The sequence below is a fragment of the Carya illinoinensis genome, chromosome 15 (genome assembly GCF_018687715.1).
Source record: "Carya illinoinensis cultivar Pawnee chromosome 15, C.illinoinensisPawnee_v1, whole genome shotgun sequence".
Lineage (NCBI taxonomy): Eukaryota > Viridiplantae > Streptophyta > Magnoliopsida > Fagales > Juglandaceae > Carya > Carya illinoinensis.
Window position 1 is genome coordinate 39,566,454 of NC_056766.1, and position 144,179 is coordinate 39,710,632.

Consider the following 144,179-nt stretch of genomic DNA (forward strand, 5'->3'; position numbering starts at 1 on the left):
CCAACCCGACCCAAAATATGACGAGTTAGTAATGACTGGTTCACTGATCCGCTTGAGTATAACGGTTTATCTTTTTGTATTAAACCAACCGACTACCAATTATAAACTTTCAGTTCAAACCCTAGTCTCCAAGACAGCCATGGGTGAGGCGGCAATTATGCATCCAAGATCCCACACGGCCTTGTAGTCGCACATGTGGGCAACGATGTCGATGACAAGGTCGAAGGAGGAAGATGAGTTAGCGAAGGCCATTGATTCTTCCACTCTTGGGTTATCTGTTACTACCCTCATTGCCTTCAAATCCCATATCAATTTAGGCTGAAAGACTAGTGTCTTGGTTGCTAATTGGTCCGCCGAAACAAACTGAAAAGCTTAGCTCATTCGAGATCAGCTGCAAAATTTTTCAAGTTATTTGGCTGGCTTTCCCACCTGGGTCTCGAAGGAGCAAAGAATGAGTTTCATGATCGCATCTTGTAGTGGTGGTGGCGGCAGCGTGGTGGAGAGGGAGTGATGGATCGATTTTGTTTTGATGGGTCTTGAAGGAGCAGAGATGAGTTTCGTTTTGAAACTTTCCATTGTTTTCCCCCTTTAAAATTGGTAGATCAAGAGAATCAGAGATCTAGCCATCTCATGATTCTTAGCCTTCAAATCATGTATTTGATAGTTTCAAAAGTGGTAGTACTCGACCAAAAACAAGGAATACACATCGAAATTGCTCTAGGCTTTGTTAAAAAAAAAAAATAGACAGACAAAAAAAGACTCACCACAGCGAAGCTGCGAGGCCATGCTGACTGCATCAAGTTCATAAAGAAGATGATTTCTGCCCTTTTCAGTTTTTGATTTTTGGGATCTTCTGTTAATATTGAGGATGAATGTTAGTTTACCATCACGTTGTCATCTCAGATCTAGGAGATATTTTGTAAATTGATAGGTAGATTGTAAATCTACGGGTTAGAAAGTAGATTTTGTTTTTCAAGGTCGGGTCATACGGTTCGATCCGAGCTTATTTTGATCGGATCAGGTCATATCGACTTGGAGCCATAATTGGGTTTATGCGGGTCGGGTCGGCCTCAAACCCGGCTGTGCAGGATCGGGTTGCAAGCCTAACACATAGTGTAAGCTGACTTATTGTATCTATACATCTTTTTGTGATTTGTCTTCACTTCTTGTTAAATATTTTTAACATGAAACCTGAATTTCTAAAATGATCTTTAATAATCTATGCTCCACAAATATTGAATCTAATGAAATAACATGAAATTGAAAACATACATCTCTTTTGGTAGTTTGATTAAATAACTGATCTGATTACTAGAGAATCATCACCCTAATAATTTTACCTTTGAGAATAATCACCCTAACAACTTTACCTCTTAGTGTGTCATGATGGCTAGCTAGAAATACAATTATATATTGTAAGTGACAACCCTTGACCTTTTCAGTACTAAAATAGATTTACTGGTCATCATAAAATCTAGATGTATTTGTGTTGTATTATAATTTATTTACTAAGGGATTTAATCTGGACTAATAAAACCCATTAGTGATATAGATGCATGGGACATCCACTCAGAATAAGGGTATGTTTGGGAAATGAGATTAGATGAAATTTCTATGAATAGTAATGAAATGGTTTGTGAAAAGTAAATGTTTTACTGGATTTTAGAAAATGAGAAAGAAAAAGTTGAATAAAAATATTATAAAGTTAAAATATTGTTAGAATATAATTTCTTAATATAATTTTTGTTTTGAAATTTAAAAAAAATTGTATTATTTATGTTTGAATGATATTTGAAAAGAAAATTATGAAAAGTTTTCAAATTATAAGATGAGATCATCTCACTTTTCAAATAAGCTCTAAGAATATCTTAGATCATTTTAAATAATAGTGAAGTAGTCTGAGAAGATCATAAAACAATTGCATTTCTAAACAGATCCTAAAACTCCTACATTAATATGTAGTATAATGTATATATATAAATATATATTAGCTTTATGAACAAGTACTGCATGCTATTCGCTTCTACCGCCGTGCAAATACAAGGGAAATTAACTAGAGAGCCTCGTAGCTAGAGAGTTTGCTGCACAGCAAGGAAAGCCTTTTTACTTGTGTGAACAACCTTTCCTTTTTGTCAGGTCTAAAGATTCAAATTAAATCGTTTATATTTTAAAATGTCTAGTCAATTATATAATTAGAGCCATATTTGAATGTTATAATTAAAGACCATATACGTGATCTCCTTCTTAAATAATATGAGATCTCATACATCACCTAACCTCAAGGTAAAACTATGCATACGCTTATAGGCCACCGTCCCCAAAAGTTTTAAGAAATAATATTATATATTATAGAATTATAATTTCTACACTCAAATATCCTTAAGATATTTGTGATCGCCCCAACACTCATCAAACACTTAGGTGAATGACGCACTATCTTCACTAGCCTATAATAGCAAATGACATATAATGACATTTGAGTTTCTTTTCCTTTTGACCAACTGAATAACAAAACAACTCTCTTTTATCTGTCTTGCACTTTTTTTTTTCTTGCTCTTTTTCTATTCTTCACGGCATGGAGACTGAGAGTTGGAAAATTGTAGAATCGTTGGCTTGCTGGCAACCATGGTGGAGGAAAATGAAGTCCGATAGAGCTCAAGTGAGAGGTTCATATGGACAGTTTCAATAATGTAGATGGTTAATGTTAGATGGTAGGTTCCGTCGATTATTGTTCACCCCTACATACGACACACTTTGCCGATTATCCTCCCATACACTAAATTCTAGTTCCATCCTTACCTACCCTTATTCTTATTATATGAGTATCACCAATCTTCCCCCTTAAATACATTTCTAATTGGGATTGACTCTGGTACTATTTATAATATTCTAATAAAATGCTCAAATCATGACATATATATACTCTAAAAAGATTAGTCAATGATACAATTAGAGTTCAATTACAACCTTATAAAGAATAAGAACTTCTTATTTCTAAGCAATGTGAGATCTCATATACCACCTACCTTATCCTTATCATATGAGATAGTACACTTTTTCTTTGAAAAATGATATTTATCGTTCTAGAGTGTGTAAGTCTTATATACTCTTTTTAAAAAAAATAAAATAAATTTGGGACTTAAATGAAAAAATTATTTTTTAATGATAGATCCATTTTTTCAACTGCATTTATAAATAATTATGTACTATGAAATTCTCAAATTTTTTAGCTTCGTTCTTATCAAAGCCACGTCATCAACTGCATCACTATATTATTATTAAATAAAAAATTAAATAATAATTAACTGATACATATGAAATTAAATTACTAGTTTAATCTGAGTTAAAATCACCACAAATTAATTTAGCTAAATTTTGAACAAGATTAAGAACTTAACAACACTCAGTTAACTAAATTTCATTAAATTCTTCCGATGCCTTTTGTAAGTCTACAATTAATTTAAGACAAAGTAATATAGCTAGTTAGAAGCCTTATTTTTTATTAGTAGGAAAATTTTTAAAATAGAAAAGTTGTATTCATTATCTTCTTAACGTAATAAATATTTTTTAATATTATGAAATGGTGAGAAGATGATAATAAAATGGATGGTGAGCACGTAACATTAATTAATTAATGAGTAATGTTAGATAGAGAAAATATATTTAAAATTATGAATTGTGCAACTGTACATAATTGCTTTAAAAAATGAATAAAACATGGAATCCACATGAAAAAAAAAATTAATTTTTTAATAATAGACCCTACTCTTTTTCAAAGCAATTACACAGTATTTATGCACTTCACAGTTGTATATACAATTACTAGGGGTGTGCATGTGATCGAACACCGATGGATCTGATTATGCCGACCCAAATTGACCCGACTTTTTATCGGGTTATCACTTGAGCGGTTTCCAACCCGACCAAATAACAGGTTCGTTAATTGGTGTCAACTCATCCGACTAATAACTCAATCCTCAAACCCTGCCCATTGAGCCTTCTTCACTCACTCAGCCGCAAGCCATCCGGCGACCAGCTCCATGTCTTTCTAGCCAACATGGATGCCAACGGTATGCAGAGAAGAAATTCACAAAAATGAAAACACAACAAAATAGAAAATAGTTGAAAAAAAGTTTTGGGTTTGCTATGTAGAGAAGAGAAGAGGAGGAAAATGCAAGTTCAGAGCTAGATCTCGGCCCCGAGCCGGGAGAGAAGCAAAAAAGGATGAACTTTTTTGAGTTTTCTATGCAAAGAAGAGAAGAAGGTACTGTATCAACACGCTGCAAATTACTTTGTAAGCCACTTCGCAAGATTTTAAGTCCAACAATATATCTCGCTCACTCAGATGGACACAGAACTTTGTTGTTCAAAATCCAACACTACGTTGTTCATGAAACTACTCTTCTACAACGCACTCGCCCACTAATCAAAACAAACCTAGATTCGATACCGATTTGGCCTAAATGAGACCTAGCCCACTTGGATCTTGACAATACCCAGATGAGAGTTTTACTAGTATGAAAAGGTTCTCTCTCTTCCTCTCCCTCTCCCGTGGTTTGTGATCCTGTAATTTATGTGAATAAGTCGTTTCTGGAAGCAAGGAAAGGAAGAGAAAACGATTGTCTTTAAAGTTCGGGTCATACGGGTTCGACCCAATTTGATTTTTTTCAGGTTATTCCGGATCGGTTTGGCGCCTTCGCTGAATTTATTCGGGTCGGGTTGGTTGCAAACCCAGTTGTGGTGGTGTGGGTTGCTGGCCTAACAATTACTCATGTTAAATATATTCAGAGATTGTGCAAACACCACACACTTATTTTGAAAAAAGAGTCGGGGTCACAATTAAAAAATTAATTTTTTCATATAGGTAATATATTTATACACATTTTTTAAAAACCCCATTCGAGAAATCCATACATTTGATCATCAGCTTCAACCTAGCTAGGAGACGTGATATTCCACACCTCATTATGCTCCCCGAAAATGGTGCAGACTTGAGTGGCAATTAGCTGAACACCATTAGGTTGTGTCGAGCTGTGTTCCACTTGGGAGATATCCATAGCAATGGGTTGCATGCAAATTATAGTAAACAGGAGAAATGCACCTTCTAGGTCCATATTTTATGGATGTGAAACGTGAACTAATTGCATGCATGAGCTAGCTAGCTAGCTAGGGGTTCCAGTCTTCCAGATACATTATCTTTCATTCATTCATCAGGAATATTATTAGTCCATATTTAACGGCAAAAGATCATGGCCAAACCATGGCATGCAACGCGAGTCTCTCCGATAGACCCGGGGCATGATCATTTCATGCGTGCATGCATGCATGGCACTCCAGAAAACACTAAAAAAGTGTTCTGCGTACAGTGTTGACCACCCATAAAGATAATCTAGACGACGTTGGCACCAGATGGACTCATCATGATTGCTCTGCATCCACCAAAGTCCATCATAGATCTGGTCATTGGACTCATGAGTCAGATGATGATCTAGAGCCATATCTCGGATAAAACCATATATGCCTAACATATTAATTGAGATGCTTCAAATTAGCTATTGATGACAACTTCTATTTCTTGCTCCTCATCATATATAATTTGATAATCTAGTGGATGGCATGGCCCAAGTTCATGCATGCAAGGAGTCGTTGTAAGACACAGATAAAGACATAAATAGAGTAATTGTTACCTAGTCTCAAAGTACGAACACATATTACTCTCATCTTATCACGAGATACCAAGTTTTTAAAAATTAATTCTTATGTAAACAATCTTAAAATAAGATGAGAATACCATATCATCTGTGTGCACCCTAAACTACCTAATAATTTTCCGACATATATAATGTTGTTTGGATTGTGTATGCCTCGAGCAAGAGTTTTCGTTTCGTAGGGAGTTTGTTGAATCTTTCTCGTATTGCTTACATTAATATGATAGTTGAGTGTAATAATATTAGGACAAGAAGTGACTCTCTATATCATATGATCATCAATTGCTCAATAGGGTGTAAATTGGTCCGATCCGTTTTTCCGGTCCGGACTGAACTCCTTACACCCCTAATTGCGCTCATGTAGTTGAGTGCTACTTAAGGGAATTGAGAGCTTCTGTAACTTTTTGACTCAAATGTTCTTAATCATTTAGAAATATATATAAGCATGTGGATCTTAATATATTTAATGTTAAAATCCCCGCTGGTTTAATATCACAATATCAACAAACTATTGGTTTGTAATGTGCCATGTGAACAAGGGAGGAATCAGGAATCTTTATTGGGGGGCCAATTGACATAAATATAAAAGCATGTAAGTTCGTGTAGTCTCCCTCTAAATGAGTACACATGCATTACTAAAGATATATTTAAAGATCACTTAAAGCAATAAATAAATAAATAAATGAAGTAATCACTCAATATCAATTAAATAATAAAAAAGCCATCATAAAAGCACAAATATAAAAAGAATAAAAATTAAGAAAAAAAATAAACTTTATTGTTGAATCTAAGACTGAATTTTGTAAAGCCTCTATTATATAGATAGGAATAGTCATGGGATATGTGTTGCTTTCACTCCTAATAGTTAACAAAATTCAATTAAAATAAACTAGCTAGTAGAAGAGTACTTGAACAGAAAAGTGTCAACAAATAGGAAAAATTAGATTTTAAATATATCAAATAGCTTATAAAAAATTAAAAAAAAAAAAAGACCTAGAAAATTTCTTGCCTATTATGAGATGTGAAAAAAAAAAAAAAACAATATGAGAATGTGAGATTTTATTAATGGCCAAAAAATAAGTACAAGTATGAAAAAATTATGGAGAAAATAAAAGGGAGTTGGAAGATGTGCTAAGTAAGATTTTTGAAATTTTTTGGGGAGTCAAATTGTCTTTATAATTGATAAAATTTCTATGTGCAGTCTTTTTTTGTATATTCTTTTTTTCACTCTATTAATGTGATTGACTGCTTATTAAAAAAAATTGACGCAATCAATCATATTAATAAAATATATAAAAAATATATAAAAATAATTATATATATCATCACTCTTATGTTAAGATCATCTTAAACAAATATGTATGAAAGAAGGGTTTTAAAAAGTTTTGAACCCCTAAACAAAGTTTCGGCCCTGATGTGAACCCATTATTTCATGTTGGGATCCTCATGAGTCATATTGGTTTTGAATGTGCAATCAAGTTGGGCTTTATATAGGCCCCAAGCCCAAATCCCCCGCCCAAGTCACAGGGTTGAGAACCCAACTCCCTAGTCTAGGCTCTATATAGACACATGCATGTAATATTTAATAAAATAATCCCTGTTTTATTTGAAAATTCCGTCACAACACATATGGCCAAAGGGTGTTGAATTTCTTGTAATCTATTGAAAAATAAATAAATAAATAAATAAATTATTTCACTTGAGTGAAGACCCGTCATTGCTTTCGATTAAACAGAGACGCCGCCTTCATTGCAATCCGAGTAGGCTCTCTCTTGTCATTAATCAGCCAGGTGTTGCATGTGGGCATGGATGTGTGTTTTTTTGTCATTGGATGAGAATTTTGAGGCCTCTTCTCCAATGATTTGTAGTTACTTTACCCTCTTCTGCTGTAGTTGTTAGGATTGTGATTTTGAAACTCTCTCAAATTGGCCTACTAGTCATTGTATTCACCCCTAACTTTCGCCATCTTGGAACTTATGTTCCGTCTCAATGTCAACTTCTATTCATGATAGGGTTTTCACATAAAAGCATATTCCAAAAGCTGCCTACATTTCTATATATCCTCTTTTATGATAATCCTTGTTCGAGTTTTATCAAAATTCTGTTAACTGAGACGACGACTGTTTCTTTTGCAGTTAAACGAGTGAAAATGACGAGACTCATAAGTGATCAAATTAAATATTAAAAAAATAACATTGCTTATTGTTAAATGCAGCAACTAAATACCATTACGCAAATCTCATCAGATATATCGATCGTAGGATAATATTAGATTGATAGTACCATAACATCACATTACAAAATATTATATGTTAAAAACTTTATAGTGAGTGTAGGAAACAATGCAAAGGCCTACCCCAGCCAATGGTGGGAGTTTTGTGTGAAAAGTATTGATCTGTTTATAACCATTCTTTATCTTGAGTCAACATTTTGTGGAAAGATACAAAACTTTTAGAATGCATGTAAAGGATAATGGAACTCAATGCATGTAAAGAGCTTACTTTTTATAAAACTAAAACTCTCTCTCTCTCTCTCTCTCTCTCTCTCTCTCTCTCTCTCTCTCTCTCTCTCTCTCTCTCTATATATATATATATATATATGTGTGTGTGTGTGTGTGTGTGGTACGTGTCTTAAAAGCCATTAATTCAAGTGGACTTGCATATAAAATGATACTGATCTGGCTCACTTTTATGGCTCTTTTCCCTTGGAAGATTACAGGAAAAGAAAAAGGATATTTTTTTCCCTTCTAAAATGTGCACGATGGCCTGCATCTACCTTTCACTGGTACAGAGAAAGAGAATACTGTTTTGTTGGGAATTAGTAAAGAAATCAATGATGGGTAATTTAATAATGTGGTTCACCTTGAGATAAGGGAATTGACTTTGTTGGGTTTGTTCTAATTGTGAATGATTGGTGTCTGTTTGGTGTATATGCATGCTGCCATTTATATTGGATATCCTTTAATATTAGCCAACCATTAAACAATACCTCAAACTCAAAACAATGGAAGTGATATCTGACATGGCTGCCTCTAATTACTTAAATAGGGTTTCCTTTTTTCTTAATTATTATTACTTTTAATTGTTTACAGAATTGGCTTTAATTATGAATAATTATTTAAACTATTTTTGGAAGATTAAAAAAATAATTAGTTTAGGAGACTAATATCTATGTTAATTTGTTTGATATATAGTTTGTAAGAGTTATTTTATATACTATACTTATATCTTACTTTTATGTAAGATATTTTGATGTGATATTGTTAATTAACTATTGAGTAAAAAATAATTGATCTACAGATTATGGATATGTATTGTCAATAAAAATAGAGAAATGATTTGTACAAATCCTAAAAGTGGACCAAACCATAAAAAAAAAATAAAAAAATAAAAAAGTGAAAAAAAAATTCTTTTTACGTGAGACCGACATTTTTATAAAAGACCTGCACAAAACTTATCTATTTAAAACTTGTACTTAACATTATTCATAAATATAAAAGATATATATGTAGTATATATCATTTTCTATAAATCAATATATTTAAGAAAAATAACGGCCACCTAAGATCTCGCTTGGTTGTTGTCAATTGATATCAACTCAATTCAGTTTAATTTTAAATTTAGTCTATATCGACTCAATTCAGTTTAATTTTAAATTTAGTTTAACATCCAAACACCCAATTTTCAAACTACTAAACTTATTTTAACTCAAAATCTCTATACACGTGAGACCAATAATCTTTTTTGATTTTTCATAAATATCACTAAACGTATCTTAACATCCAAACACATCTAAATTCATATTAGATGGATTCCACATAACTCACTTGGAATCATTTTTCCCTGCCATTTGCATACTGAAGTAATTTGGTCTTCTTTGCATGTGTCTTTATTTTATTTTTTTTTAATTTTGCTATATATAAGCATAATTGTATACTAATCTGTGTATCAATAATGATTCACTCATATTTAAAATTTAAATTAACACTATTTTCAATAAAATCTACTTTTTAACCAATCACATTACATTGGTGCACAGATTAGTGCACAATTATACTTGCAACTATATTTTTCTATTTTTTTTAGTTTTGTTACATACAAGCACAGTTGCGCACTAATCTGTGTACCAATACTAATTTATTCATACTTAAAATTTAAATTAACACTGTTTTCAATAAAATCTACTTTTTGACCAATCACATCATATTAGTGCACAGATTAGTGCATAATTGTACTTGCAACTATATTTTTCCTTTTTTTTTGGGTGGAATCTTTTTTTTTCTAATTACGGCTCCATTTGGTTGTGGACTGATCACTACTATTCAATATTTTATCATTACTTTTCACATATTTTTTTACTATTTTTTATTACTATGCATGTGCAACATATGAATGGTGACAAAATTAAGTAAATTAATAATAATAATAATAATAAATATAGATGCATCCTAATTCCTACAAGTGGCACTACAATCACCATTGGTAGCTCTCGTTACTGCTAGTTATTTTAATGTATTTTTTATTTTTTTATATGTATTTTTTTAATATTTTTAAATATTTTTTAAAAAAAAAATCCACAACAGTATTAAAAAAAATTTACTTAATTATGAATTAGAAAAATAAAAAAATAAAATAAAAAATATAACGGTAACTCCCAAAGTTGGGACTAGCATTATTCAATTCCTACAGCATTTAATAAATGGCCCCAGTGTTGGTTGGGATATAATGTACTTGAAAATTATTATAGGAAGCATTGATCACATGAAGATGCGTAGATGGTGGGAAAACGTGGGCATTGCACCATGCACATGACTTGCATGTAACACAAAAGCGATTGGCGAATTGCATGAAAGGTTAGTTCAGTACTTTGGAACCACTGTCACATGCAATTTGCATTCATCTTCGTGATAAAATAAAATAAAATAATTAATGCAAATGTCCTGTACGTACGTATTGGCTGGGTCATTAATTAATCAATATCTCATTTTGTGTGATCTATTTTTTCTTTATTTTGTGGACCCTCCTCCTGCTGCATGCGCTCCTGGCTCTTGTATGCGTGCAGCATCATAAACAGAACGTTTTGAAAAAAGTTCTATCATTTGAAAAAAAAATTCATAACATGTAGTTATTTTTTTGTATTTTTTATATATTTTATTGATATAATTTAATTAAATAATTATTTTATATTAAAAATGATAACGTATCTAATAATAGAATGTGTAAAGAATATATAAAAAAAAAAATATTTATAATTATAAATTATGTAACTGTCGCGTAATTATTTTGAAAAAAATAATAAAATATATGATATATATGAAAAAAATTAATTTTTTAAATATTATTTTTAAAGCGATTATGCGATATTTATATACTTTACAGTTATATGTAAAATTATTTATATATAAAAATGACTGTATCTAAAATTTTTATTTAAAAATAATTTGATAATAAGTATATAAAATATGAGCAACGCTACATACAGTCTTAGAATTACAAACGTCACGTAATTGTTTTGAAAAAGAATGGGCCCTACGATTAAAAAATTAATTTTTTTTATATGGGTCTAATATTAATTTATTTTTTTCAAAATAATTATACATTACTTACATAACCACGACTGTAAATATCATTTCTCTTTAAATGTTAGTTTTGTCCCATGTTTACTGATCCTTGTTTATATAACCGCCCATATGATTTTGTTTTATTTTATTTTGTTCACTTGGTCATTGACCGGATGATCAGCACATCTTACAATGCCAACAGATAATGTTAAATATTGTCTTGGTATTTTCTTTTTCCTCGAAGGTTGAAAATTGAAATCAATATATATATATATATATATGGTTTTATTTTATAAAATAAATAAATACATAAAGTGGAATATCTATAACTATCTTATTTAGTTTTTCCGACGACATTAAATATCTAATAATAAATGTTTTGAAGTCTATGTTATGTGGCTATTTTTCTTTCAGTTAGACTTTTTAAGAACTCCAAAAGATCCAAATTCATACTCCTCCCCTCTTAACTGTTGGTGTGGAATGACTAAGTCCGTGTTTGAATATTGAGATGATTTAAAATAATTGGAGTTGTTATGTAAATAATAATAAGTTAATATATTTGAGTGTATTTTGTTGGTCTATTAAGAAATGTTTGAGGCTACGTTGGGGTATTGAAAGTACTTCTCAATATTTCTCACTATTATTTATTAATTTATTATTATTTTTTACTTATTTTTATTACTATATTATTACTTTTCACTTACTTTTTATTACTATTTACAATTCTTTTAAACACTAAAATCCACCCTAATATATGAAATAGAGTGAGATATGTTTTACTTTTTATAAGAAGTTAAAAATTAATAAATCTATCCAATAATTAGTTTAAGATAAACGGAGGTGAGTTGATGAGCACCCAAACATACCTAAGAGGTTGATGTAAATCCAACCATGTTTTTCTGTGCTTCCAATCACTAGGTTCAGACCAATATGTTTCTTTTTTTGTAAATCTAAACATTGAAGTACCACGTTTTCTCTAATTTTTTACATAAGATTAGATAGATCTCATGTCTATGTTTATAGAAAATTGAAAGTAATTATTAGATTACATGTAATATGATCAAGAGTATTATTATTTGCAGCAATATGATCATCATGTACTTTAGTGAAAATAAATGAGTAAAACAAAACAAAGCAATTAAAAGTGCATGCAAGCATTTAATTGTTTGGAAGATTAGAAAAATTATTGAGCCATCATAATCTTTTAGAAAATAAATAGGAGTGGGAGAAAAGAAGAATCTATCAACTAAGTTTATCATGAATTGCAAGTGATGAACTATGATGATTTATAGATATTTAAGACAATTTGAGAGTTAGAATATTCTGTTTAGGTAAATTACTCTTCTTACCCATAAATTATCAAATGTTTTTGGTTGTACACCATTAATTATATTCAATTTGCACCCTAACCTATAAAGATTGAGAATATAAATGTTAAAGAGTTTAGCTAACATTAGGTGACTGAGATGATAGATATCATCTTAAGTTTAAATGTTGTGAGTTGTTGAATGTAAAATAGTTTGAGTTTGTTTCGTGTTTGTAATTAAGTGTTTTAGATAAGTTAAACAAGTAATTTCGAGTCTCAAGAATCTTATCTTATCGATTGAAGAGTTTGAATTTGAAACGGTTACAAGTCTGTGAAGATAGTTTCATACATCAAGGTTCTTATTTTATCCATTGAAGAGTTTGAATTTGAAACAGTTATAAGTCAATGGGGATAGTTTCCTGTTGTAAGCAAACTATGAGTGAAACCGTCTTGATAGATCCGCCAACAAAATTTTACTAGGACTTGGAAACTGCTTCTAAAAATATATTTAAAAGTGTACTACTAATTAGGAAATGTAGAGATTCAATTTTGGAGATTTTGGAGAGCACTTCCTATGATTATTTTGGTGAGAAACTTTTCTTGAAAATTTTCATATTGTTTCTTTCAAAGAGGGTAAATCGTGATCTGAGATTTAGATAGTGTAATCGTTTCAGCCACTAGAGTTCTAGTAGAGAAGTTAATATTTAAAAATCATTAGAGGTTTTGACTGTTATTATGGTAAAGATAAATGGGTCTTTTGTCTGGTCAAGTAAGAATATCAATATCAATTGACAAAAGTTTTATAATTGAAACTTGCTTAAAATTGATTTTTCTAGATAGGCTACCCCATAGGGTTTTATTTTTAAAAAGTTCTTTAAAGGATTTTCTTTCATTACAAATCTCTGTGTTATGCAATTGTTTATTTTATATTAACGTTGTTCTTATTCAATAATTGCATGAATATTGATTAACAAATTAGTTGAGAGAATGCAATTATGGAAGGATCCAAGAATCACACCCCAAATAATTTAGCCAATCTCATCATATCACAATCACATAATTTTAGGCAATCCCTTGATTATAGCTAATAGCATAGATGGAATGTTGACTTTGTTGTAAATCTATTAGCTATTAGCTTGTACAGGATATTGTATAAATACAATACACATACCACCACCAATTCAAGCGGTGGATTTTCTCATTACCTTCTTATCGTATCATAGAGCCGTTTTTGGAATTACCTCCTTAGATCCAATGGCTTCCAACGCCCCTTCTTCCACTTTGTCCTTCAACATTATGGTTCATCTCTTGACCATCAAATTATCCTCCTCAAACTACCTTCTTTGGCGTAGCCAAGTCTTACCTTTACTGCATTGTCAGAACCTTCTTGGATATATGGATGGCTCTCTCCAACCTCTACCTGCTACCATTGGCTCGAGTTCCACTACTACTGCCAATCCAAAATTTGTTGAATGGTAGCAAACAGATCAATTGATCATGAGCCTTCTTCTTGCTTCGCTAACGGAAGAGGCTATGACTACTATTGTTGGTCTGCCTTCTTTGCATGTTGTCTAGTCCACCTTGGAAAACACTTTTAGCAATCGTTCAAAATCCCGAGAGCTCCGCTTGAAAGATGAACTACAGAACCCGAAGAAAGCTAATGATAGTGTTGCTAAATTCTCTCGTGAATTTAACTTTATTTGTGACCAGCTTGCTACTATGGGTCGTCTGGTTGATGATCTTAATAAAATTCACTAGTATTTGCATGGACTTGGTTTTGCCTTCTCTGCCTTTTCTACTACACAATTATCTATTACTCCTCTTCCTTCATTTGCTAATATCGTTCCCCAAGCAGAGAGTCATGAGATTTTTGTCAGATCATTGGACTCATCCTCCATCATAAGATCCATTATTACTACGTTTACTGCCTCCCGCAATGACAAATCCACATCTGGCTGTGGTCATGGCTGCAACTCCCATGGCAGATGTGGACAAGGAGGTGATCGCTCTCAACATAATCGCCCCATCCATGGCCAGATTTGTCGCAAGGAAGGACAATATGCTACTTTTTGCTGTGAGCATTACTCTCGCTCCTCCAATGCTTTCAATGCTGCGAACCTGGTGGAAGCTTTAACTTCTTGCTCTTTGAATGACACTCAGGACTCCGACTGGTATACGGACACCAGCGCCACGGCTTACATGACTCATGACTTTGCTCAATTGGACCAGAATGACACGTACTCTGGTAAGGACTATGTTATTGTCAGTAATGGTGCCTATCTCCCTATATCCCACATCGGTACCACCTCTCCCACCTTCTCTCTTACTATAAAAGATGTTTTAGTTGTGCTTGGCCTCACCAAAAATCTGATCTCCATTAGTAAACTTACATAAGATTTTCCTTTCTCCGTTACTTTCACTATTAATCGCTTTATCATACAGAATCAAGTCACAATAAGGGTGGTGGCAACCAAAAGATGTGAGAATGGACTATATGTGCTTGAGCATGGACATTGTTCTTTAGTTTTTGTTTCTTCTAATAATTGCCCTCTGGCCTCTCTTGATGTTTGGCATGCTTGATTGGGTCATGTGTCTCATTATATTATTTCTCTTTTGAATAAAAATCGTCATTTGTCTGTGACTTCTTTGCTTCCCAATCCCTCTGTTTGTTCTAGTTATCAGCTTGCAAAAAGTCACTGACTTCCCTTTTGACAAAATGAAAAACATGCTTCTAATGTGTTAGATCTTATTCAGTGTGATTTATGGGGTCCATCTCCTATCAATTCCACCTTAGGTTTTAAATATTATGCGATATTCGTTGATGATTATTCTTGCTTTACATGGCTCTATCCTTTCAAAGTGATGGAGGCACTGAGTTTGCAAATCACTCTTTTCGAAATCACTTAATCAATTTCGGGATTCGTCATCAAATGTCATGTCCTTACACACCTTCTCAAAATGGTCGTGCCAAGCACAAACACTATTACATAACTGGAACTGGTTTAGCAACGCTTTTTTACTCACATGTTCCTCTCAAATTTTGGATTGATGCTTTCAGCACTGCTATTTCCATGATTAACTGGTTACCCACGCCTACTCTTGATGGACTATCTCCATATAAGATTCTATATGGTAAGCATCTAACTTACTCCAATTTTCGTCTATTTGGTTGTCTTCTATTTCCCTCTTTATGCGATTATACTCCTAAAAAACTTGCCCTTCATAGTCGTCCATGTGTTTTTCTGGGTTATAGTATGTCTCATCATGGATTTCATTGTCTTGATCGATCCACTAATCACGTTTTTATATCTAGACATGTGACTTTTTATGAACTTAATTATCTCTTCAAGGGAAATTCATGCTCTGTGCCCTTGCAAATTTGCCCATTAGTGCATTTCTTGAGCCCACTACTAGCTGAAAGGCTCCATTGTCACCACAGCCCAATCCGTTACCACTTCCGTGTGGACCTTGTTTAACTAACAACTCTGTTAGTCTCGTGTCCTATTCTGTTTTGCAGGATACTTTTGCTGAGTTGCCTCCCGCTTTGGAGCATGGATCTTCTTATAACTCTACTTCCTTGCCTGCTAATCTCACTCTAGAAGCCCCCTCCACAAGCAGTGGGCCACCTACTGCTTCTTGGCACTCACCTCATGCAAACTCAGGCCAAGTCAGGGATCTTCAAGCCCAACCATAATTCTTATTTAAGTCAAGTTCCAAACTCTGGCTTGCTATATTCTTTGCTCACCATACGTGAACCAAAAGGCTTCAAGTCCGCTGCAAAACATCTAGGTTGGATTGCTGCCATGGATGAAGAGATTTGGGCTCTTCAAAAGAATTATACATGGGATCTAGTTTCGAGACTGCCCAATAAAAATGTTGTGGGCTCTAAATGCGTCTACCACATTAAATATTTATCAGATGGCACTGTGGACCGTCTCAAAGCTCGTCTTGCTGCAAAGGGGTATACTTATCAACCAGGTCTTGATTTCCATGACACTTTCAGTCCTTTTGTGAAGGCTTCTAATGTTCGGGTTGTCCTCTCCTTGGCCGTCTCTAATACTTAGCCTCTTCGTCAACTCGACATCAAGAATGCCTTTCTCAATGATTTTTTGCAAGAAGAAGTCTATATGGACCAGCCACCCGTCTATGTTGATTCCAAACATTCTAAACATGTCTTTTGGCTTCGCAGGGCTCTCTATAGACTCAAGCAAGCCCCACATGCTTAGTTTCATCGGTTCAACTCCTTTCTCTTGGTCATGGGCTTCACTTGTAGTCGTGCCAACTTCTCTTTATTTGTTCTCTTCAAAGGTGCTGATTTAATTTATTTATTACTCTATGTTGATGATATTGTAGTCATTAGCAACAACTTGTCGCTTCTTGATGGTTTTATTGGCAAATTAACCCGTGAGTTTGCTACCAAGGATCTCGAGTCCTTAAACTATTGTTTGGGCTTGGAAGCCCATCGAACCTCTACTGGTCTTTTTCTTAGTCAAGCCAAGTATGCTCATGAGATACTCCAGCGTGCCCAGCTCCTTGATTCCAAATTGATCAACACTCCAATGGTGGTTGCTCATCATCTATCGACTGGTAGTCCCAACTTTGATGGTCCTTCTCTCTATCGATCACTTGTTGGAGCTCTTCAATATCTCACTATCACTCATCTGGATATCACTCATTCCGTCATTGCTGTCAGTCAGTATATGCATAAGCCATATATTTCTCATTTTCAAGCAGTTACGTGAATTCTTCGCTACATTAAAGGAACTCTTTGGTTTAGACTGGTTTTCACTCCATCTTCTTCCCAGGAGATCTTTGCTTATTCAGACGCTAATTGGGCTAGGTATCCCGACACACGTCGATCAATTTTTAACTATGCAATTTACTTTGGTGATAATCTTGTGTCTTGAAACTCTAAAAAGCAATCTGAGGTAGAATCGAAATATCGGGCATTACATCTTACTGTCGTTGAAGTTAAATGGCTCTGTCATCTCCTTTGTGATCTTCATGTGCCTTCGGCCTCCTCTCTAGTAATGCTTTGTAATAATCAAAGCTCAGTTTTTCTTGTTGTTAATCCGGTTTCTCAAAAATGTTCTCAACATATTGATTTGGATTATCATTTTGTGAGAGAATTGGTGGCTTTAGAAGAGATACAAATTCATTATGTCCCTACTAATCTCCAAGTTGCAAACGTGTTCACAAGAGCCTTGGCAAACCTGTCTTCAGTTTTCTACTATCCAAGCTACGCGTCCAAGATTCTTAGTCGCTAGGCTTATAGGGGGTATTACAGTTATGAAAGGATCCAAGAATAACGTCCCAAATAATTCAACCAATCTCATCATATCACAATCACATAATTTTAGGCAATACCTTGATTATAGCTAATAGCATAGACGAAATGTTGACATTTTCGTAAATCTATTAGCTGTTAACTTGTACAAAATATTGTATAAATACAATACGCATACCATCACCAATTCAAGCTGTGGCTTTTATCGTTACCTTCTTAAGTAGATCTTTGAGTTACTATATAGGAGTATTTGGGTAATTTCAGAGATGTTTTATTTTATTCATTCCATTCAAATTTGACTTTTATATATCCATATGTTGGTGTGTGCTAATGTTCTTATGCCCCTTACATTTTTTCTCCCGTACTCCTAATTAGAAAAAGAAAATACACCAACTCTATTAAACTACCATTCAATTTAGTTTTGGCAATCACCTTCTCAACTACCAAAAAATTATATTCTACCTCTCCATTAAAAATACATAAAATACTCTTCATAAAAAAAATTAAGAAATTAAAAAACATGAAATAAAAGAAAATTGTAAATAAATACATGAAAGTTAATTTTAATTAAAAAAGCAATTAAAAAATGATAATAATTAAAAAAATTAAAAATATAATATTATTTTTTATATTTAGAAAAAAGATTTGAAGGGTAACTTAATCTTTATAAAGAAAAAATTTGAAAAAAATTATAAATATATATAATATTATTATGGCTAGCAGAGAATGACATTAAACACAGCTGAGAGCGAGGGGGTACGTGGAGTGGGCAGGTGGAGCTGGTTGGTGGGGATTCCAAGGAAAATTGTAAAAAAGAAAGAAAGAAAAGGTAATACTAATTTATTGTACAACATAGAGTGGGCGGGGGAGGTCCCTACCACTTTTGTACCAGTCTGGGTGAAAGAGACCAAAGGTCAGAGCCAGTCAAAGCAGCACGGACTCGACTCGGCCAGCGGCTACCATTTTCGTTTTCCGGAATCCTGTTTTTGTCTCCCCCTTTTTTATTCACATCCATTAGATTCAAGATAATGAATAGGGTTTTATTAGGAATAAATAAAATCGTGTATTAATTTATATATCAGTATTAATTTTTTATATTTACAATTTAAATTAAAATTATTTTTAATAAAATTTATTTTTTGACTAATTATAATAAATCGATATATATATATTAGTATATAATTATGCTTACAACTATATATTTTTTAATAAATATAAAGAATGTGAATTTTAATTTGCACAGCTAGAAGAAAAACTTGAATTCTAAGACTAAACTAATTCTTTTATTATAAGTATGGATTGGTTCATATTTTATTATTTTAGATATTTTAAAATGTAATAAGCATTAATGATACAATTATATTGCTACAAAACTTCAATTGATCATGCAGTAAAATCACACTCAATTAAGTTGAAAAATAAACTAACAAAAGAATAACTAGACTTGTAACACCACTTACAAAAATATGTTAACGTGTTAAACATGAATTTAGAGTTAAAGAGAATGATATATTTATATTTATTTTATAATTATTTTTTTAAATTATTATTTGATCTCTAATTTTTTTTAATGGCTAATACTAGTGTATCATTTAAGTTATATGGATAATACGCATTGATAGCGTTTACTTTTAATATTAAGGATGATAAAAGGATCCCATATTTTTTTTGTTCAAAAATTTTATATACAGTCATTTTTATTTATTTTTTTACGCATACTATTGATGTGATTGGTTGTATATTTAAAAAAAGAGAAATGCTACACATCATCCCACACCACACACTTTATATATTAAAATATTATTTTTTATTTCATTTTATTCTTATTAAACTAATTGAATTATTCTATTTATCATCCACACACTACATATTTATTATAGAAAAAATGAAAAAAAAATTAAAATAAGTATGATGTGTGAAGTGTGAGGATGACAAGAAGAATTTTCTTTAAAAAAATTCATGTAACCAATCACATTGATAGAGTGCACAGAAAATACGTAAAAGTGACTTTATGTAACATTGACTTTATATAACATTGAATTTTGCAGTAGAGTGCATAAAAAATACGCAAAAGAAACATTCCTGACATTTCATATAGTAAAATTCTATACACTATACTATTATCCTACTTATATCCTACTAAATAAAATTTGACACATTTATCATCATTGAATGATCATTTATTGTATATTTTTTATCATTAAATAGTAATAAATATGTTATATCATATATAATAAGATATAAATAAAATAATAATATGATGTATAACATTACTCTTTATTATATAATATGATTATCTTGTGTCACCCTATCCGAAAACTCTTGTAATTACTCAAGAATTTGTCATTCCAACTTTTTTACTAATGAACTAAACTTTAACCAACTATTTATTTTAAAACAGTTGGGCAGATCGCTATTTGTTTTAAATTATTTAAATATTTAAAAAAGAAAAAAAAATATACAAATTCATTAGTGGTGACTTCTTTAAATATTTTTAAAAAATAAAAAATAAAAAAACACCAACGGTCATACATAAGGAGCAAATCTAGGGACCACCTAGCATTTTCCTTATATATAATGTAATTATAAGGGTGATGTTAGGATGCCACCTAAGGTCCTAAAGTGTTACAAGTGTATTTTGATTTTTTAATATTAATTTTCTAATTATAAATATATCTCGTTGGGTCATAATTAAAAATAATAAACTAAGTAGAATTTTGTTTTGTTATACATTAATTTTCGTAAAAATAAATTTATAAATTGATATAATTTAATATAATATATTAGATTATAAAATTAATTTTTTTATAACATAAATATAAGGTATCATATTAATCTATGAATTTATTTTTTTAAATATTTTTGTGGTTATATCACTTATCATATTCGAAAATGATAATTATATTTAAAAATATTTACATTATATACTATTTATGTGATATAATTTAATTTAAAAAATAAATTTTATAAATCAAATAATACCACGAGAATGGTGTGTGGTATTTTTTATTTAAAAAATTAAATGATATATATATAATTACAAAAAATGTTAATATTACAACTATTTTACGAGTATATAAAAAATGTAAGATGGTTTTATTTTTTTGAAATAGATATCATTTTATTTGGAGCATAAATTTTATAAATAATATTATATCATTTGAATAGTTTGTGGTTTAAAAACTTTTAAATAATAATATTATTTTATAATTCTATATAAAGAGTTCTTCTACCGTTATAAAAGGATATCTCGAAAAAAGGTCCCAAAGTAGACATTTTTTTATTTATTTTTTATACATTTTTTTAATCATCATAAATATTTAAAAAAATAAAAAATTCAACATTATTTAAAATTTTTTTCTTAATCACTGAGTTAATAATAATAAAAATAATAAAATAAAAGAGAATCGGACAGACACTTTTCGGTAGAAATAGTATTTGGATAATTTTATAATATTAAAATTATTTTTAATGAAATCATTGCTCGAAGACGTGGGGCGACGGTTGGAAACGAAGGACAAAAGAGTAAATGCACAGAAGGGAAAAATAAAAAATAAAAACAAAAATATTAATATAGCAAGGATCCGTTCATCTCTCTCACTGCTGCATTCTCTGAAGTTAAAAAAAAAAAAAAAAGCAGAGAGAAGAGACACAGAGAGAGAGATTGTGTGTGAAAAGCTGTTTTCCGGGAGCTATTCTGAGGTAATACGAGTGGTTTTAGGGTTCTCATTGCGATTTTTATCACCGTCTAATTCCTACTTGTGAATGTTAGTGCTCGTGCTTGGCTATTTTTCTTCCGGCTGGGCGGGGGAGGAGATAGGGGAGATTTTATTTCTGTTTAATTTATTTTAGTTTGGTTTTGGCATATATTGCTGTAGATCCGCGTCCTCTGACTGTGGTTAGTGTTATTCACAGTCGTCTTAGGTTGTTCCAGTCGGATCTGTTTTTGCTTCTCATCTTTTTAAGACCATATTTGGGAAACCAGTTTGTGACTTTTTGATGCTTGGATATTTTTTCTTTTGGATAGTTGATGCATGAGTGCCGTTTAGTTTATTTTTCTTTGGCTCATTTATGCTTTTCGGACCCTGATATGGGATCACGGAAGTGAATGGTTTGTTTAGACTGTCCAGTGTAATTTAGGGTTTGGATTTTCGGGCTTTTGTTTTAGTTTGTTGTAGGATGCGACTTTAAATTATTCTGGACTTTTCTCTGGCTTCGTTTCTGAAATGACAAAACGAATAATTTTTTTTGCTCGATAGATGTTTTTTCCTTTTCTCTTAAATTTTTGGTGGGTTTTGTTTTATTGATTGTTATGTAATTTTTTACTGGGGGTAGATCGATTTTTTTTTTTTTTGTACCCTTTATTTGCTTCTATAGTTTTCTAGCAGAAAATATCTCAACAAACTTATCTAAGTGATATGAATGATGACAGTTCTCTTTTTCTAGGAATGAATAACGCTGTTGGTTATACTGTGCAATGTGTTCACCTATATTTGGTAATAGAACACGAAATATTTTTCTGTAATGAAGGAAGGTCCATGAGGGACCTTTCTGTTGTTGGGCTCTAATCTTTGACTGTTCTCTGAATGTAATTTACACTTCTCTTTTGATGTTAATGAGGACGGAGAATATGATGCAACTGTTGTAAATTGTCTCGGTTTGTAGATTGGGTTTCTATTCCTTGTGCTAATGTGTCAATTGTTTTATATGTGCAGACATCATTATGGTGAGGAAGAGGAGAACTGAGCTTCCTAGTGGGAGCGAAAGCTCTCAGGCTCAGCAGGAAACCAGTGGGGCTGGTAGTACTAGTGGGGCTGGTAGTACTAGTGGGGGTGGTAGTGGTAGTGGTAGAGGCCACCAACCACGCCCTTCTGAGAGGAGCGCTCCACCCCAGCAGCAACATGCAGGAGGAGGAGGAAGAGGTTGGCCCCCCCAAGGAGGTCGTGGAGGTTATGGTGGGGGGCGCAGCGGTCGTGGAATGCCACCACAGCAACAGTATGGTGGGACACCTGAATATCAAGGCCGGGGAAGGGGAGGGCCACCCCAGCAAGGTGGCCGTGGAGGGTATAGTGGCGGCGGCCCTGCCGGCATCAGTGGCCGGGGCGGACCTTCTTCTGGTGGCCCATCAAGACCATCAGATCCCAACCTGCACCAAGCAACCCGGGTTCAACATCAACCTGGGATTTCGCCTCAGCCAACGTCATCTGAGGCGAGTTCATCTACCCGACCTCCGGAGCCATCTCAAGTGGTCCAGCAATTTGAGCAACTCACCATCCAAGGCGCACAGAGCCAGGCAATTCAACCTGTGCCACCATCTAGTAAATCAGTGAGGTTCCCTCTTAGGCCTGGCAAGGGTAGCACTGGAACGAAGTGTATAGTTAAGGCAAATCACTTCTTTGCTGAATTACCAGACAAAGATTTGCATCAGTATGATGTGAGTTATCTAACGGTTGATGCCGTGTGTTTGCAATATTTTGCCTTCTCCCTTTATTTCAACTTGATCAACTCTTTTGGTAATACATGCTAGGTTACAATTACTCCGGAGGTGACGTCCCGTGGAGTTAACCGTGCTGTAATGGAACAGCTGGTTAGGTTGTACAGAGAGACGCATCTTGGAAAGAGGCTTCCTGCCTATGACGGGCGAAAGAGTCTGTATACTGCTGGGCCACTCCCATTTCTATCCAAGGATTTCAAGATTACACTTATTGATGAAGATGATGGATCCGGTGGGCAAAGGTTCACATCTGAGCATTCCTCTCTCTCTCTCTCTCTCTCTCTCTCTCTCTCTCTCTCTCTCTCTCTCTCTCCCGCTTTTCTTTTTGGCATTCATATCTGTGTCCTGTGATTGATGATGATGATTTTTTTTTTTGATGCAGGAGAGAGAGAGAATTTAAAGTCGTGATAAAATTGGCTGCACGTGCAGACCTGCACCATTTAGGACTCTTCTTGCAGGGTAGGCAAGCTGATGCACCCCAGGAAGCACTTCAAGTTCTTGATATTGTCCTGCGTGAATTACCTACTACGAGGTAATTAAATTTGATTTTTTCCCTTTGAATTTGATACATATCTGATTTACAGCACATCCATGGTTTTTAATATGTCAGACTGTTATTATTATGTAATTGATCCTTAGGTACTGTCCTGTGGGTCGTTCATTTTATTCTCCTGATCTGGGAAGGAGGCAATCACTGGGTGAGGGATTGGAGAGTTGGCGCGGTTTTTATCAAAGCATTCGTCCAACTCAGATGGGGCTGTCTCTGAATATAGGTACGTAGTCTATCTAATCATTTTTTGTTTGGACTTTGTTACATTGTTTTTCTCCATTTCATATCCTGTTTGTAATTTGCTTTAATTGTCTCTCGTGAATTACTTATTAAAAAAAAAAAAAAATTCTCCTGAATTAATAAGGACTTAGAGTTGAGATTCTAGCATTGTCTTACTTTTTTAAATGAAGCCCTGCATTTGGATGCTCCTACATGAGTTTAATGTTTATTTTACATGCATTCAGGAGAGAGAAGATTCTCTCCCGAATTTCGTGTTTCCTTTTTTCATTCTTTTTTTTCAATAGTAAAGTTATCGAGTATCTTATGGTACTTTTTTGTTACTATCATGTTGATGATTTTGTCAAAATTTTCAGACATGTCTTCGACTGCATTCATTGAGCCATTGCCGGTAATTGATTTTGTAACACAGCTGCTGAATCGGGATGTTATTTCTAGACCTTTGTCCGATTCTGATCGTGTCAAGGTTAGAGTTTGCTGCTTTAATCTTAATAATTGTTATCCTTTGCAGTGGCCATCCATTGTATTTGTCTGCAGTTGCATAATGTACTTTTCTGTTCAAGTTGTACTTATTAGGGAATTTTGATTGTTTCTTTCCATATTTTTTCACAGATCAAAAAGGCTCTACGAGGGGTCAAAGTTGAGGTTACACATCGAGGAAATATGCGCAGGAAGTACCGTATATCTGGTTTAACATCGCAGGCAACAAGAGAGCTGACGTGAGTATTATTATCCCCCCCCCCCCGCCCCCGGGCGCCCCCGCCCCCCACCCCCACAAAAAAAACAAAAAAAAAAAAAGAGAGAGAAAAAGAAGATATATAATTGAAAAACTAGCTTGGTATCCTAATGCTGTTTTTTGTTTGTTCAAGGTTTCCGGTTGATGAAAAAGGTACAATGAAATCAGTTGTTGAATATTTCCTTGAAACTTATGGTTTTACTATTCAACATTCACAATGGCCATGTCTGCAAGTGGGTAACCAACAGAGACCAAATTATTTGCCTATGGAGGTAACAACCTAATTATAATTGTCATTCCTTACGTATCCTGTGATTCATTTTTAATGGATAGTTCTTCTGTATGTTATATGGATGTGGCTACATGGATGCTAACAAAATTCTGTTGCATTCTAGGTTTGCAAGATTGTTGAGGGTCAGAGGTACTCGAAGAGGTTAAATGAGAGACAGATTACTGCTTTATTGAAGGTGACCTGCCAGCGTCCTCGAGACAGGGAGCTAGATATAATGCAGGTGTGTTAGCCTGCAATCTGTGTTTTTTTTCCCCTAAGAATGTCATTTGCTTGGTAATTGTCTGTCATATGCTTTATCTCTCTAATTAAATTGCATGGAGGCTTTAATGTATATGTCTAATACTGGACTTTAATGTATCGTGTTGCTTAATGTGCATGGTTGATTAGTTGCATATTTTCGTGGATTTTCCTTTCCTATTTATGGTTTGGAGGATCCCTCACGCCATGGAAGGGTTTTTCCTGTATTTGATGTGTTTTAATGTTGTTCTTGCCCTTTTGGTATTATGGTGTACTTCATGTTTTACGTTAATTATAAAAAAGACAAAAAAGTTTACTTAATGTTTTGAGTGTTTGTAAACAAACACGATTTTGAAATATTGAATCCTTGTACCTCATGGCTTGTACTTGTCTTATGTTTTCTATTTCAATGGAAGTGTTGGTTTGGGTTCAAAACATACCTATGTACTTAATAATTAGCTTGTTATCATACAAGCAGAATATGGAATTTTTCTTGCTAGAATTGGGATCCATTATGATTTTCCAAGACTTCTTTTATCCTATATATATATATATTTTTTTTCTAGATCTGGTTTTTGACTTATGATGGGCATGCATTTATTTTTTTGAAATATGTGCCCAATTTTGTGATGTTTTCATAATGTAACTGAGAGCTTTGTATTGTACCAACTGCTTTTGTGCACTCAATCTAAAATGTTTAATTTTCTGACCCTTCAGACCGTTCGTCACAATGCTTACCATGAGGATCCTTATGCAAAAGAGTTTGGAATCAAAATTAGTGAGAAGCTGGCTTCAGTTGAAGCTCGAATTCTTCCTGCACCATGGGTATTATATCTGTATTTTGTTTCCTGTCAGTTTTGTCCACTTCTCTTACCCACCTATTATGAGCTTTGGTACTGTCATACTGAAAGGATCTTGCATTTTCCAGCTGAAATATCATGATACAGGCAGAGAAAAGGATTGCCTGCCACAAGTTGGACAATGGAACATGATGAATAAGGTATTTCTAGCATTAGATAGCTTAATATATAATTTTCATTGTCTTAGTGCAGACAACATTTACTTGCCAAGATATAAGGGATTGGGAGTCCTGTTGAAGCCCTTTGGGCACGCAAGTGGCTACCAGTCATTAGCTATTTGTATTTCAAAAAATACATCTGCTATAATATGATTTTGCAGTTGGACGTCTAAGTGAGTGACATGAAAGCAACACAGTAGTTGGAATAGGAATTAACTGAAGGAATTTACAGGTAATGGCCTTAGTGCAAATGGACTTTTTCTTTGCTGAATATGATGATTTTGGAGTGCGGTCAAGGCCCTTTGGGCAAGAGAGTGGTTAACGGTGGCTATTTCTAGTTAAAAAAATAGGTCTGCAATCCAATCCAATCCCCTCCCTCCTAGAAAGACAGAATATTTAACATAAAGTCCATTAGTTAATTCTTATTCACTTAGACTTCCAACTGAAAAATCATTATTGGCACTCTGTTTTTTAATGTTCATATAGTTGGCATTTGAATGTGATTGAGTGTTGTTGATGTGTTATCCTTTTACTGCAGAAAATGGTGAATGGGGGAGTAGTTAACTATTGGATCTGCATCAATTTTTCACGGAATGTGCAAGATAGTGTGGCCCGCGGGTTTTGCCATGAACTTGCACAAATGTGTTACATTTCTGGAATGGTATGATGCTTAAAAGACATATTTATGAGTAGTCACATTTTCATTTTGTTCTCTTCTTAACATTTGATTATGGGCTGTTTGTAGGCATTTAATCCTGAACCAGTGCTTCCACCTGTGAGTGGCCGTCCTGATCAGGTAGAAAGAGTCCTTAAAACTCGGTACCATGATGCCATGACCAAACTCCAGTCTCAGAGAAAGGAGCTTGACCTGCTTATCGTTATTTTGCCAGATAACAATGGCTCACTTTATGGTAGTTATGGTTAACTAGCCAAGATTAGGTTCTGGAATCTGATTATGGTTTTGTGATTCTGATTATGGTCTTGTTAACTCTATTAGTTTTGTTTCTCATGCAGGTGATTTGAAGCGAATCTGTGAGACTGATCTTGGCCTTGTTTCCCAATGTTGCTTGACGAAGCATGTATTTAGAATGAATAAACAATACCTGGCCAATGTGGCATTGAAGATAAATGTCAAGGTTGGAGGAAGGAATACTGTGCTTGTGGACGCACTGTCAAGGCGTATACCTTTAGTCAGTGATCGGCCTACTATTATCTTTGGTGCAGATGTTACCCATCCTCATCCAGGAGAAGATTCAAGCCCTTCAATTGCAGCTGTATGTCATTCAGTTTATTACCGTGCTTAGTTTGTTTATGATTTTGTGTTGTATTCTTCAGCACATTTGTGCTTTACCTGTTTTAAGCATTATTTATTTATTTAACGTACTATGATTATTGATATCTGTATTCAGGTTGTGGCATCTCAAGATTGGCCAGAAATCACAAAGTATGCTGGTTTGGTTTGTGCTCAAGCCCATCGACAGGAGCTGATTCAAGATCTTTTCAAGACATGGCAGGATCCTGCAAGAGGGACATTGACTGGTGGCATGATTAAGTATGATTGAGTCTCTAGCTCAGTCTTCTTTGCTTTGACCTTTATTTTCACGATATATGGTTGAAACTGCAGCTGGGTGGTAGACTCCTGTGCGTGGGACAATATGTTGTCAACGGTTAATCTTATTTTAATTTTTTGGATGGAGCTTTACTTATAAAAATAAAATAAAATAAAATAAAATTGGATGGAGCTTTCGTGAAGTAGGTTTGAGTTGCTACTTACATAGAAAATTGTATGTTTGAGTTGCTTTGTCTTTTTTGGTATAGGGAACTACTCGTATCTTTTCGTAGAGCAACTGGTCAGAAACCACAACGTATCATATTTTACAGGTATGGTCATTTCTCCTGTCACTGCATTCTAGATACTTTTTTCTGCCATCTAATATAAGATCTGTTATTTACAGGGATGGTGTGAGCGAGGGGCAATTCTACCAGGTTTTGCTGTATGAGCTAGATGCTATCCGAAAGGTGAATTTACCTTTCTTGATCATAAGCTTTTCAGTCTTCTTACTGTCCTATCTTGTTTTGCCTGTTTATGTTAAAATGGGAATATCCTTGGATCATGGGATCATACTTAGTGTCTTATCTTCCATGTAAAACTTATATTTAGGCGTGTGCCTCTTTGGAGCCAAACTATCAGCCTCCTGTGACTTTTGTTGTGGTTCAGAAGCGCCATCACACAAGATTGTTTGCCAACAACCATCATGACCACAATTCAGTTGATAGGAGTGGAAACATATTGCCAGGCAAGTATTTTGTTTGTTTTGAAATTAGGGTTTGCTTAAGATTTTAGTTATCTGATGTGGTGCTCTTCTTGAATTTTGCAGGTACTGTTGTAGACTCCAAAATTTGTCACCCGACTGAATTTGACTTCTACCTCTGTTCGCATGCTGGAATTCAGGTCTAATATATCTTCCAACAGGCTGTATATATGTCTTTTAAGGATGGGGATTTTAATTTTAATTTTTTAATATTGCATGTAATATGTCAAACAGGGTACAAGTCGTCCAGCTCATTACCATGTACTATGGGATGAGAACAAGTTTACAGCTGATGGGCTGCAGTCCCTTACAAATAACCTTTGTTATACGTAAGTTCCTTGAGATTTCCTGTTGTCCCCTTCCCTTAATGAGTACCTCTATCATCTTAATGCCTTATCTGATTATTTTATGTGCCTCAAATTTTGAGGCTAAATGAGACTAATTATGAGGTTTTCAGTTTGATTCTTCATTCTTAAATAAATAGCTAAATGAGACTAGTTATGGGGATTATCAGTTTGATTTTCCTTTCTTAAATAAATGGCTAAACTGTTCAATTTCTTTCATTTTCCCCAGATATGCAAGGTGCACTCGATCTGTTTCCATTGGTGAGCTCTCTCTCTCTCTCTCTCTCTCTCTCTCTCTCTCTCTCACACACACACACACACACACACACACAAAGATGCTACCCTGCACAATAGCGCCTATCATGTTCACGCTGCACATGCACATTTTAACACGTGCACATCTCCATCTTCTGCAGTTGCTTGATTATTGCTTCTGTATGAACTGTCCATTTATTAAGTGGATCTTTAATTTGGCAGTGCCCCCGGCATACTATGCCCATCTTGCTGCATTCCGAGCTCGGTTCTATATGGAGCCAGAGTCCTCAGAAAGTGGTTCCATGACAAGTGGTGCTGCCACTGGACGTGGAGGAGGCATGGGCGGAGCAGGTCCACGAAGCACACGAGCACCAGGAATTAGTGCTGCTGTGAGACCCCTACCAGCACTTAAGGAGAATGTTAAAAGGGTCATGTTCTACTGTTAGGCTAGCTGGTCCCTGGCAAAGATCATCCATCTAGTTATGGGTTTTTGTTTAAATAGTTTTTGAAACCGTTTTTCTGTCTTCATTGTTTTGTTTGTATGTTTATTTGCATGCTAATGACAATCCGTGACGTTCCGTCTTACGGTAGTTTTAATTATAACGGATTTCTTCCTGGATTTCTAGTTTCAATGTAGTCATGTCCATTGCCTTGGGTGTTTACTTATGTCAAAAGAACATTCAAATTTAGATATTTTTTAGAAAAATACTTTCGCCACAAATAAATTATACAAAAATAATTTCAAACTGATGTGGTTTGATATAATACGTCAGAATGTAAAGTTACTTTTATTATAAGGAGATCTAATGGATTTTATGAAATGTAAGTTTAATTGGTGTAATTCATTAATTTTTTATGACCCTTACTCAGATTAACACTTCCCTAATTTTGGAAGCGAAATAAATTTGAATTAACACCTCAGTTTTAGTTAAATAACTGGCAAAGTGAAATGCTTGATGACCAATAAAAACAAGAAAAATAACAAAAATATCGGAGTTATGTAAGAGCTGAAATCCTTTAATAACAGGCAGAAGAGCTTTGTATGTGTTAACATTACGTACGAAGAAGAAAAGAATAACAATTACTCAATCCATCCCAGAGGACAGCAAGATTTTCCTTAAAATTCTTTCCCTCTACTTTCAAAGATATTGCCTTAAAATGATGGATCTGCTTTTTCTTCCGCCAATGTCAAATTCCTTTCTTTCTTTTACTCTCTTCCTTCCCCACAAATGGAACCAAAGAATGTTCTTTCTCCTAACCCTCCTCCCATATCTTTGAACTGCCATTCCTCGCTCTTTCTTCCGACTTCCATATAAATACATCAACTAACAAAACAACCGAAAAAAAAAAAAACAGAAAATAAAAACTCGTATCTGAGTTCTAAACCTGTCCTATTTTCAAGAGTGTATTGTGCTAAGCTTGAAAATGGCTTCTGGGCAAGTGCTCAAACGATCAAATTCAATTGCAGATAGCATGCCTGATGCATTGAAGCAAAGCCGCTATCATATGAAAAGATGCTTTGCAAGGTAATATTCAGGCTATTCTTTTTCTTCCCATTCAACCAATATTTCCCTGTGAAGTTTAACACTCGTCTGGTTATCATTTTGGCCAAGAGCAGGTTTGTTGCAACAGGCAGAAGGTTATTGAAACTCCAACACATAATGGAGGAGGTGGATAAATCAATAGAAGACAAGCAAAACAGAAGTAAAGTTTTGGAGGGCTTACTTGGCTACATCTTAAGTTCCACTAAGGTGTTCATTAATTCTCTCTTTCATGCGCACACATGCGCGCACACACACACACACACCCGTGGGAGTGCAGGGCGGACTAACTCTTTTCTATCTGGAAACTATGCAGGAGGCAGCTGTTGTTCCACCATATGTTGCTTTTGCTGTAAGACCTAGCCCTGGATTCTGGGAATTTGTTATAGTGAACTCTGAGGATCTGTCAGTGGACGGTATCACTGCTCCTGAATACTTGAAATTCAAGGAAATGATCTTCGATGAAAACTGGTAATCAAGTCTGAATTGGGAGAGAAGCTAACATGAATAACTACTTGTGTATATAAATGAGTCTCATAGGCTGAGAAAGCCATTGGGAAGAAAGTTTTGAAATGACTTGAAATTTATACAACCTTGAAATTTATATATTTTCATACATATATAAGTGATCTGATGTGCAGGGCGAATGATGAAAATGCTTTGGAGATAGATTTTGGAGCCATTGACTTCTCCACTCCTCGCATGACCCTTTCTTCCTCTATTGGAAATGGTGTCAGCTTCATCTCAAAGAATATAACTTTACGGCTACATGGGAACCCTGAGAGTGCACAGTCATTGCTCGGGTACTTACAAGCCATAAATCATCAAGGAGAGGTATAAATATATAGCTCATGGCCACACACAAAAGGGAAGAAAGCAATTACTGGCTAGAAACTCAAAGGCAATTGTGCATGTTGTTCTAATTTTGTAGGATCTAATGATAAATGCAACTCTGGATACTGTCTCTAAGCTAAAAAATGCACTTGTTGCGGCTGAAGTATTTGTGTCTGCACTCCCCAAAGATGAACCATTTCTGAATTTTGAGCAGAGGTTAACCATTATTTCCATGTTTTCCCCCCTCAAGAAAGCTAAAGATGTTTTTACACAATTTCCATAATAGGTCAACACTGGATGGTACGAATTGATCTGCATTTACTTTCTCTTTCTCTCTCTCTCTCCTTTTTTTTTTTTTTTTTTTTTTTAAATTTCGCAGGTTTAAAGAATGGGGCTTTGAGAAAGGGTGGGGAAATACTGCAGAAAGGGTTAAGGAGTCTATTAGGATACTTTCTGAGGTACTTCAAGCACCAGAACCTGCAAAATTGGAGTTGCTCTTTAGCAGGCTTCCCACCATATTCAACATTGTGATTTTCTCCCCTCATGGCTACTTTGGGCAATCAGATGTCCTTGGATTGCCGGATACTGGTGGCCAGGTAAATAATGCATTGGAACATCATTAATCAATAACAACAATGATTACAAAACAGTTATAACCACCACACAAATATTAGACAATCTTGACTAATGTGACATGTTCCCTTCTGTTAATTTACAAAAAGGTGGTTTACATTCTTGATCAAGTAAGAGCTTTGGAGGAAGAATTGCTCCTCAGGATTAAGCAGCAAGGTCTTGTTGTGAAGCCACAGATTCTTGTGGTGAGCTATTAACAAAGGATTGAAAGAAATTATTTTCAAACAATAGAAAGTTACCAAGGACCAGGTTCTGTATATAATTTCTTAATGTGATTTACAGGTAACAAGACTTATACCTGATGCTCGAGGGACAAAGTGCAACCAAGAGTTGGAGCCTATTGTCAACACCAAGCACTCTCACATACTGAGAGTCCCGTTTAGGACAGAAAATGGGGTTCTCCGCCAATGGGTTTCCCGTTTTGATATCTACCCCTACCTTGAGAGATTTGCCCAGGCATTTTTGCTATCAATATATAATTTACTCTCAATTTATTTTTCTAAAATAGTTTTCTTATTCTATTATTCTTCCTTTTCTCCTTCCCATGCCTAGGATGCTACTGCAAAGATCCTTGAACTCATGGAGTGCAAACCGGACCTCATCATCGGGAACTACAGTGATGGAAACTTGGTTGCATCTTTGATGGCTAGCAAGCTTGGAATAACTCAGGTCTAGTCCATCTTTTCTCTAAAATAGGTTGCATTTGTTTTATAAATATTTGATTTTAATTTATATATTACTCTAAATCTTAACTTTGGCATATTCCAAACCCAGGGAACTATTGCTCACGCTTTAGAAAAAACCAAGTATGAAGATTCAGATGCCAAATGGAAGGAATTGGACTCCAAGTACCACTTTTCATGTCAGTTCACATCCGACATAATCTCAATGAATTCAGCTGATTTCATCATAACAAGCACATACCAAGAAATTGCTGGAAGGTTAAACTCCTAAATAAATGATTTTCATGAATAGAATTATGTGCCAAACATCAACTGCGATAATGTTAACTCAAGAATTGTTTACTTTTCAGTAAGGATAGGCCTGGACAGTATGAAAGCCATACAACATTTACCATGCCTGGACTTTATCGAGTAGTCTCAGGCATTAATGTTTTTGATCCAAAGTTCAACATTGCTGCCCCTGGGGCTGATCAGTCTGTCTACTTCCCATACACAGAGAGGCAGAGGCGGCTAATCTCTTTTCACCCGGCCATTGAAGAACTACTATACAGCAAGGAGGACAGCAATGAGCACATGTGAGCTTAATTCTCTGTCTCTTGATTACATTTGTTGTACCAACATCACATCTTTATGATAAGTATCATCATAATACTCTTAACATTGAAGCTACTATATATGCCTGGAACAGAGGATATTTGGCAGACGGGAAGAAACCAATCATATTCTCAATGGCACGACTTGATACAGTGAAAAACATTACAGGACTAACAGAATGGTTTGGAAAGAACAAAAGGCTGAGAAGCTTGGTAAATCTTGTGGTTGTAGCAGGATTTTTCGATCCATCCAAATCAAAGGATAGAGAAGAAATTGCAGAAATAAAAAAGATGCATGCCTTGATTGAGAAATACGAACTTAAGGGCCAGATTAGATGGATAGCAGCTCAAACCGACAGATATCGCAATGGAGAGTTGTACCGCTGTATTGCTGATACAAAGGGCGCTTTTGTGCAGCCTGCATTGTATGAGGCTTTTGGTCTAACAGTAATTGAGGCTATGAACTGTGGATTGCCTACATTTGCAACAAATCAAGGAGGTCCAGCAGAAATTATTGTTGATGAGATCTCAGGTTTTCACGTTGACCCCAATAATGGTGATGAATCGAGCAACACGATCGCCGATTTCTTTGAAAAGTGCAAGTTGGATCCTGAAAACTGGGACAAGATATCTAAAGCTGGTCTCCGGCGTATATATGAATGGTAAGAATATTATGCCAGGATATAGAGAACTTGCTATGAGAACTTCATTTATATATATATATATATGTATGTATATGGTTGTTCTTGCGTTGCAGCTACACTTGGAAGATTTATGCAAACAAGCTGCTAAACATGGGAGCAGTTTATGGATTCTGGAGGCAGTTGAACAAGGAACAAAAGCTAGCTAAACAAAGATATATTCACATGTTCTACAATCTCCAATTTAGAAATTTGGTGAGTTTTGATAACTATGCTGGACATATTGAAATTATAGAAATTTTATATTGATTTCTATCCATTTTGTTACAGGCAAGGAACTTGCCAATCCCAAGTACTGAAGGACCCGAACAACCAACACCGGCGGCTCTAACTGCACCCAAGCAACCAACACCAACACTGCTAACTGCACCCCAACAACCAACACCAGTTTTGACATCCAAGCCTGTACAACCAGAGCCAACATCGTCAACTGAGTCTCAGCCAACACTAAGGCATGCATATAAGCTGACTCTAAAGAAAAATTTGAACCAAAAAGATATACAATAGAACTTAATGGACTAAAGTTAGTTGATTTTCTATCATGTTAATATTTTTATCCGAAATGTGCTCTTACCATTTTGCCATATTTCAATTCACGTACAGGAACGAAGGCATAGAGCAGCAGCAGCTTGGCGAACCAATGGTGCAACTCTGTCCTTGTGGTTTGTGGTGCTTCATTCTTGGTTTTCTCTTTGTAATTTTTTACCTCTTAATGAAGTTGTATCGTCTATTCATATAGCTTAAGAGGAAGTTATATGTACGGATGAGAAACATCACATAAATCTCTCAATTTTTAAGGTCTCTCAAAAATAAAATGTCTTTGCATGGCAGCCTTCTTTTTTCTGTCTAAAACAAGTTCATTGTAGAGATATTCGTGGACTTTGCTTGAAGTGGAGTGGCTAAGACGCACTCATATAATATGTCGAAATTGATAATTTGAGGTGGTGCACGAAAATTAAACAGGAATTGTTATCCGGAGATACGGAGTCTAATTAATCACCCAAAAACCTAAGTTTAAACTCGATCAGATTGCAAAATATTGGGTGTTTACTTTTATTAAGATATAAAATAAATAATAATTTTTTTTTATCAGCTTAAACTTTTGGAATAAGTGGTGATTTTACATGGTATCAGAGCAGAGGTCTTGAGTTTGAACCCTGATACTACACTCTACTCAACCATTTAATTAAATATTACACATGTTGGGTCACCCATTAAGTGGGAGTTTGGCTTATACGTATGGGAGAGTATTAAGATATAAAATAAATAATAAAATCTATCTCATCAGGTTAAGTTTTTGGGATGAATGATGATTTTACAATTTTGTTGTTTATCAACCTTGAATTCATGAATACTTTAATTATCTTATGGGTTGTAATTCAATTAAAAAACATTAGGCTCATAAATCATGCCTATGTTAAAAACTTATATAGATCATTCTTCAAATTAAAGAAAAGAAGTTGATACTTCTAAAATAATATATCATTGGTTTTGTTTCTTCCCTACAACAAGATCCAAGAATTATGTCCTCCTCCTTTATGATATTATTTAGTCTATCAACGTGATGAAATAAGATGATCAGCTTATTTGAAAATTCTCGTTTATTTTCACAACTCCTCACAACTCATCTCATATCATCTAATTATTATAACTTTTTAAAATTTTCACATAAAATAAAATAAACAATTCAACTTTTTCAAATCTCAAAATAAAAATAATATTAAAAAAATATATTCTGACAATATTTTATTCAACTTTTAACTTTAATTTCAACTCAACTCATCTCATCTATGAAACTGGGCAGCCTTATATATATATATATATAGTAGATTCTCAATCCGTTCACACAATTTTCATTTTGGCTAAAACATTCTTCTTCTAAGGATGCCACGTATTATTTAGTACCATGTTAGTTTTCTTCTATTGAATCGGTTGGACATATTAGATGCATGAGACGTATTTGCTATCAAGGGAGATTTAAAATTTGAAAATGGTTAATAATAGAAACAAGCTGCGTGCCTTCAAATCGTATTGGAGAGGACTTCTTTTAGCCCATAACAATCATGAATTCTTGTGCGGATTTATTAAAATAAGAGAAATAATATATTTACAGTTTTAGAGTATGCAAATTTCGTATACTCCTTTTGAAAAAAAAATAAAGGTAAATATCATGACTTATATGGAAAAATCATTTTTTCACTAATGGACCCTCATTTTTTTAAAAAAAGAAGTATGCAGAGTTTATGTATCCTATGACTGTATGTACGTAGCATTACTCTTAAAATAATAATCATAACACTTTGATCAAAAAGTAATTATGCATGCATGATATATATAGTAATGAACAAATTCTTGATAATCAGCTTTAAAAATCTCTATGCGTCAATATGATTTTGTTGCTTGCACTTCTTGACGTCATGATGAGACCCATGATCTATTACCTATATATATATAAAAGTTAAAGCAATATCTTAAGAAAACAATGAGCCACATCATGAATCATTTTTATAAATTTTATTCTTTATTTATTCTTTTGTATGAAGATTTCTAATTAACTTTTTCATGACTCTTGTTGGAAAATATATTCTCTCTTCTGTGATATAAAACTCTTCCTTTACTCTTATTAAAAGGAACATTTTCTCTCATTTTCAAATAATTGAAGAAAAATATCCTTCGATTTCCACCTCAGGTGTTTGACTAAATAGTACTAACAATCTAGTCATTTTGCGGCCTGCACATCGCAAGGATTTACGACTAGTTTTTCTTTAGAAATATATTTTAGATATAAAGAAATTATATAAAAGTAAACTCACAAACTGATATAATTTTATGTGATACGTCAAATTGTAAAATTATTTTTATTAATGTAAAATAGATTTAACGGATCCCAAGAAATCACAACAGTTTGTAAATTTATTTTGTGTAATCTCTTTATTTATATAGCAGTTCTCTTTTCTTAATAATGCTCATGGTATATAAGCCATGAACATTATTCATTTGTTCATTTTGTATCAAAACATAATATCATAAGATGAATAGAAGTTTATAATGTCTTCCATATTCTCTCTCCTTTTCTTTCATATTTAAGCTCTCAAAATCAATAACAACAAAAACAATGATCTTTTTATTCCACAAGTAACACCCAAATCACCTCATATATAGAAGAGGCAACTATATATTGGAGAAGAAGAAGAAAAAAAAAAAAAAAATTAAAGATCCATAGAGTCTAGACGTTGATAATTTGACTCTACAGAATTAGCAAAACCCAACCAAACCATCATACCCAAATTAGAGATGATTAATCAACAAATGAGAGTTGGAAAAGCTTAGGTAACTGTTGGCAAAATGTGTCTTATTATATATAAAAGATGTATATCTGATTTTTTTTTTCTTTGATATATATTATTCGCCATGCACCAATAATATCATGTATTAACTCTTTTAGTTTGTGAATGCCTGCATGCGAGAGACTTCTTCACCACCACCCCCGGTGGCGGTGGCTCCGCCAACAACCATAGCCGCATTAGAAGAACACCATGCATCGTCTGTGATGAACTGCATCCACGAATTATCATCTTTGTCTTCCTCATCCACGCATGATGATGATGCCATGGTAACATCCGGGGACATGGTTTCATATTGATCATTGACTGCACCTTGGGAGCTCTCAAGTAATGATAAATTACATTGCCCTTGCTCTTCAATTTCAGAGCAGATAATTCCATTTTTCTTGAACACTCGACAAAGTGCATATGTGTCCTGCAAGAAACCCAGTTAAAATAAGCGTCGAACCCTTACATGTTTTTATGCATTCTTGTTTTTCATATATATATATATATATATATATATGAAAGAATTAAAGATAAAAGCTGGTTTATCTTCTTGTAAATTTTCCATACAAGATCCCTGTCGATAATTAAAGCCTGCATCCAAGGCAAAATAAAGGCTTAAAGCGGTCAATAATTGGGGCTGAAACTGATATGTAAATGGCTAGCTATACCAAAAATATTTGTAATTTACAGCCTATGATCTGTGTATTTGTACTAAAATATGTAGAATCTGAGGTCACAAAAAGATCTTCATTCTTTCCGTATTGTCAGCATCTTCCTCGGTATAAAACGAAAAATGATTGGTTAACTCTGAGAAGAAGAGAAAAAAAAAAGATTTTCAAACACCCATCATTTTATATGTATCATCTTGGACATGCAGATCGAATAATCCCCAGGGTTATTGAAAAACTTCTGCAAACTAGGTACTATTTTCTGGATTAATTTATGGGGGATGGATCGACAAACTTGATTGATATCCATCATCCATGGATTCTTGTAATGTTTGGAATAAAGTGAAAAAGTAGCCGACACCTTCTTGTACATGAAAGTGATAGGCCGGGGAGGATGCTTTTGGAGGTGAGTAGATATATATAGAATCTAGATTTGTAGATCAGATAGATGCTAAAAAGTGGACAAAATTAATTAATTAAAAAACGACTTAGTTAAGCTCAGATAGGATAGTACTTTTGTCTTATTAGAGAAAGACAAAGCGATGCAATGCTTTGTCACTTAAGAGATCTAACACCTTGAGTGCAAGCAACGAATATATGTCAGCCATTTTGTTTATGCTAGAAAACAGTAAACAAATGAAAAGACGATGAGAGAGAGAGAGTCGCTTTGCATGCACGTCATGCAGTTCGCACGTTCCCACAGGCAGTAGAAATCGCTAGGTTTAATTTATATTTATACTGCCATGAGATCAGTACTCTAATTCCAGCATTAATTTAGAGTGGTTGGTGGCAATTGTCATAGATGCTTTAGCTTGCTTTCTGTCCTCTGGTGTCAAAGAGAAGGTGAAAAAAAAAAAGCAGGGAAAAATGCTTTTCTCACTGTGCGAAGCATCGGACTTCATGCTTCTCAAGCAAAATAATAGTGACAGACGTTATATAAATTTGTAGAAGGAAAATCAAAGAATTTCCTAGTAGGATTAATTATTAAGCAAACATAGTGACAGTTCTTGTAGGTTCTGAATAATCAAAGAAGGTCTAGTTATAAAAGTAGAAATAAGAAAAAAAAACGTAATGAATAATACACATTATTTTATTTTTTGGAAATCTTTTGCCATAAAGAAAAGAACTTGACAAAGAAAAGGAGGGTCGATCAGAGTTAGAATGAGGTTGGTAATTGGGGACTAAACTCTATAAAGAGTCTGGGCGCCAGAAAACTTTGTAAGATGGTGTAATATGACTAAATTTAAAAGCTTTTCGGTGAAATTTTAGCCAATTAATCAATTAGAGCCAAAACAACACACTTACCAAGGACCTATACTATGCATGAAACCATGATCATCATGAGAAGCCTATAATATTAAAACAGAAGACAGCATGATCAGATCATTAAGGATCATAGACAAAGCATGCATTTTGCTCAAGAGATCAGTATGTGGGGATACTTTCTTTTCCCTATTTCATCCAGGTGATATATACTGGTTGATGATGATGATGGTGATAAATGTATGTATGTATGCATTTACCTGAATTCCTGAGGTGTCCTCGAACTCCTTGTCGTCGAGGCGATATTCATGCATTACCCAATCAGTTCTCATCCCCTGAGGAGCTCTCCCTCTGTAGTAAACCAACGTCTTCTTCATTCCAATGGGTCGGTTCTGGCATGTAACCCTCCTGTCCTTTCCTGTGGATTTCCAATATCCAGCTCGAGTTGCTCTGTTTGTTCTGAATCCATTTGGGTATTTTCTATCTCGGGGTCCAAAGAAGTACCACTCTGGATCTCTACTTGGCAAAAATGATTTTTCTGCAATATTTCCATCGTACGTATAGAGCAATTAAAAGTTCAAACACTTGCTATATATACTTTTAAATGATTAATTATTTCAAACACTTGATCATTTTGTAAAATCGGTAAGGATCGAATTAGTATTTAAAGAACAACAACTAGATCAACAAATTAAAGAAAAGAAAGACGAAGTATATATATTGGCAACCCATGCAAGGCATTCAGATGAATATGGATTTGAAAGAGAACAGCCTAGCTCGACATAGATGTATGTGGGCTAGCTGCTATATCTGAATGGCAGCACTTGATAGAACCCATTTTCATACTCAAATATGCAATATTAACCTAACAAAAACCACGCGTAAAAGAACCCTAAATAATCAACCTAAAAATTAAGTAGCTAGCTAGAGAATATTTAAGTGTGTGGATCGATATATATATAATTGGAGATGAGGAGCTGGAAACCTGCTAACTCCCATGGTTCACATTTGTAGAGATCGACCTCAGGAATAATGTCGAGTTCGATTTCTTGGCCATTGATTTTTCTCTTGAGATAATAATTCACGAGCTCTTCGTCGGTGGGATGGAACCTAAAACCTGGAGGAAGGCCGACCGGTGCCATGATTTGATCTTGTTATCTGCTTCTGATCGATGATGAACTCGATCCTTATAATTCTAAACTGAGCTTATCATCACTACTACTACGACCCATCATGATTTATATATACAAAAAAGGATTCAAAGTCCTTTGTCTTTGGCTCAATTTCACTTTCTCTTTAAAGATTCTCGAGAAACGTTTCATGCAAGCCCTTTCCTTCTTATACTACTTCATGACCCAGCTAATAATTAATAAGACTTCTAGGGTAAGTCCTTCAACCAGTACTCCACTAATCCTAGCCTAGCTGGCTAGCTGCTTTGATCTGATCTTGAATTTTATTAACTGTCTTATGTTTATGAAGAGCATCCAAATTATTTAGGTCAAATATAAGACCTACGGTCTAGGTCCCATGCATGCATTATAGGAAGGTCATCCATATCTATATATGGAACACGAGTACTGGATCGTACACAAGTTGCAGCTGGGATCAGCTGAGATTATGAGTACTCTTTCTGATCTTATAAATATTGTTTTTATCATGCATAGTGTGTATGTACCTTGTTAGTCTAATTGGTAGAAAAGCAATGACAATGTACAAGCTGTTAAGAAATTAAAATGAATATAATTTGTTTTGAGTTATTTGGAATGCGAATAGATTCATTTTAGAAGGAAATAATTATTTTGACAATAATTAATACGCAATTATGCTTGCAACTAAATTTTTCATTTTGGAAATGTCTTAGAAAATGCTTACTTTGTGTTAAGTACTTAATCTCCATCATGCGTCCAATTAAAGTCTCGTTTGGAAAATGAAAGTATTTCATCTCATCTTATCTTATTATTACAATTTTTTAAAATTTTCACATAAAATATAATAAATAATTCAACATTTTCTAATCTTAAAATAATAATAATATTAAAAAATAATATTCTAACAATGTCTTCTTTAACTTTCATCTCAATTTATCTCATCTCAACTCACTATTTAAATTGCACCTAATTCTAACAATTCTTTTAATTCTATGCAGCAAGCTTCTATATTGATAATCATGTTAACATGATAAAGAGGAAAATTACATCATGAGGAGAGATTAGGGGACCCCCAACATACATAACACTGATCTATATATATATTACAACTAATACAACACAAAAAGAAAAAAAAAAAAAATATTGAGACAAGTGAATTATTTACATCCGACCTTCATACAAGAAAACAACTCAGTTGTGGTTAGTTATTTGTTACGAAAATGACTATTTTCTGTCAAAATTAGTCTATTTTGGTTATACATAGTCATTTTCGCCACATATTGTCTGTTATAAATGATAATTTTTTTTTGCAGCTAGCTTCCTTGTAATCCCACGACTAGGAACCATATGTAGTGGTTCGTGTGGTTGCACTTACTATATTAAAAAGAGTAATGTCAGATATAATCTTAGAATATATAAACTTCGTGTATTTCTTTTATAAAAAAGTAGAGTCCACAATTAAGAAATAATTTTTTATATGAGTTTCATATTTATTTATTTTTTAAAAAAAATATGCGAAGCTTACATATCTTAAGACTGTATACAAATATTATTTCTTTATTAAAATTACAAAGTTCATTGTGTACTTACGAATCATCATGAATCTCTAGCTACGTACAATTACGTGTCACACCAATAATAGGATATATACATATATATATATACACACATATATATAATATCTTGAGTATGACTAATTATAAGAAGCATCCATACTCATAATCTATGAAAAGGAATTAATGATACATTAATAGATCATCACTCGATCCACACTAACATGTGCTAACCCCTGCTACAAGCGTACGTAATTAATATATTATAAGTGGGACATGATCATAGAAAAGTGAACCTTTAATTAGGATTAATTAAGGACGACTAATATTTATGAGATTGTACGGATTATATTAATTATTATTGGTATCATTAATATTCTTCTAAATATTTAATTTTATTATTAAAAGTACTATATATATATATATATGAAGTATTTGTTGGAGCTGTAATATATATCATTCTTGTCACTATAAAAAAAATGATATTTGCAATCATAAATTACGTACGCAAGCGTTCATTTAAAAAAAACTGAATAAGTATGAGATCTACATAAAAAATTAATTTTTTTAATAATAGATCCGGCCACTCATTTTTTAAAAGAGTGCGCGATGCTTACATAATTTATAACTATATCTAGTATTATTTTTTAATTAATTAATAGCTCTCCTTTTCTTCTTCATTACGTACAATTTTATAAACTTTTGTTTTTAGGTAGAACTTTAATTTTCTTTATACCCAACTTTTTACGTAATAATTACTCAGCAAATGACCCCCCCGGCCAATCAATATCCTTTGGGTTAACTTTTATTTTTTTCTCCAGCTCTTTTATCCCTTTCACCTTTGTTCTACTGTTCTTGAAGATCTCGCTACATATATAAAGTGAAAAAGAGGAAGGTTCCTATTTGACATCTCGTGACCTTTTTTTACAATATGTATGGGAAGAAAGGGTTCACTCGTCATGATCTTACTTATGTGTTGAAGAACTTTGTCTATTGTGGGACACAATATTTCTTATAGGGTGGCTTCAATTATAAGGTCAATGATGTGCAAAACACGTTTCAAGGTCAATATAATAGCTAGATAATCATGTAGTGGTCATCATGTCTATTATATATTAAGGTCACTCTATTTTAAAAACTATTCCATTTTGGACCCTTCAACTTTATTTCATATGTATGTTGTCGGACAAAATTAAGATTCTTCTGACGGCTAGTTAATATTCAATAGAAATTAACTCAAGTTTGAAATTGAGAAAAGACGCAAAATATATAGAGATAAAATTAATTATCAGAATAAAATTTATTGATAAATCAAAATCAAGTTCGAGAGCCCATAAGCCAGAACTCAAATAGTTATGGAAATTCAAAATTATGAAAACGTTGCTTGAAAAGGTACCATCATAATTCTGGACTCAAATAGGAATGTAAATCGAGGACTTGAAGAGGAAATGATTGATTTTGGTGTCAAAAGATGGACTACTAGGCGTAGTGTGAGGACCAAATTTGAGAATTATTCACTATTCCTTATCATATTTGCACTATATATATCTTCTTAAGATGATTTAGAGCTATCAACATAGTATATGATAATTCTGCATTGTCAGACCAGACTAAGATCTCCATGCATATCTCTCTCTCTCTCTCTCTCTCTCTCTCTCTCTCTCTCTATATATATATATATATATAGAAAAAATCTAGTTGTAATCGCTTTTGCGCACCAAACTTGTGAAGAACGAATCAGCTCTAGAAGCTGTATATTGGCCCACCTTTCTTTCTTGTTTTTGGATGATTTACTTTGATTTTATGTATTGTTACCAATATTTTAGGGGAAAGTAAACCACATTGAACTGTAAATTCGATGATTAACTCGGTGTTAGCGAATATCATGAGATTCTACCTCAATACCTTCAAAAGTTGTAGTGCTAGGAAAAGACACCGATCCAAGCACAATATTGTTGCGCAATGGACTGCTACCGACAAACTATATACCCCTCGTCACAATCCCTCAATGTTTATATTTAGTTAAACAACAATTTTAGCTACACTGTCTCAACATCTAATATGTAGATTACCACTTTTTAAGCTTAGGGAAATGATAGTGTGCTGCCCCAAGTGTACCACTCATCAATTTAAATATTTTTTTTAAAATTTATTTACATAATGATTAAGGATGTAATTTTTAGTGTATTGATGTATTTTTTAATTTTTTTTAAATATTTAAATATATTAAAAAAAATTCCAAATTTTGCTAGCGGGACGCCAAGCCTAAGTACATGACCCTAGCTTATTTTCTCTCTTATAGGAGCTCCCCACCAGCCAGGCCGATTCATTACTGAACAAACTGGGCCCAATTCGCTCGGCCCGAAATGTGCAGTACATACTTTTGAAACTTTTAACGAAAACTATGAAAAGCAGTGTTGTTATTAATGGAGTATTTGGCGCAACCAAGAAGAAGATGATATGGGGAGCAAGGCGTCTCTGCAGATTTAGCAATAGGAGGGGATTGCTAACCAATTGCCATGCCCAACGTAGTTCTCTGAAATCTCTCCCACACGAAGCTATTTTTCTAGAAGAAGCTTTTCAAACAACAGCCAAATACTATACATGCCTCCTCGAAGCTTGCATCCGATCGAAGTCGCTCTCCCAAGGCAAGAAAATTCATCAAATTCTCCTCAAGAACAACACCCATTTCTCAGATTCCACTGTACTCGAGAAACTTACCCATTTGTACATCGAATGTGACGAAGTCGTACTTGCGCGCCGCGTGTTCGATACAATTTCTAATCCGACTGTTATTATATGGAACCTTATGATAAGAGCTCATGCGTGGCATGGACCCTTTGAAGAATCCATCCGTTTGTACTATCGAATGTTTGATAGAGGTGTTAGACCGACCAAATTCACGTTCCCGTTTGTTCTCAAAGCATGTTCCGGTCTGCAAGCTATGGAAGTGGGAAGAGAGGTGCATGATCATGCGAAAGAACTTGGGCTTGATTCCGATGTATTTGTATGCACTGCTTTGATTGATATGTATGCTAAGTCTGGAGATTTAGGTGAGGCGCAAAAAGTTTTTAGTAGTATGTCGCATAGGGATGTTGTAGCATGGAATGCTATGATTGCTGGGTTTTCGCTTCATGGGCTTTATGATGATACCATACGGTTGGTCGTGGATATGCAGAAAGCGGGAACAAGCCCCAACTCTTCAACGATAGTAGCAGTTCTTCCGACGGTTGGACAAGCTAATGCTTTGCACCAAGGGAAGGCCATGCATGCCTACTCTATGAGGAGGAGCTTTTGTAACGGTGTGGTGCTTGAAACTGGGCTTTTGGATATGTATGGTAGATGTCACTGCACATCCTATGCTAGAAAAATATTTGACAAGATGGGTATCAAGAATGAGGTTTGTTGGAGTGCTATGATTGGAGCATATGTTATATGTGATTCTATGATGGAGGCATTGGCATTATATGACGAGATGGTGCATCAAAGTGTGATAAATGCAACTCCAGTCACTCTTGCGATTGTACTTCGAGCTTGTGCAAGCCTAACCGATTCCAGCAAAGGAAAACGCTTACATTGTCACGCAGTCAAATCAGGTTTAGACTTAGATACAATGGTAGGTAATACCTTTCTTTCAATGTATGCTAAGTGTGGGCTTATAGATGATGCTCTCAGATTCTTTAACCAAATGGTTTGTAAAGATACTATTTCCTATGGTGCTATCATGTCGGGGTGCATGCAGAATGGTTATGCAGAGGAGGTTTTAAGAATTTTTCACCGAATGCAGTTGTCTGGGATTGACCCTGACCTTGCAACCATGTTGGGTGTTCTCCCAGCTTCGTCACATTTGGCTGCTCTCCAACATGGAGCCTGTGGCCATGGTTACTCGATTGTTCACGGCTTTGTAGCTGAGACATCAATCTGCAATGCGCTTATTGATATGTACTCAAAGTGCGGGAAGATAGATATAGCTAGGAAGGTTTTCGATAGGATGGATACCCAAGATATTATCTCATGGAATTCAATGATAGCTGGTTATGGTATCCATGGTCTTGGCATGGAATCGCTTTCACTGTTCCATGACCTTTTAGAAATGGGTTTAAAGCCAGATTATGTGACTTTCATTGCTCTTTTATCTGCTTGCAGTCATTCAGGACGAGTTACAGAAGGGAAATACTGGTTTAAGGCCATGAGTCGTGATTTCAACATTGTACCAAGGATTGAGCATTATATATGCATGGCTGATCTTCTCGGTCGGGCTGGTCTTTTGGATGAGGCGCACAGCTTCATTAGAACAATGCCATTCGAACCTGATGTTCGTTTATGGGGTGCTCTACTTGCGGCATGTAGGATCCACAAGGATATTGAACTTGGGGAAGAAATATCAAAGAAGATTCAGGGAATAGGACCTGAAGGTACTGGAAACTTTGTCCTTTTATCTAATATGTACAGTGCCGTTGGAAGATGGGATGATGCAGCCTATGTTAGAATCATGCAGAAGGACAGAGGCTTCAAGAAAAGCCCAGGCTGCAGTTGGGTTGAGATAAATGGGGTTATCCATGCATTTGTTGGTGGAGATCGATCCCACCCACAATCATCATATATAAACAGGAAGTTAGAGGAATTGCTAGTGGAAATGAAAAGGTTGGGATATCGTGCAGAATCTAGTTTTGTTCTCCAAGATGTTGAAGAAGAGGAGAAGGAAAGGATTCTCCTTTATCACAGCGAGAAACTAGCCATTGCATTTGGAATTCTTAGCTTGAGTCCCAACAAGTCCATTCTAGTTACAAAGAATTTGCGGGTTTGTGTAGACTGCCATACTGCCATAAAATATATTACTCTCATAACAAAGAGAGAGATAACCGTTAGAGATGCAAGTCGGTTCCATCATTTCAGGAATGGAATCTGCAACTGTGGTGATTACTGGTGAGGAAGAGGAATAAGCAGGTGGAAGAGATCTAACAAAGTAACAATGGCTCGGAGGTGTGCCAAAGAATACCGTGGAGAAGAAGAAAGAGCAGTTGGGTTAAATCGATTTTACAAACACAAAGGCGTATATGGGGGGCAAGTAATTTAAACCTTAACCCCACAATAGCCCAATTTTCTGGATCAATTTTGAGCTGGCTTATAAGCATATATGCTAAAGATGTTTTGAAGTATAGGTTTTGCAATCTAAAACAAAGAACTCAAGGCAAGAAAACTCGAGTATGTATCGGATCTCACGGATTGTAATACATGGTAATAAATTGCACACCATAGGGAAAATCCTGTTAATGGCATACTATGCCTAAACGATTATTTTCATTGAACGAGAAAGCTATAAAAGCTATAAGAACTTTTGAACTCAATGTTTAGATCTACAGCCCTCAACATTTTTGCACAAGATGACTAAGTTTCACTGGATGAGGTTGCATCATCCTTGTGCTTAATCATACCAGAATCCACAAGAACGGGAACCTCTGCAGCAAGCCACGGTGCAAGACCCAAGCAGAGTGCATGCGCTATGCCAAACCTAGGACTGCAAAACAAAAGCATGATCAACACATCAGTCTACAAGTCCACTATTGTGTAAATTGAGGGCAAGCGAAACAAAAGCCTAAAGTAAAGCCACTATTTTTCCAGGGAAAGAATGGTTTTATTTTCATTACAATTCATTGAAGCTCCTAATTGTTTTTGACTTTCACCCAATTGAACCCCGAACCCAAGTAACACATCCATATCATACCAATCAAGTAAATTATCGGCTTTTCACCGAATTGGCACAACCCTGGTAATTAATTATACCCAAGGTTCGGACCTTCGACCATGAAGATCATACCTCGAGATCAATGCCCTTACCACTTGAACCAACACCAAAGGGTTCACTGAAGCTCCAAAATGGATATACAAGTTCCATCTAGAAATTTCTTGAAAGAATTTCAACCAAAATTATGGTGGCTTGCAAATTAACAGAAAAGATGACCTAATTTATCTTAATCAGATGCATGTTCCAGGAAAAAAGAAGAAGCTGCTGAAAAGCATTTAGTTCAAAAGGTTCTTTGACAGAGAAGAAACCTGAACAAGCAAATTAATTGAAGAATTTAATAAGAAAAGAATGGTTATAATCATAACGATTCAACAAATAAGCCAATTAAATTCCGAATATTACAAAAAACAAAAAAAAAAACAAAAAAAGGAAAATCAAAGAAGTACCAGTTCTTCGCCCAAAGCGGCTTGAAATGCACGGTCAAGCAGATCTTCCCCCCTCTATACATCTGAAACAAAACCGCCTCAATCAGAACCAGTTATATTAACAAAAAAAAAAAAAAAGATGAAAAATGGACGAAATTTTAGAAAAGGAAACCTTCTGGGTCTTGCCGTCGAGCTGGGGGAGCTCGAGCTCGGGGGCCGTGGAGGGGTAAGTGATGGGGATATCGAATTGGAGGTCGAACTCATACTTGAGGAGGTTGTGAACGTACCAGCATTTTCCGGTCCAACGAGTCCCCTCGGGATTGGCCGCGGAGATCCGGAACCAATCATTGTCATTAGACTTATTCATCTGGGTATAGGCGATCAAAGCCTTGTACTCCTCCTTCAGCCTCTGCGTCCATGCCGCTCCGTCCCTTGGCCCGGCTTTCGTCGTCAGAAGAGGGATTTGGGTCAGTGTGGATTTGGTGTTGGGGTCCCAACCCTCCATTTCTCCGTAAGCAAAACAACCTCGAACCCTAACCCTAAATTTGATTCAGTCCTGGTGCGTTAAAAGAAGGACCACAACTGTAAAATTCCATTTTGACGGGGCCTGTATGGTGTATACTACACAGATTGGTGGGTCCATTGTCAATACGAATCTGACCGACTATAAAAGTCAAACCTCGAAAACGTTAACTATAACGACAATCATTCTTATTTACAAATATTTTTTCCAAAAAGAAAATCTGTTATTTATAGATAATAAATGTGTGTTAATATATTTCGAAGAGATATATCTTAACAGTAAAGAAATTATATAAAAATAAATTTATAATTTAATATGATTTAATTTAATATGTTAAATTGTAAAATAAATCTAAAAAATTATATAAAATTATGTCTATTTATAAATTTATTTTTATGTAATCTCTATATATTTATAGAATATTTCCTTCAATTTTCAATAGTATATTTGTCAAGTTAATAAACGTACTTACAAATAAAATGAAATATATTAATTTTGATATATCATCAATGATGAATATATTTAAATTTAGAAAATGATGTATACATTTTCTTATCCGGTTGATTATTTCTTAAAGAGAGATATGTTATATTTTATACTATGAAAATGATAGAAATATAACTTTTTTAATAGTTATTTATATAATTATATAGGATATTTTTATAAAATAATTTATAAAAACAACATTATTTTACATAAATACTTTCATTTTAATAAATAATCGTAAAATTTTTATTATAAAAATGATACATGTATTATTATTCTTTTGTGCTAATCGACCATTTTACATGTTCAATCCTTGTCCAACTTCATTACTCTCTCTCTGTCTCTCTCCATCGATTTTTGTCCCATTATGTCACGAGTTTGGGAAGCTCAAATTTATTGTGTTCCAACAACATCCAACCTAAATACACTCCACACCACACCAATCTCCATCAAATGGTTGTTTTTGCTCCACTCCATATGGGGCGCATGTCCACTACCCACGCCAATTTGAAGAAGTAAAGTGCCATATGCACAAAAAGAATATAAAAAAATAAACTTACAAATCGATGTTCCATTATATTTACTTTACAATAAAAATAAGTTTACAATTTATACTGAATCAAGTCACGCCAATTTGTAAATTTCCTTTTGAGTTATTCATTTGTAGTTAAAATACTTCTCTTTGAAGAATAAGAGCCTAAATGGTGGACACCTCACCCCTTCTCTTGTATTTCTTTATAATTTAATGAAATCTTATTAGCGAGAGATATAAAATTCCTATAGACGATGAAATTGAGAAGTATGATGATGGACAAGTTATCCTTGGCCTTTTTTTTTTTTTTTTTTCAATACAATCAATGCCTACCTCACTCACACAGAGTGAAGTTCCACAAGCAATCCTGCCCCCACAGCTCATACACCTTAGGTTTTGGCCGCATAGGGTGAGTCCTATTAACCACCCTCCTCTCCCTCTCTTAAAAGAAAAGAAAAAAAGAAAAAGAACAAACCAACCAACCAGACCCTACAACAAAAATGGAACTTCGTTTCTGTGAAAGAATATCAGGCTGGAAAACTTCTACAAACAAAAATCACAAATCTTGTATTTCTTTGTTGTCCCCAGCACAGCAGAGCAAAAGTATTCGCTGCTTAATGCTGATGGTGAAACATTGAAGCAAAGATTAATCCAGGAACAAACGAACCACCAACAATAAGCATGGAAACACTGTCATGAAACAAAGCCATATGGTTAGATTAAAATGAAGAGGCTCTTGTTGTCAGCTTTCTCCTGTGACTTCAGGGACAGGCCAATTTTTTTTTAATTTATTTTAAGAGCCAGTGGTGTGCAGCATTTCTTAGCTGCTTGGGTTATGTGCTGAGGCAGGCTTGCATGTACTTTCTCAATTAGTTGAATGAAACTTCTTATTCATAAAAAAAATTAATAATAATAGTGACAAATAAGATCCTACCTCTCAAGGCATCAAAATTGCAGAGTTGAAGTTTGATTCAATTAATTGGGAGGACAACATCGAGGTTTTTCTGAAGCAGCCAGTGTCTAGGGTAAGCGATATGTCGGGCTTCCATATGAAGATGCCAGTTTATTATCCTTGAACAACTGGGTGGTATACCTTCCATTTGACTTTCATCTTCCACCACTTGCTGTATAAATGTGGTTTCCTGAGAAAATACATGAACTTAGTCCACGAAGAATGATATTGTACAATATTTTTTTATTTTTAATGTGGCAACTTGAAAATGATATTGCAAAGAAAATTAAGAAGCAGCTCTATGATGTATACCTGGAAACCCTCCTTGACTGTGTCTAACTGTCGAATTGGAACTGGGGTGGGGCGTCGCCATCTCTTTGGATCCCACAAGATTGTACTGTTGAATGCAAATCCTGACATATCAACGTGAAATCTCCGAAGTCTCTTACTTTTCTCATTTGTGTGCCATCCAACTATTTGACTTCCATTGCATACTGGGCCTTCCAATATGGCCTTGTTTTTGCTTTGTTCAACCATCGCAACAGGCCAAGTGCCAAACCGGCTAAATCACGAGTAGAACAATATTATGATTTTCCAAGAGAAGGTAGGTAGGGCAAGGTGCAATTCATTCTTAATGACAAAGTTTCAACAAATAAAACTTTTCTTAAACAGTGAGTATATACCACCACATCAAAAGCTTCTCAAAGTGGCAGAATCCATTCAATAAATATGATCACCTTATATTCATTCAGAACTAGTGGTTAGAAAATAATAATTTCAATCTTTCTTCCTTTTTAATTCTCATTTCTTCCAATTATTTATTCCCTATTTCAAGATTGGAGCCGGGGGGGGGGGGGGGGGGGAGGAGGGGGGGGGCGGGAGGGGGATTCTAGCTCATCTAGTCCAATAAGAGAATAATAGAGAAATCAAAGAAAAGGGGGGAGGAGAGGGTGTGTGGAGAACATACAATTGCTCCGAATATGATAAATGACATTCAAAACAATGAACTCCATAACTCTAGCACCATTAAAGGATTAAAATATTAAGTAATCTACATTTTGCAACTTTATGGCTAAAGGATTTGTTTCCTTTTTGTCAAGTTATCCACCATTATAATCTTCCCTGAGAGTTCTCACTCTATTGTGCATGAATTCTAATGACTCCCTGTGGTGATTTGATGAAGGTAACTTCATTCTTCTTCCTCTTTTCCTTACTGAGAGCACCTTTTTGAATCAGGGGCCTTGAATGTCGGTTTTTAGTTGAACAAAAATGTTCTGACTTTAAGGCAAAAGAGAAAATCATAGTGGTCCCTATTAGTAGGGGAGCATGTATGACGACGATGGTTGGAAGAATCAGTATTTCAGTTGATGGAGTTATTGGATGCAATGCAACATATTCTCGAGTTGGGAACAAAGTCTCACTATTCAATGGGGCCATAACAGACATGGAAGGCTCTTGATGCTGTTGGATTTTGGTGGAGGTGGTCGATGAGATTCTTTGGTAATACCAGAAGGAAGAGACCCTAGAGGATAGTTAGCTTTTAGCCAGGAACTCTTGAGTGATGGCTCAGTTCCACTCTTTCCTTGGTGTAGAGAAGAAGTGCTGAATTTGTACAAGCTTTTGGCTTTTGGGGGATACCTGGAGGAGATAATGCATAAAGCACTGACTGTCGTCCCGGTGGTCAAGAGATTGTACGCAGCAGTTTGGGAAGGATTGGGTCAAAGCTTTGGCGACTCTGCTTCCTAACAGGGGAAGAATGGGTAACAAGTGATGAAATAGTTCATTGAGGGCAAGCAGGGGCAAAACCAAGGCTGCAGAAGTTAACTGACCTGTCCACATCTTATAAAACCAAAACTTACGCAACAAAGGATGGTGTTGATGTTCTCAACAGCAGCATAGCAGAAAATGAGATATCAAATACGCTAAAGAAGTCATTCAACTTATTATCGAAGGCAGACTTGAATATGGCTTGGGCAAAAGTGGGTATTTGCAGCTCATTGAGAAGGAGCGAGCCCGTGGGTGGGGAGATAGGGGTTATCAAAGTTTGTAATAAAGGCTCCACCCTTCAATCAAATTGGAAACAAGTGTGGCCTGTTTATATTAGAAGATGGGAAGAAAGGCCAAAATTCTTTAAGCTTGGCAATGGGAAAGAGACAATTGTGCTTGTCCAGATTGCACAACCTAGCCTACGAATAAGTGGCTATTCAAAAAGCTGATTTAGGTTACCTATACTAAGGGTCTGTTTGGAGTTACATTAGGAGACTTAAAAAGTATTTAAATAATCTTAAAAGCTCCAAAATAATAAAATTAGATTGTTTGGATGTTACATATTAAAGTACTTTTTAATCTCAAATATGCCAAAAAGAAAGTTTGAGAAAAAGCATCATTATGATGCTAAATGATGCTTTTTCTCAAACTTGTTTTTCCATATAATGCGGAGAATAGTTCCAATTTTAAAAAAGACTGTCAATGGACAAAAATACTGATACAACTTTTAAATAATTACAGCTTTGTCCTTTGATATTATCACAGTCACAACACTACAACTTTCAAATGACCTTCTATGTCATTTCTACTTCAAAAAGCACTTTTCATATTATTTCTAAACAAATATAACATGTTTGAAAGTGTTTTACATATATGGTTACCAAACAATAATAAGCTCTATAGCTATAAACCTTAAACTAAGAGTTATATTGCTCACCGCAATCCCAAACATGCACTAAAATAGGGTTCCATGTTCGGTGTCGATATAACGACAATGGAAACTCCAATTCCTCGCCAGGAGTGGCACCAAAAGGATTGCTGGAAAGTGTTGCACCTTGAGTCAATGGAATGTTAGGGTGCTAAATGAGGTTGACAAGCATCTTAGAATTAAAAATCTACTTTGTCAATGGAAGGTAGATGTTGTTCGCTTGATGAAACCAAGCTGGAAATCATCTCAAGAATCATTGTTTGAAGTTTGTGGGGGTGCCATCATGTGGGATGGATCTCTTTAACTTCTAGAGGGGTATCTGGTTGAATTATGGTAATGTGGGATAACATAGTGGTGTAAATATTGGCAAAGTGTGTGGGGGAGTTTACGATGGCTTGTTTCTTAAAAGAAATTCTAGAAGATGGTTTCTTGTGGGATTTGTAGGAATTTTTGGACCAAATTTTGTAGTGAAAGTAGGAATTATTGGGAGGAGCTAACTAGTGTTTGTGATGCCCCATATTGAGTGACTACATGTGGCCAATGAGATCTTAGATTGCTTGGGAGGGAGAAGTTCTTGCTTTTTATAATGGTTTCATAGGGCTCCAATTGTACCATTGACTAGTTCTAGGGTATTAATGTGGCTTGGGCCTTCCTTTGGGAATTACAAATGGTCCATCCCAACTATAAATGTGGGAATTGAGTCATGTCACCTGTGATGGAATAGCCCAACAATGACATCGGGAATTTTGGGGGGAATTGTGATACCCTATATTGAGTGATTATAGGTGGTGAATAAGATCTTACATTGCGTGGGAGGGAGAAGTTTTTGCTCTTTCTAATGGTTCCAAGGGTCTCCAATTGTACCGGTGATTAGTCCTTTTAGAGTAGCTTAGGCCTTCCTTTGGGCATTACATGTTTGTACTTGGTGGGATTTCAATGTCCCTTGATTTCCAAGTGAAAGAATGGGTGAATCTCATCTTACTTCCGCTATGGTGAAATTCTAAGAATTCATTTTTTAAGCAAAATCTTGGTGACGTTCCTCTTGTTGGAGGTGCTTTCATGTGGTCTAACAATCCTTCTAGGTCTAGAATAGAAATATCTCTTATATCCCTAGCTTGGGGAGCCTATTTTCCTAATCTTTTTTTTTTTTTTAAATAAGTAAGAAATTTATTCAACCACGTAATTAGTCATATCCCAAGTACACAGGAAGTATACAAGAGAAAAACAACTAATTACAAGCTATTTTCCTAATCAATACCAAACAAGACTATCTAGACTTTATTTGGATCATTTTACCATTATTCTAGACCTTGAAGGTATTAAGGGGGTTGAAGGAATTTCAATTTGAGCATATATGGCTGAAAATAGAAGGTTTTGTAGACAAGGCCAGATAATGGTGGTCTTCCTACAATTATCAAGGAAGCCCAAGCTTCATCTCGGACTGCAAACTAAAAGCATTGAGAAAAGACTTAAAGACTTGGAATGAAAAAGAGCTTGATAATGTTAAACATCAGATGAAGTTCTTCTTGGAGGAGCTACACGGTCTAGAGGGTGTGGTAGAGGAAAGATCACCATCTGAAGAACAGTTTCAATCTACTATTTCAATCACAAACAGAAGGATTTGGTAATATAAATTACACACAACAGACAGAAGCTTGAATCCACAAGCAAGATCTATATGTGCTAGCTTTGCTGGCAGCATTTTTAAATTAGTAACGTTAGATATAGTCATGAACTCGCAATCCCTTTATAAACCTTTTATAAAAGAGTGAGGTCTACTATTAATAAATTAGTTTTTATTATGTGAATACCGTATTTATTCCTTCTTTTAAAAAAGATTGCACCGAGCACGGGAATTCCAGCAAATATCATTTCTCTCTCTAAATAGGAATTTACAGTAATAAATACAAAACAAATCACTCATACTGCGACAACAAAATCTATTTATATCGTCAAATTTAGATCAGCAGTACCCAAAATTAGATAATGTAAATCAAAGTTAAAAGTGGGAGCACTAACCTAATTTCTCTCAAGCTGTGGAACAAATCGAGGGAATAGATGTTATCGTCGTCGGCAAAGTAAACGATGCCATCGAGTCTATGACGCTCAATGTGATCCAAGGCCGTGTTCCTCTGATGCACACCCCTGTCTTTGACATTGGTGGAGTTGTGAGCGCACACCAAGTGCCTGTACATAACTCCCGTTTTCCTCAGTATCTCGGCGGTCTCCATCGACGCCGCCTTCGTCTCAACCACTATCCACAGGAGCGGCGGGGGCACGAGCCGAAGCACCTGACCCAGCCGGTTCAAGAAGTACGCCTGGAGCGCCCGGTCATACGTCGGCGTCACCACAATCAGCTGCTTCCTGGGCACCAAATCGGACCTCACTCTCTCCCCCAAGCTCACTTCGCCCACCAAGACACGATCGTCGGAGGCCTCGCGCTGGTGGGCCAAGACTAGGTCTTTTTGGTGAACGTTGAGGAGCGGGGGCTTGATCTCAAAGAAGTCGTGGCTCTGGGCCCGAATGTCGTCGCCGTCTACGTGGCCGAAGGGCACCAAACCGAGCAAGAAACCCAAGAAGAAGAAGAACAAACACCTGTAGAACGCTCGTCTCCAGCCGTGCTGGCCTTTCCGCGGCGGATACCCGAGGAATCGGCGGAAACGAGCAGCGAAGTCCTGCAACGGAGACGAATATTTGGAGCTGGGAAATAGCTTCGGAGAATAGGGATCCTCGCCGTTCTGGTACGTGCGATCGTGATAGGGTGATAACGTCCGTCGAATAGACGCCATTACTGGATTACACAAAGCATACAAAAAACAAAAAAATAAACAAATCAAAAGAATCCCACTACATGATCTTCGAGTAGTCGTAATCTGGCTTCAGAAAGTCTAGCTGAAATGGGGGATCGAGGAATGGACGGATCGAAAAGGCAGCTTCGCGCGGCAGAGACGAGATCTAGACTGAGCGAAGAGTAAAAGAGTAGGTAGTAGAAGAGAGAGAGAGAGAGAGAGTAGTGGTACGCGTTGTGAGTAACGCGTGGCCAGTTGTGCAAGACTCCAGACGGTTGTCTTCTCTTCGCTACGCTAATCATTTCCTGTTTTGGTTACTGGCGGTAATTTTTTTTTTCAATTTATCAAACCGCATTTCGTTAAAAGGTCTAAAAAGACGTATTTTGTATCCTTCTACCCTACGTACGCATTTTTCGTCTGTGTAGTGATTAGATAGAATTAATTATTTTATCAAAAATTAAATAAAATATTATTATAATATAATTTTTTAATATTAATTTTATTTTAAAATTTAAAATAATTAAATTATTTATTATATTTTATATAAAATTTAAAAAAATTATAATAATTAATAAGATGAGATGAAATAATTTAATATTTGGTAATCAAACTAAGCCATATTCATGACCTCTACTTCTTTTATAAATAATATTACACCTATAAAAATATATCTCATTTAAAACATAATTATATAAAAATTATAAAAAAATTATAAGCAGCGAATAGTTTATAAATAGTACTAAATAATAATAAAGTAATCTATAAATATTTGAAAATAATTTTTTTGTAAACATATACCCTTATAGCATTGGTATTGGATTAGTTATCTCAATATTCAAAATTTAAAGAATATGTAACTTTTTAACTTTTAGCTAATCATTCAACATTTCAAATCTATATTGGATTAGCCACTACATTCTTTATAATAATAAAATTTATGATTTTTTATTATTTATATCTCTTTAATTAATTTTTATTTTTTTAATAAATTTTATTTTATTTTCATAATTTTCAATAACCTCCAATAATCATATTCATTTTCATATGTACATAGATGGTAAAATCTCATATTATATAAATAAAAATCTCATGTGTACAATCCATAATAATCTCAAATGTGGGATGAATGTGGGACAATAAATAATAAAATACTAATTTGAATAAGCTATAGTTGTTTTCATATATGAAATGTGGGATTGATTTACTGTAGCTAATATTTCATATAAATGGTATTTAGCTAATTCAATATAAACTCAATTTCAACAACATTCTATAAAATATAAAAACTACTGACATTTAGCTAATCCAATACTAATGCTTTTATAATCCAATATAAACTCAATTTCAACAACATTCTATAAAATATAAAAACTACTGACATTTAGCTAATCCAATACTAATGCTTTTATAATCCACAAACTCATTGTCTCCTTTGTTACCATGCTACAAGTCAACCGATAATTTTTTAAAATTTAAAAAAATTAAATTTTTTATTATATTTTTATGTAGGAATTTGAAAAAATTATGATAAGATGAGATGAAATATTTTTTGTATCAAAACAGGACCTTAGAATGGAATAAAATATTTCTTAGCTATCCCTGAGTTTTGAACATTTACTATTTTTTTTTAAATTAATCTAAATGTTTTTTAAAATGTTAAAAAATCTCTATTATCCAAAAATGAAAGTATTTTTTTTTAATCTAATCACATGTCTAAGTTTACGTGGAAAATATAAAAACGAAAAAAAAATTAAAACAACTTTTATAAAAATAAAAAGAAAATTTCCTAAAAATTTCAATACAAAAAATCTAAATTTTTTTTTTTAAGAATTTCTTTAAAAAAAAAAACATGTTTAATAAGCTAGGATTCAGACCTTAATTTTCTAGTTGTCGTTAATTACCTACTCATTCATTGATTTAGACCCTTCACCAGAAAGATCCAAAGGTTGCATTCTAAACTTTTCCAAGACGTTCATGGGTTGTCAAAATTTTGTTGGGCATTTTGTCTATATCATCTGATATCTACTACATAAATGAAGGTCATGTCACGTCTAGACAAAATCTAGGCACGTATACATGATCAATTTTCTACCATGCAAAGCAATATGGATAGTTCCCCTTTTTAATTACCATGCCAATTAATTTAGGGAAGAGGATACTCTTATCGCTCGGTGTTATTGTTGAATTTTTTTTTTAATTTTTACTTAATAATTAAAGAAGTACTTTTTAATAATATTATGATTTTTTTAAAAAAATATTTTAAAATGTTAAAAAATAATAATAATAATAATAAAAAGAGACCAATTATGTCTAACGGTAGTTCCCAATGAGAGCTAGGTTGGAGTGGTGGATGTAGCACCGTCCAAATTTCAGTGTCTGGTTAATTCATTAGAAACATTATGACACATTATTTTTGTTTTCCTTTTGATAATTTTGAAGGGAACAAAAATAAAAAATAAATATATAGTGCATATTTGAAATTGTGATGGAAAATAAAACTTTTTATAGCAGGAGGAGTGCTATAAGTACAAAGTGATTATACAAAAACAATTTTACAAGTCGAAATGGTTTTATATGATCCGTTATATCTATTTTATAATAAAAATAACTTTATAATACGAGGAACCGTATCAAATCATGTCAGTTTGTGAGATTATTTTTATATATTATTTTATGACTAAAATATTTTTCTTATAGTAGAGCTTTTAATCGTAGAGTTCTACAAAAAAAAAATTATACTATTAAAAAATTATTTACTATTTAATAAACATACATCTAAAGCATTATTAAATTTAGTTATGGTAGTTTTTGAAAAATGTAACATTATCTATTGAAACGTTTCATGAAAAGCTTCAATCTCGTATTTTTTTTTAAAAGTAGACTTTTACTTTTTTTAAGTATTTTAAGTGTTAGAAAGGTAGCATGATTATGCATGGCTATTCTATTGATTTAAATAGTGAATATAAGAATTAAATATTCAATAGTATAATAAAAGTACAGGTACGTATCAGCTATATATGAAAACTATAATCTGCTATATAAGGAAATAACTGATTACAGAATATATAAGAATATAAATACATGAAAAAATATAGTTACAAGCATAATTATGTATTAATCTATGCACTAATATGATGTGATTAGTCAAAAATAAATTTTATTGAAAATAATATTAATTTAAATTTTAAATATAAATAAATTAATATTAATACACAGATTAATACACGACTATATTTATATATAACAAAACTCTAAATAAATAGAACTGGCATCAAGTCATAATAATGGTAGTGAATATGGGAATATATCTCTAAACAAACCATTTTATTTATTTAAAAAGAAACTTTTAAGTTGTTAAAATTACTTTTTAAACCTCCCAATCAAGGCTCGATAAGTCGGAATTAGGTAAGGACCAATTCAATGAATTTGAATGGAATCATTCAAGAAAATTTTAAATTGAATATTTAAATATTAATAAAAGTACTAATTAAAAAAATGGTTCAGTAACTTTAGTTTCTTACCAATTGACTGAATCAGTCTGAATTAAACCATTTTTTCAAACCTTGATCCAAACTCAAATCCTAACATGCACGTAATAAATATCAAATCAATATTTGGTGCAGCGCATGAGGAATGAGACATAAGTGTATAAGAACCATCACTAAAAACAAATAAAAAATTTAGTTATAAATATAATTACGTATTAATATATGTATTAATTTAATATAATTAATTAAAAAATAAATTTTATTAAAAATAATATTAACTTAAATTTTAAATATAAAAAAATTAATATTAATATATAGATTAATATGTAATTTTATTTATAGACAGTAAAATTAAAAAATAAATGAGAAAGGGTTATACATTAGAATTATGATGACGTTTCGTTCCAACGTAACTCATTCGTTGTCGGTACTGGGGGTGATCGTGGTAGTTTACTAGTTTGCAGGTGCGTACTGTGTTTTGTGATGGAAATTTTGACGAAGTCATGTATATTTTGACGGTTTTGACTCAGTGTATTAAATGCAAGTTTCACAAGGTGTAAATTTTGGTAGATTAACTAAGTGTACGTGTTGAGTTTTGGTTGGCTGTCAGTGTTATTTTCTAAACGTAGTTTCACACAGTTTTGACATGTAAAATATTGTAGAATTTTTTATTTATTTTAACAGTTTGTTCATATATTTTTTTCACGAATTTTATTACGTATTAGTAAAATTACATATTAATATATATGTTAATATTAATTCTTTTATATTTAAAATTTAAATTAATATTATTTTTAATAAAATTTACTTTTTAATAAATTATATTAAATTAATACAAATATTAATGCGTAATTGTACTTACAACTAAATTTTTCTTTTCTTTACCTCAACATAATCTGATGACATTCTTCTTTCAGGTTGTGGTTTTTGGTGGTAGTATGTTTAAAGATTCATTTATGGCTTATTTAATAATAAATTGCAGGAATAAAGGAATAATATTTACGTGATTTGACACTGAATGTAGGGTGTAGAATTCACTACAAGTAGAGTTTAATACAAGTGCTTCATCTTTATTAAGCTCTCTACAATTGTTTTAATAGAGTTTTCTCTAGAAAAAAATAAAAAATGGTTTTGGAGCTCTATGCTTATTTTCTTCCTTCCAGATCCTAAAATGAAGCTCACCACCTTCTCTATTGCTTCTCGTCCTCTTTAAGTCTCTTCTCCTTGTTTTGTATATTGTCCCTGTGCCTCATGTCTCATATTTCTTCAATGTCCAATTAAGCCTTGTCATGTCTCATATTTCTTCAATGTCCAATTAAGCCTTGTCTATTGTCAGATCCTTTCTTTCTCAATTTCTTCCTATCATAGTGGGCTTTCATCTTTCATGGACCTTCAGTAGGTTCCATACTTGTGCTCAGTTTACCCCAACAATACCTCCGATTCTCATGGTCAACTTATTTTGCAAGGAGGATGTCAAAAATCCCAAACTTGCTCTTGCTTGTTTTCTTCACATTTTCCACTCCCTTCTTTGTTTTTGCCATTTGCCACTTCTTAATGCCTACATACGGTCTCACTGCATCCCTTGCATCTTCTTAGAGTTGTTTAGGCTTGACCTACGTCTTAACTTCCAAGGCCCCAAGTGAGAAGTAATCTTGGTAACTTTAAATGGACCTCAATGAAGTTAGCTTTAGGGCTCCCCTTCGATATTGACTAGTCTGTAAGTATCATCAATCACTAGGGGATGTACCGCCTTGGTCTTGGTGAATCCTTGCGGGTTGCAAGCTTCAGGACACACCCTCCAATCTTGGCTAGTTTGTGAGCATCGTGGATCGCTAGGGGGACATACCCCCCCGTCTTGGTTAATCCTTATAGGTCACGAGCTTTGGGATGTGCCCTCTAATCTTGGCTAATTTGTGAGCATTGTAGATCACCAAGTGGATGTACACCCCGGTCTTGGTGAATCCTTGTAGGTCATGAGGATGTGACACCTGTGATCATTATGTGTTGAGGAGCCTTATCTTCTCGAGAATGCCTCAAATGGAAAAAGAGTGAAGACAGCCCCAGCCTCCTGAGGTATTCTTGAGGGACGGTGAAAAAAACTGTTGCAATATCTCGAGGACGCCTTGAGAGAGGGTGCGTTGAAGATGACTTTAGCTTCCTAATGATGCCTCAAGGGAAGAGGCGAAGACAGTTGTAGCCTCATGAGGATACCTTGAGGGAAGGTATGGCGAAGTCGGCTCTAGCTTCTCGAAGATGCCTCGAAAGAAGGGGCAAAGATAGCCCCAACCTCCCTAGGTAACCTTAAGAGAGTTGGGACAAAGTCGACCCCAACTTCCTAAAGTAGCCTGAAGGGATGGGGAGCAAAGAAGGCCACAACCTCTAAAGGATGTCTCGAAGGAGGGTGTGGCAAGGCTGGCCCTAGCTTTTTGAGGATGCCTCAAGGGAGGGTGTGATGAAGTTGGCCCTAGTTTTCCAAGGATGCCTCAAGGGAAAAGGGTAAACACGATTGCAACATTTTGAGGATGCCTTAATGGAAGGTACAACAAAGTTGGCTCTAGCATCTTGATGATACCTCAATGGAATGGGTAAAGAAGGCCACAACCTCCCTCAGATGCTTATAAGAAAGGTGCAGTGAAGCTGGTTGTAGCCTCTCGAGGATGCCTAGAGGGAAGGAGGGAAATATGATCTCTATTGCTCGGAGCATGGCCTTCGTGAATTCAAACTTATGAGTCATGCAGCTTGATCTTCGTGCTTTAGCTTAGTTCAACACTAGCCTTGCTGATGGGATCTAGTGAACCAACAGTGATGTCTGTGTCTTCACACCCTGCTTGCCTACTAACTGGGGTACGCTGTTGAATTTTTTGTTGGATCCTTAGTGAAAATTCTCATTTATCTCCAGACTTCGCTTGTTCACCTTGGTATATTGGCATGGTCCTATATGGGTTGACTAACCTGGATTAATGGTCCCTCCATGTGTAAATTGTACCTTAGCACATTACTGAAATTTTTAGTGTTAAAGGCATACACAACTTGTTTTTTAGATTTATTAGCCTCTACTTTTTTATCCTTCAACATGCATTGTCCATTCGAAAATTCTGTAGGTATTTTGTGTACATCACATGTACCATTATGAGTTGGAGTTCGTTTCATCCGTTTAGCCAGTTGCAAGTAGGTGAACTTCAAGTTCAGCAGATCCATGCCCATGAATTGTCCTTCATCCAAGGTGCTAGCCAAAGTTGCAAATACTTTTATTCCGCCTAGGTAGCAAGTACTTTTTCTCCCAAGATGCAGGTCGAGGTAGCGAGCACTTTGTCTCATCCTTGTGCTTGTCTAGATTGCGATCACTTTGCTTTGTCTTGAGTGCTTGTTGAGATTGTAAGTATTTTTGCTTCCTAAGGTTGTGAGCACTTTGATCTCAAGATGAAGAGATCTTCTTCTTCCCTAGGTGGTGAGCACTTTGCTCCCTAGGTAACTAGCACTTTGTCCCTAAGGTCGCGAGCTCCTCTGATTCCAGAGGTGGAGGCTCCTATTCTTCTTGGGTTGCAAGCACTTTCTTCTCGAGGTCATGAGCTCCTATGATTCTCAAGGTTGTGAGCTCCTTTGCTTCTTGAGATTGTGAGCACTTGCTTCTTGAGGTGGAGAGCTCTTTGTTCTTGAGGTCATGAGTTCCTTTGATTCTCGTGGCTGCAAGCTCCTCTACTTCCTAAGGTTGCGAGCTTTTCATTCTCGAGGTCACCTCCACTTCTTCATAAGATCGTGATCTCTTTTGCTTCCCAAGGATGTAAGCTCCTCTGCTTCCCAAGGTGGAGAGCTCTATATTCTCAAGATCGTGAGCTCCTTTGATTCTTGAGGTTGCAAGGTCTTCGATCCCAGGGATGCTAGCACTTGTCTTCCTGAGGTCACGAGCTCTTTTGCTTCCCAAGGTTGCGAACTCCTCTGCTTTCCTATGTCCCAAGTACTTGCTTCCTGAGGTTGTGAGCTCCTTTATTTCGAGAGGTGTCAAGCTCTTCACTCCTGAGGTTGCCAACATTGTTCTTCCCAAGATCACGAGCTCCTTTACTTCCAGAGGTTGCGAGTTCTTTGCTCTTGAGGTAGTGAGGTAATTAGTACTGTTCTTCTTGAGGTCGTGAGCTCCTCTTCTATAATACTTTGTTGAGAGCTATGCTTCCTCTTTATAGAAATAGCCTCTTCTTTTCATATGGTTTTTCTAGGCAAGTCCCATCCTTTCTTCGATGACTTCATCTCCTTTCACTTGCTATTGGAAGGGTCATGCAACCTTTTATTTAGAGAACGATGAATCGTTTTTATAGATAGAACCAACCTGTTGATACATTTTTTGGCCTCAACAATATACTCGGATAATCCTATTCTCTCACGTGGTATTCTTGCTAATAGTGTGTTTAGGGTGTTCATTCATGGTTTGCTTAGGATCCGTTTGACAACACAACTATTTTCAAATATTTTTAGATATTTTCATATATTTCATTCACAAATATCACTTAAATACAACATTTTTCAATTTCAAATATTTAACTTTTTCATCTATTCGTTTACCTAATCATTACAACTTTCATAAACTCTCAAACAAAACACAAAAACTAATACTACTTTTTCAAATTTTAAAATAAAAGTAGCATTAAAAAATATAGTCAAATAATTTTTTTATTTTATAATATTTTCTCTCTCATTAATCAAAACCTAACAAAATATCTTAACTCAAACTATTTTATAATTAACAAATATTTTAGTAAAATATCTATTAATTATTTTATAGTTAACAGATATATATTCAAACAGGCTCATAGTGTATTTTTTGGATGTGCAATGAATAGCCATTTAAAAATAAACGATTATTACGTATAGAATCAATAAAAGAGCAAGACCAATAACATTAACATAAATATATTCTTGTTTATTATATGATCTCGCTAATTATAGGTTGAGAGTTAACATGATTATAAATAATTCAATCATAACAAGAAAGAGTGAAAAAAAGTAATATTACAAAACACTAGAGACCAATATTAAATTGAGTAAAAAATGTCATGATCCAATGCATCGTGAGATTCTAAAGAAGGTCTCCAAAAAAGTAATATGTGCATAATTGAGATGGTTCAAACATACAAAATTCAGACCACATGAATTACCATCAATTCCACTTTAATGGAAGGGATTGGGTTCTTAGTTCTGGTCACTACAATGCTTGAGATATTTTTTCAGTTGAATATTAAGATGATATGAGATTAGATGAGAAATTTATGAGTATATGTTTTATTGGATTTTGAGAATAAGAGAGAAAAATTTGAATAAAAATATTATAAAGTTAAAATATTATTAAAATATAATTTTTTAATATAATTTTTATTTTAGAATTTAAAACTGTTGTATTATTTTTTATATTTTGTTTAAAAGTTTGAAAAATTTATAATGATTAGATAAAAAAAGTTGATTTTTTTATATATATTTAAGTGATATTTGAATATTGAGATGAGATAATTTCTCAGCATCCTGCATGGGGTGTGCACCAACTATTTCCTTTTCTCCTCTTGATGCAATTACAATATTTTTCTAGATACTTTCCCTGTTTTTTGGGCAATTATTTTTCTTATCTTATGGTATTTTGAGGAATATATGTTGACACCACGATTATGTTAACATCTTATTTATGGTGATAAATAATTTCAGAAAATATCTTTAAAGAATCTAAAAATATATTTCATAAAAACAAATTTACAAACTAACATAGTTTCATATGATAGATACCTTAGATCTATTTTATAATAAAAGTAATTTTATGATCTAATATACCACAACAACTCACATCGGTTTATTAATTTATTTTTGTAGAATCTCTTTATGGCTAAAATATTTTTCTTACTTTTTTTATTATAGTGTTGTAAAACCAACGATGACAACAAATAAAAGCAAACAATCACTTAACACAAAATTAATGTAGTTCGACAATGTACCTACGTCCACAGAGCTGCAAGAGATTTTATTTCAGAAGAGATTACAATTACACACAGTGAGTTACAAGAGTACCACTCTACTTACACAATCTCAACTCTCTCTCTCTCTTTCTCTCTCTCTCTCTCTCACACACACACACCTTTACCTCTCTTTGTTCACTCTGATATGCTAAATTGTACCCACAATAGGACAAACATTACATATATGTATATAATGAAAATGGCGTTGCAAATCCTAAACAACAAATATAGATTCTTTGCTCGAACGGGTGTCAAGTGCACTTCTAGCAAACAACCAATCAAACCTTGGCTCGAGCGGTCTATCAAGTGATACTCGAGCCAACACTAAGGTTAATGCTACGCGAATCTTGAGTAAACAATCTGTTTGATTTTTGCTCGAGCTTACTCTTGATCACACCTTGAGTAAACTCAAGTGATGAGTTTCGTTTGGGTGAAAGTCGAGCAAACTTTTTGTTTGTGCCTTTTTTGTAGACAAACTAAACTCCACATGCAGCCCAACATATAGTGTGGTATAGAGTCATTAGTTATGGCCTTATTCATTTTGTTCTTTTTGCAATTAGTTATCAGCCTTGGGAGTCTTGGACCACAATGTGAGCTTTCTAGGCCACAATCTTAAGGTGTATAAATCCCGCACACTATATTTAAAAAATAATGGGACCACTCATTTAAAAAATGATTTTTTTATGTGAGTCTAAGATTTATCAACTTTTAAAAAAAAAAAAAACATAGGAGACTCACACATTCTAAGACTACAAATATTATTTCTCAATTAAGCGTATTAAAGTATATTCATCTAGAATGACAAAATTTAAATATATAGATAATCATGCGCTTGTTATTTTCGTCATGATCTTTACAATCATCTTCTTGTATGAGTCTTTCCAGCATCACATTATTATCATCAATCCCCCTGTATGTCCATGAAAACTAGTCGCGGAAAAAAGGATAAAAGATATTAATTTCAAACCATCAACTACGTACCTTCTGCACCCATAAGTTTTGAGTGATCATCTTGACTCAATTTTGCTACCCCATTGGTCGAAACACACTAATAAAATCAACATTAAAAACGGCAAATAAAATAGAAACAAACAAACGAGGATCGACTGTAATATGATCATGTTTCCAGTATTTAATAATTGCTCCCTAATTAAAAGCTTCGCTTGCAATCATGTCATGCACTCAATACTTTAATTAAACATAATCATATTTTATGTTTTTATCACTATTCACATGTAGATGAAGCTAGCATTAATTATTGAAACTTCTTACTGCATATGATCATGAAACAATATTAATCATTTTTTAGTGACCACATTTTCCTCGTGAGAATAATATATGTGTGTTTATGTGTACGTGTACGTATATACATATAAGATTCATTTTATCAGTTTTTTTTTTTTTAATTTTAATTTTAAATTTTATAAATCTTAACAAATCAATAACTAATATGCGGAGTGTAACACCCCCAAATCTCACGTACGGACACGTAGAAATTGACACATCGGGATGATGACAACACGGCTCATCACCCTATCGCTAAGTACCAAATGTGTGTACATGCAACAAATGTGCAAATAAAAACACGCAACGGATAACAAAAGTCTTATAACTAAGTACCAGAATTTTTGTTTAATACAAATCCGATTAAAACATATATAATAAAATATTACAAACCTCAAATATCGTTTCAAAACCAAACTACAAGGCATACAACTCCAAATCAAAACTCTGGCGGAGCCGCCTCCTCGGGCTCAGCCTCCTCCTCCTCCTCGACATCTGCATCAAAATCTACGGTACCAAAATGGTGCCGCAGGTAAGTAAAGATCCAAACACCACAAGATAAAAACATATTATACTCAATAATATGCATAAAAGAATGCCAAATGCACATATCCCATAAAACCTCAGTTTTCCACGCACGCCAAAATCCCATTTTGGCCCAAAAGATATCCTTTAAACAAATCCTTGCCAATATCCCAGATAATGGCCTAAATCAAGAACACCACCATTTTTTCAGAAAATGGATCACAAAACCATCAAACATAACCTCGCCATTTTTTCAGAAAATTGCCCGTATCCAATATCCAAAACCCGTTCCAATTATCGCATGCACCATGATCTCCCCTAGGGATCATCCGCACACTCTGGCTCCTGTGCCACACCGCAGGTAACGACTACGAGTGTGACACCTAAACGAGCGATGCCCAGTTCTCGCGTCCAGCGCATACCTAAATCAGGCCATCTTCTAGTCCCCGCCAGCCTAGGAACCATGGAGTCGACACGACAGCGTTACTGTATCGTGCGATCCAGTCGTCACCCAGCGACAACTCAGGGGATGTCACTCAGTATTATCCACTCCTGAGTGACCAGAGGAGCTCCACCGAGATAATATCCCATCTCGGCTTGGGGTTGTGATACACACGCACCCGAAAATCCATTTACACAAATAACACCAGTTTTTCTCAATTAAATAAATGCACATGAATGCATCATGTAATGCACACCTCAAGATACAAATCATCCAACCAATCACAAGATCAACAATAACAAGCAACTCCGTCCTCAATCCATCCGACCCTCGACTTCTCGGACTCAGTCTAGAATTAACCAACCAGTCAATGAATTTATTGAAAAAGTAATAATATATTTAAATCTAAAATAGAGTTTAGAAATTACTTACAGTGCTATAAGATAATTTTTGAAGGATCACGACGTTGCAAACAGCGGAAAAAAAGCAACGTAACAGTGTAAAATACACTGTGGCCGTGGGTTGTAAAATACCCATTTTCGAACGGAGACAAACCAAGACTTGAAATTGATAGGGAATGGCCTAGAGGGGTTTATAAAACCATTGGAAGTGAGAGTTAGCCGTAAGTGGTGGCGCACAGTGGAGATCAGCCAACTTTGAGGAAAAGATGCCGAGGGAGAGTGAGGGAGAGTGAGAGCTATACACAAGTCCGTTGGCCATGAAATTTCTTGGAGAAGGTCATGGTGATGAGAGGAACAAGATAGTGGTGGTGAAACACCATGGATGGCCGTGTACGACAACGTACGGTGGTGCAACTGAAACTCTAGCTATGGAGACTCATTGGAGAAAAAGAGAGAGTGAGGGGAAAAGAAAGACATGGGGAGGAAGTCCTTGATGTGGTGAATCCATTGGTGTTGCTTGGTGGCTGATTTGGCTGTGTATGGTGGCTCAAAGAGGAGAAAAAAGCTTGAAAACCCATTTGTTTGGAGGAGAAAAGAGAGAGATTGGGTGGCCGGTGTAGCACACCACCGGTGCAGCACACCACCGGTGCAGTAGAGCTCGCCGGTGTGGGAGGAACATGCCAGAGGTGGAGGTGGGTCACGGTGGCTGGAGGTGGCGCCGACTAGGAGTTTGGACCGAACGGTTGGAGAGAACACGACATGGCTGGACGTGCACGAGGGAGAGAGAAGAGAGAGAGAAAAAAAAAGAAAAAGAAAAAGAGAAAAAGAAAAAGAGGAGAAAAGAAAAAAGAAAGAAAGTGAGATCCAGTTCTCACATCTTGAGTCAAGAAACTGATCCAATGAAAACAATTTTAAAAGCTATAAAACGATTAAAATAATTTAAACACCACATCAAACTAAAATATAATAAATAACTAATAAAAACAACAACATAATTTTAAATAAAAAAACAAACTAAAATAAATTATACAGCAATTTAAAATCAAAACGATAATTAATATTAAGAAAGCTCCACAAAATAAATATTACAACTAAATAAATCTAATTAAAATATAATAATTTAAAATAAAAGAACTAATATTTTAATTAAATTAAAATACTTTTTCAATGAAAATACACGTAAAAAAGGGATGTCACATCCTCCCCTCCTTAAAAAGAAATTTCGTCCTCGAAATTTGTGAGGTCAAACATCAACACCAAAATAAGATACAAGATACAACTCCGAACATATTTGAGAGATACATATCATCAACAACTCCCAACAAATTTCAATAGTTGTTATCTTCACACCATAAATTGCTAATATCAACGACGTCTCTGTTTTACCTTCTAAACTTTCAACCTATTCCAGGTTTGGTAACCTAATAGCCACTTTCAAAATTAACCATCAATAAACAAAATTTGCACGACCAAATGATTAATCTCCCATTAAAACTTCGAATCACTACTAATTCCTCAAAATCAATACAAAATTTGAATTTCTAAGTATTTCTAAAAATCATGCTTTCGCGTGCACTCTGATAACTCGCCAAAATACATAAATGTTATATTCTCATAAATTAATATCATCAAGTACAAGCTCAATCCACACCTAATCACAAGAAAACCTTTACCACATTTCCATAGAAAATAATATACCTTCAAAAACCACAAATTTCCACTCATTCCTCAGTTGGCCATCACTGCCCTAATCAAAAATCAACATTCCGCAAAAATACATCCATTGATTGATGACAGTCCAGAAATCAGTACTAATCAACCTCCAGGCCCCAAATTGAAAACATATAACATCATCCCAAAATACACCTGTCTCTTCTAAAGATAAGGAACATATCCAAAAGGCCCAAGTCCTTCCCAGCCAACCGACGAGAGCACCTATAATCTCCCACACTTCAAGCTCATTACCTATATTTTGAATAACATCTAATCTTGCAATAACTAACTCATTATAAATTACCATTGACTTCACCTAGACATAATTGAAACGCTCTTGGTAACTCACCCACCCACTTGTACTCTAAAAAACTCTAGTTTTAGCACAACTAATTCCTTCAATAGCACTTCACAAATAAATCTCAAGACAAACCATACTGTTTAAATCTTCAATCCATCAAAACTATTAAACAACACTCATGGATCCTAATACTTTATTACTTCATACATATGATTATGCTACCCACCGTTGATGCATAAGTTTCAACTTCCAATTTTTTTTTTTTCTACACCACACATGGTGACCTAACAATCTCTTTTCAAGTTAATTGATAATATTCCTAATTCTCCCAACTGGATACTTGATCTCCAAAGAAAAGTATAGCCTTACAAATATAAATTCCTATGACTTCAAGTCGCAATTAATTCTCAAGATAAACACAACAGTTGTTTCAAACCATCATCCTAATGGGTAACCCGCTTCGATTGTACATTCCGTTCAACTTACCAAACAACTCAAAGTCAAAATCTCTTGAATTTAATATTATCACATAGATTCCTCTTCAACTCCTACCAAGCCAAAAATAGATGAGACTAGGACCAGCACTCCCCGAAATCCATACACACTTACCATTACTACTCATGGATCTCATGCACTCTTAGCCAACACCAAAAATCATTCAAACGTACAAGTGATCCATTACCACATTTTCATCATCTGGACTTATATTCTCAACTCAACAAGAATCATTCCTGAATCTACTCAACTTATATCCTTAAATCAGCAACTAGCCATTGCTTAAAGTTTGGTACTGAGAATGACCTTAAACCTGCTAAGAATCCATTCCCAAAAGTCTACGGATATAGCCTCAAATTCAATCATATTCAATACCAACACAAAATCTACTATTTCCAACACCCTGATGGACTTATATCTTTCGAATCAATAAAATCATTTCCTAAAATCTGCTACTACAATCTCGAGTTAACAATAATTATTTTCTAAACTAGCTCGATATCTTCAATCCTCAAATAAATACACGAACTAGATCATTACCTTCAATCCTCAAAGAAATCTACTCTAGAAAAATTTTCATATCAATAACTCAACTCTAATCAACCCCATTTTAATGGTTACAAACTAATCACTCACTAGAGTAGATCAAGCTACAGCACTAAGTCTGTAAAACTAAGAACTCAATGCCTATTATAAATCAGTCCTTTAACTCTGCAATTCTAAAACCTTAAATCAAATAAGAATCATCTTTCGGAACTTATAAAATCAATGAACTTACATCCCATAATAGAAAAATAGACTCCCAAATCTTTCAAATTCTAAAACATTAATGGATAATAAATCATTTTCTTAAATTCTCAAGATTGGTGGCTTTAATCCAAAACATTCACCTTAAAAGCTTGTAAAATCTAAAGCCCCAATTGCCACCAAATTACTCATCCGAATCAACGAAATCTAAAACTTGAAATTTAATTATTTCCCCCAAAGCTTGTCGAACCTAACACCTTAATTACCATAAACTTATTTTCCTAAAATCTATAAGGCCCCAAACCTTAAATAAAATTCCCTTAAACATATCCTTAAAGTTCGCTGAACCTACACTCTCCTATCCTATAGCCTCGTTACATAAATTTTACAAAACCTTGACCTCAATCATCTTAAGCGACTTAAAACTAATTCCTCTCCTCATTGCTACGTGAGTTCCCACCTTACAAAGATTGCCTAAACCATGACATTCCCTTTAGACCTCAACATCATACAAGCAAACTACATCGCTAAAAATTCAAACCTACTACACTTAATGTTCATGCCTAATAATAGTATCCTCGATTATACCGCCTTCCTGCCATAGCGTAACCCTTAACCCCAATTTCAACTCCGAACAAAACAAGTCAAAATAAATAAAACAAATCAAACAACATACTTCCAATTCCAATAAGATCAAACCAAACCAAACCAAAACAAATGGAATTAAATCAAATAAAATTGAATCAAGTTAAATAAAAACAATTCAAATTAAATAAACAAGATAATATCAACTCAAGCTTTTAAAACTTTCTAATACTCCAACTATGAGACATGTGGTTTTACCCAAAGCCGGATTGCTCTAATATCACCTGTGACGCCCCCAAATCCCACGTACGGATACGTGGAAATCGAGACGTTAGGATAATGACAACACGGCTCACCACCCTATCGCCAAGTGCCAAGTGTGTGTATATGCAACAAGTGTGCAAATAAAAACACGTAGCGGATAACAAAAGTCTTATAACTAAGTACCATAATTTTTGTTTAATACAAACCCGATTAAAACATACATGATAAAATATTACAAGCCTCAAATATCGTTTCAAAACCAAACTACAAGGCATACAACTCCAAATCAAAACTCTGGCGGAGCCGCCTCCTCGAGCTCAGCCTCCTCCTCCTCCTCGACATCTGCATCAAAATCTACGGTACTAAAATAGTGCCGCAGGTAAGTAAAGATCCAAATGCCACAAGATAAAAACATATTATATTCAACAATATGCATGAAAGAATACCAAATGCACATATCCCATAAAACCTCAGTTTTCCACGCACGCCAAAATCTCATTTTGGCCCAAAAGATATCCTTTAAACAAATCCTTGCCGATATCCCAGATAATGACTCAAATCAATAACACCACTATTTTTCCAGAAAATGGATCACAAAACCATCAAACATAACCTCGCCATTTTTGCAGAAAATGGCCCGTATCCAATATCCAAAACCCGTTCCAATTATCGCATGCACCATGATCTCCCCTAGGGATCATCCGCACACTCTGACTCCTGTGCCACACCGCAGGTAACGACTACGCGTATGACACATAAACGAGCGATGCCCAGTTCTCGCGCCCACCGCGTACCTGAACCAGGCCATCCTTTAATCCTCGCTAGCCTAGGAACCACGGAGTCGACACAACAGCGTTATCGTATCGTGCGATCCGGTCGTCGCCCAGCGACAACCCAGGGGATGTCACTCAGTATTATCCACTCCCGAGTGATCAGAGGAGCTCAATCGAGATAATATCTCATCTTGGTTTGGAGTCATGATACATACGCACCTGAAAATTCATTTACACAAATAACACCAGTTTTTCTCAATTAAATAAATGCACATGAATGCATCATTCAATGCACACCTCAAGATACAAATCATCCAACCAATCACAAGATCAACAATAACAAGCAACTTCATCCTCAATCCATTCGACCCCCGACTCCTTGGACTTATCCGGAATTAACCAACCAGTCAATGAATTTATTAAAAAAGTAATAATATATTTAAATCTAAAATAGAGTTTGGAAGTTACATACAACGCTATAAGATAATTTTTGAAGGATCACGATGTTGCAAACGGCGGAGAAAAAGCAACGTAACAGTGTAAAATACACTGTGGCCGTGGGTTGTAAAATACCCATTTTTGAACGGGGACAAACCAAGAGTTGAAATTGATAGGGAATGGCCTAGAAGGGTTTATGAAACTATTGGAAGTGAGAGTTGGCCGTGGGTGGCGGGGCACGGTGGAGATCGGCCAACTTTGAGGAAAAGAGGCCGAGGGAGAGTGAGGAAGAGTGAGAGCTATACACAACTCCGTTGGCCATGAAATTTCTTGGGGAAGGTCATGGTGATGAGAGGAACAAGATGGTGGTGGTGAAACACCATGGGTGGCCGTGTACGGCAGCGTACGGTGGTGCAACTGAAACTCTAGCTATGGAGACTCATCGGAGAAAAAGAGAGAGTGAGGGGAAAAGAAAGACATGGGGAGGAAGCCCTTAATGTGGTGAATCCATTGGTGGTGCTTGGTGGCTGATTTGGCCATGTATGGTGGCTCAAAAAGGAGAAAAAAGCTTGAAAACTCATTTGTTTGCAGGAGAAAAGAGAGAGATTGGATGACCGGTATAGCATACCACCGGTGCAGTAGAGCTCGCCGGTGTGGGAGGGACGGGACATGCCAGAGGTGGAGGTGGCTCACGGCGGCTGGAAGTGGCGCCGGCTAGGAGCTTGGACCAAACGGTTGGAGAGAACACGGGATGCCTGGACGTGCACGAGGGAGAGAGAAGAGAGGGAGAAAAAAACAAAGAAAAAGAAAAAAAGGAAAAAAGAAAAAGGAAAGAAAGAAAGTGAAATCCAGTTCTCACATCTTGAGTCAAGAAACTGATCCAACGAAAACAATTTTAAAAGCTATAAAACGATTAAAATAATTTAAACACCACATCAAGCTAAAATATAATAAATAACTAATAAAAACAACAACATAATTTTAAATAAAAAAAACTAAAATAAATTATACAACAATTTAAAATCAAAATGATAATTAATATTAAAAAAGCTCTATAAAACAAATATTACAACTAAATAAATCCAATTAACATACAATATTTTAAAATAAAAGAAGTAATATTTTAATTAAATTAAAATACTCATTTAGTAAAAATACACATCAAAACGGGATGTCACGTGGAGAAGAATTATATTTTTTTACAAGTTTTTCTTAATTACATTTTATATATATAGGGATAAATTCTATTTGCAATTCTAGGTGGAAGACTACATTTTGAGAAGTATATATTTTATTGTAATTTTAAAGAGTTTTTAAAGATAGCTGTATGTACTTGCGTGAGCAGTTTCATATAAAGACTGTAGGTAGACTGACTCATATATATATATATATATAATTGAAGAGAGTGGGGTCCATATATATGTAAATACTAAATATTAAACCATTTCTCATTTTCAAAATGTCAACGGGTTGAGGAGCATTAACCATTTTATTGATTTATTTATTTATTTATTTTTACAACTCATTATATATAGGTTTTTTTTAATGACCAAATGTTCTCCAAGCACACAATGATAATTAAGTACTTATATATATTAAAGGAATTACGAATCTGATCATATAATTAATATATAATATATATGCTGCAACGGGCAGTACTACTACTACTCAAACTCATATTTATAGCTGCATAGTTTGTCATGTCCAAACTTGAAAGAGGTTTCCATTAATTAGGACTGGGTGAGATTCCTAGAGTTGAAGAGAAATGGCGACCATGACTGTCGAAATAAGCTCCAAGGAAACAATTAAACCATCATCTCCAACACCCCAACACCTTAGAAATCATAACCTTTCTTTTATTGACCAACTTGCACCAAACATGTATATTCCCATCATTCTTTTCTACCATGCCAAGAGTGGTTAGGACATTGATCACGTCCAAAGATCCTCTCAGCTTAAAAAGTCCCTTGAACAAACTCTCAATCGCTTTTACCCTTTGGCTGGTACCATCAAAGAAGACAACTTCGTTGACTGCAATGATAACGGAGTCGAGTTTTCTGAGGCTCTGGTTGGGGGCCAGTTATCAGATGTTCTCCAACAATTTGATACAGAAATCTTGAATCAGTTTCTGCCATTTGAAGCCAACACTAATGGCATAGGACTTGGAAGCAGATCAGAAGTTCTCTTAGCGATCCAATATAATATCTTTGATTGTGGCGGAGTGGCCATTGGCGCATGTGTTTCTCACAGGATCGCAGATGGAACTTCAGCAACAACATTTCTTAATGCTTGGAGCGCTACGTCCCGCGGAGATATTGAAGCCATAGTTCCAAAGTTTGATGCTGCCAGTTTCTTCCCAAAGAAAGATATGCCTTGGTACAAACGAGACAATTTGTTGACGAAGGAAAAGGTCGTGACAAGAAGATTGTTGTTCAACAAATCAAGCATAGCTACTTTGAGAGAAAAGGTCTCTACAGTCGAGGGTTCCCAAGTGAAGTTCCCTACCCGTGTGCAGACAGTTTCAGCATTGATATGGGGACGTCTCATGGCAATATTTAAAGCAAAACCAGCATCGATAGCAGCAAGACTCTTTGTAGCCAATCATGTGGTAAATTTACGTGAGAGGATGATCCCACCCCATGCCAATGCATTCCTTTGGCAATATTTGGTACTATGCTGCTGCAATAGTATCAGCAGATCATGAAAATTGATCTTGAAGATGATGACAGTAAATGTATTCTTGTGAGCAAGCTAGATAAAGCAATAAAAGGAGTCAATGATGATTATGTGAAGCAACTACAAAGCGATGCACTCCTGGATTTACTCAAAAAGGGATTCGAGCAGTTCTCGAGCGGTGGCATGGAGTCCTATAACTTTTCTAGTTGGTTCAGGTTTCCATTTTATGAAATTGATTTTGGGTGGGGGAAGCCCACTTGGGTCTGTTGTTCCAGTGTACCTTTTAAGAACTCAATTATCTTGATGAGTACCAAAGATGGACATGGAATTGAGGCATATGTCACCATATTAGAAGAAGACTCAGTCATATTCGACAATGACCAAGAACTCCTTCCATTTGTTTCTGGGACTGTTCATGACTGAAAAATACTCATGATCATGATGGCGATCCCAGCTTTCTTTTAGGGCTTGTTTATCAATGCCCATTACTTGCTCAATAATCTTCTGGGTTTGTCATCTTTAATTTGTTTATCTTATAGTTCTAAATAAATTTTGCATCTCATGCAATTGTTAGAATCCTCTTTTGAATTTTAATTTTATTCAAATTTTTTAGAGTTGCAGATCAGGGTTCCTTTGTGATAAGGAAGAATCCTCTTCAGATTCTTTCCTTGATCTTAGATGATTTTATCTTGAACATATCTTTCCTTTCCTAGTTTATAGGATAAATCTCAACTGCATATATTTTGATTAATCCGTTTCCTATAATATAGGATCTGCCTTTTGTAAATACATCAATATATATAATGAAACCGATAGCCTCAATATTTTACTGAGGAATTCAGCCACATTCTACACGGGTCTTTGAAACTCTTTGAAATCGTATCAATTTTCTAATTTTGGTAAAAGGCCATGTAACAAAGTAATTTTCTTAAGACAAAAAGAAAGCAATATTTCATTGTTGTGAAGATTGGTGGCAGCCAGCCCGGCCGACACACATGTGATAAGAATTTCTGAGATAACTGTTGGACATAAATACCGGCGACGGTGATCCCGACCCATTGTTGGCTAGTATTTTTGCACAGCTCTACTTTTGACGACAATATTTCTTTTTATTGTATTATCAATACAATTCTGATTGCATATCTACATCGGATCGGAGTCATCCTTTCTAGATATCTTAATTTTCACAAATTCTTGGTATTCATTTTCCTATACCTACTTCGCAGGTTGGCACTGAAGTAATTTAATTTGTGCTTACGAATGAAGTAATTTATGCTTGACTTCGTCTTTTATTTTTCCTTAAATCAAGACAGAATAAATTTTATTTCAAACAATCTCAGCATTACAAAATTTTTCAGATTATACCAAACTTAAGACTATATTTGGAATACAAATTCATCTTTGATTAATTATTAATGTGATTTACTATATTTTTTTTTAACTTTCTATAAACTTATTTCAATTTATTTTTTATATTGGAACACATATATTAATTTATTTACATTTAAACACATCTCAATAAGACTTACAAAATATTATCATTCACAAATCAATTTAGATCATCTAAGATCATCTCAGTATCTAAACACAACCTAAGAATTGACTTAAGATAAACATTACATATATATAATGAAAACGGCACTGGGAATCCAAAACGGCAAAAATGGGTTCTTTACTTTAGTAGGTGTCAAGCGCACCTCTAGCAAACAACTAATCAAACATTAGCTCGAACAGTTTGTCAAGCGATGTTTGAGCGAATATTAAAGTTAGTGCTATGCAAATATTGAGCGAACAATCTGTCTGATCTTCGCTCAAGTTCACTGTCGATCACATATCAACTAAACTCATAGGTTGAGCTTTGCTCAAGTGACAGTCGAGCAAATTTTTTGTCATGTGCCTTTTGATCTGCAGACAAACCAGACTCCACATGCAGTCCAACATATAATGTGGTATAGAATCATTAATTATGGCCTTATTCATTTTGTTTTTATTTTTTTTGCAATTAGTTGTCGGCCTAGGGAGTCTTGGATCAAAAAGCCATACTCAATTGATGAAGACTGCAACGTGAGCTCTGTCGGCCACAATTTCAGGGTGTAAAAATCTCGTACACTTTATTTGAAAAATAATGGCAGGTCACTAATTTAATTTTTATTTTTTTATTTAAGTTTTAGATTTATTAACTTTTTTCAAATGGAGTATAAGAGATTTACACATATTAAAACTATAAATACTACTTCTCAATTAAGTGTGTTAAAGTAGACTCATCATTCATGGATATGGCATGACAAAATTTAAATATATAGATAATGTGCTTGTTATTTTCGTCATCTTTACAATCATCTTCTTGTATGAGTCTTTCTAGCATCACAATTATTATCATCGATCCACCTATCCATGAAAAGTAGTCGTGGAAAAAGGGATCAAAGATATTAATTTCAAACCACCATGAACTAGTACGTACCTTCACCCATTAAGTTTTGACTGAATTTGCTCCCTAATTAAAAGCTTCGCTTGCAATCATGTGCACGAAGTACTTTAATTAAGTCAACTCTCGATCTCTTTAAACATAAAAAAAATCTAGTTATAAGCGATTTCACGCATTAATACGTATATTTATCCAACATGATTGGTCAGAAAATCATTTTAATAAAAAAATAATGTCAATTTAAATTTTAAATATGAAAACAATAATATTAATATATAGATCGATACGTGAATTTACTTGTAAGTAGTAAACTCTTAAACATAATATTTATGTTTTTATGATACAGATGAAGCTAGCATTAATTATTGAAACTTATTATTGTGATCATGAAACATTAATCATTTTTTAGTGACCACAGTTTGCTCGTGAGAATAATATATGTGTTTATGTATGTATGTATATATAAGATAGTGTACGTTACATGCACTTACATTTTTACATATAAGATTCATTTGATCGATTTTTTTTTAAAATTTAAATTTCATAAATTTTAACATATCAATAACAAATATGTATAGAAGAAGCAAGTTTTTTAACGAGTTTTTCTTAATTAGATTATATATTTCTATAATAATAAGTGTCTATCCCATTGCTATAGGAATAAACAGGAAATTATAATTCCATTTTTGTTTCCATGTATCTTCTATGTTTAATTTTACACTACTTCGTTTGCATTCCGGATAAAACACAATGACGCTGAGGTAAACAGAGATGCGACATTAAGGGTAGTGCACGTGACGGCAGGGTCCTTAGAGCGATAAGGGTTACGCGTGGCGGTTGGGCAGCGGAAGAGACCATACCTTGAATGGGAGGTTGTCCATGGCGTCAGCTTCCTTGCATTGGTTTTTCTCATTTGCTCTGTTTTTAAATGAGAAAACAAATTTGAGGCCGTGCATTGAGGTGGTTGTGGGATGGAGACTCACAGTGGTTCCATCATGGCTTCACAGCTGGGTGGAGGTTGCCATGCATGGCGTGAAGTTCTTGATGCGGGGAAGAACCGAGTTTGAATTCGTGGGCCAACAACACTAAAGTAAAAGTTTCGACTTTTACCTGCCCCAATATTACAATATGTGGAAACTTCCGTTTACGCCTTCCTCGTTCTCGTTGAACTTGAGCCCTGGGCAGTACATAATTGATAATACAAAGAAACGAAGCGGGGGAGACCACAATAGGTTCATGGCTAGAGAGAGAGAGGGAGAGGGACGAGAAATCTAGCTAAGTTGGAAAGAACTTTAGGATTTTGAGAACCTGAATCCGAAATCTGTAACGAAACAAAAATGGCGATGCCATTTTTAGGTCTCCAGCACTGAGACAGAGGTGGAGCCATGGCTGTAATGTCGGGCCCAGTGAACCCCATCGACCCTTCAACGTCCAAGGCATGGGTGAAGAACAACCCGGGCTCAAGCCCCCGACCTAATATTCTTGTTCTTCCACAAGGCCATCTGCTCTGAGCTCAAGGGGCTCTATCGTGTTGCCGTGGTTTTTGTTACCAGCGGCGACAATATCAAGCCGTTGTTGGAGCGGTACCATTTTCTCCGGGGCATTTACAAGCACCACTGCAATGCATAGGACGAGGTCTGCATGTTACTATTGTTTCAGATTAGAAGTCTTTCAGTTGGAGGAAGTGAGGAACAACAGCGCGGAGAAAGAAGGAGAAGAAAAGAAGATGAAGAAGCCCTAAGGGCTGGACCAAACGACGTCGTTTAGGAGGAATTTAGTGAGCTGGGTTGAAAGCTCACGGGTTGGGTTGGGTTGAATGCTCACGGGTTGGGCTAAGCCCAAAAGAAAAATAAAATACACTCAAATAGGCCCAATCCAAAAATAGAAGAGTTCAATAAAAGAAAAATTCACAATAAAAAAATAAATAAGAGCCAAATAAAAATACTACAACTCAATATTAATAAAATAAAATAATTAAAGTCCAACATTAAACTAATTTAAAGTAAAGATTAATTTAAATGTAAAATAATAATTAATACTAAGAAAAGACATCAAAATAAATTTCACAACTTAAAATTCATAAAATAAATTTTTTCATTCCTACAGTTTCTATATTATACATGAAACATTTCAACTTTAAATTATAATAAAATACTAATTATTTTTTTATTTTGCTTTTTTTTTGTAAATTAATTATTTACACATTTATTCATTCTCTAATCCCATTAAATATTTAAAATATAGGAGCATATACTGTTTATAGAGACTCCTGCAATACAAGTTTCAGAAAAATAGTGAATGATGATTCAACTTGCTGCAGATTCAGAAATATTCAATCAGCAACAACACAAAAATTTCAATGTTCTCTCTATTGACCCTGTGCAATATGGCCGAGAACTACAATGATCATAAAAAAAGAAAAAAAAATTCTATTTGTATTTCTTTTTTTTTTTTGTTCAAATTTACTCTGAACAAATTTTTGTATAAGACAATAAAAAAACACAACTAAGCAAACGTGCATAGCATGTTTGGCCTCCACTAGTATATATATATATATATATATAATTGATGAGAGTGAGATCCATATATATGGAAATACTCAATATTAGACCATTTCTCATTTTAAAAACGTCAACGGATATATTGAAGCATTAACCAAATTATTGAATTTTTTGTTTATTTATTTTGACAACTCATTATAGGTTTTTTTAATGGCCATATTTTCTCCATGCGTGCACATAATGATAACTAAGTACTTATATATATTAAATGTGTTGAGGGAAAAATGAGCGTGTTGGCATATTCTTGTGAAAACCTGTGTAAAATAGTGTTGTAACAAGTGTTGTTGCGGAAGGATTGAAGTGGGCTTGAAGTGTGCTCATTATTGGTCAAAAGAAGCGACTTCGCTCGACCCTCGCTCGACAGAGCGCTCGAGCGAACTCAGGCAGATTCAACCGCTCGACCCTCGCTCGACATACGGCTCGAGCGAACTCAGGCAGATTCAACCGCTCGACCCTCGCTCGACATACGGCTCGAGCGAACTCAGGCAGATTCAACCGCTCGACCCTCGCTCGACACTGAGCTCAAGCGAACCCAGGCAGAGTGTGTCGCTCGACCCTCGCTCGACACTGAGCTCGAGCGAACTCAGGCAGAGTCGACCGCTCGATACTCGCTCGACATGGCGCTCGAGCGAACTCAGGTAGATTTCGGCGCTCGACCTTCGCTCGACCCTTCGCTCGAGCCAATGTTCCAGATCACTTACAATGTAGGGTTTTGAACGCCTCATTTGATGGGAACTATAAATAGAACATGTTAGCTTCTGTTCTATGTGTGGAGAATCAGAGCAAAAAACCCTAAGGGCCTCCAAGAACATCTTAGAGCAATCTCTCCCCCATTTGATTGATTCTTTCTTGGAAAAACATTTCTCCACCACAACATACACAAAAATCAGCTTTTACTTGAGTCCATTGAAGTGGACATTTTTGTTGGCCGGAAGAGTCCGGAGCTGCCGTTGATGCAAAGATCGAGAGGTTCTCGTGGGAAGCTATAGGAAGGTCGGAGTTCCGACACTACATGCGTGTAGAGATCGAGTGGGTCACTCGTGGTGTTGCAAGCCAAGTTTAGCTACTACAAAGGTTTTGTGAGTGTTCTAAATTGGTTGTAACAAACTAAAGTTTCTATAGTGGATTTGAGGTGGTGTCTTACACCCGGAGTGGTTTTAGATTTTGAAGAGGTTCTTCAAATGAGTTTCCACTCCGTGAACAAAATCATGTGTTGATTATTTGTGTTATTTGTTTCATTTATTATCTGCTTGTTTGATTAATTTTCAAAAGGCCATAAAAATTAGATTACACCTATTCACCCCCCCTCTAGGTGTAGTGTTGTGTAGAACCACTGCTTTTTCAAAATGAATTATGAATTATCTGATATAATTAATATATAATTATATGCTGCAACAGGCCGAAGTACTACTACTCAAACTCTATATATTTATAGTTGCATAGTTTGTGATGTCCAAACTTGAAAAAGGTTTCCATTAATTAGCATTGGGTGAACTTCCTAGAGTTGAAGAGAAATGACGACCATGATTGACGAAACAAGCTCCAAGGAAACAATTAAACCATCACCCAACACCTTAGAAATCACAACCTTTCCTTTATTGACCAACTTATATTCCCATCATTCTTTTCTACCATGCCAAGAGTGGCTGGAACATCGATCACATTTAAAGATCCTCTCAACTTAAAAAGTCCCTTCGACAAACCCTCAATCACTTTTACCCTTTGGCTGTCACCATAAACAAAGACTGCTTCGTCAACTGCAACAATAATGGAGTCAAGTTTTCTAAGGCTCAGGTTAGGTGTCAGTTATCAGACGTTCTCTAACAATTTGTTGCATAAATCTTGAATCAGATTCTACCATTTGAAACCAGGACTAATGGCACAGGACTTGGAAGTAGGGAAGTTCTCTTAGCTATCCAATATAATATCTTTGATTGTGGTGGAGTAGCCATTGGTGTATGTGTTTCTCATAGGATGGCAGATGGAACTTTAGCAACAACATTTCTTAAAGCCTGGAGTGCTACGCCCAGTGAAGACTTATTGAAGCCATATTTCTGAAGTTTGATGCGGCCAATTTCTTCCCAAAGAAAGATATGCATTGGTACAATCCAGACAATTTCACAACAAAGGACAAAGTTATGAGAAGATTGTTGTTCGACAAATCAAGGATAACTGCTTTGAGAGAAAAGGCTTCTCCAACTGCAGATTCCCAAGTGAAGCAGCACTACTTTCCAACCCGTGTGGAGGCAATTTCAACATTGATATTGGGATGTCTCATGGCGATATATAAATCAAGACCAGCACCAGCAAAATTCATTCTAGCAAGAGATGTAGTGAACTTACGTGTGAGGATGGTTCCACCCATGCCCATCCATTCCTTTGGAAATCTTTGGTACAATGCTTCTGCAGTTGTATTGCCAAATGAGAATATTGACAATGAAAACAATTTTATTCTCAAGAGCAAATTGAACAACACAATAAAATGAACTAATGACGATTGTGTGAAGCAACTACAGAGCGATGCAATATTGGATTCACTCAAAAAGTTAGTCGAGTAGTACTCAAATGGTGGCATGGAGTCCTTTAACGTCACTACACTACAACATTTGTTAGTTTTTGCCGCAAGGGCATGTGGTCGGTAAAACTATAGTCGTAGTGGGAAATGATCTTTACCTACTAAATCTATCCGTGGGAGACTAGTGACTTAAAGTTGGTGACACTAAGTGTTTTTTTCCACTAATTCATGAATTGGTGGGAAATTGTGACATTTTTCCACCAAATAGATAGTGGAGATAGCCAACGAATTTCGTGGCAAAAAGTTACTCAAATTAGATTGGTTAGTAAGAAATACTATATTTTATGACGAAATGTGCTGGTGGGTATTAATATTACCCACTAAAGCATTTGGTGGAAAAAAAAGGTTTTCTGGCAAAAAAAAAAGTGTATTTGCCACGAGACATATCTGCGGCAAATAGTAAAAGAATTCAGAAAAAAAAAAAATTGTAAAAATAAAAATAATGATATTGTTTCACACCTACTAATCAACATTCAACTAAATTACTACCAACACAAACATGTATGCAGTTCACAAGAGGGGAAAGAAAGAGATAAAAAAAATAAAAACACAATTGTATTGGCAAAACTCATCTAATTGCTCTTTTGATCTCAAAGGTATACTTGAGTTCCAAAGGACATCTCTTGTCATCATATTCAAGAAAAGAAATGGCACCATAGTTCCAAGAAAAAAAAAAAAAAATCAGACTTCTTGAGTTTCATTGACAAAAGATTCAACCAAAAAGAATATAAGAAAAATGAAATGGCACCTTCTCATGTTCAACTACTTGGTATACACGAAGCATCGTGCAAGCAGCTTCAGCAGCATATTTGAGAGCAAAAGGTCTGTACAAAGCCCAAAAAAGATCAATTAAATTTACTGACAGCACCCTAAGACACAGAAAGGACCCAAGTATTACTCCTTAACAAAATTACAACACTCAAATATTGAGATAAGTGTTCAGATCCTGCATTGCATACCAATACAGGTAACACAAGCATACACAATCACATTACCCAACCAAGCATACCAATACAACCCTTCCTCCATACACAATCAAATCCAATCCAACACTAATCTAACACCAAATCAGGTTCCATTTATTTCTGACATCCAAAAGCATAACATAACACTAATCTGATGTATATGTATGCATAGTTGAATCAAGTTTATTTCTCACCTGTTTGCGCAGGGGCAGGACATCTAAAATATGAAGTCGGTAGGTATAATTATCAGCAACACAAACTAGAGATTTCCTCTCAGCCCTGTGCAAGAAAAGCCACTTCATCCAAAAAAGAATCAAATAGTTCCAAGAACCATGCTATTAACTTCAATATTTAAAACAAATAAAAAAGAATCATGCATTAAGGACCCAAGTATAGTTAGTGTACGCCTAAAAAAGTAAAAATTTACATTAACATGCTATATAGCTAGTTAATTACTCATGCATTTTCAAGTCTCTAATTAGAGTATAATCACAGTTCACCTACAACTATATATATATTTTTTATAAGTACTTCACCTACAACCATATTCAGTATATATAATTCCATCCATATCAATTATATAACAATTCAAACACAATCACTAACTTTATAAGCTTCATTCACACAACACATTCCAACTCATACATATTAGTGAAAAATATTACAAATCATTTACCTTGTTCAAGCAAAAGATTATATATGTATGTAGAAGATTAAATATTGCAAATCACTTACCTTCACAATCCAACAACAACATCACAACCAATCTGTTTCTCCTTCGACTTCCACAACAACACAATCAAAGTATTATGATCAGTTGCGGTCACATAATGGCCCTTATATAAAGAAAACTTCACAACTACAACACAAGACCCAACACTTCACAATCCAAAAACAACATCACAACCAATCTGTTTCTCCTCCGACTTCCACAACAACATAACCAAAATACTACATATCCATGAATATAAATCTGTCTAAGCAATAAACACCACGCTACATATACACGTCCATCTACTCTAAATATATAAAGGTAGGATTTTACCAATCTGTGCACACGGTGGCAGATCAACCAATCTGTGCACAGGGGATCCGTGAGAGAGAGAATGCGAGGGAGGAAGGAGTTGAGACGGTGCTCGGTGGCTCACGGTGGGCCTAGCGGCAGATCTGGGCCATGATGAAGAGAATGCCGAGAGGGAGATGGAGCGTGCGAGGGAGAGGGAAATTGGAGGGTGTCAGCTGTGGGAAAGGGAGGAAGCTGGTCGTCGGCGAGGTGGGGGGCTGCTGGTGGTGGTGCGGCTCAACCCCTGCCGTCAAATTGGCTCGCGACGGCAGGGAACCTAGTGAGGGACTCGGTTTGGGCTTGCCTCGGGGAGAGAGAAAGGGAAGAGAGGGAGAGGGAGGCGTGGGGTGGGGTGGTTGGGTCCGGTGAGGTGGTCGTGCTCGGTGGCGGCGACGGTGGCCTGGGGTGGAGCCGAGGAGAGAGAGAGCGAATGGGGAGGGGTGCGGCAACGGGGGAGCTGACTGGAGGAGAGAAAGAGAGAGAGAGAGAGAGAGAGAGAGAGAGAGAGAGAGAGAGAGAGAGAGAGAGAGAGAGAGAGAGAGAGAGAGAGAGAGTGAACGGGGGGTGGGGGGAAATATTAGGGTTTTAAATTAACGTGGGCCGTTTGATCTAAGTTTAATCCAACGATGATGATTAAATGGTTAGGGTAAAATGGAATACTTATTTGTGGCGACAAAAAGTCGTGGGAAAATGTTTTTTTTCTTTTGCCGTCTCTCCTCCTTAGTGTCAAAAGGTTAATTTATTTCCACTAGATAAAGTCGTGGTAAAAAGCAGTTTTATCCACTATTTTGAAACCGTGGGATATAAAATGGTGATAAAAGAACATATTTTTTTCCACTAATACATTTTGTAACAACAAATAATTATTCTTCATGAGCACATCTAGTGGAAAAAGAACTAGTGGGAAAAGCTCAATTTTGTTGTAGTGCTAGTTGGTGCACATTTCCTTTATATGACGTTGACTTTGGGTGGGGGAGGCCAACCTGGGTGTGTTGTCCTAATATTCCTTTTAAGAATGCCATTATCATGATGAGTACCAAAGACGAGCAAGGAATTGAGGCATATGTTAGCATTTCAGAGGAAGACTCGATCATATTTGATAGTGACCTTGAACTCCTTCCATTTGTTTCTGAGACTATTCATGACTGAAAAATACTAATCATGGCGATCCCATCTTTCTTTTAGGGTTTGTTTATCAATGCCCATTACTTGCTCAACAAACTTCTGGTTTTTCATCTTTAATTTTTTTATCTTATGGTTCTGAATAAGTTTTGCATTCAATGCAATTGATAGAATTTTTTTTTTTTTATAGAATTGTTACATTTATAAAGTACACATATAAATTGATGTGGTTTTATAAAATCTGTTAGATCTATTTTATAGTAAAAATAAATTTACAATCTAACATACTACATCAAATCATATTATTTTGTGAGTTTACTTTTATATAATCTATTTGTGGCTAAAATTTTTTCATTTGGATAAAAGTCCATGCAACAAAGTAATTTTCTTTGCATAAAAGGAAAGCAATTGTTGTGAAGATTGCTCACAGGCTGGCCGACACACATGTTATAAGAATTTGTGAGATAATGTTGGACATAAATTCCCAACGGTCCCGACCCATTGTTGCCTTTTGAGATAATGGAATTTGGAGAAAATTTTTCATTACTTTCATTACAGAATGTTGGTCTATATGTAGACTTTACAAAAATAATGAAACGGATATTTGTTGGTTACATGACACAACAGAGAACAACAAACACCATTTTCTCTGTAGTGCTTATTCTATAACTTACGTCTACTGTGTTGTGCATGTGTTAATGGACTACTGTGTGACAGACTTGGTATTTTGAATACATATTCTAATATTGGCTAGTATTTTTGCATAGCTCTACCTTTGTCGATATTATTTTTAGAGAAATGATTTGTAAAGGTCTCAAATAGACAAGATTCATGTAAATCCTTGTAAAAAAGTAGGCATCACCTTAAAAAATGTAAACAGAAAAAAAAATGTAAATCCTTGTAATGTGCAGATTAGTTTGATGAACAGCAAGAAAATGATCGATTAATGGTATTGAGTTGACTTTGTCTTTTTTTTTTTCCCCCCCTTAAATCAAGACAAAATAAGTTTTATTTCAAACAATTTCAGCATTAAAAGTTTTCAGATTACACCAAACCTTTTTTAAAAAAAAAATGGAAAATAGCTTTCATTGAATTCATTCAACAAACTGAAGTTACAAGTATGACTTATCAATACAGGAAAATTCAGATTATAAGTCAATCATGCATCTGTTCTGGACCATCTATGCACATATAATGGTGGATATTGTCTTAACTTCTAAATCTCTCCTAAGCGAGAGAGAGAGCGCTCTGTATAAACAGAGCAAAAAGGAGACTGGCCATAACATCGCCCGCCACTCTAAATCAGCTCTTGCCCCAAATTGAGACCGATCCAGCAACTCATCACTTCACTTGAGTAAAAAAAAAAAAACACTAATGGCCCTCAAGGTTCAAACGTTGTAGGTTGATGGACTTTTCCCCAACAATTTTGTCTATTTGTCCCATCCACTACGCACATCTACCCACTATCATTTACATCTGATAACCCCCACAATCCGGCGCATGACATGCATAACCCCCAACAGCTCTTCTACACTATCTCTAAGCAACACCATGTTTTGCCCCCCATTGCAGACATTATGTGAGCCCTCTGAGCAGCACCCTGTAACCCACTAGCCAGCCTGCAAGCATGTGAGCAGAACATGCAAATCACCACTCCACTTCACCACTATGCTACCAGTGTCATGTTTTGCCCCTAAGAATGAAATGTCGTTGCTAGCTTCACCTCCAGCAGAACCTCCTCCACTTTGGCCGAGATAAAATGCAAGTAAGCCAAGCTGCCCCGGATGCCAAAGGTGGATGGTTCTCTTCCACCTTCTTTAAGCTACCCACAGCCATCAAGGGCATTATTTATAATTACCCAAACAAAATGAAAAGCTAAAATGGAAATGAAAATAGCAAACAACAAATGAAAAACACTGAAAAATTGTAGAGAAAACAATAGCCACCATCAAAAGTTGTGTCACCCCCACTCTGGCCACCTTCTAAGAGAGTCTCCATCCTGAGTTACACTCAGGCTTCACCCCAGAAACCTCCTTACCCCCCCAGGCATTCTAGCATGCATTCCGAAAGCCACCTCTATTTTCCATGGATAAAATAGAGTCTCTGAACCCCCGCAGGAGTACACCCCAAAACTATATGCATTTCGTCGCTTTTGAGCGTGAACACCCTAGCTCTGCTCACAATAGAGACCCTCCACTTTACCACTATGCCTAGCTACGTGGTTTTCCATGGTGTTCCACCTTAGAAAACATGCTTTCAATTGAACCACACCCATGGCCAAAAAACGATGTCAAAGCCCTCCACCTCCATCGTGCAACATTGTTCTGCCCATCCGTGTGAAATAATATGGTGAATGATTTCAATATCCTTGACCATGTGGTGGAGCTTTCAGGCCACCATGACCATCACCAACCAACGCTTATTTATGAATGGAACCTAACCAAAAGAACATAGGGGATGGAGGGAGGGGGAAGCCGTGGCTCCCACCCCCCTTAGATGGCTTACTTCTTTTTTTCCTAAAGAGAAGGTGAAGTTTCTCTCACTACAGGTATTATATACTTTGGACCATGTCAGATTACACCAAACTTAGGGCTATGTTTGGAACACAAATTCATCTTAATCTATGATCTTTGACTAATCATTGATAGGACCTACTAAATTTTTAATTTTTTATAAATTCATTTAAACTTATTTCCTACATGTAAATATATATTTTAACCTATTTATAATCAAACGCATCTCAATGAGATTTATAAAATTTTACTAATCATAAATCAATTCAAATCATCTAAAATTATTTTAACATTCAAACACAACTTAAAAATTTACTCCAGAGCTTCCTCAATTCAGCACTATATTTACAATCCAAGAGTAATGCTATTTCTGGTAGGTGTGCTACTCTATTACCTTATGTCAAATTAAAGTTTGTAGTACACCCAGTACTTTCTATTCATAAGGGGCATTTAGATTGAGTAACATTTTAAATTTATCTTATCTCATTTTATTATTATAATTTTTTTAAATTTTAATATGAAATATATAAAATAATTTAATTTTTTTAAATTTTAAAATAATATTAATATTAAAAAATAATATTTTAATAATATTTTTATTAATTTTTATTTAAAATTATCTCACGAGTAAAATCAATTCTACGAATTTAGCATCTTCAATGAATTGTCCTTGCCACCGAATTATCTTCTGTGCTTTGACGCGCCTTGATTACCGAGCTGACGTTGCCATGACGTGTGCAATTCCGTACGTGATTACAGGAATACGGTCAATACTCAATAGCCTTTCATTGCATTCTACTAGCATGGAATAGTCAGAGGGAAGCCATGGCTAACAACCCATTCGCAACCTCATCATAGTATTGGTATTATCTTGGTCAAATTTACCTTTAAATTTAATTAATATCAATATATTTTTATATTTATTTATTTTATTAAAATTTAATTTTTATATTAGATTAACTATTTATTCTCTATATAATAATAAAATATTATTGAATTAATAAATTTTTTATTTAATTTATTTTTTCACATTTTATAATTCTACTAATTAAATATTAATAATAATTATATTCTAATTAGATTAATATTTAAAAAAGTATTATTAAATGTTAATAATAATAATTATATTATAATTAAATTAATATTAAAAAAGTATTATTAAATGTTAATAATAATTATATTCTAATTAAATTGATATTAGAAAAAGTATTATTAAATGTTAATAATAATTATATTATATTAAATTAATATTACAAAAAAGTATTATTAAATGTTAATAGTAATTATATTCTAATTAAATTAATATTTAAAAAAGTATATTAAATTTTAATAATAATTATATTCTAATTAAATTAATATTAAAAAAAGTATTATTAAATGTTAATAATAATATTATTATTATTATATTATATTAATATTACAAAAAAGTATTATTAAATGCTAATAGTAATTATATTCTAATTAAATTAATATTAAAAAAAGTATTTTTAAATGTTAATAATAATTATATTATATTCAATTAATATTAAAAATATTATTAAATGTTAATAATAATTATATTCTAAATGTTAAATGTTAATTATATTCTAATTAATTTAATTTATTTGTTTGGAATGAGAAATTAATATTTTAATGTTTGATGAATAAATAGTAGTCTTTTATCTTTAGCCAACCACTATAGCAAAAGTCTAAATTATTTTAGATTTGTTCAATCCAATGTGAAAGATTTTTAAACTAAATTATGTAAAATTTGGCCAAACATTTCATTTAGCCAAGCCAATATGGATGCCCTCACGAGGAGTAGTTGCACTCTCTCCACTTTATCATGGGAAGTTGTTGCACTCTTGGTTAAATGTCAGTTATCTTCACATTTTACTCATCAACTCCACTTTTGAAATAAATTCATTTTATCTTATTATTATAATTTTTTAAATTTTTATATAAAATATAATAAAAAATCTAACTTTTTTAAATATCAACACAAAATTGATATTAAAAAATTATATTATAACAATATTTTATTCATTATTATTCAAAATATCTCATCTCATATCATCTGTATCATCAAATAGGCCCTAAATTTAGTTAGTTACTGTTCATAACTAAAAGGAATTTTTTATTTCAAAATTTTTTCTGCTCTAACCCTCTCCTCTCTCTCTTTCACCCTCCCTCTCTCATATTTGATTATATATATATATATATATATGTATGTATGTATGTATATATAAATGTGGTCTCTGTTGTATAATACGGATGAAAAAAACAAATAGTTCGAAACAATAAGTTAATTAAAAGTTAAATTATTAATTAACATATAATTAGTATAATTGTAAAATATGAAAAAGAAATAATAATAAAATTTTTATTAAAATATAATATTATATTATTATTTTAACTAATCTAATGTATGGTTATATCTTAAATAGTTTTAATTTTATTCAAAACATATACTTTTAGCTGAATTTTGAATATGACTTTGACTTGACCAATGCCAATGCTCTAATAACTTATGCATCGTATACTATCTAAATGCCATAATTCTATATTTATAAAAAAAAAAAATTAAAAGGGTAACGGTAGGGTCCGGACTTTATAAGAAGTACGATTTACACCATTCAATAAACACGTGACGCATATAGTTTATGGCGAATAAAAAATAAATTTGCTCACAAGTAACAAAATCATGTACCTCCAAAGCCCCCATAGTTTATGTCCTCCTCCCCCCCCCCCCCATCCTTATCAAGCCTAAGCACATTCTCTCACCCCACAGCCAAAACACTTGCTTCTCTCTCTCTCTCTCTCTCTAGCTCTCCCTCTCTTTCTCACGACTCAGGTGCACTCTCTCTCTCTCTCTCTCTCTCTCTCTCTAGCTCTCCCTCTCTTTCTCACGACTCAGGTGCACTCTCTCTCTCTCTCTCATCTCACACTACAAGAAATATGAGTTTTTCTCATGAATTTTGCTTTCCACAATCTACCTTCATGGCAAATACTTAGTTTATAACATGAAAGCTGTCTGTGGAAAAAAAATATACATTTTTCCACTAAAACAGATCCCACGAGCAATATTTTGTGGAAAATACTGACTTAATGTTACAAACAGCATCCATGGAAAAAAAATTACAATTTTTCCGGGTAATTACGTTTCAGGTTCGAAAATTGGTGAGGAAAAGCCACTTTTTGCGGCGACACGAAGTCGCAGGAAATGAGTAGTTTTTGAAAATTTTAATCTCCACCGTTGGATCACTTAGATCCCTAATTCCTATTTGCTCTCCTCTCACCTCCCTCCCTCCATCCAAACCCGTATCCCCTCCTGAAAAATCGAAAACTCCCCTCTCTCTCTCTCTCACAGACAACCTCCACGACAGATGCAGCGCCGCCACCATACGACGCTCTCTTTCTCACACACAACCACCACGACAGATGCAGCGCCACCACCACGCGATGCACTCATCCCTCTAGGTTTGGCTCTCTGTCTCTCAGATGTCTCTCCCTTCCATTCTCTTCTCTGTCTCTCTCTCTCTAGACTAGGGCTCCGCCGCCGCCACCTCCATGGCACGACACCAAAACCCGGTTAACTAGTAAGATAATACTTTTTGCGTTTTCAGTTTGAACTTGAGCATTCTGTTTGGCACACTTTCTGAAGCTTAGATATAAAGTTGGTGAGCTTTCACAGTTATTGGTCCAAATTTTCTCCACTTCATTTGATGGAACCTGATTAAAAAGCAGTGCCCTTTTGCCTTTTGTGAAGAGGGCTCTCGTAAATTTCAGGGAAAGTACTTGCATTCTTTTTGGGTGAACCTATGTAGTTGTTAGTGACTGAAGGTTCAGTAAATGATGCCACATCCGTTTTTCAGTCTCTCTCCATATGCCATTTTACTCAATTAATTTTGTTGCTCTGTTTGTTCTGAATTTCTCTGTTAGCTGGTCGTTGTAATTATACATCTTTTGCAATTGAGGCCTGACTAGTGTTGAGCTTCAATGAAATTTGTGTTTCAAACTGGTTATTAGTATTTTTAATATTTATAATGTATTTTCTCTGTTTTATCAATAAAAAAATGTATTTGCTTTCTGTTATGGTGTTAAACTGAATTTTGCATGTTTTTTAATAGAACACTCGGGAGACAGCCCTTGCCATCAGAAAGTTGCCATTGGGAAAGGCAAAGAGATATTTAGAGGATGCTCTGGTCCACAAACAGGCAATCCCTTTCTGACGTTTCCATTGCGGTGTTGGAAGGACTTGAGCTTATGCTTGTTGTCTTGCTATATGAAATTATCTTTCCCATTAAATAAGTTATTTGGTCAATTGATCTGTTTTTAATTGTCATTTCATTCATTTTCATGGTGATGGCTTTGGAACCTTGTCATGGTCCCAAAGTACATTTAGCAATGCTGAAATACACATCTATTTAGTTCAACTAAAGGCCAGTTGGTTTAGCAAACTCCTACATTATCTTAGTAGACTTTTGTGTGCTAGAATCCTTACAGGCTCTAGATAAGGTGTAAAATATGGGATTTCTATTCAAAGTAATTGCTATATAGCCTAATAGTTTCCTTTCCTTGCTTGTGAATGCTAAAGTTACTATGATAGAGACAATATCAACTCCTAGAATGGCAGTTACCTATCTATACAGCATTTACAGCTGCTTTTGAGTAGGGAAAAAAATGAATATCCTACTCGTTTAGGCCTTTTGGATATATACTCTAAATTTAAATTTGTGCCTGGGAATCGAGTTTTCTAGCTATTATTTGAATATATCATCTACTTTGAGTTTTTAGGGGTTTAGCTTCAGTGAAGGCAAGTGATGTGTGTGTGTGTGTGGTAAACTTGTTTGCTAGCTTCAAAACGATGCAAATTTCGACTTTCTTTTCAAAGAAAAGGTTTTCCAGCAAAAAGCACCTCCTTGGAAAAAGCACCTCCTTTTTGGCAATCCGAACATCATTGGAAGGGAGGGATTTATGAATCCAATTACCATAACTGAGAGCATACTTTTATTGACCCTACATTCCTTGTAATTTTCTAGTAGACTTTTTTGTTAGTTGTATTGCTTTCCACCTTTGTCTGTCCTCCTTTTTCCATTTCAAGGTCGTCTGATGTAATATAGTTCTAATAAGCTGTTTCATTTAGATCACATTAAATGATGGTAAATGTTGTGGTTGTTCTTGGCAACAATGAGAGTGTCAGTGGGACTATCTACTTCACCCAAGAAGCTGATGGTAATTTGGAAATCCTGTCTGATCATCCAGCAAGTGTAGATGTCTATTTTTCACATTTTGAAAGACATTTTTGTTGCAAATTTTCAGGCTCTACAACAGTAACTGGAAATTCTTATGGCCTTAAGCCTGGTCTCCATGGCTTCCATGTTCATGCACTTGGGGACACAACAAATAGTTGCATGTCAACTGGTATAGTCCAAAGAGATGATGTTTGTTTCTTCGTATCTAAAGCATCCAGTCCAAGAGCAGAGTAAACTCCACTTTGCTCCACATTAATCCCTTTTGTCTTTAATTTTATTTTTAATCTGCCTGTAGGACCACATTTCAATCCTGCTGGCAAAGAGTATGGTGCTCCTGAGGATGAGAATCAGCATGCTGGTGGAAATGTCACTATTGGTGATGATGCTCTGTGATGTGTTTACCTCTATCCCCTTGGTGATAATTTCCTTTTATTATCTCTTTGTTTTTCCCTTTGGCAAATTACTCAGCAATATGGATTTTTTGATGAATGCCTGAGTGAGTTATCTATACATTACCTGAGTGACAATATTATTCATTTTCCCTTTAATACTATATTTTAGATAGTCCTAATATATAGTTTTTGAACCTGATGAGTAGATAATGCATTTCATCTACCTACCGATGTTTTTGAACCTGAAATTGTAGATGTGATTGAACTTATAACTTTTGTTGTTCAAGCAGGTGGAATGTGTGGCTGTCCTGTTTGGGTTACTATGTGACTGGTTGGGTTGACACATGGTTGTTTGGGTTGACATGTGATTGTTGGTTTTATGAGTGTGGTTGTTCGGGCTGTTATATGTGGCTGTTTAGGCTAGTATGCATGGCTGGTTGGTTTGTTTTAACACCGGAAGGCGTGGTTGCTTTTGCTTGAAGTTTGTGTGTGTGTGTGGTGGTATTTTTGGGCTGTTTTGCACTTATGAGTTTTCAAGTTGGTAAATTGGAGCATGTGTATTTAAAAAATGAAGTGATCTTTTGTGAAAGTCTGAAGCTCCATTTTTTGAATGATTTATTGTACAATATATCATGGTCATACAAATTTTTTCTTGTAAACATGTTAGAAGAATTAACTAGTTATTTTTTAGGAAGTGTTATTAGTGTCAATTTGAATCTTGGAGGTTTGTATATATAGTTTTGGCTTATATTTGAAAATTTTTTATGCTCATTTTTGGCTCAGCCTTGTCTTTTTTAACTTATACAAATATTTTTTTATAATTTTTTTTTTCTAATTACTTCTAGCATTTGCCACGAAGACAACTCGCGGCAAATACTTTTTTTTTGGCGGGGAGAAAATTTTTCCCACAAATCTTCTAGTGGGTAATACTAATACCCACTAGTACCTCTCGTGGTAATTGCTCCTACTCTCACGAGCATAAATGAAAATAGACGTGCTTTTACGATGAGCTATATTGGCTCTTGCCGCAAAATGTGTCGTGGGAAAACATAGGTTTTGGCCACGAATTAAACCTTTCGTGGGCTATAATACTTTTTGCGGCGAGTTTTACGCCACGAGCTGCCCACAACAACAATTTCTGGAAATAGAGTTTTTGCCACAAAAAGTAGGTTTTTTACCATGAATCGCCTCCTTGGAAAAATGCCATATTTCTTGTAGTGTCAATCAATCTTCCCTCGGTGTATATTAGGGTTTGGGTGGGTGAATTTGGACCTTATGTGGTCTTAGTCCAGTTACCATAAATATTTATTTTGATTGTTTACTATTGAATTTGAGAGTAGTTTTCAGAAATTTAAGTCTTGGAAAAAGAACTTGTGGCAAATGGACACATATATGTTGCAGTGAAGATGCTATAAGTGTTAAGATATGTTTTGACATTTTAGGAATAATTTTCAGTTAATAAATTTTATCTATGTTACGAGAACCTTTTTTTTATTATTAAAATTTTAAAAATTCCCATAATTGACTCTAAATTATTATTTTTTTCCTAATTACAAAAAGAGATTCTCTGAATTAATCATACAAACAAGGGTAAAAACGTTTCAAAATTTGTAAAAGAGAAATTCTATTTAGGCCATACTAAATGACAAATTCTATTCATTATTCCCACACACTGCACACTATACTTCTTTTTAAAAAAAAAAAATCTTAATTTTATTCTTATTAAATTAATTGAATTTTTCTACTAATCATCTATATATCACACATTTAGTAAGATAAAAAAAAATAAGAAAAAAATGTAGTTTATAGAGATAATGAGTGGTAAAATTCTAAATAAATAGGCCAATTTTAATCAAAGGATTGTATAGTGAGTTTGTGATCACCCAAGCCATATCAATCTATTTATAGAGTTGCCATGCTTTGCTTACCAAGCATAAAAACCTATGGCCCAAACTTATGAGGGCTCCATAAAGGGTTGGGCTCAATTGGAGATTAAGTAAATCAAATATTTGCTTAATGGGCTCTGATATTTTAGCCAACCCAAGTCCATAATTTACTTTTGGGCTTTGATCAATATTTGGCCCAAAGTGCTTAGTTTTGACCCAATAAAATTAGCTTAGAGAGGGATCAAAGAGAGAGTAAACAACTAACTCCAACAATTTAAAATTATCAGTCATCTCATGACATATATGATATTTTGATTTACGAATAATTACAATTTATTTCCTTATATAATTGTAGAAAAAGTCAAGATGTTTCATCATGGTGCCTAATGCAGTCACAATGGTACAGGCACCATGATGAAACATTATGTTTCGCTTACTGGGGAGGAGAGAGTGTTTGGTTGAGTTTTGGGTGGGAGATTTATTAGGTTCGGTTTAGTAGTAATATGAAAATTTTGAATTTTAAGATAAAATATTAAAATATTAAATTTTAATATTATTATTATTTTGAGATTTGAAAAAGTTAAGAAAAAGTTGAATTATTTATTATATTTTATATATGAATTTAGGAAAGTTATAATGATGATATGAGAATTTTAAATTTGAGAAGAGAAATTTGATCAACCGAACCAAACCTAAACGTTCAACTCATTGGGCGAGAACCCAAATTGGGAGATAGAGGGAGTCATCTTTTAATGAAATGTATGTTTCATCTTAAATCAAAACACACCATTTTATTGGCACCAAGCCCCGCGATAGAGTCTCTCCCCTTTCTCCTTCATTTAGTTTTCCTTGATCAAATCGAAACCCTAATCTTAAGCCCCATGATAAAGCCTCTCCCTTCTCTTTCATCTAAATTCCCTTAATTAAATCGGAACCCTAGCCCTAAGCCCATTGCGACAAGGGAGTCATTTCCCTTCATTTTGATTTCCTTAACCCTAACCTTAAGCCTCATGAATCTTCGTCGATTCCCCTTGTTTCTCCATCACCACTTGCTGGAATCAAGACAACCTCACCTCCATAAGGCTCCATTTCTTGAAGGGGAAGTTGTTGTAAGGAAATTTATGGCTTCTTGGTAAAATTTGAACTCCCATTTAATTGGCAAGGAATTTTGCATTTTTCTTTGCTTCTATATCTCATTGTACGCATTCTTGGCATAAGGTTGACTGCCCCTTTATTTGGATTTTAATACGTGAGATGGTGAATTCAATTGATACAGCAATAGGAGGGCTTTATTAAACATTCCAAACAATAATTAGAAACCAAATTAAATTTGTAATCGAGGAAAGTTTAAGTAAGCCATTGAATGGTTAAGTAAATTTGATTATATTAAAATTAAGCACAAGTTTTAGACTCTGTTTGGTTCCTTGATTGCACTCAGTGCAGTTCATCTTTTAAACTGATTTATTCCATTTGAATCCAGTTCAAAATTGAGTTCATCGTGGAGCCTTGTAATTGACAAATATTAATTGTACTTGACATGGTTTTTCATCTCTTTCATGGAGCCCACATGGCTTGCGCCATACTGTCATATTGCTATATATTTATTTATCTTCATGCTGTAGTTTATTATTTTTGCATTCTGGCGTAGTGTAGTATGTACAAAAAGTTTATCTTTTGCACCGATAGCTTGAATGAATGTCAGGTGAACAATTGATTTCAATGGTGGGACTCATTAATTTTTACAATTTCTTATAAATATATCTAAACTCATCTTAATATTTAAATACACTTAAACTTATTTCAAATAGACTCTATAAAACTCATTCAACTATCTCAACTCACTATTATTTATACAAAACTCAACTCAACTTAATATTCAAATGCAACCTTGAAATACTGAAGTCAAGAGAGCCGAACAAGTTGTGCTCTATTGAATTCATCAACTCAACTCATTAATTAGTTTTTAAATTTGATTGTCTAAGGAAATACAACTTTAAAATGAAGTTCAAAAAATCAAAACAACCAAATTTATTTATTATTCAAAATGGACGACCAATTCCACCTGTTTTACTTAAAAAAAAAACAGTTTAAATATCACAAAATGAAATCGTTTTGCACATAGGCAATGACGTAGTTTTAAATTCAGGATTACTTTAGCCGGACTGCACACTCAGGAATAGTCATTGATCACTTGCATATTTTTCGTGGCATATTGAAATGCCTGCCATCGGATCAAAGTTCATTTCAATACTGTCAGATGCAGGGCTTGGCATGGCAGTGTTCAGTACTAATGTGAAACCCAGCCCGAATTAGAGCCCAAAGACCCTTGTGAGAAGCCCAGCCCACTTACTCAAAAACGGCGTCGGTTTGCCACTCATCTCCCAAACCTCAAGTTCACTTCCTCTCCCTCCCCGCCGTCTCTTCTCTGTCCCTGTTCTCTCGCCCTCTCTTTGCCCTGGTGCGCAACCCCCCGACAGCCTCCCTCCCATTTCGCTATCTCTTTCTCTCTGTCTTCTCTCATCTCTCCGTTTCTCATCTCTCTGCTACATCTCTAGGGAACCACTCCAGCCAGTCGGCGTTTGTCGTCGGCTTCGTGGCGATTGTAGCGGCATCATTGTGCCGAGCACCTCCTAGTCTCTCGTCTCCGTGCATCCTCATTCATACTCCGCCGCCGCCGCCGCCACCATACTCTGCCGTTATCTTCTCGGTTAGGGTTCCGCCTCACTCCGAGACACACACACACACACACACACACACCACCTTATTCTGCACCCCCATTCTCTCTCTCTCACCTTGTCATCAGCCACAGTCGCGCCACAAGCACACCGCCAACCACCAACCGCAGTTAAGACAGAAGCAACAGATTGCAATATTGGAGCAACCATCGGCACACGTGCAAACAGTCAGCCACCGAGAGGAACAAGCGAGCACTGTGAAGGTCAAGCCCGAGCTCATCTCACCAGACCGTAAATCAGCCCTTTCTGTCGTCAATTATCGCACGGAGGTAACTGATTCTAGGACTAACCTTGAAAATAACTGTTGTTGGAAACTATGAAATTGTGAATTGTGCAGTTGGTTGTGAATATGTGTGAAATTGTAGTTGGGTGTGAATCTGTGTGGCGGCCGAGGGCTCCGGTGAAGCGTTGGGATTGAAGTTGTAGTTTGGTTGTGTTGGGATTGGATGTACGTTTAAAATACTGTGTCTTGTCATAATAAATTTGCTGTTGTTATGTCACTCATGTATTAATTGCTGCATTTTTTATTGCATCATAATTGATAGTTAAGTTGATAATCATGTCATTAAACTCTGATTTTTGTGTGTAAGCTGAAATCTGTAAACTGTTGGCGGTTGTGTCAAAGGATGTTTGGGTATTATGACCCCCAAGCCAAGACGAGGCATTATCTCAATAGAGCTCATTTAGTTACTCAGGATTGCTTAATGCTAAGTGACATGCCTTGAGTTGTCATGAGGCGACAACGGAGTCGGGTGAGATGCTAATGCTATCGAGTTGATGCCGTTGCCTCTCTACTGGTGGAGGCTAGAGGATGCTTGGCCATAAACACGGTGGGTGCAGAAATGGGCATCACATGTTACAAAGTCATACGCATGGTCGTTACCTGTGGTATGGTAAAGGAAGCTAGAGTGTGCGAATGGTCCATAGGGAAGACCGTTGTGCTTACCTTAATAAAATGGATGTTTTATAAATGAAAATGTGATTTTCGGGTGTGCAAGATCAAAAGTCATATTTCTCTACATTTTCGTGTTTGCATAATTTTCTCTTTTAGCACCTTCATGTATTTTGATGTGTTAGACCTGGTTTCACTTACTAAGATTTTGCAAAATTTCACCGTGGTGGTTCCACTTGCGGTTCTACATAAATTTTGATGCAGAGGATGGGTACATATATGGAGATCAGGCTCCGCCTGAGGAATGAAGATTGGAATTATTTTCCCTATGTATTTAAGTGTTATTTATTGGCTTTGATTAATTGTGGATGACTGTAATATTTTTATGTCTAAGGTTTGAAGACTTGTGTTGTATGGACATTAGTGTGATCATGTAATTTAATTTCTGGTACTGTAATTAGCTTAATTTATGGCTACTTTTTTATATCCGCTGCTTTGTAACTGTACACATTATTTTATCACGTAAGCACACACTATATTCTTCACATTGTGCGAGGGGTGTACGACTCGTGGCCAACATCCCACTGTAGTGGCTGCCACCAAATTACAAGCGGGGGCAGGGGGTGTCACAACCAACACCCTCCTTGTATTACAGATTTGCTATAAAATATTTCCCCATTCTTTCTTGTATACGTCTAGTGTACTTGGTTACTCCTATTGATATATATAGTATTTTTACTTATAAAAAAAAAAAAAGTTTCCCATTCTCTTATATTTTTTTTGCAAGTCAATGTCTCATATTTCATTATTAAAAGTACTCAGAGACCATTGTCTCATATGTTGTCTTTCACTTTTTGACGTTAGTTTTTTCTCCAGATTTAATAGAGGCTGTTGCATCAGGTCCGTGGTGATGCTGCGAGGAACACTAGCTATATAATAAGTCTTCAATTCATTCAATTTATTGTTGAGTCACTTGTGCTTCATTCTTTGTGGAAAGCTGAAGCTCAAGGGCCCGAACTTAGGGGGTATAACTATCCTATCAATTTGATTCTTTGTGATTTATACTTTTTGCAAATTCTGAGAGCGGAAGTGATAGTTGAAAATATTTCTGGGTTGTGGTAATTTAATTTTATTCTTCAGATTCACTTTAATTCGGGAAGAAAGATCTGGCCCGGGCCAATTGAGGTAAGCAGGCCCTGATAGTTACACAAGGAGTCTCCCCATGTACCTGACCAGACTTGATCCCTATCCTAAACAGTGGCGTCGTGTAAATTTCTAAAACCCTAAAACTCTACAATTTCGACTTGCTTGGCTTCCTCTTCTGGAAATCTCCTGTGCTTCTACTTCTAGCAATCACGATGCTCTCTCGTCTCCTCCCCAAATCCTCACATTTCCGTCTCCTAACTTTAATTTCCACCAAATCCCATCCTTATCTCCCCAACCCTCATTTCCCCCCAAACCCTCACTTCTCTCCCCTCCTCAAATTCTTTTCTGATCACAGCAACGGCAACAATGGCAAATTCGATCAATCTGCATCGACTCCATGGAATCTTTCACGTGATAGTGATGGTAAGCCGGACCAATTCTTCACCCAAGACTCCGGACTCTCTCCCCCTAGTGAGGATGATCAATCGTGGTTGAGATCGAGCGAGGAGAAGACGAATGCCGAGGAGGAGTGGACCACTGCTGAGGGTTATAAACCCTGGAGCTTCGTCGAGGAGGAGAGCAGGGACGATGTGTTTGATCTAAAGGAGGAGGGTGTGCAGGGGGAGCTTGGTGACACTGAGGTTGAGAGTAGTTCTAGTTTTGATGATGGTGCAGATAGGGACCGTCGTGAGGAGGCTATGAGGCTTGAGAGGGAGGAGCAGGAGCTCAGTGCTATACTCAAAGGTAAACCAATGACCCTATGACATTTATACGATATAATTTACGAGACAAAAACTGTTATTATTGGTAATCTTGGATTACTAATACATGGGTATCTATTTCTTTGAGCTTCTTTTGATTCTGCCTTTTCTTCTGGTTTGTGATAATGCTCTGTCTGGGTGGTTATTTTCAATGCATAGGACCGGGATGTTTGTTTATTGGTAATATCATAAACAAGCATGCCTTAAGCTAGTGTTGAGTGAGTGAGTGAGAGAGTTTGACTGTCTTGGTACTTGTCTACATACTTTTATCATCAAGGTGAAAGCCATCACTTTCCTCAAGTCTTCCAGTTGTCTGCTGACTCAATAATATATAATTGCAGGTCCAAATCGTGCATTTGGTGACCTTATTGCTGCATCTGGAATCACTGATGAAATGCTGGACAGTTTGATTGCACTGAAGGATTTTGCAGGGATTGAGGGACTGCCGCCTTTAAGTGAAATAGAGGAAATGCGTTATGAGAAAAATACAAGAAAAATCACAAGAGCTGAAATTGAGCGCCAGAAGCAAGAGGAAGTTGCCAGAGCTAGAGTGAGACAAGTAGACGAGAAGGGAAGAGCCTATGGAACTGGGAGAAGGAAATGCAGTATAGCCCGGGTCTGGATTGAACCTGGGGATGGAAAATTCGTAGTTAATGATAAACAATTTGATGTCTATTTTCCCATGCTCGATCATCGTGCTGCTCTCCTGCGACCTTTTTCTGAGACAAAGACCTTGGGCCTTTGGGATGTCAACTGTACTGTGAAAGGAGGTGGTGTCTCAGGTGAGTCTGTGTTCATAGCTAAAATTGCATTTGTACACCAACTTCTTTGATGGGATTAGCTTGATTTCCGTTTTTGGAAAATAATTTTTTCCTTTTACTGATAAACAAAAAGGGTCAATGAGAACAAGGGAGAATTTTATTTTACAAAACCCCCCCCCCCCCCCCCCTCCCTTCTTTTTCCAAAAAAAAAAAAAAAAAAAAAACTTCCCTCTCTCTGTTATAACAAACTTGGAGCCTATTTTCTTTTTGATATGGTATTAAGTATGCTTCAATCTGTAGCATAAAGCAGAATAAAGTTAGACATGTGACCTGTATACAGATTCATTACTTTTCATCAGCAACTGTGATTTTACATAAAAATAATAGATTAGTAAAATAAAAGAGGCATGTTCCCCAATGTAGGAAGTTAGCAAATGATTAAAAGGCTATTTGTTCCAAGAATATTACTAGTTGAACCACCATCCAGTGGATATTACCATCCCAGTCTCCCTCCTACGTCTCATAGTGGACATAGATTATACTTCTTTGATGAACTTTTTCCTATATTCAGCTATGATTGACTATAAACAAGAGAGAAGGATTAAAAGGTGCCTCACAACTGTACAATTAATAATCTGGGATGTTATGTTTGATTAGTGGATTATTTTTTTGTACTTCTCAATTGGAGTTTATATTTACTTTTATCGAATATAATATTATAAACTAACATGTCTATATATCTATGTTTGTTGAAGCCTGGAGGTAGTTGCTTTTTTGTCCTTATGTCCAGTTTAGCTCATGGCATGGTCATTGGTCAAAGATAAAAAAAAGTTCTGGTTCACACTTCGAATGTCAAATTGTTCATATCCACCCTTATAGTTGGTTTTGGCCTTGACCTCTCAATTGGTTATCCAGCTTCCATATTGCCCTGAATAATTTGCATGCAGCCATGGGGGTTGTCTCAACTCAAATGGGTTGAAGGGGCCCTTGGTCTTGTTAACTAGCCATGCTCGACCACCTTCATGGGAGTATCCATCTATAATTACAATAGAACTTGTAGAGAAGCCAAGTTTCTTTCAGGGACCACGGACACATGCCATGCAAAGACACAACCGAACAATAAGCTCAAAGGGGGTTCAGAACCAGTTATTGACTGAGCATGAGCTGAATTGCTTTGTTTTGCTGTACTTGATAATTATATGCACATTTGCATGCTATATAGGTCTCTTCTTTGGTTAAATTTTATTCACAAATCCATCTTTATGTTCTCATTTACTCTTTACCTCGCAAGACTTGCTTGGTTGTCTTGACTGGTATTGCTCATATTGTGTGAGATTCAGCTCTAGTCCATCTATGTATTTATTTTATTTTTCAAACAAACCAAGTTTGAGTGGTCTAAAGCAGAAATGCTGTGAAACGTTTCCAATTCTTTTGGAGATATTAAAGATTCCATAAATTTTCTAGTGTAATGTTCTAGGGGAGCTTTTTATGTACATTCTTTACGCTTTAGGTCTCTCCTCTTTGTAATATAAATTCTTATTACTTATAAAACAAATCACTCCTCCATCTCCACTTCCCATTGTGTTCCTTCTTCTGCCTCAGCATACTTGGTATGGTGTTGGTTTTAAGGTCAGAATATTAACCATCTTCCTTGAGGACTTTATTTGATATTATTTAATTGATGTTAAGAGTTATATTTGTACCTAATAGCATCTTCTCTTTTGTATGCAATTTAAATGGTAATGTTGTGTGCATTCAATCCCATGCTTCAGTATGTGTTGGAATTTTACTTCTAATTTTGCTTGAACTTGTCACTTGCCATCTTACCTTAAATCATTTGCGAATATAGAAGAACTTAGATGGACTTGATTGCAGGCCAAGTTGGAGCAGTTCGATTGGGGATCAGTAGGGCCTTGCAAAATTGGGAACCAGATATGCGTCCTGCACTCAGAGCTGGTACAATCTCTACATACCATAATTTGCATATTATCCCAGTTTTCATTTGAAATCATAAGTTCTTCCCTATTTTCCTGACCAGGGTCCACCATATTATGTGGAAATGCATCTTTATAAGTCACAAGCTTTTTATGGAATGAATGACCTGTTGTAGTCAATCTCTTTATTCTGGTCTCAAATAGAGCACAGACTAGTTGACATGACCGTACAAACATATTTCCACTCCCAATAAAATAAAATAAAATAAAATGGCCTCTTCTTCTCTTGCTTGATGTTATGAGTTATGTTCCTATCTTCTCCTGCTAAACTAGTTAATTTTTGTTTACCAGCCGGTTTCTTGACGAGGGACTCACGTGTGGTCGAAAGGAAAAAACCAGGCAAAGCAAAAGCAAGAAAGAGCTTCCAATGGGTCAAGCGATAATTATTTTCCGGTATGCTTCTATATATGCAGGACCTGTTTTTATATGGAACTTCAATTTTGCCGCATGACGACAATAACTTTCTGAGATAAAGTTGTTTGGCCTGGTGCCTCCTCCTATAATTTTAGATTGTAATTCGAGTGTGTGCTCCCCCTGCTAGAATTTTTTTAGCAATCGAAATTTAGCATTTTAGCCTTTTTTTTTTTTTTAATAAATGAAACATCTGTTTGCTCTTCATCTTTGTTCCTCTCTCTTTCAAATGCATTGGGCGTCTGGCTTAAAAAATAAAGAAATGAAATACACTGATCGGCATCCAAATTGGGATCCCTCTATCGGTGGCTGCGGCTGTAGTGCCGTCCTATTTTTAAACGTTTGTGTGTGTTTTTTAAGTATTTAAAAATATTAAATGGTCATCATGAGGATTACGTCGGTGAACATGTGTGTATATATATAAAGCATATATAGATCATGTCATACATAGCCAGTAACTATTTCTTTTGATTCTCACAAAAGTAAAGAATGCATAATTCTGTAATATTAAATGAAGAGTAGTTATGTAAAATTAAAAGTCATTTTTATTAAAGAAGTAATACTTGCATGCATTGATTAATTTGAAATGAGTTATAAAAGAGTTGTTGTAGGTTTTATGAAATATACGCGAAGAACTATGCAATAATTTCCCGGGTTAAAGGTCATTGATTTTTATTTTGTCATAATTATTCTTCTTCAATTCCATTATTCATTGAAGGCATACCCTTGTAAATTAAAGGGTTACAAATTTATTGGATAAGAACCAAATACGTACTAAATATTGTAACAAACACAAATCTTATTTCAAAACATATCAATCCTTTAGAAAAAAATAAAAAATAAAAAAAGAGAAAAAGAGAAAAGATAAATACAAAATAAATGTGAAGGAACTTTTCCTACAGGGAAAACGACGTAGCTTTGCTATTTCATTTGCGGCTACAAAAACTCGTTGCAAAAGTGATTTTTAGTGCCAACTTCTTATTTGCCGGGAAATAGAGCGACTGAAATGTAAAAACTCGGGTGAGATTTCGCCAGTCCGGTCGGGTTCAAATTATATTGGACTGAATTCATTTGGTTCAATCTTCGATTTAGGAATTTTTCATTGTGTGCAGACTGAATGAAAATTAAAAAGTTATATATATATATTATTATTTATAGAAATAATTGTATATAATTAATTATTAATATATCATTAGCTCTTACTCTCTCTCTTTCTCTCTCAAAAACCAGCTCCACGATGAGTTATCCCCATCTCCCCATTGAGTCAAATCCTTCCTGAAAAGGAGTACTTTGAGTTAATTAATTAGCTCGAATCCTATCCAAAACTGCATTAAATTCTCTCCCTCATTACAGCTTTAGATCACCGCCTCTATTAAATCTCATCACCCTCACCCTTTTACCCTAGATCTTGCTTGTCTATCACACTGCAATTTCCATACTTTTAGAAACCATGGACCTCTCGCTCCCCAAGCAAAACACAGATGAAGCATCAAACAAGACCAACCATACAAATTGGAGCGAATTAAATCTTGAACCTGAAACTAATGTAGCTTCACAGCTATCGGCCCATGTTCTAGTTGGAAGAATCATCTCATCAAGGCCGCTTAGTAAACCTGCTCTTCATGCAACTATCAAGTCAGCATGGAGCTTTTCGCCTGGGCTTAATATAGAAGATTTGGACATCAATATGTTTCTTTTCACTTTCTCATCTGAGTAGGGAAAGCAAAGGGTTCTAGAACAAAGACCATGGAATATAAAAAGTTTTCATATGGTCGTTGTTAGCTGGCCACCTGGTTTAAGTCTTATTGAAGTGAATACAAAGATGTCTATCTTTTGGGTGCAGATACACGGTCTTCCTCTGGAATATATGACAAATCATAATGTAGCAAAAATTGGCTTAAAGATTGGAAACCTCATTCAGATTGAAAAGGCAGTAAATCCTGGTATTTTGTTTCATCGGTACATGTGCATACAAGTAGAAATTAATGTGGAGAAACTGCTGCCTGAAGGCTTCCCTCTGATGCGTAAGCATAGACCAGCTACATGGGTTACTTTAAAATATGAAAGACTGTCAGAGTTTGTTATTGCTGTGGATGCCTTGGTCATCTTCAATAGGTGTGTCCCTCTTTTCAAACAAAAACGGAAGTATCAAATTATGGGCCATGGATGCGTGCAGAAAGTCAAGCTAGTAGAAGGTTTATTTTCGAGCAAAATTTGTCTGAGTACAAAAATGAAGATATTGCAGAAACAAAAATTTTATTTCCGTTGATATCGGGTAAAGGGAAGGAATCAACAATCCAACAAAAAGTTCTATCATCGGAAGGTTCTTCATCAGCCTAACATCTGTGGCAGTTTAAACAAGATGTCCAAACAGTAATATCTCAGATGTCCATGGAAGCTTGGAGTGCATGGCTCTAAGCGAGATGGACGTAGAAACACGTGGCAAAGAATTAACAAGGGAGACAATTCTGAAAGATCCAACTTCGGGAATTACTCCTACTCATTACATGCCGACATCTGCTAAGCAAGTAATACCGAATGCCGAAATGATCCAGTCCTTTGAGATAAATAAAGTTGATCCAACGACATACAAGGCGCCTCCATATTTTAAAAGCAGACAAAGTCCTTTAAAGCCTATTAACTCTAGTCAGCATGAGGCATCGACAGAAGGTTATCAATACAAAGAAACGGACAAAAGCCTTTTTCAGCAAATATTATCTCAATTTGAGAATTTACAAAGCCCAAACAAAAGCTCCACGGTCTCTTTGCTAGTGAGCCCCTCAGGAAGCTCAGTTTTTTCCCTTCGACCCAACACTGAAGCCACATGCTTTAATGTCATAGCTTCCAGACCAGCCCACCCGCTTAGCAACCCAACAAAGGTCAACAAATCTCCAGATATCTTCAATTTGTCGTATCAAACCAGTCAATTTCAAGATAAAACAAAAACAAGCAATCCATTCCATCAAATAGCTCACATCATTTTTGAAAAAATTATCCAAAACGCTTCATCTTCAAACCAGTTTATCGAAACCTAGCCGTCCGTGTTCCTATCAGCACACAAACTCTCATTCACTGAAAATTTCAAACCCATAACCCCTCCTCCTCAAGCTAGGATTAACTCAGAGAAAACTCTAATCAGAAAGGTTTTCACTACTGTGGGAGAAGGAGACGACTTGGAGGATGGAGCTGATCACAACATATCTGCATCAGAAGCGATTCCTGGAGAAAGAAGAAACGAAATAGTATGCAGAAGGTCAAAAAGGCTTCGATTTACTCCATACCAGAGAGATGAAATCAAAACGGGTAACATACAACTTTCCCAAAATGTTTCATTTGATGATGAGGTTGCCGTGGCAGGGCCAAAACTGCCACCAGGGAAGAAATGAAAATCTTATCTTGGAATTGCAGGGGTCTTGCCTGACCCAGTGCAATTAGAATTTTAAAGGGCATAATCAGGAATCAAAAGCCTGATTTAGTCTTCTTGATGGAGACGATTTTGTGTAGATCGAATGTGTCTAATATAGTACATAGATTAGGTTTCTCTACTGTAAATCATGTATATGCTCCTTCCAATGATAAATGGGGGGACCTTTTGGTAATATGGGTGGATGGACTTGATGTGGAACCAGTTTATGTTCATTGTAATATAATCACCATGCTTGTGTATTCGGATCCTATGCACACACCTTGGTTGATTAATTTTGTTTATTGCCCTGCTCAAAACAGTAAAAAAGAAGCTTTTTGGAACAGATTAATGGTAAATGGATCAAACTTTGAAGGACCTAGAATTGATATAGGGGACTTTAATTCTATTATAAGCCAAAATGAGAAATTTGGAGGTTGCCCTTTTGCTAGTTCCTCTAGTCACTATGGTCTAATGGAGTACATGAATAATAGTGGCATGATTGATCTAGGATATCATGGACCCAAATATACCTGGACAAATAATAGGAAAGGTACAGGACACATAAGAGAAATTTTGGATAGAGGTCTTGCAAATCATCAATGGTTGACTTTGTTCCCAAATTCTTCCCTCCAGCATCTCCCTTTAAGTGCATCTGATCATTCTCCTATTGTGCTCAACACAAGGGAAATGAGGCCTCACAATTCAAACTTCAAATTTGAAGAATTTTGGACTAGGGATCACACTAGTCAAATGATTGTCCAAAATGCTTGGAATAGTCATTTCACTGGGAATCCGAGCTACATCTTGCTTAAAAAACTCAAAATGGTTTAACGTGCTTTGAAAATTTGGAATAGGACTCACTTTGGGCACATTCAATCCTCAATTAGTGAAACTAACAAAGCCCTTTTGGATATCCAAGAAAAAGATCCAGATCCCTTTACTATGGCAATAGAGGAAGATCTTAAAGTAAAATTGAATGAATTACTCAAAAGAGAAGAGATCCTTTGGAGACAAAAATCTAGAGTACAATGGTTAACCACCACGGACCTGAACACCAAATTTTTTCACCTTTCAACCACTGTGAGAAGACGTCAAAATACCATTGACTGCCTAAAACTTAGTCAAAACAATTGGACTGAGGATCCGAATTTCATTCAAAATTCTTTCTTGGATCATTTCAAAGCTGTGTATACAACCTCTAATCCAATTTCAAGTCCTGATCTTGAATCTCTCTTTCCTGAAAAAGTCACTAAGCAAGAAAATATGTTCCTTTGTGAAATCCCTTCCAAGGATGAGATACTCAAAACTCTTCGTCAGACCCCTTCCAAAAAAGCTCCTGGACCAAATGGTTTTACTGGTCTCTTTTATAAGCATTATTGGGAAATTGTTAAAGATAATTTTATCAAAACTGTTCGCAATTTCTTTATGAGTGGCAAGCTTCTCAAAGAAGTTAATCATACTCACATTGCTCTTATACCAAAGACAAATAGTCCCAACAATGTCCACCAATTTAGGCCTATTAGTCTTTCAAATGTATGCTATAAGGTGATAGCAAAAATATTGGCGAACAGGCTAAAGAAAATTCTTCCAGAAATCATCTCTCCTTTTCAAACTGCTTTTGTTCATGGTAGAACAATTCAGGAAAACACAATTTTGGCTCAAGAGATCTTTCATTTCTTGAAAAGAAAAAAAGGAAATAATAGAAGTATGGCAATTAAGATAGATATGGAAAAGACATTTGATTTCATGGAGTGGGGTTTTATTATTAAAATAATGGAAAGCCTTAGGTTTAATGGAGTTTGGGTCAATTGGATAAAATAATGTATCACTACGGTATTCTATTCTGTCATTTTCAATGGTACTCCAAAAGGTTTTATAAAACCTAGTAGGGGCTTGAGGCAAGGCAATCCTCTATCGCCTTTCCTATTTATTCTAGGGACCGAAGTGCTCTCTCGACTCATTGCCCGAGAAGAAAATTGTGGAAACATAAAAGGCATCTCTATTAGTAGAAACAATCTCCCTATCTTGCATCTTCGATGACCTCATCCTTTTTGGAATTGCAAGTTAGTCCAATGCAAATAGTTTAAAAAATTGTCTTAAGACATACTCTTATTGGTCTGGTCAAAAAGTCCATGTCAATAAATCATCAATAAAGTTTAGTGACAATACAGTTCTTCACCAAAAACAATGTGTAAAATCTATTTTTGATCTAAAGAATGCTTCTCCAGACATCAAATACTTAGGTCTACCCTTATCACTCAATGGGTCGAAAAAAATCCACTTCCAGGAAATTCAGCAAAATTTTTTTCAAAAATTAGAGGGTTGGAAAGCAAAATTACTCTCTCAAGCCGGACGCACCACCCTTATTAAAGCTATTGCTAGTGCTATGCTCTCTTAGATTATGTCAACAATTGCCATTCCAAGAGGTATAGCTAGCAATTTAGACCATGCCTTCATGAGATTTTGGTGGGGTTTTCTGGACGGAAAATCTCATAATCTCACACTCAAATCCTGGAATTCTTTTTGTAAACCAAAATATATGGGTGGTCTAGGTATCAGAAGGATGTCTGATTTTAATCAAGCTTTACTCACAAAAATTGGTTGGAAGATACTTATAGGAGAAAACACCATCTGGCAAAAAGTTCTTATTGGAAAGTATCTAAACAGATCATCCTTCTTCAATACGAATCAAAAGCCTACTAACTCATGGATTTGGAAGGGTATCCTCAAACAAAAGGAATTCCTAAAAAAAGGGCTTTGTTACCAAATAAACAATGGGGTTAATACAAGGGTTTGGAATGATCCTTGGATTCCAAACAACTTAAATTTTAAACCAACTCCAAAGGACACAAATGTTCCAATAGATCTTTCTCTTCAAGTATCGGAATTAACAATGGAAGAACCTAGAAAATGGAACACCATCCTACTACAAGCCCTCTTCCAACAAAATACTATTGGTGAGATTGAAAAGATCCCCCTTGCTCAATATGACTTTCAAAATATTTTGAGATTGAAAAGATCCCCCTTGCTCAATATGACTTTCAAAATATTTTTCATAAACCTGTCTGGATTCATCATAAATCTGGTGTGTTTAGTGTTAAATTAGCCTATGCTTACATTAGCATTTCCCACATTCAGGATAGAATAGAGAACAATAATACTCAAGAAGAAATGTAGAAAAAATTGTGGAAGTTAAAGATTCAAGATAGGCTTAAGTTATTATGTTGGAAAATCTTAAACAATATCATCCCAACACGACACAGAATAAAGAATTTAGTCCGGATGAATCCTAAAGATATTGAATGTCCGGTTTGTAACACAGGAGAAGAAACCCAATCTCACCTCTTTTTGAATTGTAGTTTCACAAGAATCTTGTGGCGACACTCTCCCTGACCATTGAATATTTCCTATTATGCCCAAGATGACACAAACATGTGGATTAAGTGTATTCTGGACCCAGTTAACACAATAGGAATTCCAAAAGAAGATGAACGTCACTTCCAGATTTTTGCTATTTTGGCTATGGATAGTATATGGTTCCTTAGAAACAAGGTCCTTCATAAAGCTTTAAATCTTGATTTACCTGAATTTGTTTCTTCCACCAAAAGAATGTTTAAAGAATACTGTGATACTTGGGGTAATAATCAAATTAATCCCAGCAACTCATCAGAGCCTCTCCTGGTGGATCATTGCATTCTTACCTTTGATGTTGCGGTCAGAAAAAAAGAAAGTACAATAGCAGCTATCTGTAGAGCACCAGATGGTTCCATTATCTTTGTAATTACAAAGCACATTTGCAATACAAATCCTAATCAGGGTGAGGCTACAACAATGCTAATAGGAATCCAAGAAGCAAAGGAGTACCAAATTCAAAAATTATTGATTGCAGGGGACTCACTAAACACATTACAAGCTGTCAAAGATCAAAAGTATGTCCCAGATTGGACTGCACAACTAATCATTCAAGATATGCAGGTTGCTCTCAAAGGATTTCAAAATTGGGAGTTTAGGAAAATACATCGAAATGAAAATCGATGTGCGCATTCTATTGCGCAGTGGGCTGCCTCCAAATTTATATTTGGAAACATTCCCCTCATTGTAATCCCTCCATCTTTGTTAGATTTTCATAGTGGGAAAGACCCACTTGTGATGTTTTAGTTTGTAAATATTGTCTGTACGAATACTTTCATATTTCTAATAGTAGATGTTGTTTTAAAAAAAAAATTATTAATATATCATAATATTTTTCGTTATGGAAAACGATAGATATACAATCATTTTTACAACCTTTTATACATTTATGTTTTAAAATGAGGAGCAGTTTTGTAAAGCAATTAACTTATAAAAGTAACATCAATGTTTTTTTATAAATACTCTCATTTTAAAACATGGTTGCATGTATAATGGCTATTGTACATATATCATTATTGTTTTTGTTATATATGCACTAATGTTCATAATTAATGTTTCCTATTTAATCTGCAACATTTGATAGTTCAATTTCGTCGAAATAGAATCATAGAGGTAAAATATCTTCTTTAATTTACTACAATTAAGGGCTTCTCGCTTGAATTGCTTGGGATTTTTTCCTTCTTTTTTTTTTTCACCACAGGTGTTAATGTTGCTACAACTCATTGATTTTGGCCAAAATATCAAAAGTGGTGGTGCCTTTAATCTATAAAATTAAATAAGAGAAATGATAGTTGCAATCATGAGTGCGTAAGTGTTGTGCAATCATTTTAAAAAAAGTGAAAAAATATAAGACCCACATGAAAAGAAATTAATTTTTTAATAGTGAACTCTATTATTTTTCAAAGTGACTGCACGACGCTTGTACACTTCACAATTATATGTAACATTACTCATTAAATAATGGTTGTCAGCGTTATCCCAGCAAATTATATTGCTAGTCTCGTCAGAAATATCTTTGATCTTTAAACGTGTTTAGAACCATTCATGTCAAGTTTATCCATACATTTGCATAATCTAATCTAATTTCTAATTAAGGTGTTATGGGAAGAAAAACACATTCTACAATGTTATTAATTCCTTCTAGCATGATAAATATTAGTACCCCAAATACAAATAGGCTGGCTAGTATTTCCAATATTACTAGTAGATCCCAATGATAATAATTTTGATGCTAATTTATAAAAGACTTATATCATAAAGATGATTATAAAGATAACAAAAATAACAAGCACATTAATACATCTGAATTTTTTTCATTCCATATCCAACAATCTAGTTGAACACACTTAATTATAAAGTTGGTGAAGTACATGGAAATTAATACATCATGTGAAAAGTGGAAACTTTAGCACTTCTAGCCAAGTGTATGTGACTTGCTGAACTTTCCACATAGAATGCTCTGCCTTTAGATCCTTTTGTTTTCTTCTCTCCTCTGTCCACCTGCTACTTCTCTTCTTACTTCATGGAATTCTTTTAAACTAGATTTTGCCATTTGCACACTTTCCAGGAGCAACAAAAATGTTGTCATAGATGAACCTATTTTTTCTCAGCCAAATCCTTTTCATTATGACCACACTCTCTTCCACTTTTATCATTGGGAGTCCTAAGTATATTTTTCTCCATATTTTTCTCAGACAACCCATCTACTTTTGTCCCCAAACTTTAATATTTTTTCCATTTCTCACTTTCCATACTAAACCTTCCTTCAGCAGATCCATTACAGAACATATGCTCCTCCATATTAGTGATGGTGACTTACCAAGTTTTGCACTAAAAAATTTTCCATCTTTGAAATACTTTTCTTTGTAGATCCTAACTGCTAAAGACTTTGGTTCCTTTAGAAGTCTCCACCATTTTTTTGCCAATAAAGCTTTGTTAAAGCTTTCAATGTCTCTAAACTCCATTCCTTCTTTTTTTTTTTTGACATCCCCATCTTGGCCCAATTTCTCCATTGAACACCATCTTCTTTCTAATTTTTACTCCACCAAAACTTGGCAATCATTGCCTCAATCTCCTTTCACAGCATCTTTGGTAGTTTAAACACACTCATCGAGTATGTGGGAATGGCTTGTAATACAACCTTTATCAAAATTTCCTTTCCAGCCACTGATAGGAAATTGTTCTTGCAATTCTGTATTTTCCTCCAAATCCTCTCTTTTATGCATCTGAATGTATTGTGCTTTGATTTCCCTATTACTGCTGGCAGACCCAAATACCTCTCATAGCAGTCACATGCTACTGTCTTTGCCTCATTGTTGATCTGATTCCTTATGTCCCCATTAGTATTTGTACTGAAGAAAATGGAAGTCTTTTACTTGTTTAAAGTCTGACCTGAGGCACTATCATATTCACAGAGAATAGCATAAATCTTCTTCCATTCTTCTATTTATGCTCTACCAAAAATAACACAATCGTCAGCAAATAAAAGGTGGTTGATCCTTCTGCCTCGCTTAGTCACTGCAGTCCCCCTTATATTACCCAACTGTTATGCTTTTTCCAGTAATTGGCTCAATCCTTTAGCACATATTAGAAACAAATAAAGGGATAGTGGATTCCCTTGCCTCAACCCTCTTGATGACCTTATTTTCTTCCCTTCTCTTCCATTAACCAATACTGAATAACTCATATACGACACACACTTTATTATTAGGCCAATTAACATCTCTCCAAACTCCAGCCCTTTTCAGCATGGCTTCTAAATAAGGCTACTCTACTTGATCATAAGTCTTGGACATGTCCAATTTTATTACCATTCTTCCCATCTTCCCTCTCTTAGCCTTCATTGAATGCAACAGCTCATACGCCACCATAATATTATCTAAGATTAGTCGCCCAGGTATGAAAGCACTCTAGTTTGCTGAAATTATCCTTTGTAGCACCTTCTTTATTCTATTTGTAAGCACCTTTGAAATCATCTTGTACAGTACATTACATAAACTTGTTGGCATGTATTCCTTCATAGAACTAGGTTTCTTCACTTTTGGAATTAAGACAATATATGTATGATTTAGCCATTGATACATGCTTCCCCCATTCAAACTTTTAGCACTGCCTGATAGGGGTAAAAAAAACTGGTGAATGGGTAAATCGGATCGAACTAGTGGGTTTGGTCCGGTAACGAGTTTGGTTTGGTTTGGTACCCGTTTTATTTTTCTTAAAATGGGTCAAAATCGATTCGTTTCCAGTTTTTCTTTTTCTAAAATCAGACCAGACCAGTTCATATATATAAATATATATTAATTTTTTATATTGTATATAATTTTTATATATAATATATAATTATATATAAAATAGTTTTGTATTATATGATAAATTACTAATTAATATAATATTAAATTTTAAAATCTTATATCACTACAATTTATTGTATTAATAATTATACTAATACTATATCACTATATATTATAATATACTACAATATATTATTTCTATAATATTATATACTATAAATATTATATATATTATAGTATATAATATAGTATATTAAAACTGAAAAATCAGACCAAACCGGATCGAAACCGGTAAAATCAGAAGAGCCGTTTTATGGGGTAATCGGTGCGAAATTAGTTTTTGAAAATGCAAAGTTTTTTCATACCTGTTTGGTCCTAAGTTTTATCCACAAACTGGATAAAACCGAACCAATTACACCCCTACTGCCTGATATGTCTCCTTTTCAACTATCTTCTAATGATCTTGGTAGAAACTGGCCCCAAATCCATCAGGACCAGGTGATTTAATTGCTAACATTTGCTTTAGAACTACTTCCACCTCTTTTGTTAGGAATTCTCTATTCATTTCCCCTCTCATCTCCTCAGGGATCCTTCCTTCAACATTCATTGTACACTTTTCTATATTAGCTTGGGTAGGTTTTGAAGTTCTATACATTTCATCAAAATACTTTTTGAAAGCCTCCTCAATCTCCCATATCTCATTCGCTTACCTTCCCTTAGCATCCTTTATGCATCTAATAAAATTTTTCTTCCTCCTCTAGTTTACACATGCATGATAGAATTTTGTCTTTCTATCCTCATTTTGCAACTAGAGTCTTTTAGCCCTTTGTTTTTATTTTAGGTTTTCTTTTTCCAGCAATATATCAATCATATTTTGTACTCTTTCATTTCCTCCATATTTTCAAGCCCTTTAATATGTTGTAGCATTTTTAAACTCCCAGTTTTTTCCTAAATATTCCCTTCCATTACTGCACACCTACTCCACCTGCCCAAAGCCTTTTTACAATTATTTAGTTGACTTTGCATCTTCCCCATCGCACCATTCCTCCCTAAATTGTTTTTCCATTCCTTTTCTATAATCTTGTTGCACTTCTCATTTACATTCCAACCTATTTCATACTTGAAGCCTCTCCATCTTTTACCCAGCCCCATCACCCTTTTGTTACAAGATAGAAGTAGCGGTTTATGATCTAAACAAGTAGCAACTAAACATTCTGTCTGGACCATAGGATTCTTGTTAATCTACACATGGTTTGCAGCCACTCTATCAAGCCTTTCTCTAATAAAAGATCCATCCTTATGCCCATTTTACTAAGTAAATTTGTTCCCTGTCCATCCCATGTCAAATAAAAAGCCTTTTAAACCCTTCCATTTGTCCCTCATTCCTTGTTCTACCACCCTTCTTTTCATCATGGGAAACAATCTCATTAAAATCCTCCATCACACACCAACCTACCTCATTATTTGGTTTTAGTGATACAAGAAGCTCCCAAGAGTATTTTCTTCTATTAGAATCTAGGTGTGACGCCCCCAAATTCCGTTTGGAATCGGACGGGCATTTGAAGCGTCGAGACATGCAACACAAGGTTACCTGCCCCCGTTCATGACATATAAGATGCAATATTCCTAACATGCATCTAACAATATGCAATATTCGCAGTGGATAAATTTTTTCTTTAGCAATACTATGCACCAAATTGAAAATATCTCAAATGCTTAAAACATACTTCATACATAAAAATCCATTGAACAACTAAGATCACAACACTAGTCCAAAATGCTTATGATCCAAAAAGTAGTAGAGATGCAACTCAATCGTACAAGTAGTAATTTACGTTAATTACTATATCAACATTTATGTCGCACCGTCACTTAGTCAACTGTGTCTAGTTGATTAGCTCCTAATTTTCCTTCAGGTCCTGTAACAAGATCTACCATTCGGAGGGAATGGTAGTTGGAACTACCAAAGTGAGATTTGATTACAAATCTCAGTAAGTTAACAAAAAACTTCCACACAAGCTAATGATGCATGGATGACAGTAAAAGCATAAATGCATAATCAAATTCATAAGTAATTAAAACATAACTTGGAGTACAACATAACATAATTGACATAACTTAAATTGAAATATGAACTGAACTTGACTTGACATGAACTTGATCTGAAACTTGACTTAGCATGAACTTGTTTTGAAACTTGAATTAACATAAAAAATACATACTCCACAGTTGTTGTGGCCTCATGTATTCTACGTGTAAATACATACTCCATAGTTGTTGTGGCCCCATGTATTCTACACAAACTTGACTTAACATGAAAAATACATACTCCACAGTTGTTGTGGCCCCATGTATTCTACGTGTAAATACATACTCCACAATTATTGTGGCCCCATGTATTCTACAGAAACTTATTCTTTAACTGCTTAAATACATACTCCACAGTTGTTGTGGCCCCATGTATTCTACGTGTCACAATTGCTGTGTCTCACGTAGTGTATGCGCCACAATTGCTGTGACCCCATACATAAGTAATCAAGATGAAACGTGACTGGAATACGAAATGATTGGAAACCTGACGTAACATAACGTGATTTGAACATAACTTGAAATACATGACCAACTTGAGATAGAAACATTTCGTAACATGACATAACATATAATAGACAACATATTTAACATGACATACTTGCAACAGTGAATATTACATGACTTGACATACATGTAATAGATGGCATACTTAGCATGACGTACTTGTAAGGTACAGTAATACATGACAGAATATATTATGTAACAGATAAAAATTGATGACAGAATAAATTCTGTATAATAGACAATTACGTGATAACTTGGCATGGCATGACATATATGATAACACACATACATACACTGTAGTTTCTTTACTTAGCACACATACACAGTAGACTGTTAGTAAGTTAAAAGCTAACTTACCTCGATCTCCGCGTTTCTTATAAAACTTCAAGTGCGACCACGAGGAACTGTAATTAGTGATTCTAAAAGTTAGAACTAAATCACTAATAATTTGAAATATGGAAAATACTAACTTAAAGAATAAAATTTTCATTTTACTCTCTACATGTGAGAAAATGACCGTTTTACCCATAACTTAAGGATTTTGCATACTAATTCCAAAAGTTTCCAAAATTTACATTCCTCATGTAAATTTTGTCCTAAACTTAAATATCAACTCAGAAAAATTTAAAACAAAACACAACTATGAAGAACACACTATGGCCGAAACATCCATAGGCCATTTCCTTTGATTTTTGTTGCAATTCCTTCCAACTTTAAAACTCATGCTTAAACCAAAATTTTGCAACAAACATCTTCCAATCCTAAATTCAAAACCATACTTAAAACATCCATTTAGAAAAAGCTAATAATTAACACCAAACTTTTTTGTAAAAAGATCTAAGCACTTGAATCACAAGTTTTGACCTTAAATCAAAACATTTCCAAGAATTTCAAAAATCAAATCTTACTTCTAACATATTCATAATATCATCCTCACATCAACCATGCTTTAAATCATCAAACTAAAGTCACCAAAATCACAAAATAACATTTGGAGTTTTTGGTTTTACACTTAGTCCAAAAACAGAAACGTTTTCCTCAACTAGTTTTGATAAATCTCTTGATCTATGACTTATAAATATATGATCTTCAAACCAAACCATCACATGGTTTAAAAAGATGTCCTAAAACATATATAAGCTTCTAATTCAAGATCACATGGTTAGAAATTAACCAAAACATAAATTTAGCCAAGAATATCCACACTTTGGCTTATTTGAATATCTCTTTGCATAAAATTTCATATCTTTGAAACTAACACTAAATATCTTCAAAATAATAATATAACATGTATATAAGATGCTTAGGATCCTCCAATAAAATTATCAAAGTCATTGGAATAGGTTTAGACCACCAAAGAGTTAAACCTTCTCAAAACAGAAACTGTTTTTCTTCTTCCAGTTTCTAAGTTTCTAAATCTAAGAAAATCTTTCATCAAAACCTTTAATCATGCAAAAATCCTCAACCAATAGTCACATATACATGTTAACAATACTCCATAAAAATTTCGGACCAATATCTATCCATTAGCTTGGTCAAAAATTTCAAACTATAACATATTCTCCAGTTTATCTCCCAGAATGACCTTTCTATAGTTTACACAATATTTGACTGACCAAATAATCTTCAAATGGGGCAAATAAGATATCCATGTAAACTAAACTCAAAAAGGAACAACTTATATGAAGGAGACTTTATGATAAAACACTTACAAAAGCTTCGAAATGGGTGTGCAAAAGACCTCCTAAAAGCTGTCCGAGAGAGAGTGTTTGATATTCTTTCAATGGAAAGTGTAAATGAAGATAATTTCGTGGGGAGAGGTGGCTGGAGATACTTATGGATGATATATGGAAGAGATGAGGCTGTAGTTGAGAGTTGAGTGTAGTTTTCTTCTACCCAAAATATCTATAAAAGATTATCTCATAATATTCTATCCAATAGTATCTACAAAAAATCAACTTAAGATATTTTTATCTAATAATATCTATAAAAATCAACTCAAAATATTTTTACCCAATAATATTCATGAAAATTACCTCAAGATATTTCTTTTTATCCAATAATATCTACAGTTTTGAATAGACGTTTTGTCCGAAAATATAAAAAAAAGTTATTGCGCCATAAGACTTTAAATAACCCTCCGAGTCTAATGGCACAAACCATAATACATTTTGACACTTCTGATTATCTCCAATAATCAAAAACACACTTCTGACACCATAGTAAATAATAACACTAACTATATAGTTAGACAAAAACCTATACGATTAATGGATTCGTGAAAACTTATGGGGTGTTTCACGATGTTCTTAAAGTTAATAGAAATTTCACAATTGAATTTCTAACGGACTGTTACACTAGGTCTCCATAGAACCTCGTAAGCATCCATTTTGGTCCCTCATTAATACCATCCACCCATACACTTATGTGTCCTTGTGAGTCATTTATCAACTCCACAGCCTCCTCATTCTTCCACATTTGGATCAGACCCCCACTCATCCTAATTGATTCAATCACCATACATTCCTCAATTCCAATCCTTCTTTGCATAGAACTTGCTTTTCTTACATTTAGTCTTGTCTCCATTAAGAAAACTATATCGGGCATCTTTTCATTCACTAATCAGTAAAGGATCTAAACTGTTCAGGGGTTCCTAAGCCCCCTATAGTTCCAACTTAAATTTTTCATGGCTCCTGGCAGGGCTACATAACATCCTCTACCTCTATTTTACCATCTTTGTTTTCAAACCCTTCATCAACGAGTTTTGATTTCTTTTTTCCTTCTTCTACCCTTTCTTCCCCCTTCATATTTTGCACACCCCTCTTCCTTACTATCACTACTCCAGATAAGTTCTGATTCATACCTATCACCCTTGTTCTGTGCTTCTGTTGTCTTTTCTCTTGCTTATGTTATAGGCTTGGTCTTCCTTAGAAGCCAGGATTAAGGATTATCACCCTATCCATCACTTCACTCTTCTCGCCCATTGACCTTTCCTCACTTAGGTATTGTTTGGCCATTGTAATTTTTCATCTTAAACACAAAATTCTCATATCATCATTATAACTTTCTCAAATCTTCATACAAAATATAATAAACAATTCAACTTTTTCTTAACTTTTTCAAATCCCAAAATAATAATAATATTAAAATATAATATTTTAATATTTAATTTTAAAACTCAAAATTCTCATCTGAGAATTCTCAGTGGCCAAACAGAACTTATTATTCCATTCATCTCATCCCCTTTGTTTTGGTCTCCCTCCCTTCCTGTCAAGCTCCCCTCATTCCCCATTCCAACCTCAATCACCACCAATCTCCTCTCTTCTCCACTTCCTTCCGTCCCTTTCTCTTTAACAAAATGTCCATCCTCCCTCCATCATCCTCTTTCAGTATTTTCCTTTCCTATTAACCCCCACTCTCCCTTTCCATCGATCGATCCCTTCTGCCTTTCTTTTCCCCACTCATCCTTTCTTTTTTCCTTCCCTCTTTTTCAAACCCTCTCCCATTTGTGTTTTGACTTGAGCTTTTTGGAAAGGCTCTCCTCACATTACTGATTTTTGCTCTCAACCAAACCCAAATCGTTCAGTCCACTCTCCTTCCTTCCATTTCCTAGTTCCCCCCCACCTCACAACCACACTCCCCATGTCTGATTAGCCATCAAAACTTAAAACACATCTGTGACAGTTTTTCATATTTGGAATTAACCCACACTCTACTTCCATTCATATTTACAATTCTTCCCCTCACAATTACCTTACACAGAGTTACTTTTACTTTCACTCGTAAAAACTTCCCCCATGCCACACCATCATTCGGTACATCCACCTCTATCACTTTACCTAACATCCCACCAATCTGTTAATCGCATTCCTCATTCATACAAACCATTAGAAGATTATAAATCTGCACCCAGAAGACTTCTCTTTCAAAAACACACTTGTTTGGTTAGGAATAGTAATCGAACAGTTGGAGGATGAACAAGTGGTTGTCAAACAGACACAGTCTCCCCTCCATCACCCTCGCCTTATCCGCATAGTTATTGAATGTTATCACAAAGACATTACTCCCTACTTCTTGAAATGTCACCTGCTTGCTCAGCCTCCAAACCTTTGCCATCATTGAAGCTAGCACCTCCTTCTCGATTAAGCTTCTATCTCCTTTTTCTTTAACTACATCCACCATACCATTTTTTATCTCAATCAGCTTGTTTTCTTCCTCTATTAGCTTTAAGCTACCCCATAAATCTTTTAGTCCCTCCATTCCATCACCCTCCTTCCTGTCTTGTACGGGGTCATCTTTATTTTCCTCTTGGCAGTTATCAGAAGAATATTCCCCCACACCTCCTCTATTTTTGGGAGCGAATAATAGAGAGGAGACTTTATTGACACAACCAACTCCGCATTATATGATTCTAAAGGAACATACTATTAAAACATACTTTTGGAAGGAAATTAAAAATTAAAAATTTATAGATCAAAATACATAAATACTAGAAAATACATAAATACTACCAAATTTATAGAGAAACAATACATAAATTGATATTGTTTATTACCTAAAATAGTTTGAACGTCATTCCAGATGGTTGAAATATTACTAAGATAGTTTGAATGTCACCATGATTGTTTGAACATTACCCAAATAGTTTGAACGTTAACCAATATAGCTAGAACATCACCCAAGATAGTTCAAACGTCAACCTCGATCGTTTGAATGTTATCCAAGATATTTTGAACGCCACCCAAATTGTTTGAACGTCATCAAGATAGGTCGAACATCACCCCAAATGGTTCGAATGTCAATTTAGATTGTTTGAACGTTACCCAATCTAGTTCGAACGTCATTCCATATAGTTTGAACATCATCCCAAACTATTCGAATTTATATGTATTATACACATTTAGTATAGAATTTATATGTAGTATGGTATACTAAAATATCTATTTTATACATATCCAATATAATATAATATATCTAATTATAGGTGCACTTACATTAGTGGGAATACTCAATTGATTATACATTGTATTTAGATTTATATACAACAATTTAATATATTTATATTGAAATGAAAATGGGTAAATCGATCTCAAATGCTAAGAAAATCTCGAGTTTCATTTTAAAGCCACGAAACCCAAACTCTGGATCAAGTGATGTCCATTAATATAGATCAAGATAGAATCAAACAGAGGACTAGGAATGGACTTCAGTTATTCTTATCTCCTCATGTGACCAACCACTCATTTTCCTTTCGGTTTGGTTAAGAGCCTCGCCTAAAAGTCTTTAATCTCGAATAATAGTTTTTAAATTTAGCAAATGAGTTTTAAATGAGCCAAGTATGCAAAATATTTAAAATTTTTTAAAATTCCAAATAATTTTAAATGGGTATTTTTACCATTATCGGACCAAGCCTAATTCTCAAGCAAGGTTCTTTAATTTCTGGAATCCCGAAAATATTATAATTTTATTAATTCATTTTATTTAAATGATTTTATCTCTCTAAGAAATATTTACTAAGATTAGTGACTTTATTTAGGTTAAAAACTGCTTTATTTATTTGAATGAATTTATTTCTCTTAGAAATATTTACTAAAACTGCTCATTTTATTTTATGATAAAAAAATTATTCTTGGATCAAGAAAACAAAGTTGGATTTTCTTAATGTATTTTTCTTCCCTTTTAATTTTCTCTCTTATTTCTTCATGTTTTAGTTCCACTGTTAGATTAGAGTAGAAAACACAAGTAGGGCTAGTATATGTGCCCAAACCCTAATCCCCCTAATTCTCTCATTCCTCTTCATTCTTTTTCCCTTCCTCCCTCTCCCGATTTCTCTCTCACCCTCCCTTGTGCCATGGCACAATCGGCAGCCCCGCCTTCACTTTTGCATCTCGCCAGCGATTACCCCATTCCCTCTCTCGACTTCACCCTCATCCCACATCTCTCTCTCTTCCCCTCTCCCGATCCCTTTTCTCCCTCCCCCAACCTCTGCTAGCAACAAGTGGCAGCAATGTCACCTCCAGCCATAGTGTAAGATATGGACGTTTAAACATTTTTAAATCCATGTCTGAATGTTAACTATTAATGTTCAAAAGTTATCATGTCTACATTTGAACATTATTAAATTCACATTCAAATGTTATCAATATTTACGTTTGAAGATTAGAAACATGCGAACAATTGTTAGGATGTTTGAAAGTATTTTTGTGATGGAAATCGACCATTACCAAAAGTTGATCATGTATGTACCTTCAATTGAAGGTTGAGTCATAAATCGTCATAAATCGTCATAAAAAATATTTTTTTGGGACGATTGAATAGTAAACAGCCACAATATATATCTTGTGACATGGTTGTTGTGTCGGTATGATGGACAGTTTTTAATCGCCACAAAAAACATTTTTTGATGGTTTGGCTTATTTTTTGTGATGGTTTCATCCATTAAAAAAACTACAATATGTTATAGTGAACTCAAATTGTGGTCCTAGTTCACGACATGTTTCACACTGTAGGTTTTGGGCTCAACCACTTGCAACAAAGATAAGAGGGGCCTCGAGGTTAAAGGGTAACCTCCTATGCCTAAGTTGGTATTCTTCCTCCTTGGAGAGAATTTTAGTAAGCATGAGAACGTAAGTCCAAAATTCTAACTTGTGTCCAGCTTTTATGTTGTACGTCGACATGCTAATTTGTACCTCATACTAGAGACTTTGGTGTTCTGTACGGGATCTCATGTCACTATATTTAATGCAGTGTGGCTTCCTCGGGCCATACCTTAGTGGTAGGTGAGTGCGACCACCTTGAGTGTGCTTTGTTAGCAACAAGGAGGTTTGTCATGATTTTTGTCCATGTCCCCTATTCAATCCTTAAATGCGGTGTGGCTCTGTCACAACATGCTTTTGTAGGGTGGCGTTAGGGTAGGTGGCATCCCATCTTTCCTTGTCAATCGGCTTCTCGCTCAAGCCCAGTGACTTATTTTTCCTTAAGCAATCCATGGGATGACAGGACTATTGGACTTTGGGCTTCCATGATTGACTCAGCCTGACCCAGGATGCAAATTCCTCACCTAGTTAGGCCCAGTTGGATTGGGGAAGTAAACATCCCATCCAATCCCCATCAACTCAAGTATGACGTAATTTTGATCTAAGACTCCCTAGGGCGCTAATAACTAACTGTAAAAAGAACAAAATGAATAAGGCCATAACTAATGATACTATACCACACTATAATCATAAAAGTAAACTCTTTTAAAGAATATATTTCCTCAATTATTGGTAAAAAATGCCACACAAAAGCTCACTTGACTTTTTACACCATAAATAAGAGGTTAACATAATCGTAGAGTTAATATTCCCCAAAATAACAAAAGATAAGAAAAATAATTGCCCATAAAATAGGGAGGAAGTATCTAGAGGAGTGAATAGTACATATGCAAAACTAATATTGATCCCAGCAACATATATAAAATCCTTGTTGGTTATTGGATTTTGTTGTATAATTGCAATTGCAAAATGAGAGTGATAGATCAATATGCTAGAATTTTGACAACGCCACCATCTATTTTTGACTAAAAAAGAAATAGATTTGTCTCGAAGTATAATACTTTTGTTACTATTTAGTCACTTGCGTTTTCTAGTCTTAAAAACATGATTTTTACCCACCATTTTCATTGCCAAAAGTGCTACAAGTGCTAAAGGTTTTTTGGGCGCAAGTGTGTTGTGGCAATAAAGAAGCTCTAGTCTTGGAAAAAGAACTCGTAGCAAATGGGCATATTCATCGTAGTGTGGATGCTATAAGTGTTAAATATCTTTTTTGACATTTTAGGAATAATTTTCAGTAAATAAATTTACTTAATGGGCTCCGATGTTTTAACCAACCCAATTCCATAATTTACTTTTGGGCTTTGATCAATATTTGGCCCAAAATGCTTATTTTCAACCCAATAAAATTAGCTTAGAGAGGGAGCAAAAGGGAAAAATAAACAATTAACTCCAATAAAATTAAAATAATCAGTCATCTCCTGATATATTTTAAAATACCATTAATTACAATTTATTCCACTATATATATATAATTGTAATCTCACTCTATTACTGTTAGTTTTTGTAAAATATTTCTTTGACTTCTTATATAAGTAAATAATGCATTTATGGAAGAAAAATAATTAATTTGCATCTCTTTTGCAATTCTATATTAAATGTAGTTTATATTTGTAAAACTGAAACTCATTTTTAATGAACATCCATACTTGCATTAATGCTTTATTTGCAATGAGTTGTAGAAGAGTTCTAACAAAGTTGTAGGTATATTATTATCCTTTATGAAATATCTATGACGAACTTGGTACTCCAGGAGTACGATGCAATAATGTCCGTCATTGTTTTTCTTTTGTCAAAATATTCTTCTTCAATTCGTATCATTAAAGGCAAACCTTAGTACTAAAAGGTTACAAAGTTATTGGATAAGAACGAAATACTAAGCATTGCAACCAACTCAAATATATATGAAAGATGATATAGTAAGTAAAGCCCCAAAAGAAAGGTTGCATGGGCAATATTTAGTCCCCAATTGTCCTAGAAACAAATGGAAGGAGTTCAAGGTCACTATCAAATATGATCGAGTCTTCCTCTAAAATGTTAACATATGCCTCAATTCCCTGCTCGTCTTTGGTACTCATCATGACGATAAGATTCTTTAGAGGCATATTAGGACAACACACCCAGGTTGGCTTCCCCCACCCAAAATCAACGTCATAAAAACCAAATCTGCACCAGCTAGTGAAGTTGAAGGACTCCATGCCACCGGTAATTGAATGGTACCGCTCGAAGGCCTTTTTGAGCGAATCCAATATTGCATCGCTCTGTAGTTGCTTCGCACAATCATCATTGATTTGTTTTATTGCAGTATTTAGTTTGCTCCCGAGAATAACTAGATTGTTGTCATTGTCAACATTCTCGTTTGGTGATACAATTGCAGAAGCGTTGTACCAAAGATTTCCGAAGGAATGCATGGGCATGGGTGGAACCATCCTCGCACGTAAGTTGACTGCATGACTTGCTCGAATGAATTTTGCCGGTACTGATTTCGATTTAGATATCGCCATGAGACGTTCCCATATCAAAGCTGAAACTGCCTCCACACGAGTTGGAAAGTAGTGTTGCACCATCGCCTGGGAATCTGTAGCTGGAGAAGCCTTTTTTCTCAAGGCAGCTATGTTTGATTTGTTGAACACCAATCTTCTTGTCACGACCTTTTCCTTTGACAACAAGTTGCCTCGATTGTACCAATTCATATCTTTTTTTGGAAAGAAATTGGCAACATCAAACTTTGGACATATAGCTACAGCGTCTCCACGGGATGTAGAGCTCCATGCATTAAGAAATGTTGTTGCCGAAGTCCCATCTGCAATCCTGTGGGAAACACATACACCAATGGCTACTCCGCCACATTGAAAGATATTATATTGGATAGCTAAGGGAACTTCCATGCTTTGAGTGTTCACGCCATTAGTATGGGCTCCAAGTGGCAAAAACTGATTCAAGATTTCTGCATCAAATTGTTGGAGAACTTCTGATAACTGGCACCCAACCCGAGTCTCACAAAACTCGACTCCATTATCGTTGCAGTCGATGGAGTAGTCTTCTCTGATGGTGCCAGCCAAAGGGTAAAAGTGGTTGAGAGTTTGTTGAAGGGACTTTTTAAGCTGAGAGGATCTTTGAACATGATCATGAATGTCCTGGTCAATCTTGACATGATAGAAAAGAATAATGGGAATATACATGTTTGGTGCAAGTTGGTCCATAAAGGAAAGGTTGTGATTTCTAAGGTGTTGGGGCGTTGGAGATGATGGTTTAATTGTCTCCTTGGAGCTTATTTTGACAGTCATGGTCGCCATTTCTCTTCAACTGTAACAATCTCACCCACTGAAAGACTATGCTTCTCAAGCTCTTTTCTAAATGCATGCAAACCTCTTTCAAGTTTGATGACTTATGTAAGGGATCGAGGGTGCATGGTACACACTGAATAATTATTCTTCTCACCTTCTTTCTGATCATGAGGACTAATGGGACATTTCATACCTTAAAACTAAGACTTTTGATGATATATGGATGAGTAATTTAATCTTTAATTTTTTACTATTTTATGTTATTGTTAATTAATAGTGGGTTTTGACCGATTGGAGAATCAAAATTAATTGAGTCCAAATTAATTTATGGGTGAAGGTAGTTGATGGGGGGTGGAAAAACTCTTTATTAAACATATGTTCATTGAAAAGATCATGTCCTAGCTATCGTTTTTATTCTTAAACATGCCGAATCATCATTTTTTTCACAGAAAATGATTGTATTCCTATTTTATTAATAACTTTTACATATGGGGAATAAATAATCGTTTTAGCTCCATTAATAATAATTAATTATCAATCTTTTTTATTTTTATTAAGCCAATATATTCTTAAAACTAATTAATTTGTGACATCAAGCATATAATTAATTCGATTTTTAATTTCCATGAGCATATATTATAAGTAATTTTGAGGCTACCAACCGGCCTACCTAGTACTACGATCATTTTTTTAATTAAGATGAATTAAACATGCAATCGTACGTGTCCCTAGAAGCAACCTTTGGATCACTTCTAAACAAAGTGATCATCTCAATATTTTAAGGACAGCTTGTTTTCTTGCGATCACATTGGAAACCTAATAACTAAATCTAGAAGTCTTAGGTTATATATATATATATATAATATATTCAATAAATTGATCACTTCAAATAACAATTGACAACGTGACCAAACATAATCATACTATCCTTACAACCGTTGGGTTAATAATTAATTTTAATTAAATAAACGGCTAGTCAGCTCAGTATTCATTATCTAGCAGACTAGCTAGAATTACTTGGTTATTTTAATTTCCATTAATGATAAATTAAGCTTATTAATTGGAGGTTAATTATAGTTAATCCTCTTTTATATTAATTCGAGATATTTATTGAATATTTAATACTAGAAATTGATTTGTGTAATAAATTAATATTTTAAAACTTATTTAATAATTCTATTTAAATGTCTTTATATCATACATCTTTTTTTTTAAGAAAATAGTCCAGGTCACATGTCAAGTGATCCTTCCCCGATTATAATAATAAAGCCTCACTTGTGACTGAGGAAACCGTGATTACAAGTCCAAACACTATCCACAAAAATTGCTAGGCAACCTTCCAGCAAATGTCAAGGAACCAAAAAAAAAAAAAAAAAAGGAACAAGACTCCGTGTATATCAGCACTTTCTGATGTAAGGTAGGTTAGCTCTGTCAGTTCTTAACAAGCCTTTTAACAGAGGAGGCACCAACTCCGACTGACTCCGAGACAGCATAGTAGCACCATTATCCGACGCAAGACGAGCCAGGTAATCTGCCGGAGCATTTCCTTGTTTATATTATAAATGATTATATCTCCACGTGACATAATTTAATTTAGATAATAAATTTTAAAATTTAAATTTTATGATCAATCAAATTATATTATGTGGATGGTGTAATCTTATTTCATGTGCTTATCTTTTACCACTTTTAGGTGAATGTACATACCTATCTGTTTTTATATTATTTTATTATCTTTTAGGCTCAATTTAGATTATAAATCCATCTCATCTCATTATTATAATTTTAAAAAATTTTCACATAAAATATAATAAATAATTTAACATAAAATATAATAAATAATTTAATTTTTTCAAATCACAAAATAATAATAATAATAATAATATTAAACGATAATATTCTAAAAATATTTTATTTAACCTTTAATTTTTATCTAAAACTATCTCATCTAATCTCATTATCCAAACTCGACCTTAATTAGAAGACTATTGTGTTGGCACTTGGCAATCATATATTGCTTTAAGAGTTGGGCTACTGTACTGCCCAGCTCTTACAGCTCGGCATGCAACCCAATTTATTTTTTTACAAATTTTCATATTTTTAATATATTTAAAAAATAAAAATTTACACAAATACATTTATAATTACTTCTTAAATTATTAAATAATTTATTTTTGTACGGTACCTAGGCGGCATGCTAGCTTTATGCTTGCTTCAATGTCAACTCATTGCTATTTATAAAAAAAGAGAAATAAAATTTATAGTCGTGGTTGTACAAGCACTGCGTAGTCTTTTTGAAAAAAGTAAATTAATATGAGACCCATATAAAAAAAACTAACTTTTTAATTATAGATCCCACTCTTTTTCAAAACGATTGTGCTACGTTTGCATATTTCATAACTGTATGTAGCATTACTCATACAAAAAAAAAATATCAAGATTTTACACTGTCTTTCAATCTCTAGGTACATTGTAATTTGCATGTGCCTATGTATTGATTCATTGTGGAAAATGATAGAATTATTACTATTTTATTATTTATTTTGTATTTGATTTTTTTAAAATTTTTTATTTTATTTCATAATTAAAGAAATAATTGTTAATAAAATTATATATATATTTTAATTATAAAATAGTAACCTTATCACTACCCATTCCTTGTTGGTAAACGAATTTATTACTTGCAAGAAAAAACTTCATATACGTATGGATTGAGAATTCCTTAATTTCTTAGCACTTATCAAATCTCCGTACTTTATGGGACAATTGATTAACTTGTTATCTACGAAATATATTAAATATTGGGACACAGCTACCTACGCAATCCTCTGCCGATATGTTCAAATCTTTTTTCTTTGAGAAATATTTTTTACAGTCAGAAGATGCAGTCAGCGTACAGTCAACTGTAAAAAAAAATTAATACAGAACTTACATGAAAAAAAAATTATTTTTATAACCTTTTATAATTCATGTCGGTCTCCCTGAATATAAAAAAAATTTTTATAATTTTTTTTTATTTATTCCTTACAGCAGACTGCACGCCGACTGCATCTGGCGACTGTATATAGCAAAACCCTTTTTCTTTTCTCTTTTTTTTTTCATTATTTTTTTAAATTATTTAAAAAAATTTTAAAAATTAAAAAAACACATATTCATTTAAAAATACTTACATTTAAAAATAGTTACTTAATCACTAAATAAAAAAATAAAAACAACTTTCGGTAGAGGATTTCGGAAATCCCATGTGAAAGTAGTATTTTCCTAAATATTGATACTATGTTTTAAATTATGAATTTTTTTATAAATTAATTTCTAAAGATAATATCATTTTATATAAATATCTTTATTTTAAAATATAGTTATATAAAAAATTATACATATCATTAGTCTTTCTTTTAAATTAAATTTTGAGGACTATTTGATCATTTCATACCTTAAAAAGATTAAATTATACTTGCTTTGAAACTATAAGACTTCACTATATATATGGGTAATTTCATCTTTTGGTGCAATTTTTTTTTTTTTATGTAAATGTTAATATGTGTCTTCGCAGAAAAATAACTCAAATCTTTCTTTAAATTTGAGAGTTTCGAATAAAAGAAAGACAGATATATAAAATGACCATTACAATATTTATTATTATGAATACAAATATTTTTTGAATTATTAATTGAGCAATTACTTTTGTAGGCTCATTTTGTGAATTTGTTTTTGTCGCACTTGAGATCTATAAGTTTGAATAACAACTTTAAGAAATATTGATCCAATTTTGATGAGTAATTGACAGTGGAAAATAGAGTTATTGATCACTTAAATGATAATATTTAATTTATAATATTTAAATTTAAATTTTTTTAAGTTAAATTATGTACTGTAAACACTTTATTATTATTTACATTAACTTATAAATAGATTTTTTTTAAAAAAAATATCATAGAACCGAAAATAACCCCTTAGAATTCGTCCTTGGTGATCCCTAGTTCTCTTGATGCCTACAAGGCTGCAAATTGCAATGTCATGGCTCTATAGTGTTGACTTGTGAATTCTAGTACCGTAGGCCTTTTTATTGTTACGTAAATGACTTCATCTCATATCCAAAAAGACTACATACGTATGGTCATGGCCACGAATTGATGATGATATCCTTCGTCATATTTTATACTTGACAACAATGACATGTCAGTTCATTATTTGGGGTCCACTCATATTTTATTCACATATTGATATAAAAAATTACACATCAAGATGGAAGGGGAGAAAAAATAATTCCTGATCTACTATGACAATTTGAGTCTTAGTCAGTATAATCTAGAGCTCCTAACGTGATCTGGTACAGTTGTGTATACATTCATAGTAATTAATGAAAAATATATACTGAAAATATAAAATAGAGAGATACACTGATTTACGTGATTAGGTATATTACTTACATCTACGGGATATTTGGGAAGAAAAATTTTACTATAATATATTTGTTTTACAGTCTTTTGTAGTCTTTCCTTATCAGTGTATAATGAAAATTTGGGATCTATTTACTGGAGGAAATCTTTTCTCTATAGCCTTGGTCGCAAGGTTGAAAAAGTCGAAGTCTCCCTTGAGTCGTTTTCTTTTATCTGACCCATCATTTCGCGTGCCCTTGGAGAGTGGTAATGACCAATAGCTTTTCTCTTGTGTGACTAACCTTCTTTCTTCTCTCCACTTTCTCATTTTCCTTTTCTGTCCATTTTTCTTGACATCCTTATTTTTCTTATTTACTCATTATCTTCTTTTATTCTTTCTTCTTTTATTTTCTAGTGATGAGACCTCCCCTCTTAGATTGGGCCTAGAAGACTTACTTCGGGTCTGATATATTTTATCCCTTTCACTACAAATAATTAATACTCAAAACTATTTTTAGATCATGAATAAATTGTTAAATGCTGTCTAATTAACCATATTATTGAGCTAACATATATATATATATATATATATATATATATATATTTATATCATATATATGTGTATGTATAGCACTTATTCGATTATTAATAATTAGTCATATATTATGTGAAATTATTATTTTTAAAAAAAGTTTAAATCAGAGTAGAGATTTTTAAGTTTGAACTTTAACTCTATATTTTATTTTATTAATTAAATATTCTATATATTATACTCACTTATTAATGAGATAAATATAAATGTGATTAAATCTATATTTTTCTATTCACTTCGTATTTTAAAACAAGTAATGATTTCACAATTTCCACTCCGACTCTAGACAATAACATGCATTGGTAGAACTTGATCTAAGAACTTAATGTTCTTAAAATTTATAATAAAAATATTCAGGCTTTGAGGCTACGGCCGGCCTATGCTAATTTTCTCAGGATGAAAGAAACGTATCACTCTAAATTTAGATTTTTTAGAGTTTCTGTCCAAATTTTTAAGATATGAATTTAAATAATATTTATTAATTAAGTATTAAATATAATAATAATATTATATATTATATTTATTTATTTATATATATTAAAATACCAATGGACAAATACCTAATTATTTTTTTAAATGAAAGAAATTTTGATTCCAGAAAAAGAACTCGCTCGTGGAATAATATTACTTAAAAATTGTCAAATCACCATACGTGAGGAGACCATTAATATTTAAATTTAATAAATGGAAAATGTTGCTTTGTGTAGAGGCCTTACATTTTATGATTGCTAGGTTTAGGGATCTCTTTGCTGGTGGTTCTATTTGGAAAAAGAAAAATATAGTTGTAAGTATTATTATATATTAATCTGTATATTAATATGATGTGATTAGTTAAAAAGTAAATTTTATTAAAAATAATATTAATTAAAATTTTAAGTATGAATGAATCAATATTGATACATAAATTAGTATACAACCGTGTTTATATATAGCAAAACTCTTTAAAAAATGGAAAAAGACGACATACTCCTGGATTTATGCCTCTAGTAGAGATCAAGAGAGGTATATTGTATTAGAGTGCAAGATTTGTTTATACATTTTGAAAAAAAGTATCGAAGCCCATATTTAAAAAGTGATTTTTATTTTTATTATTTATTTATTTATTTATTTTTATATTTTCTTTTATGGTGGTTCCAAACTTATTAACTTTTTTTAAAAAGAGTTTTGCGCAATCTAAAATTATATAAATAATTTTCATAAATAAAATAGAAAATGAGTGTATGTGTAAGTAAAAGGAAAATAAGGTTGAGTGTTTGTTTAGGTAGAGGGTGTTGTTTATCAGACATTTGTCTGTAGAAAGTATTAATAATAGTGAAGATCAGACCAGTCACAAAAAGAAATAGTAAACCGGAGAAGCTCTAAATGTATTATTAATTTGGTTTATGACATCATGTTAAATATGGAAATATCCTAGAATGTATCCGATCATGAAAATAAGTTTATCTTATAAATGAATTACGAGAATTTTGCTTAAAGAAAAAGTAAAAGGATAAAACAGAAAATTAGATAAATTTAATGTTAAATTACATCATTCATTAGGATAATTAATTATTACAACAGTTTTTCATTGCCAACGTCCCATCCATCGGTGGCCCCTAATTAGAAGTCAATTAGATTCTTAGAATATGGATGAGAAATGAACACCACAACTAGTAATTAGAGGTATCACCGTAGCCAGCAATACTGGAGTGTAATTAGGGACAAATCTTGTTTGTTCAACTAATTTTATTGGAAAGAATGCAGGTCGAAATCCAACTGATTAACGAGTACTTATATATATATATATATATATATATATATATATATTTTATGTTCACGAAAAGTAGATAATTTATTATATTTTAAGTGGGTTCAAACCTTGTTTACAAGTTACTTAATTTTGACAAAATAGTTATTTTTCGATATTAATTGTATAATTTTAACTATCGAAATTTGAGTTTTTGCAAATATATTTATTATTTTTATAGCTTTATATACATAGAACAATGATTATATTCATGATTATTTAAGTTACGTGCATGGTATTAAGAACATGATTTCTTTTGATTATTTTTAATATTTAATATACTCTTAGTAAAATAATAGATACAAAATTATTCAAATTTATATTAGTCAAGACGAGTTTTATATAAATTATATTATTTTAATAATTAATCATAATTTTATTTTTATTTTTATAAGCCCTCGTTTAATAAACTATAGTCGACTACTTTCTTAAGATGGAAGATTATTTAAAAAAAAAAATAGAAGAAAGTATTAAGAGAAATGATATTTATAGTTGTAGAGTATACAAGCGCCACACAAATTCTATGAAAAAAGTGAATAAATAGAGGCCCACATAATTATTATATAACCACACTCTCTGCGCACTCTATAATTGCAAATATAATTTCTCTTTACCACAATGTTGTTTTCCCAAAGTGCGCAATTAAATTCAATATAACCGTAGACACACAAAGGCTTGTAAAAATGGGTAGGTTTATTTTAAAAATTGAAGTACTACAAATATATAGGATCGATTATATAAATTGACGTGATTTTATTTAATTTGATTCGGTAGATCTATTTTATTATAAAATAAATTTATAATTTAATATAATATAATATCAAACCACATTATTTTATAAGTTTACGTTTATTTAATTATTTTATAACTAAAATACTTCTCTTTTAAAAGTTGATCCGATAAAATTTTGGTAAGAGTTATTATTAATTTTTTTCAGAGTTTTGTTAAAAGTTAATTTGATTTTACAATTGGAAGACGAAAACCTAGGCAAAGAGCCGAATAGAAATTTCCTTTCGAAGTGAAGTTGAAAATTACTTTAAAATATAAATTGAAGAATTTTTTAATTATTTTCTTTTTAAGTTTTTAACTCTACATGTTGATTGATTGTAGGCCTGTACATGATATCTGATAGGTTTGAAAACAAAGAGGGAGGAGCATAAGCTAACCCAACCCATTTTTGAAACCAACTGATCAAAGATAAATACAATATTGGACAGAGCTCATGATCAGGTTCGGCCCACCATATCTCCACAGGATCATATAATGAATTATCTTCACAAAACTTGTTTTTATTATATATTATTGTTGGAAATATGAGAAGTTCTTCACTTTTTTATTTAGTTTGTATTTTTTGAAAAAATTCCTCTGTATTCATTCATTGAACTGAAATCTCACTACAAGACTTTTCCTTGACTATGATACTCCTTATACAACTTGGAACCTCCTCTATCCAAACTACTTCAGTATGTAAAGATAAAGCCTCTTTTGCTAAAACATGTGCAGACTCATTTACCTCCCTATGCACAAAGTTAACACCACTTCTCTCTTACATTTAACATCCTCTTTACATCTTCAATGACATTACCATACCTGGAGAAATCTTGTTTCCCTGCATTTACAGCTTTTACTATAACTTAAGCATCACCTTCAAAAAGAACATTGTTAAAATTGAGATCTCTACACACTTCCATAAAGCAAGACTATCGGCTGCTGCTGCATCTGTCACATGTCTCTTCTGTTCACCAACAACAACCAAAATCTACCCTTCCTCATCCATAATAACCACCTCAAGTCCCACATTTCTTTCTTTTTTTATTAACAGCTGCATCCCAGTTTGCCTTGACATAGAACTCTTTTGGTTTACTCTACAACAAAGCCCTCCCTTCTGTTCTTATTTCTGCACACTGCCTCACATTCTGCTGAACCTGATGGAATACTCTTAAATCATCTCTAGCTACTTTTATTACTTGGCTTGGGTTTCTAAAAATCCCTTCAAATATGAACTCGTTTCTTCTCAACCAGATGCTTCTCATTACCATAACAATCTCCTCTAAATCCTCTATGCTAACCCTCTCCATCAACCTTTCCCATAAAGCTAATAGATCAGTTTCATTTGATCTCCATTTCTGTATTACATTTAGTGATTCAGCCTAGACATCTGTTGCTGCTGGATAGAACCAAAGTGCTTGCATCACTGTTTCCTCATCATTCTTGCATATTGGACACTTTGAGTTGTCTGTTATTCTCTTCAAGAACATATTATTTCTTGCGGCTAATAACTCTTTCGCAACTCTCCACATGAAGAGTTTGATTTTCCCTGGAATGTTCAAGCCCCATATGCCATTCCATCTGTTACCCTTTCTCTTACCTCAGAGCTTTGACCCTTTACTATCTCCTTTCTGCTCATATTCTGTTGATAAGCACTACTGACAGTAAACTGGCCTGTTGTTGTTACCCCCATATCATTATCAATTCTAGAGAATGGCTTTGTCACGAATGTATTTGTTTCCCCCTCTTGAAACTGAGTCTTTCGACTGATTCTCCACACCTTGGCCATGGTATTTTATATCCCCATCTTACTTATGCTTCTCTCGACCCAAACCTTCCCTACCGAACTACAGTCTCCCTTGTATTTCAAATCCTTTGGTATTCCATCTCCCATGTCAATCCTCTGCATCTCTTCCTCTGTCAACTTCAGACTCTTCCACTTCTTCCCTAATTCATTCATACTTCAGACCTTCCTCCTGCATCTTCACCACTTGCTTCCCTTCCTGCGCTATCAGAAAACTACAAACAACCGTCACTCCACTTCCACCACTGTACCGCCACCACCACTTGTTCCCTCAGAAAACCATTATACACTCCCAATTATGTTAGAATATTCATGGAACCCACTTCACCTCACTCCCCTCCTTGAGAGAAAAGAGAGAGAGAGAGAAGACTTGTGTAAGAGATTTTTTCGTAGAAGGGTAAAAAATAAGAAGTTATTCACTTGATTTCAGATTAATGGGTCGAACCTGTTGTGCCTCCGGCCTGTCCGAAAATTACATAAAACAATTTTAAAGTGGTTCAGCAAATTGCTTACGTCCACTGGAGCCTCTTTTATAGAATTTATACGAGATTTACAAAACACTCTTAAAAATTCTATTTCTCTCTCATGTTCCTCTTTCTCTCTTCACCCACTGCATTTATCATTAGAACTCTCTTCTATTTATAGGAGAAGAGCAGCCCACCTGTTGCAGTTTCTTCTGACTTGGGAGAGGGTGGGTGGCCTAACTATGGTAGGTGGTGGTGGGTGAGCATGAGTTGGTGGCTGCAAACCCAAACTCATTTCACACTCACACTTACACTTGGGTTGATTTCAACAATCACCCCCTCCACCCAAGTGTGCCATACCAGGATACTTACAAACTGATTCATTCTTCAAATGAATGCATCACATTCTTTGACATGAGAGATTTCTGCTATCGAATACGCTCCAATGCACCCGAGGGTGCTCAGCAGTGTTCAATACTGATCAAGTCCAAACAGTGTTGGAACTTGATCCCTGTGACGACCTTCGTCAACATATCTGCTGGATTATCTTCAGCGCCAATCTTCTGAAGTTTGATGTCATCTTCTTCTAATATTTCACGTACAAAGTAAAATCTGACATCTATATGTTTTGTTCGAGAGTGATATACTTGATTCTTGGCCAAATGAATTGCACTCTGACTGTCACAGTAAACGGTAACCTCTTGCTGCTCAAAGCCCAAATCTGTTACCAATCCCTGTAATCAAATAGCTTCTTTCACAACTTCTGTTACAGCCATGTATTCAGCCTCAGTTGATGATAGTGCAATTGTTAACTGCAAAGTTGATTGCCAACTAACTGGTCCTCCAGCCATAGTGAACACATAACCAGTTGTTGATCGACGTTTGTCAAGATCAGCTGTATAATCTGAGTCAACATATCCAGTTACTAGATTATTTTCACTCTTCTCGAACCTTAAACCAACATCTACGGTCCCAACAATATACCGTAGAATCCACTTAGCCGCATGCCAATGAACCTTTCCAGGATTATGCATATAGCGACTAATCAAGCTAACGGCCTGGGAGATATCAGGTCGTGTACACACCATGACATACATTAAGCTTCCAACAACACTTGCATATGGGACATTCTTCATGTAGTCCCGCTCTTCATTGGTTTTAGGAGACTGCAATGTACTGAGCTTGAAATATGGAGCCATAGGAGTACTCACCGGCTTCGTCTTCGAGTCGATGTTGAATCGTTACAGTATTCTCTTCAGATACTGTTTCTGAGTAAGGTGAACTGTACCTTTCACCCTATCTCTGCTGATCTCCATCCCCAGTATTCTTCGTGCTTCTCCTAGATCTTTCATTTCAAACTCATTACTCAACTGAGTTTTTAAGCGATCTATCTCCCCCTTGCTTCTTCTGACTTGGGAGAGGGTGAGTGGCCTAACTATGGTAGGTGGTGGTGGGTGAGCATGAGTTGGTGGCTGCAAACCCAAACTCATTTCACACTCACACTTACACTTGGTTTGATTTCAACAGAACCGATTTGGATATAAAGTCCCAACAATTCATCTCATTTGATTATAATAATTTTATTAAATTTTCAATAAAATACAATAAATAATTTAATTTTTTCAAAATTCAAAACAATAATAATATTAAAAAATAATATTTTATTCAACTTTCATATCAACTCATTTCATCTCAACTCACTATCTAGGTAATTATTTCAATGGAATCCTTCACATAATGTAATGGTTTGAGGAAAGCTAGTCATAGTAAGGCTTATACTAGCACTCGCAAATTACTAATCAACGTCATAATTGGAGCCAGTGACAGAAGATCCTATTGTTGACAAGGGACTGTCTCATTTAATGCAGCAATATGACAATCTGAGCAGAAAAGAACCCAACGTGAGGGGGCATAAGTAGCAAAAAAGCTGGTAAGGAAAGAGGGGAACTATTTTGAACAAACTCTTAACCCTTTCTCTTTTTTCTCTGATGAAAATATATTCTGATTTTGAGATCAGAGGTATTACAGATAGACTTGGCCACCCCCATTCTCTTCTTTTTACGGGCACTCAGTGTAGTTTCAAACTAGTGGTTAGAAAACACATCTTAACAAGATTTGTCTCAAAGTATAATGTTTTTGTCCCTTACTACAAAAAACTTGAGGAGCATTTACGGCGAGTTACTGGTGATGAAAATAAATGAAAATAGAGTCATTTTGATAAAAAATAGCCATTTCAATAGGAAAAAATTAGCATCAAATAAGCTGCTTTTTGTAGTCACGCGTTTTCTCATGTTAAAAAATACTTTTACTCACCATTTTCAAGTGGTTTGGCCGCAAGTGCTAAAGATTTTTTAGGCGCTAGTGTTTGGTGGCAATAAAGGAACTTTAGACTTGGAAAAAGAACTCGCGGCAAATGGGCATATACATCGTAGCGTAGGATGCTATAAGTGAAGCTGGTCTTTTTTTAGGCATAATTTTCAGTAAATAAATTTTACCCATGTTATGAGAACATATTATTTTATGATTAAGTAAATCAAATATTTACTTAATGGGCTCTGCTATATTAGCGAACCCAATTCCATAATTTACTTTTGGGCTTTTATCAATATTTGGCCCAAAATACTTATTTTCAACCAATAAAATTAGCTTAGAGAGGCAAAAGGAAAAAAAATAAACAACTCCAATAAACTTAAAATAATCAGCATCATCTCATGACATATTTGAACTACCATTAATTACAATTTATTTCAGTATATATATATATAATTGTAATCTCACTCTAGTGTTTATTTTTGTATATTTTGTAAAATATTTCTTTGACTTCTTATATAAGTAAATATTGCATTTATGGAAGAAAGATTATCAATTTGCATCTCTCTTACAATTCTATATTAAATGAAGGGTATATTTTTAAAATTGAAACTCATTTTTAATGAACAACCATACATGCATTAATGCTTTATTTGCAATGAGTTGTAAATGAGTTATAACAGAGTTGTAGGTAAATTATAACCCTTCATGAAATATCTATGACAAACTTGGTACTCCAGGACTACAATAATTTCCGTCATTTTTTTTTTTTCTTTTGTCAAAATATTCTTCTTCAATTCATATTCATTAAAGGCAAACCTTAGTACTAAAGGGTTACAAAGTTATTGGATAAGAACAAAATACTAAATATTGCAACAAACTCAAATTATATGAAAGATGATATAGTAAGTAAAGCCCCAAAAGAAAGGTTGCATGGGCACTAATTAGTCTCCAATTTTCCTAGAAACATATGGAAGGAGTTCAAGGTCACTATCAAATATGATTGAGTCTTCCTCTAAAATGTTAACATATGTCTCAATTCCCTGCTTATCTTTGGTACTCATCATGACGATGACATTCTTAAAAGGCATACTAGGACAACACACCCAGGTTGGCTCCCCCCATCCAAAATCAATGTCATAGAAACGAAACGTGCACCAGCTAGTGAAGCTAAAGGACTCAATGCCACTAGTTGAGTGGTACTGCTCGAACACCTTTCGGAGTGAATCCAATATTGCATCACTCTGTAGTTGCTTCACACAATCATCATTGATTTGTTTTATTGCAGTACTCAGTTTGCTTCCGAGAATAATTAGATTGTTGTCATTGTCAACATTCTCGTTTGGTGATACAATTGCAGAAGCGTAGTACCAAAGATTCCCAAAGGAGTGCATGAGCATGGGTGGAACCATCCTCACACGTAAGTTGATTGCATGAGTTGCTTGAATGAATTTTGCTGGTGCAGGTTTTGATTTAGATATCGCCATGAGACGTCCCCATATCAATGCTGAAACTGCCTCCACGCGAGTTGGAAAGTAGTGCTGCACCTTCACCTGGGAATCTGCAGCTGGAGAAGCTTTTTCTCTCAAAGCAGCTATGCTTGATTTGTTGAACACCAATCTTCTTGTCACGATCTTTTCCTTTGACAACAAGCTATCTCGATTGTACCAATGCATATCTTTCTTTGGGAAGAAATTGGCCACATCAAACTTTGGACATATAGCTACATTGTCTCTACGGGACGTAGCGCTCCATACATTAAGAAATGTTACTGCTGAAATTCCATCTGCGATTATGTGGGAAACACATACACCAATGGCTACTCCGCCACATTGAAAGATATTATATTGGATAGCTAAGAGAACTTCCCTGCTTTCAGTTTTCGCGCCATTAGTGACGTGGGCTCCAAATGGCAAAAACTGGTTCAAGATTTCTGCATCAAATTGTTGAAGAACTTCTGATAACTGGCATGAAACCTGAGCCTCACAAAACTCAACTCCATTATCGTTGCAGTCGATGGAGTAGTCTTCTTTGATGGTGCCAGCCAAAGGGTAAAAGCGGTTGAGGGTTTGTTGAAGGGACATTTTAAGTTGAGACGATCTTTGGACGTGATCAATGTCCCGGTCATTCTTGGCATGATAGAAAAGAATGATGGGAATATACGTGTTTGGTGCAAGTTGGTCCATAAAGGAAAGGTTGTGATTTCTAAGGTGGTGGGGTGTTGGAGATGATGGTTTAATTGTTTCCTTGGAGCTTATTTTGACAGTCATGGTCGCCATTTCTCTTCAACTGTAACAATCTCACCCACTGAAAGACTATGCTTCTCAAGCTTTTCTAAATGCATGCAAACCTCTTTCAAGTTAATTTGATGACTTATATAAGGGATCGAGGGTGCATGGTACACGCTGAGTAATTATTCTTCTCAACTTCTTTCTGATCATGAGGACTAATGGGACATTTCATACCTTAAAACTAAGACTTTTGATGATATATGGATGAGTAATGTAATCTTTAATTTTTTTACTATTTTATGTCAATGTTAATTAATAGTGGGTTTTGACCGATTGGATTATCGAAATTAATTGAGTGCAAAATAATTTATGGGTGAAGGTAGTTGATGGGGGTGGAAAAACTCTTTATTATATATAGGTTCACGGAAAAAGATGTCCTAGCTATAGTTTTTATTCTTAGAGCATTGGCATTGCCGAGCCTAAAAATTTGGGTAAAAGTTGAGGTTTTAGCTAAAGACAAAGTCATTGAAGATATTAATCCACGTTGGACTATCTATCTCAAAGTTAACATAAATATATAATATTATATATTTTTAATAATAATAATTTTTAATAATTGTTTTTTATATTTTGCAAATACACTCTCTATATTAATTAATAATTTAATTTTTACGTAAAATTATTGTTTTCCAACTATTTTTTATATCAACCTAATTATACAACATAATATAGTCTTGTTTATATAAAAATATGTTCTGAAAAATCTGGACA

General features: G+C 34.6%; 11 protein-coding genes, 1 long non-coding RNA gene, 1 other non-coding gene and 1 pseudogene across 18 annotated transcripts; 8 read left to right on the plus strand and 6 right to left on the minus strand.

Moving 5' to 3' along the window:
* The first annotated feature begins 21,413 nt into the window (after positions 1–21,413).
* Positions 21,414–29,968, plus strand: LOC122296243 (protein argonaute 1-like). The gene is made up of 22 exons (XM_043105792.1): positions 21,414–21,563; positions 22,577–23,295; positions 23,389–23,597; positions 23,738–23,887; positions 23,995–24,128; positions 24,499–24,608; positions 24,755–24,861; positions 25,012–25,150; positions 25,274–25,390; positions 26,125–26,232; positions 26,336–26,407; positions 26,964–27,086; positions 27,171–27,336; positions 27,440–27,699; positions 27,835–27,977; positions 28,244–28,306; positions 28,381–28,444; positions 28,587–28,722; positions 28,804–28,877; positions 28,972–29,066; positions 29,311–29,342; positions 29,559–29,968. The coding sequence occupies exons 2-22, from the start codon at positions 22,585–22,587 to the stop codon at positions 29,780–29,782; spliced, it is 3,237 nt and encodes a 1,078-aa protein (XP_042961726.1). The 5' UTR covers positions 21,414–21,563; positions 22,577–22,584; the 3' UTR covers positions 29,783–29,968.
* Positions 29,969–30,116: 148 nt separating this feature from the next.
* LOC122296245 (sucrose synthase 7-like) lies at positions 30,117–35,256 on the plus strand. Its single transcript, XM_043105793.1, has 15 exons — positions 30,117–30,862; positions 30,955–31,087; positions 31,194–31,348; positions 31,519–31,711; positions 31,809–31,927; positions 32,091–32,307; positions 32,434–32,529; positions 32,627–32,800; positions 32,897–33,013; positions 33,119–33,285; positions 33,378–33,602; positions 33,716–34,282; positions 34,378–34,516; positions 34,592–34,773; positions 34,925–35,256. The coding sequence occupies exons 1-15, from the start codon at positions 30,762–30,764 to the stop codon at positions 35,058–35,060; spliced, it is 2,721 nt and encodes a 906-aa protein (XP_042961727.1). The 5' UTR covers positions 30,117–30,761; the 3' UTR covers positions 35,061–35,256.
* Positions 35,257–37,422: 2,166 nt separating this feature from the next.
* LOC122295853 (NAC domain-containing protein 86-like) lies at positions 37,423–40,892 on the minus strand. The gene is made up of 3 exons (XM_043105106.1): positions 40,570–40,892; positions 39,845–40,122; positions 37,423–38,080 (listed from the first exon to the last, which is right to left on the minus strand). The coding sequence occupies exons 1-3, from the start codon at positions 40,724–40,726 to the stop codon at positions 37,763–37,765; spliced, it is 753 nt and encodes a 250-aa protein (XP_042961040.1). The 5' UTR covers positions 40,727–40,892; the 3' UTR covers positions 37,423–37,762.
* Positions 40,893–44,620: 3,728 nt separating this feature from the next.
* LOC122296150 (pentatricopeptide repeat-containing protein At3g16610) lies at positions 44,621–47,577 on the plus strand. The gene has a single exon (XM_043105600.1). It carries the CDS (start codon positions 44,690–44,692, stop codon positions 47,213–47,215), a length of 2,526 nt encoding a protein of 841 aa, XP_042961534.1. The 5' UTR covers positions 44,621–44,689; the 3' UTR covers positions 47,216–47,577.
* LOC122296152 (ubiquitin-fold modifier-conjugating enzyme 1) lies at positions 47,472–49,050 on the minus strand. Its single transcript, XM_043105602.1, has 3 exons — positions 48,629–49,050; positions 48,478–48,539; positions 47,472–47,803 (listed from the first exon to the last, which is right to left on the minus strand). The coding sequence occupies exons 1-3, from the start codon at positions 48,959–48,961 to the stop codon at positions 47,674–47,676; spliced, it is 525 nt and encodes a 174-aa protein (XP_042961536.1). The 5' UTR covers positions 48,962–49,050; the 3' UTR covers positions 47,472–47,673.
* Positions 49,051–50,270: 1,220 nt separating this feature from the next.
* On the minus strand, positions 50,271–56,693 carry LOC122296151 (probable beta-1,4-xylosyltransferase IRX9H). Its single transcript, XM_043105601.1, has 4 exons — positions 55,664–56,693; positions 51,262–51,511; positions 50,932–51,139; positions 50,271–50,687 (listed from the first exon to the last, which is right to left on the minus strand). The coding sequence occupies exons 1-3, from the start codon at positions 56,431–56,433 to the stop codon at positions 50,969–50,971; spliced, it is 1,191 nt and encodes a 396-aa protein (XP_042961535.1). The 5' UTR covers positions 56,434–56,693; the 3' UTR covers positions 50,271–50,687; positions 50,932–50,968.
* An 18,916-nt stretch (positions 56,694–75,609) lies between these two features.
* On the plus strand, positions 75,610–77,169 carry LOC122297582 (annotated as a pseudogene).
* A 3,196-nt stretch (positions 77,170–80,365) lies between these two features.
* Positions 80,366–84,027, plus strand: LOC122296917 ((13S,14R)-1,13-dihydroxy-N-methylcanadine 13-O-acetyltransferase AT1-like). The gene is made up of 3 exons (XM_043106713.1): positions 80,366–80,422; positions 83,393–83,497; positions 83,602–84,027. The coding sequence occupies exons 1-3, from the start codon at positions 80,366–80,368 to the stop codon at positions 84,025–84,027; spliced, it is 588 nt and encodes a 195-aa protein (XP_042962647.1).
* Positions 84,028–84,674: 647 nt separating this feature from the next.
* On the minus strand, positions 84,675–86,656 carry LOC122295969. Its single transcript, XR_006238340.1, has 2 exons — positions 85,276–86,656; positions 84,675–84,940 (listed from the first exon to the last, which is right to left on the minus strand). It is a non-coding gene; the product is annotated as an uncharacterized LOC122295969 (long non-coding RNA).
* Positions 86,657–92,533: 5,877 nt separating this feature from the next.
* Positions 92,534–95,677, plus strand: LOC122295555 (superoxide dismutase [Cu-Zn]-like). 4 transcript variants are annotated; one of them, XM_043104631.1, is made up of 5 exons: positions 92,534–92,612; positions 93,889–93,975; positions 94,905–94,993; positions 95,081–95,182; positions 95,309–95,677. In XM_043104631.1, exons 3-5 carry the CDS (start codon positions 94,915–94,917, stop codon positions 95,404–95,406), a joined length of 279 nt encoding a protein of 92 aa, XP_042960565.1. In that variant the 5' UTR covers positions 92,534–92,612; positions 93,889–93,975; positions 94,905–94,914; the 3' UTR covers positions 95,407–95,677. The 4 variants fall into 4 exon arrangements, with proteins under 4 accessions (XP_042960565.1, XP_042960564.1, XP_042960562.1 ...); XM_043104630.1 differs by lacking the exon at positions 92,534–92,612 and adding an exon at positions 92,757–93,238; XM_043104628.1 differs by lacking the exons at positions 92,534–92,612; positions 94,905–94,993 and adding an exon at positions 92,767–93,238.
* LOC122298049 lies at positions 93,496–93,624 on the plus strand. The gene has a single exon (XR_006239105.1). It is a non-coding gene; the product is annotated as a small nucleolar RNA snoR74 (small nucleolar RNA).
* Positions 95,678–99,681: 4,004 nt separating the features above from the next.
* On the plus strand, positions 99,682–106,198 carry LOC122296381 (30S ribosomal protein S9, mitochondrial). 3 transcript variants are annotated; one of them, XM_043106012.1, is made up of 7 exons: positions 99,682–99,998; positions 100,095–100,295; positions 101,795–101,943; positions 102,059–102,808; positions 103,167–103,607; positions 105,462–105,542; positions 105,872–106,198. In XM_043106012.1, the coding sequence occupies exons 4-7, from the start codon at positions 102,277–102,279 to the stop codon at positions 105,961–105,963; spliced, it is 1,146 nt and encodes a 381-aa protein (XP_042961946.1). In that variant the 5' UTR covers positions 99,682–99,998; positions 100,095–100,295; positions 101,795–101,943; positions 102,059–102,276; the 3' UTR covers positions 105,964–106,198. The 3 variants fall into 3 exon arrangements, with proteins under 3 accessions (XP_042961946.1, XP_042961947.1, XP_042961945.1); XM_043106013.1 differs by having other exon boundaries at positions 100,101–100,295; XM_043106011.1 differs by having other exon boundaries at positions 99,682–100,295.
* Positions 106,199–127,489: 21,291 nt separating this feature from the next.
* On the minus strand, positions 127,490–129,208 carry LOC122297327 (stemmadenine O-acetyltransferase-like). Its single transcript, XM_043107359.1, has one exon. It carries the CDS (start codon positions 129,081–129,083, stop codon positions 127,746–127,748), a length of 1,338 nt encoding a protein of 445 aa, XP_042963293.1. The 5' UTR covers positions 129,084–129,208; the 3' UTR covers positions 127,490–127,745.
* Positions 129,209–142,047: 12,839 nt separating this feature from the next.
* LOC122297298 (stemmadenine O-acetyltransferase-like) lies at positions 142,048–143,506 on the minus strand. The gene has a single exon (XM_043107319.1). It carries the CDS (start codon positions 143,454–143,456, stop codon positions 142,122–142,124), a length of 1,335 nt encoding a protein of 444 aa, XP_042963253.1. The 5' UTR covers positions 143,457–143,506; the 3' UTR covers positions 142,048–142,121.
* Between the last annotated feature and the right edge of the window lie 673 nt (positions 143,507–144,179).

Coding starts and splice junctions, on each gene's coding strand:
- LOC122295555 (XM_043104628.1), top strand. CDS start 93,145: ATGCAGCGCCGCCACCATACGACGCTCTCTTTCTCACACACAACCACC. Junction 93,976..95,080: donor ATGCTCTGGTCCACAAACAG/GCAATCCCTTTC, acceptor GCAAATTTTCAG/GCTCTACAACAGTAACTGGA. Junction 95,183..95,308: donor AAATAGTTGCATGTCAACTG/GTATAGTCCAAA, acceptor ATCTGCCTGTAG/GACCACATTTCAATCCTGCT.
- LOC122296245 (XM_043105793.1), top strand. CDS start 30,762: ATGGCTTCTGGGCAAGTGCTCAAACGATCAAATTCAATTGCAGATAGC. Junction 31,088..31,193: donor ACATCTTAAGTTCCACTAAG/GTGTTCATTAAT, acceptor GAAACTATGCAG/GAGGCAGCTGTTGTTCCACC. Junction 33,603..33,715: donor GAGGACAGCAATGAGCACAT/GTGAGCTTAATT, acceptor TGCCTGGAACAG/AGGATATTTGGCAGACGGGA.
- LOC122296152 (XM_043105602.1), bottom strand. CDS start 48,961: ATGGAGGGTTGGGACCCCAACACCAAATCCACACTGACCCAAATCCCT. Junction 48,540..48,628: donor TCGACGGCAAGACCCAGAAG/GTTTCCTTTTCT, acceptor GTTTTGTTTCAG/ATGTATAGAGGGGGGAAGAT. Junction 47,804..48,477: donor CCGCTTTGGGCGAAGAACTG/GTACTTCTTTGA, acceptor TTTGTTTTGCAG/TCCTAGGTTTGGCATAGCGC.
- LOC122296150 (XM_043105600.1), top strand. CDS start 44,690: ATGAAAAGCAGTGTTGTTATTAATGGAGTATTTGGCGCAACCAAGAAG.
- LOC122297298 (XM_043107319.1), bottom strand. CDS start 143,456: ATGGCGACCATGACTGTCAAAATAAGCTCCAAGGAAACAATTAAACCA.
- LOC122295853 (XM_043105106.1), bottom strand. CDS start 40,726: ATGGCACCGGTCGGCCTTCCTCCAGGTTTTAGGTTCCATCCCACCGAC. Junction 40,123..40,569: donor TGAACCATGGGAGTTAGCAG/GTTTCCAGCTCC, acceptor GAAATATTGCAG/AAAAATCATTTTTGCCAAGT. Junction 38,081..39,844: donor AGGACACCTCAGGAATTCAG/GTAAATGCATAC, acceptor GGTTTCTTGCAG/GACACATATGCACTTTGTCG.
- LOC122296381 (XM_043106011.1), top strand. CDS start 102,277: ATGCTCTCTCGTCTCCTCCCCAAATCCTCACATTTCCGTCTCCTAACT. Junction 103,608..105,461: donor GAAAGGAGGTGGTGTCTCAG/GTGAGTCTGTGT, acceptor ACTTGATTGCAG/GCCAAGTTGGAGCAGTTCGA. Junction 105,543..105,871: donor GCGTCCTGCACTCAGAGCTG/GTACAATCTCTA, acceptor TTTGTTTACCAG/CCGGTTTCTTGACGAGGGAC.
- LOC122296151 (XM_043105601.1), bottom strand. CDS start 56,433: ATGGCGTCTATTCGACGGACGTTATCACCCTATCACGATCGCACGTAC. Junction 51,512..55,663: donor CACAGCTTGAGAGAAATTAG/GTTAGTGCTCCC, acceptor CTCGTGATTTAG/CCGGTTTGGCACTTGGCCTG. Junction 51,140..51,261: donor CAGTCAAGGAGGGTTTCCAG/GTATACATCATA, acceptor GTATTTTCTCAG/GAAACCACATTTATACAGCA.
- LOC122297327 (XM_043107359.1), bottom strand. CDS start 129,083: ATGGCGACCATGACTGTCAAAATAAGCTCCAAGGAGACAATTAAACCA.
- LOC122296917 (XM_043106713.1), top strand. CDS start 80,366: ATGGCTGTAATGTCGGGCCCAGTGAACCCCATCGACCCTTCAACGTCC. Junction 80,423..83,392: donor CTTCAACGTCCAAGGCATGG/GTGAAGAACAAC, acceptor ATCTTGAATCAG/ATTCTACCATTTGAAACCAG. Junction 83,498..83,601: donor GTGGTGGAGTAGCCATTGGT/GTATGTGTTTCT, acceptor ATATTTCTGAAG/TTTGATGCGGCCAATTTCTT.
- LOC122296243 (XM_043105792.1), top strand. CDS start 22,585: ATGGTGAGGAAGAGGAGAACTGAGCTTCCTAGTGGGAGCGAAAGCTCT. Junction 25,151..25,273: donor CAAATTATTTGCCTATGGAG/GTAACAACCTAA, acceptor GTTGCATTCTAG/GTTTGCAAGATTGTTGAGGG. Junction 28,307..28,380: donor CAACGTATCATATTTTACAG/GTATGGTCATTT, acceptor TGTTATTTACAG/GGATGGTGTGAGCGAGGGGC.